General features: G+C 51.9%; 5 protein-coding genes and 1 long non-coding RNA gene across 16 annotated transcripts; 3 read left to right on the top strand and 3 right to left on the bottom strand.

Annotated features, from left to right (window-relative positions):
• Positions 1-34,153: 34,153 nt before the first annotated feature.
• On the top strand, positions 34,154-37,694 carry LOC138924630 (ral guanine nucleotide dissociation stimulator-like). The gene is made up of 5 exons (XM_070269720.1): positions 34,154-34,459; positions 34,861-34,971; positions 35,841-36,034; positions 36,636-36,743; positions 37,408-37,694. The coding sequence occupies exons 1-5, from the start codon at positions 34,322-34,324 to the stop codon at positions 37,634-37,636; spliced, it is 780 nt and encodes a 259-aa protein (XP_070125821.1). The 5' UTR covers positions 34,154-34,321; the 3' UTR covers positions 37,637-37,694.
• A 54-nt stretch (positions 37,695-37,748) lies between these two features.
• On the top strand, positions 37,749-43,490 carry LOC138924631 (ral guanine nucleotide dissociation stimulator-like). Of its 2 annotated transcripts, XM_070269721.1 has the most exons (9): positions 37,749-39,026; positions 39,372-39,475; positions 40,004-40,073; positions 40,855-40,923; positions 41,367-41,441; positions 42,028-42,060; positions 42,434-42,555; positions 42,761-42,852; positions 43,187-43,490. In XM_070269721.1, the coding sequence occupies exons 1-9, from the start codon at positions 38,916-38,918 to the stop codon at positions 43,246-43,248; spliced, it is 738 nt and encodes a 245-aa protein (XP_070125822.1). In that variant the 5' UTR covers positions 37,749-38,915; the 3' UTR covers positions 43,249-43,490. The 2 variants fall into 2 exon arrangements, with proteins under 2 accessions (XP_070125822.1, XP_070125823.1); XM_070269722.1 differs by lacking the exon at positions 42,761-42,852.
• Positions 43,491-55,716: 12,226 nt separating this feature from the next.
• Positions 55,717-60,437, bottom strand: LOC138924629 (ral guanine nucleotide dissociation stimulator-like). The gene is made up of 9 exons (XM_070269719.1): positions 60,181-60,437; positions 59,732-59,835; positions 59,134-59,203; positions 58,284-58,352; positions 57,766-57,840; positions 57,147-57,179; positions 56,652-56,773; positions 56,355-56,446; positions 55,717-56,020 (listed from the first exon to the last, which is right to left on the bottom strand). Exons 1-9 carry the CDS (start codon positions 60,289-60,291, stop codon positions 55,959-55,961), a joined length of 738 nt encoding a protein of 245 aa, XP_070125820.1. The 5' UTR covers positions 60,292-60,437; the 3' UTR covers positions 55,717-55,958.
• Positions 60,438-61,513: 1,076 nt separating this feature from the next.
• On the bottom strand, positions 61,514-64,953 carry LOC138924628 (ral guanine nucleotide dissociation stimulator-like). Its single transcript, XM_070269718.1, has 5 exons — positions 64,748-64,953; positions 64,236-64,346; positions 63,173-63,366; positions 62,464-62,571; positions 61,514-61,799 (listed from the first exon to the last, which is right to left on the bottom strand). The coding sequence occupies exons 1-5, from the start codon at positions 64,883-64,885 to the stop codon at positions 61,571-61,573; spliced, it is 780 nt and encodes a 259-aa protein (XP_070125819.1). The 5' UTR covers positions 64,886-64,953; the 3' UTR covers positions 61,514-61,570.
• Positions 64,954-68,638: 3,685 nt separating this feature from the next.
• LOC138924625 (splicing factor, proline- and glutamine-rich-like) lies at positions 68,639-130,145 on the bottom strand. Of its 10 annotated transcripts, none has more exons than XR_011439628.1 (9): positions 129,217-129,612; positions 125,012-125,193; positions 122,103-122,308; positions 117,107-117,369; positions 116,260-116,402; positions 90,994-91,149; positions 89,620-89,740; positions 84,390-84,439; positions 68,639-69,569 (listed from the first exon to the last, which is right to left on the bottom strand). XR_011439628.1 is itself a non-coding variant. In XM_070269717.1 (8 exons), the coding sequence occupies exons 1-3, from the start codon at positions 130,043-130,045 to the stop codon at positions 125,109-125,111; spliced, it is 342 nt and encodes a 113-aa protein (XP_070125818.1). In that variant the 5' UTR covers positions 130,046-130,145; the 3' UTR covers positions 115,366-115,554; positions 116,260-116,402; positions 117,107-117,366; positions 118,243-118,423; positions 122,103-122,308; positions 125,012-125,108. The 10 variants fall into 10 exon arrangements, 2 of the variants coding, with proteins under 2 accessions (XP_070125818.1, XP_070125817.1); XR_011439627.1 differs by lacking the exon at positions 129,217-129,612 and adding an exon at positions 125,867-126,247; XM_070269717.1 differs by lacking the exons at positions 68,639-69,569; positions 84,390-84,439; positions 89,620-89,740; positions 90,994-91,149 and adding exons at positions 115,366-115,554; positions 118,243-118,423; positions 130,015-130,145 and having other exon boundaries at positions 117,107-117,366; positions 129,217-129,442.
• LOC138924627 (uncharacterized) lies at positions 92,383-98,680 on the top strand. Its single transcript, XR_011439634.1, has 4 exons — positions 92,383-92,617; positions 93,364-93,409; positions 93,997-94,057; positions 94,336-98,680. It is a non-coding gene; the product is annotated as an uncharacterized lncRNA (long non-coding RNA).
• Positions 130,146-139,402: the final 9,257 nt, after the last annotated feature.

Genomic DNA, 139,402 nt, shown 5'->3' with positions numbered 1-139,402 from the left:
CCTAGCAGAGCTAGCATTCCGGGGGCCTGCCCCGTGGCACGGCGGTTAAGTTCACACGTTCCGCTCCGGCGGCCCAGGGTTTGCCGGTTTGGATCCTGGCTGCGGACATGACACCGCTTGGCAAGCCATGCTGTGGTAGGCGTCCCACATATGAAGTAGAGAAAGATGGGCACAGATGTGAGCTCAGGGCCAGTCTTCCTCAGCAAAAAGAGGAGGATTGGCAGCAGATATTAGCTCAGGGCAAATCTTCCTCCAAAAAAAAAAAAGAACTAGCATTCCCTTCAGAGAGCTGGGTAGCTCCAGAGTTCATGGCCCGGACCATAGGAGTCCTTCATTCATTCAATAAATGTGTATTGAGCACATCCTAAGGCCAGGCCCAGTCTGAGCCTGGGGACACAGCAGTGGACAAGACAGACACATTCCTGACCCTCATGGAGCATACACTGTAGTCAGAGAGACAGACAATAGACAAAGAGAGAAGATAAGGTGGAATCATGCTAAGGGAGAGGAAGGGAAAGCACACCTCCAGAAGCCTTGGAGTCGCGCTGTTCAGTACGTCAGCCACCAGCCACATTTAAGTTTCCATTAAGTAAAATTAAAGATTCCTTGGCCTCAGTGGCCACATTTCAGGTGCTCGTAAGCCACATGGGGTTGGTGGGTACTGTACTAGGCAGCAGAGAGAGGACATTTCTGTCATCGCGAAAAGTCCAACTAGACGGTGCCCATCTGGAGAGTGAAGAGAGGCTGGGGCGTTGCGACGGCTGAGGGCGCTGCCCTCTGAGCTGCCCAGTCCCATTGGGCAGGCCGCAGGGCAACGTTCCAGGAGCGAACGGCAGGTGCAGAGTCTGTGAGCTAGGACTGAGCATGGTGTGCTCAAGGGACAGTGAGGGGAGAGGACAAAGAGACGGGACTGGGAGGTCAACAGGAGCCTCTGGGGACTTGATAAGGAGTTTCTGCTCTATTTTAAGTTCATCAGGAAGCCATGGGTGGTGATTTAAGCAGAGGAGTGACATGGTTTTTAAAATATGTGGAGAATGGATTCGCAGTGGGGCAAGAGTGGAAGGAGGGAGACCTAGTGAGAATGCCATTGTGTCACAGAGAGGAAAGTGACTGTGATTCAGGTGATAAGGGGAGGGGGGAGAGCCAGTTATATTCAGGGTTCCGGGTCAAGCCATACCTGAAGCTAAGATTTGCTTAGCTCCCTCTTTCTCTCCTCTTAGTTCCTGGGCACTGACCTGAACACCCTCATTAGTACCACCTACCTATTTCCCCCTCCCCCACAGGATGCCTGAAACCCCTCCAGTTCCTGAATGCAGCACTCAGGCTAGTTCCCCAGGCTACACTCGGTGTCCTGGGTCCAGTTTTTTTCCAAGGGCTTTGCCCGTCTTACTGTGTCCCGGGACTGATAAGATAGGCCCATGTTGTTGCCTGGGGTCCGTGGGAAGATGCTTTAGGTCACGTGGTATTTCATTAACGTTCTCCACCGTGATGGTTATCTCAGAGCTGGCGAGGAGGAGGCAGGAAGAACCAGCTTGTTCTGGGTCCAGGGCGCCCTGGAAGAGAAGGCTTAGGCTTCAGATGTGACAGGAGGAACTTTGGTTTGGTCTTAGGAAGAACCTGTTCTCTAAGGAAAGCTGATGGCATAGCTGTGTATTACCAGTGTGGGGGACTCTCCAGAACGTCCTAAGAATGGGACAGGTGGCCTGTTCCCTGGAGAGGTGCTGCAGGAGCCTGCTGTCTGTTCCTCACACGCTCCAAGCTCTTCCCCTCCCAGCACCTGCCCTTGTCCTCCTCTCTGCCTGGAGCCTCCTTCACCCAGGACCCCTCTCCGGCCCAATCGGCATTCCCACTCTGAAATCTCACTTGTCTCCTGTATTGGAATGTGAGGTCCGTGAGGACAAAGCTGTAGTTTATCTTGTTTCCTTCTGCGACCCCATGTCTGAAACTGTGCCTGGCCAGTGGTAGAGGCTGCCGTGAGGTTTCCAGAGTGAGCAGATGCTCAGGTGAGCATCAGCTGGCAGCCGCCATTCACACAGAGCCTGGTGTGCACTGCATGCCTCACTGCACACTCTCACTGCACCCCTCTGTGCCCCCCGCCCAGGAAAGGGTTCGAACTCCTGTTGGCTGGATCCAGGCTGGATCCAGAAACTGAGGCTGGGAGAGGTGAGGTCTTCCGCCCGAGGTTCCACGGGCAGTTTGCAGCAGGCCAGCCTGGAGGGGTCGCAGGAGGACAGAGGTTGGGCGAGGCTGAGGGCACACTGCCTTTCCTCATGACAGCTCTCAAGTCATGCTCAGGCCTCTGCTTACTGCCCGTGGTCCTCAGGCACACCCCCCCCGCCCACACTGCCTGAGGGCGCCTGCTGGCGTTGCTCAGTGCCGGGCCCTGCCGCCCAGAGCCACACAGCTAAGGGAAGAGGCACGGCTGAAAATCATGCCCACTGTGGCCTCAGCAGGGCCCTGCTGGCGGAGGGAGGCCGGGCACGTGCGTGGCTCAGTGGTCACAGAGCAGGCAGACCTGCCCTCCGGGGGCTCTTGGCCACACCCTGGGCTTACATCAGCTGGGTGCCGCTGCAGCCTCTCCAAAGAATGCAGCTCATTGTTAGCGCTCCGCCAGGATTCCTTCCCCAACAGTCCCACCCGGAGGCGGGACTGTCCAGGCTGAGAGGGTGGCTGGAGGAGGTGTTGGAGGAAAGCTGGCCCCCTCCTCCCCACAACAATGGTCTGGGCGGCTCGCGGAGTAAGGACCAGAGTCCCCATCACTATCTGACCTTTCGACCACACATAAATATGACTTCTATAATGAGAGTGGAAAAGCAATACATGCTATAAAAATGACATCTATAACATTCACTCAACCCCGGACTATTCTAGTCACTACCTCATTTAATCCTCACATCAACTCTCTGAGGGGAGAGTGTTGCCAACACCCCCATTTTGCAGATGGGGAAACTGAGGCCCAGGTAACTTGCCAAAGTTCACAGAACTAGTGAGCAAGGGAGCCAGCACTCACAGCCAGCGTGGCCCCAGATCCTCCTTGCTCTTAAGCAGTACTCCAAACAGCTCTCAGAATCACGGTGCACACCAGATCTCGCCCTGAACCACGTGGCACGGCTGAGGGTACAGGGCATTTGAAGGATGAGTTCCAACTCCATTCCACTCTTTTTTGTGACCTTGGGCAAGTCGCTTACCCTCACTAGGTCTCATTTCCTCCTCTGTAAAGGGAGGGGTCCTGATACCTACCGCCCCAGCACCATTGGGCCATTCGTTGTGAGAGTGAGATGAAAGCCTGGAGGCAAACTGTCACGTATTCTGTCCCAGTGAGGAGCACCTGTGGCCCCTAGAGCCTGATTTGCAGGGTGATTATTGGTGCGGGATCCTCATCTCTCCTTGACTGTAAGCTCCCTGTATGTAAGAGACCACATCAAAATCACCTAGCCTCCCACAGGGCCTGGCCTGGAGTGACTGCGCGACTCAGCATGCCACGCGGGCTAAAAGCGCCAGCTGTGGCTGGGGCGAGCACTTTGGGAAACAGTTTGGTAGAACCTACTGAAACTAGAGAGACGTGCACCGGGAGACTGAGTCATCCCGCTCCTGGGCATCAGCCCACGGAAATGGGCATGAACGGCCACCAGGAGAGATGTACACAAACGTTCATAGTGGCTTTATTTGTGACAGCCAAGAACTGGAAACAGGGAAATCAGTATCACACACACATTCCCACTCAACGTTGGAAAACACACTGCTGATACATGCAACAGCATGGACGAAGCTGGGAGACGGCGTCGAGTGCAAGAAGCTGGACACAAAAGAAAACGCATAACGTGAATCCATCAGCAAGAATTTCAAGAAGAGACAAATGACTCTATGGTGGTAAAAGTCAGACTAGCGGCTGCCTCTGGCAGAGGAGGGCGTTGCCTGGAGACTGGCACAGGGCAGTCTGCTGGGCTGCTGGACATGCCCTGCATCTTGATCAGTGTGGTGGTCACATGTGTGTGTGCATGTGTTCCTAGCAGTACACTTACAATTTATGCACTTTATGGTCTGGGAGTTATATACAATTTTTTTTTTTGAGGAAGATTAGCCCTGAGCTAACATCTGCTGCCAATCCTCCTCTTTTTGCTGAGGAAGACTGGCCCTGAGTTCACATCTGTGCCCATCTTCCTCTACTTTATATGTGGGACGCCTACCACAGCGTGACTTGCTGAGCAGTGCCATGTCCGCAGCCAGGATCCGAACCGGCGAACCTGGGGCCCCCAAAGCGGAACGTGCGAACTTAACCGCTGTGCTACTGGGCTAGCCCCTATACAGAATTTTTTAAAAAATTAATAACTCTGAAAAAAGATTACAGGCTCAGGAGCCCGGCATGAATCTTGCTGCTACTTTCAAGCTGGGTGGCCTTGGTGAGGCATCTTCCCTGCCTTGCCGGGCCACAGTCTCTCGGTGTGGCAATGACACCCGCCCTGTAACAGTGGGGTCTCCAAGGGTGGAATGAGGCATAAAGCACTGGCCCAGTGCCAAGCCTAGAGCAAGTGTACAGTGTGGTAGCTGTTATCAATAGTGAAAGATTTACGCCCCGAGCTGTGAGACCTAGATTCCTCAAATATTTGCTAAATGCTCCGTGAGCCGGACGCTGGGCTGGGCTGTGCGGGCAGAGCAGACTCAGCACTTCCTTTCATGAGCTGACATTCTGGTTCCTTCACTCAGTCAACACACATACACCGTGACTTGCCCCAAACTGCACAGCTGATAAAGGTTTTGGCCAGGACCCAAGGCTGGCTCTTCCGGCTGTTTGAGAGGTGCCTACAGACCTCTGGGCCCCTGCCCAGCCAGTGGCCCTGGGTGCCTGTCACCACGAGAGGGGCGGATGCAAGTGCTGGGAGTGAGTACCAATGAGAGAGCTGAGTTGGCGAGGGAATCTGTAGCTTCCTTGCCTCGCGGTGGGAAAACCGAGGGGCTTCCCACCGTCTTTTCAGGGTCCCCTGAGGGAGTGAGCCAGTGGCAATCTACTCAGTCTTACACACGGTATTGGCCTCCCTTCCTCCTTCCCCCATCTGCTTCCTCACACTCCTATCAGTGCTTCTGGGCGTCATCCCCCCAAAGACGACTCGTCTCCAAATCCTTGTCTCAGAGTCTGCTTTTAGGGAGACCCACCTGAGAAAGCTGGCCATTGACCACCTGATGGGGAACCAGAGGAAGACGGCCTCTGGCTGCGGGTGTGGACCCAGCTGCCCTCCAGGACAGCTAGCCAGGAAGCCTGCTCTCTTTCAGGAAGGTTCTGCAGAGGGCAGAGAGCCTTGCGCGGCCTCGGCCATGACCTGGTTACCCTCCCCAGTCCTGAGTCCATTGGTGGCCACAGTCACCTAGGGAAGGAGGGCTAGCTTCCAGCAGGACAGCATGGTTGGTCCTGGCCCCTGGGAGATGGGACCCACTCACCTGGGGGATGGAGTCAGGTGTGCCCCAGGTGCAGTGCATGTCTAGGGCACCCCTTAGAGAAGAGGATGCCTCAGGCACCCCTGCTGTCCCCGCCTGCTCTGAGCACCCCAAACACCTAGCTCTGGCCCCATGGGGCTCTGCCCCTGCTCCTGCCAGCTACCCAGCCCTGAGGCTGAGTGGCCTTCCATGATGGTCTCTGAGGCTGGGTTTTGATTTCTGCCCCACGCTTCCTGTCTGTACTCTGCTTCTAAGGCCTCTGGGGCTCTCTGACCTTTGCAGGGCTGGGTGTGCTCTTCTGGAGTTTGGTACTGGCACCACAGGGTGCGGGGTGGTGTCAGATCAGGCGTCTGGGGTGAGCGTGGCAGAGCCCCTCGGAGGCCCGGGGAGCTGCTGCAGCCTGGATCCAATGGTCAGGGAGGCTTCAAGTCTATCCTTCTTGCCGTGAGCCCTCCCAAACACTGCATCAGTAACCACAGTAACAGGAACAATAATAACGTCTCCTTATCTGGAGATGGGGTAGCTACAGAGGTGACCAGGTCACAGTGAGGTCATTAGGGTGGGCCTAAGCAACATGACCAGTGTCCTTATAAAAAGGGGAAATCTTGGTACAGAGTCAGAGACGCACAAAGGGAAGACGACGTGAAGAGTCACAGGGAGACGATGGCAGCATGCAAATGACAGAGAGAGGCCTGGAGCAGCTCTTCCCCCACGGCCCCCACCCACACCTTGGTCTTGGACTTCTGGCCCCCAGAGCTGGAGACGGGAAGCTGGTCTTTTCAGCCCCTGTCTGCTGTGCTTTGTTACAGCAGCTCAGCAAGCTCACACGCAACTTTGTTGAGATATAATTCACACATCACAAAATTGCTCATTTAAAGTGTACAATTCAGTGCTTTCGCTTCTGTTCAGAGTTGCCTAACTCTCACCACAATTTAAATTTAGAGCATTTTCTTTGCCCCAAAGGAAAGTCCTGTACCTGTGAGGCAGTCATTCCTCATCTTCTCTGCTCCCAGCCCCTGACAACTACTCATCTACTTTCTGTCTCTACAGATTTGCTTATTCTGGACATTTCACACACATGGAATCATATAACACGTGGTCTTTTCTGACTGGCCTCTTTCACTTTGTTGTGTGTTCAGAGTTCACCCATGTGGTCGCGTGTGTCAGTACTTCATTCCTTTCTAAGGCTGCGTAATGTTCCGTTATATGGATAGACCACACTTTGTTTTTTCATTCATACGTTGATGTGTAATCTAATTTTGTTTTAGAAAGACGATCTGAAATATGGCAAAATGTTCACATTTGTTAAATCTGGGTGGTGAGAACATGGAATAGTTATGTTCCTTTATCTTTTCCTGGATGTTTGAAAGACTTCATCATTTTTAAATACTAATCAACAGATTTTAAAAATCTATATTGGAAGAGACAGAGAATGAGCCTCCAGCCATTGAAGGAAAATAATAGTTGCCGACATACCAAAGGAAAAGATGGGCACCACTAAGAAAAAAGAGAGGGGCCAGCCCTGTGGCTGAGTGGTTAAGTTTGTGTGCTCCGCTGCAGGTGGCCCAGGGTTTCACTGGTCCCAATCCTGGGGGCGGACATGGTACCACTCATCAAGCCACACTGAGGCAGCGTCCCACATGCCACAACTAGAAGGACCCGCAACTAAGAATACACAACTATGTACCGGGGCCTTTGGGGAGAAAAAGGAAAAAAGTAAAATCTTTAAAAAAAAAAAGAAAAAGAAAAAAGAGAAAGGGCTCTTGAAGCTTCTTTCCCAACTTCCTGCTCCCCTGCCGACCCTGATGCCAGGGGGACCAGGAGGCTACTTACCAGCCTTGGATGTGAGCCCGACAGGGACGAGGACCACGTCTGCCCTGTTCTCAGCTGCCTTCCCAGCAGGGCCTAGCCCAGGGTCAGCACTCAGAGAAAGTGTGTACTATTTCCTGAGAATGGTGGGCCTGGCCACTGTGGGAAGGGGCCAGTCAGGCTCCCTCGGCCCTGCCCGGGTCCCTAGCCACTGCAGCCTTCCCCTGTCCCCACCTGAGGGCTCATTCCAGCCAGACTTTGATAACCTGCCTTGTGCATCGACAGGGAGCTCACTCCCTTATGAGGTGGTCATCCAACGGGCAACCACCAGGGATGGACGCTCCAGGATCTCCTCCTGCTGGAGAGAGTCTGGCGGCAAACCCCAAAAGAGCTCAGAGGCCAAATATGTTTGGGGACCATATGTGATCTAATGCATCAGCACCACGTACTGAGCCCCAGGTGTGTGGCAGGCATGGCCCCGGGCTTTATGCTGCATGCCATCTTCCCACAGCTCCAAGTGGAGGACTCTGATTACTCCTGTTTGAAAGATGGTGCTCAGAGGGGCAAAGTCCTGACCAAGGTCCCATGGCTGGTGAGAGGCACTCTCAGGGCTCAGGTTTATTCTGCACCCACGCTCTCCTGTTAACTCACAGCACCAGCAGCAGACAACGGCCCTGGGACTCCCTGGCTCAGCTGATAATGGGATCCCGGCCCCCGTAATCCATGGGAGCAGCCTGCGGGGCCCATCCTGGGCAGTGCAGCTCTGGGCCTCCCACACCAGCTCCATCTGTCAGCCCTGCTCGCTTGTGGAAGCTTTTGCTGGGCGTCTGTGGCCAGGCGCTGAAACAAAGCTTCTCTTCTACGTTTCCTTGAGCCCATTTGGAGTTCATCCCGCTTGCGTCCCACAGCAGGAACGTCTACATTTTCACCCACGGGGATGCCTTGCCTAGCACGAAGGCTGTGACGGCGGAAGTTGAGGCGCAGTGGATGAAACGCAGCCTCAGGCCTGGAGGAGAAGCCAGTTCAGGTCTCCTGTGGGCTGGAGGTGGTGGGGAGGGCAGTGGTCTTGCTCATCTCAGTCTAAGGCAAGGGCTGTGCCTGTCCCACCCACCCCCACGGTGACTGAGCCCCGAAACATCTCAGCGGGTCCCATCCTTCAGGGAGAAGGAACAATTGTGTTTCTTAAGAGTGAGTTTCAGAGAGAGCCAAGATGGGGGTGGGAGGGAGGCCAGACCCACGCTTCCCTCCCACGAGACTGGCATTCTTTCCTCAAAACGTTGCAAACTAAGACCGTGTGGCCTCCCTGCTGTGGCCTCGTGCTCCACGGCATCGCCAAACTGCTGGAAGGGCAGGCGCCCTGGCCGCCCGTGGACTGAACAGTCGCCGGCCGAACCGCCCTGAGTGCATGCAGCTGAGCGGGTGGCCCTCCCACTGCATCTGAGTCCCAAGAATGTTGTCATCTGGCCACCCACAGCCTTATCAGCTTGGCCTTTCTCAGGATTGCTGGGACAAAGGGCGTGGGTGTTCTCAGGACTCTGGGGGATTCTGGGAATGCATCTTTACCTCCCCAAAATGCCCCCACTCAGGGCTGGGCAGGACCCTCATCCACCTCCTCAGTGAAGGGGAAACTGAGGCCCAGAGGGGACCGGGACTTGCCTGAGATCGTGACACTTCGTTATGTTACCCCGTTCTTTTTTTTTTTTTCTGCTTTTTTTGAGGAAGATTAGCCCTGAGCTAACATCTGCTGCCAATCCTCCTCCTTTTGCTGAGGAAGACTGGCCCTGAGCTCACATCCATGACCATCTTCCTCTACTTTATATGTGGGACACAGCATGGCTTGACAACCAGTGCCATGTCCACACCTGGGATCCGAACTGGTGAACCCCGGGCCACCGAAGCAGAACGTGTGCACTTTAACCGCTGCACCACCGGGCCGGCCCCGTTACCCTGTTCTTGACCTTCTCCCTGGGAGAGAGTGTGCCCCAGACCACTGGGGGCCACGTCAGGGGTCACGGCCCCTCGGAAGCCCAGTCACTGCAGCAGAGGCAAGTGGCAGTGGGGCTTCAGCGGGAGGCCCCAGGTGAAGTTGACAGGGCGCTGGGCGAGGAGCTGGCCGGCTTCAGCCCCTGCTCACCCAGACTTGCCAGAAGGATCTCTAAGGATCATCTCATTCCAGTTTAGGCGCCTGGAGGCCAGAGGGATCAAACAGGCAGTCAAGGCCGCCAGAATGAGACAGGAAGCAGGAGGAGGTGAGGTCAGCTGCGGGGTTCAGGTCCGAGGTCATCCTGTGGGCCCTGTGGGTGGATTCAGGGCCCTGAGGAGCCCCTGAGCAGAGGAGGGCCCCATCCGACTTCGTTCCTTCCTCTGCCCTCCAGTTCGCCGACTGCCCAGTTGCTGGCTCGCTGTCCTCCAGCGTTCTTGCTTCCTGGCCAGGGACACGAGCGCGTTCAACAAACAAGACCTGTGAGGGCACAGGGTGGCTGTGAGACAGGGCCCCCGTGTTTCTTGCCCCAGAAACATGACCACCGGGCAGGCGTGGTCAATCCCCTTCCTTCTGTTTTCCTCTCTCTTCTTGCCCAGCATTTCTTCCCAACAGACCCAAAGGCTCTCACTGAAATGATAGGTGCCCCGGCAGCCACCCAAGGCCTGTGAGGTGGTGGGAAGACGACAGCCGTGCATCAGCTGTACCCGTCCAGGTACCATTTGAGGGAAGAAGTCCCTTCCCCTCTCTGAGCCTGTTTCCTCACACGTAAAGAGGGCAGAGGGCAATGGTGGGTGGTGAAAAGGTCACGGCAGAAAGCTGTGTGAGGCTCCATTCATGTCCACGCCCTCCCCAGGGCCCATGTCGAAGAACAAAGCCCAGCAACTGCCTATCTCCCTTCAGTTGGGCTCCCAAGTCCTGACTGCACAGGAGTCTATTGAGAACACAAATTCAGTTCTGGTCACCTTCCTGCTCAACGCACTGCCAATGGCTTCTCAGCCCACCCAGAACTATATTTGGTTGGCCCCCGTGGCTTCCTGGCCCCAAAGCTCACACCTGCTTCCCTCTGTGGCTTGATCTCTCTCCTCTACCAGTCTCCTTTTTGGGGTCTCAAAATGCCTGCTCTTTCCTGCCTCAGGGCCTTTGCACTTGCTGTCCTCCTACCCAAACCAGTCTTTGCAGGCTGCCCTCTCTGAGCCATCTGCCACACCCACCCCCCAAACTTGCCCATCTGTGCTTGGCCCTCAGAGCTTCCTGCTCGTTCCCTGACCAGCACTCAAGGCTTTGAGGACTGGCACACGGGCTCCATGCCTGGCCCCCTACTAGCCTTGGCACCCTGTCAGACCAGGCAGCAGATCTCCACTGCCCATCACTTAGTCCTCAGCCCAGCCCTGGTGTTTGGCATGTGGGAGGTGTTCAGTGGTGACAGAAATTCTGGAGTTCATTCTGGACTTTTAGAGGAGCTGAGCACTGTCCCAAGGTGTGGCACCGGGGCAGATCTGGGGTCAGTCTTGTCCAGGCAGGGGCCTGGGACTGGAATGCCTCCGTGGCCCTCTTCTGGTCTATGTGCCCCTGAGTGAGTGGGCAGGGTCCCGGGGGTCTCGCACCCAGCCAGACAGGCTCCCCAGCCAGTTGGGCAGGATTGCCATGGGAAGCACTCAGCCCGCAGAATGGCCCATCCTGACACTCGTGGGCCGGGTCCCTGGTAAAAGGCTTTTGAGCTCTGGGCCCAGGCCTGGCTGAGCCTCTCCCTGGCCTCACTCCCTCAGGCTCCCTGGCCTTCTCTGCAGGAACCACACCCCTGTAACATCCACCAGAGGCCTCCCACTGGCAGGCCCTCTGCCCGGGCTAGGGGGCAAGCAGTGAGCTGAGTGGGAAGGTTGGGATTCCTGGAATTTACAGGTCAGGCGCATCAAACTACATTGACTGGCTGGAGTGTGGGAGCAGGGGAGCATTAGTACTCTTGCAAGAGCTCCACTTTAGTTAGGGTGCCCCCAGCCCGAAACGAGACTCAGCACAGGTGGCTTCCGTGGAGGTAAGCAGAAAACCTCCAGAGGTGACTGGGGAGGTGAGACGGGGAAGCGGAGGGACCCGGATGGGCTGCATTGGTGGGCAGGCCTCCATGGTGGGCACCTGAGGCCCCCTCCCCTGAAGAACTCACCCTACAGCCATCCCAGGCCCACCGCCAGCCAGCCAGGGCACAGAGCCGCCAGTTCCCACCAGGCGTGGGCCTTGGGCTGCTCTGAGATTGGGGTGACAAGGTTAATTCTGCAGTCCCCCCCTGGGGTGCCATGTATCACAGAGAAACACCTTCCGGGGTGAGGCCTGGGGTGGGCTCTGTGACAGCTTCTGCTACAATCTTTAAGGCCCTTTCCAAGGCCATCTGAGGAGTGGCGGTTTCTACGATAAGGCACACCTCTCCCCCCACTACAACATGCACACGTAAGACTTCCGAGGGACATGCAATTATCCCCAAGAATTCTCAGAATAAAAGCAGCCTCTCTGGCCGGGGCAGCCAGCAACAGCGGCACCCTCACTTGGCCTCTTCCCGCCTGACTTTGCAGCTTCTGGGCCTTCACACGCCATTCCCTCTGCCTAGAGTGCACTTTGACCTGTTGTTTCCGCTCTTTCCTGGTCTTGGTCAGGGCATGGTCCCCCCAGCCCTCCCCACTGGGCAGTCTCCTGCCAGCTCCTTGCTTCCTGCTCGGCAGTTATCAGGGCTGTGCTTCAGATGGGGTTGGGTTCTTGCTTGTTGAGTGGCCCTGTCTGCACACTGCAGTGCCCAGCTGCTCAGGAATGCTTGCTGCAAGAGTGAATGAATGCTCAGCAGAGATCCAGAACTGGAGTCCAGGCCTGCAGCGTCTCTAACTCAGTGTGTAACCTGGATGAGCGTTTCCTCTGCACAGTGTCTGCTGTCCATGGAGGTGTTGGTCCCCAGGCTCCCTGAGGGCCCTGTGGGCTCAGATCTTTGGGGTTCTGGGACAGAATTATCAAGGGAGAGTTGCTGTCCACAATCCCAGAACTGGAAGCACCAGCAAAGCCTTAGACCAATGACTGCCATTGCCCTCCCAACGAAGGGAGAGGGACCCCTGGCCTGGATCTAAGACGGCGCAGAGAAGGCTGCACGTGCTGGGAAGGCTTACTAGTCGCCTTGGCCTGGAAGTGGGAGAGCTGCAGAGAAAGCAGGGAGTCCAGGCTGGAGGAAGGAGAACACCCCACTCAGACCCTCCCCCTGGAACCTCGACCTGGTGGGGGAGGGCATATCCATCAAGATTCCTTAAATGACTGAAATCCACGCTGCTAAGTTAAGCCAAAACAAAACATGCAAAGAATGTACTGAGAGTACATAGGCTAGCTCACAGGAGCAAAAGAATAAGTGAAGAGTCAGACACTGGAAAAGACCGGTCTGGCCATGAGCTTTAGGTAACAGAACTCATGGGCAGCCTTTGGAATGAACATACTTTCTCTGCTTCCATCTTTGCGTCATTCTGCTCCAGACTCAAATTTCTTTACTATGTAAAGAGTTCCTACAAGTCACTAAGACAAATCAAATTGCAATAAAAAATGAGCAAGAATACAAACGAATAGTCCACAGAACAGGAAATACAGACGACTCTTAAACTTATGAAAAGATGTTTAGTCTTATTCACAACAGAAGTGCAAAAGGAAACTACAGTCCAATACCATTTTTTACCTATCAGATTGCCAATGATTCAAAACTTCGATAATACTGTGCTGGCGTGGGTATGGGAGATGAGTCCTCTCAACGTTACCAGTGGAAGTGTAAACTGGTAAAGTTGATATAAGAATTTTTTAAATATGCACATGCCTTGACCTAAAAACTCACTCCTAGGAATTCATACTTCCCGAGATATTTGCATGTGTACAAACGACACTAACACAAGGATATTTATTACAATTTTTTTTTTGCAATAGCAGAAGATTGAACACAACTTAAATACTCATCAATAGAGGACAATAAACTCCATAATAACATATCCACTCAGTGAACACTGCAGCTGTTAAAAAAAAAGGGATGAGGCAGTTGTATACGCTTTGGTCTGGAATGATCTCCAGACCAACTATTAAGTGAAGAGAGCAAGCTGGAGGACAGAGCATTACGTGTGCACGTGGCTGTGTCAAAGCCTCAGTCTCCTGTCCCCTAACTCAGGACACTCCCCTTCAGCCTGGAGCAGGTTCCCACACACCCCTGCTTTGGCTTCCAACTGTCTGCACCTGAAATTCCTTGGAGCGGACGGTCCTCAGGCTACTGGAGCTACTGTTCCTCCTTGCAGAGAGCTAGAAGTGTCCCCCCAGATGGCCTTAACTGGCAACTGCCAGTTAACTTAACTGGGAGAGTGTGAAAGCTCAGCATCCTAGCTCAGGCTGGGAAACGCTGGCATGCGGCTCAGTGCCCTGCGGGGTCGGCGAGCTCCCCGTGGTAGGACTCTGCCTGGGCTCAGAGCTTTGCCTGGCTGCTTGCCTTCTCGGTGTGCTGCCCCCGCTCCCTCACCACTCCCCCTGGGGGCACTTGCTGAATGGTCAGGCCACATAAATCAGGGCCTACTCCTGGGGAATGTGACCAAGACACCTCCTGTCTTCAACTGCTCCCTCTCTCCTGCCTTCCCACATGCACGAGGGCTAATGTGCTCGATGTCTCCTCGCAGGGGGGCTGTGAATAATATTAGTAAAAATACTAGCGCAGTAACGTTAAGAAAAATAGCTAACACGTGCTGAGCAGTTTTCAGGCGCCAGGCCTGGGTTAAGTGCTGCACCTGCCGTCTCCCGCCAACCCTCCAACAGCCTTTATGACATGGGTGTTAGGACTGTTCTCGGCCCACAGGCAGGGAAACTGAGGATCCCAGAGCTAGGGGACTTGCCCCAGGTCCCGGTTAAGAAGTGGCAAGTGGTTTTGAAGTCTGGCTCCACTGTCAAACTCATCTCCACTATGACATTGAAAATAACCCAACACGGTGAGCAGGAGAGCTCCGTGTGCGAGAAAAATCTGCATTTTCAAAGCAGAGAAAGACCAGGAGATTCTCTACTTTGCGGCATTCCCTTCATACACACACCCTCCAGTCTCAGAAGCAAATCCTAGGATGACAGTTAAGCCATTCAAGGTCGGCAGAGCCCCTGGAGCAGCCATGTCTGCAGAGGTGGGAAGGGAGCCACTGAGAGAGGTGCGCTCGGTCCCACTGCAGTGAGCTGTGGCCTCCCGATTTCCCAGGACCTTGGGTGTGGGAAAGAGCAGGCAGACCGTCGGCAAATTCACATACTTTTACCAGCCAGACTACATGCATTTCAACTCTGCTTCTTCTCCATGAACCAAATGCCACCTAGAACTGCAGGACCCCACCCCTAGCCCTGAACCTCAGTGTCCTGATGCCAGGTGGTGAGTCAGCCCCAGGAGGAAGGAGGATTCCTGGAAGCCAATCCCACACTGGGGTGACTAGAAACAACTTACCTGTACACCTGTGCACTAGACACCTATATGCCATAGGAAGCACCTATGAGCCACGTAAGTACAGCCCATTCAGCCCAAAGGAAGCCTAGCCCAGCTCACCTCCCCACAGCACCCATCGATCCTCCAACGCGCGTGGCCACTCCACCCGCCACACCCGGAGGAGTGTCACAGAAGGGAAGACAGACTGCACAGAGACGGTGGGCTTAGCCGACTGTGGTTAAATATCTCACTTGTGCAAAGATTTATACAGCACCTGCCCATGTGAACACGTGGCTGGAGGTCTTGGCAGGCCGGCACCCCTGCTGAGGAAGGAGCCACAGGTCAGGCCTTTTTACACAAATCCCAGTCTTGATTCTTGACCCTCCCTTACCACCCTGGCCACAAGACAGACCAGCCAAAGGTGTCCAGCAGTTGGTGGGACCAGCTTCCTAGGAGGCGCCCTGGCCTGGGAGCTCTGCCAGAGAGGACCCTCCCTATTGGACGAATGACCCACTCGCCACCCTCCTTCCTGTGGCATGGGGCTTGAGTTTGAGTCCCACCAAAGACAGCTGGAAAAACAAAGCCCACCTCAGAGGAAGCCGAGGACCCAGGGAGATGTGGAGAAATCAAGAAAACTGCAGGGGTCAGCCCCATGGCCGAGTGGTTAAGTTCACACACTCTGCTTCGGTGGCGCAAACTGCTTTCACCGGTTCGGATCCTGGGTGTGGACATGGCACCGCTCATCAGGCCACACTGAGGCGGCGTCCCACATGCCACAACTAGAAGGACAAGTGAAATATGCAACTATGTACTGGGTAGATTTGGGGAGAAAAAGCAGGAAAAATAAAAAAGATTGGCAGCAGTTGTTAGCTCAGGTGACAATCTTTAAAAAAAAAAGAAAAATGTAGTTGTATTTTGGCAGGGGACCCTAAAGTGATGTCAGCTCCTGATAGGGCCAGGGGATGGGTCACCCTGAACTTGACCCTCTTTCTCCTGGAGGCCCTGCCATGTGGCTCCTAGGAGGAATCTGGACCCTGAGCATCGGCTCTGTGATAAGGCACCTGAGTGCACCTGAGCTGCCACCTGCAACCAGTTGGCTCTGGCACCCAGAGGATCTGAATAGATGTCCCTTGCACTTTCCACTTATTTCACTGCTTTTCTACATCCGGGGTCTTGTATTCAACCCCAGAACTTATGAGTAAATCAGTGGCTTTTGATCACATAGACTGATAACAAATCTCACTAGATTGTCAATTGCAGAAGAGTGAGGACTAGTCTTGTGCCTGCTGGCTCCCCATCTAGAAGAGCGGCTGACAGTAAGAGGCTTCAGGTGGAGGAAGGACAGTGACCGTTTGTTGGGCCCTTTGCAAAAGGCATGGGTACACCCTTAATGTGGATCATCTCCTTCAGCTCACAGGACAGCCCCATTTTCCAGACGAGTAAATAAAGACTCAGAAAGGAGAACATGCTTGTCCAGCATCACGAGCAAGCAGTGAGGCTGGAATTTGAACCTGTCTGTTAGACTAAATACCTCCTCAGAAAAGGGAGCTGCCTGAGCCTGCGTTTGGGAACCTGGCCGGGAGGGCCAGAGTGGGAGCTGGGGCCAGGCCTCCCTTGCTCTGCCGTGTGAAGCGTTCTCATGGGCCTCTCCTCCCTTCAGCTTTTCTTCTCTGCCCCCACTCTCCTTCCTGGGGGCACAGAGGAGTGAGCAGAAAAGCATGCTGGAGGGCACAGTGTGCACAGAGGGCCCCCAAACCTGTGCCCCACATGGAGAGCAGCTCCCTGCAAGCTGAGTGTCTGCCAGCCAAGAAGTGATGTGGGCATCCAGGGAAGAGACTGAGGGAGGAAGGAAGGAGCCGGTCCTCTTCAAAGGGGCACCTGCCCTCAGTTCCTGAGGGACCCTCAGTGTTTCTGTCCATGGAGACCAGTCCCAAACACACTGGAGCGCAGGCCTTCCCCAGACCCGGGGCCATCCTCAGAGAAGCCAAGAGGACAACCTGTTCATCCCTCGCCGTGGGGCAGGACTTCTGGCCAGCCATCTCTTAGAGCCTCTGAATTACTGAGCATCGAATATAAATATAAAAAACAAAGTAACTTGTGTTCTTTATAGCAGATTTAAAAACACAGAAAAGTATAACAGAATGATAAGATAACCCTCCACTTAGGAATAAACACTTTTCCCCCCACATTTTATGACAAATTTCGAACATCCAAAGCAGTTGGCAGAATCGCACAAAGACCACCCAGGCTCTCGCCGCGGGACGCTGCGTTCGCGAGCCCTCCGGTCTTTACACACCTCTCTCCATCCCCCCACCCCGGCCTCTAGCCGTCCTTCCATTTCCCTTATGTTTTCATGCATTTCAAACTAAGTTGAAGACAATTTTAGCATGAATACTATTAATTAATGTAAAATAACTTTTTAAAAAGCTTTTATTATAGAAATGTTCAAATACACGAAAGTGGAGAAAAATAGTATAATTATACGAGAGCACGCATCTCTTAGCCTCACCAACTGTCAACATTTTTCCAATCTTGTTTCATCTATCCCTCACCTTTTTTTATGAAAAATCACAAATTTTCTAAAAGTAAGTTTTACTTTAAATTGTAAAAGTAATACACACTTGGAATCATCGGGATAATAATTGAGTCAGGCATTTGATGGATGCTAAACTATGAGTAAAAGCTTGGTGGGGAATAGGATATTCACACAGAAATATCACTCAGAAATTACTTATTAATGACATGGGGCCGACCCGGTGGTGCAGCAGTTAAGTGCGCACGTTCTGCACGTTCTGCTTCGGCCAGGGTTCGCCGGTTCGGATCCCAGGTGCGGACATGGCACCGCTTGGCAAGCCACTGCTTGGCTTTATATGTGGCAGGTGTCCCACATATAAAGTAGAGGAAGATGGGCACAGATGTTAGCTTAGGGCCAGTCTTCCTCAGCAAAAAGAGGAGGATTGGCAGCCATTAGCTCAGGGCTAATCTTCCTCAAAAAAAAAAATTTACTTATTAATGACAGAGGGAACAATTACCTCCACACTGGAGGACCTGGCAGACACTACCCTAACCAAGAGGTCAAGGTCAACATTACCAGTGATGAGAGAAGCCGACTTTGGGTGACTCCTGATAGGATGCACAAGGACAGACACAGTGTCACTGCTGTGAGATCCCAAACCCGCACAGCATGGAGCTAATCACGCGAAAACATCAGACGAACCGAAAGCAGAGACAATATACAAAGCAACCGTCTACACACATTAAAAAAATCAAGATCATGAAAAACAAAGACAGGCTGAGGAATCGTTCCAGGGTGGAAGGAAAAGAGAGATGTGACGCCTGAAGGCAGTGCGAGGTCCTGGTTTGGGTGGTGGATGGGGGGAAAGTAACACAGAGGATGCTGTTGGGACACATGGCAAAGTTTGAATATCATCTGAGTTTGACCACCATAGAGAAAGCCCTTGATCCTAGCATCTTAGGAGATCACACTGAAGCAATTGCGGGTGAAGGGCATGAGGTCTGCAGTCTGTGCAGGGATGGCTCAGGAGCCAACTTCCCAGACATGTACATATGATGTATCACTATGTGTAACCAGAACATATTATATATAACATAACTTAAAACATTTTTTTTAGGAAGACTAGCCCTGAGCTAACATCTGCCACCAATCCTCCCCTTTTTGCTGAGGAAGACTGGCCCTGAGCTAGCATCTGTGCCCATCTTCCTCTACTTTATACGTGGGACACCTGCCACAGCATGGCTTGCCAAGTGGTGCCATGTCCACACCCGGGATCCGAACCGGTGAACCCTGGGCCACCGAAGCGGAACATGCGAACTTAACTGCTGCACCACTGGGCCAGGCCTATATATAACTTATAATGTGTAATATATAATATATTATTATACCATGCATATTACAAAGAGTGAGGGAGAAAACAAAGGTCATAAAATGTTAACAACGGGTGACTCTAGGTGAAGGATATAAGAATGTTATTTTTTTAATGCTTGTAAATTTTCTGTAGGTTTGAAATTATTTCAGGATAGAACATTTAAAGGTAACGTGTGCACACAGCAGAGGTTCCAGCTGCTCACACGGCACGCGCAGGGAGGCAGGGGCCCCACCACCCAGGCCCCAGGCCCTTGTCCGCTCACGGAGGCAGCCTCATCAACCCGCTCATGGGCAATCTTGGCATCTTTTCCAAAATACGCATAGTTCTGTATCCTGCCCTTTTTGTGTAACATCATCTCATGAGCATTTTCCTGTGTTACAAAAATTTCCTCAAAAATACCACTTTTAATGGCTCTCTAGCAGCCTGCCCAAGGTTTCTTTGGGTATTCCCCTCTGTCAGAATGTGTATATTTTTCTGCCTTTTCACCACTGTGAATAATGCTGCAGTGAACAACTTTAAATGCTCATCTCTGCTGCAGCTCTGACCAGTCTCTTCAGGAAGATTCTGAGGAGGGAGACCCGGGGGAGTCTTCTAAAGTCATTCTGCAGGTCCCGCCACGCGTGGCCAGGGTTCCAGAATGCTCTGCCGGCGGGAGCGCCCCAGTGCAGGGCGCCTGCTCGGCAGCTCCCGGCATGCTCGGAGCTATTAGAAATCATTCAAACATTTGCCAGTTCAAGACGTCCCTCATGGCTCTCGTTGTCTGCTTTGATTACGGATATTCCCAGCTTTGTTTTTCCCTTTGGTGCAATGTCTGTTTGCCTCCTTTGCCCATTGTTCTCAGTCTGTCCCTGTGTTTTCCTTGTCAGTTTGTGGTGGCTGTGAGGACCCACAGGGGCCCATGCTCATGAAGAGCTGCCGCAGCAGAGGGGCAGCATCCAGCTTGTGCGGGCAAGGGCGCCACAGCACCGCCTGGGTCAAGGTCTGGTTCTGCTGCCTGCTGGCTCTGCCGCCCTGGCTGGGCTGCTCACCCTCAGCGTGCCTCAATTTCCCCTCTGTGAAAGGGGTTGCTGTGAGGGTTTCGGGAGCTCCTGCATGTGAAGTACTCAGACTGTGTCCTGCACACAACAAACACTCCATGAAACTTGCCATTATTTGTACATGAACGAATTGAGCCCTTCGTCCCTTTTGCTGCCAGTGGCTACCTTCCCCTGTCTGGAAGCTCTGCGATGTGGCTAACCCCGCAGGCTCCCCAGGGAGCCGGGCGGGGAGCCGAGGCTAGTGTTCACTGAGTGCTGTCTTGGAAACAATGTCTACCACTTGAAAACGTTCTCAGAGCCGTAAAGATAGGCCTGGTTGGCCCCAAACCAAAACCCAAATTAGACCCAAGGAAGATGTCGCAACTTCCTTTGAGAGATGGCTCCCAGCGATGCCTCCCAGCGTCCCAGGCTTGGGTGGGAGTGTCTTGCTTGAGGGCTAATCCAATTTCTTCCTGCTCTCCTAGCTTCTCCCCAGTCTCCTTGGGTGGAGGTGGCAGGGACTTTACCCCCAAAGAAAGCCCTCCCAGGGTTTGGCAGGTTCGATTCACCTCGGTGCCAGGTGAGGCCCTGAGAGGGCAAGACTGGGGCCTCTCAGCTTCAGCCCACGCCCTGCTTTCATTCCCTTCTTGTGACTCAACAGGGGAGGGACCCTGGTGCCACTCACCCCATCTTCTCAACCTGCCCCTCATCTCTGGATTCCTGGGGCTTCCTCTGCTCTGTATGGAGGAGCTGGGGCAACCTGAGCCAAAAGTGGGCGTCAGGTTGGGGTGGCTTGAAGAGGCCACAACTGCCTGGCATTGGCCTCCTGGCCTCTGGAGAACAGGCTGAGCTTGCAGCCGCATCTCAGCCCAACCTCTGTGCTGCATCACCTGACCTCCAGGGTGACCCCCTTGTGGGCATGTAGGCAACTCCACCCACTGCTCCATACACACCTCTGCCGCCCCTGCTTGAGAATCAGCTAGCTGTGTGATGTTTTAGAAACTTTTCCCGTGTTTGGAAAACATGCAGAGAAGGGCACCACACCACCACACCGTCACAGGAGAAAGCATTTCTTACACCACTGCTCTGTGCAGAGCAGGGGTCCCGACGCTGAGGCCCCAGCCCCCCAGAGAGGACGCCAACAGAATGCCGCCAGCCTCGGCACCCAGCCTGTAAAACCACATGCCTCAGGCCTTCTGGGTGACAGTGCCCAGAGCTCAGGCCTGGCGTTGCCGCCGTGGACAGGACTGTCCAACTCCTGGCTGAGCTGGAAGAAGACCTCCCTCAGCTGGAGGCAGCCTGGCCCTGCGGGGACTTGGCTCCCAGGAAGCACTGCCCATCAGGCTGCAGAGGGACAGAGGAGGACACCGCGCCCTCGCAGAGCTCTGAGCAGGCTGCAGAGGGACAGAGGAGGACACCGCGCCCTCGCAGAGCTTGGAGCAGGGCTCAGAACGCGCTGGAAGGGGTCTGGCATCCAGGCGAAACTGGTGCTTATGTCCACGCAAACGATGCCACCACATTCTACAACCACCGTAAACAAGCGCTCTGCACAGCAGCCTGGACAGAGTGTGCTGTGTTCACACCAGGAGACACCACGCAGCAAAGAAAAAGAGCGAATCCTCCCTCATGCGGCAACTTGGACGAATGTCACAAAGTGGGACAAGAGCATGCAGACACACAAAGAGTGCCAACTGCATGACTCCATTTACACGCAGGTCGCAAACAGGTCAAACTAATCAATGGTGATGGAATCAGGGTAGTGGCTTCCTGGGGGGTTGTTGGCTGGGAGGAGGCGTGAGGGAGCCTTCCGGGCTGCTGGGAATGTTTTAGATTCTCATCTGGGCTGTGGCTACTGCGGGGTACACGTTTGTAAAAAGGCAACACGTTGTACCCTAAGTTTGTGCACTTTGCTGTAAACTATACCTCAATTAAAAAAGGAGAGAAAGGAGGAAGGTGAGACCTGTGAGAATCCGTTGCTGCCGATCCTTGAGCGTTGATTCATTCGGTCCTCCCAGAGCCCAACGAGGTTCAAATTGGAACTCTCTCTGCCAGTGAAACAGATTGCCGGCTCACCCCGGGGCAGAATTTGGGGGCAGAGTTCCTGAGTCAGGAGGTCTGGGGCAGGACCCGGGAATTTGCGTTTCTAACACTTCTGTCGATCAGTCTATCCACAGGCAGCACCAAGGCTCCTGGCGCAGGCAGGGTGCTCTGAGAACCAACTGCTGGTCTGTGCCTCAGAACAGAAGGCAGGAAGGGGGACACACTACCGTGGTACCATGGGATCTCTCCAAATTGGGAAGGACCCAGGCAAATTCAGGAGGAGTTTCCCTTGAAGGATTAATAAGATCCGAATATGCCAAGTGAGCAGGAGCTGGGGGGTCCAGGGAGGGAAGACAGAGCTAGCCGAGGCAAGGAGGCAGCCGAGTGAGCAGACAGCGTCCAGTGCCCGGGTGCAGAGTGGTGAAGAGGACATTGGGTTTCTGCTTGTGGGGGTTTCTTTTGAGTGATAAAGCCTGAAACTAGGAGGAAGCTGACGACTCCTCTGGAAACATCCACGTACACACCCACTGGGGGTTTACGTTTCAGTCAGAAGGTATAGCAAGTCACCTGTGGTTGTTTACCTGTGACAACCTATCCATGGCCCGTGAAGGGGACACTGGAGCCTGGTCACAACACGTGCTGTTTCACTGGTTGGGTACCAGATGAAAGCATGCATGTGCACTGAGGGGTCACGTGGGGTGACAGCCTGGACGAAGAGGACCCTAGCAGTGCCCTGTAACCTGTGGGAGCTGGGCAGGTGGGCTGAGGCCGAGGGCAGCTGTGGGTAATGTGGGGAGCAGATTTGGGGGCAGCTGGGGTAGGGATGTGGGGGCCTGCACCTGCTGGTAGGTGGGAGGATGAGCTCATTATAAAGGGCTGCCCAGGACCACCTTCCTCCAGGTGTACCAGCTTCTCTCACAGGCTTTCCCGGAATGTTGTCTTTTCAACTTAGTCTTAGAGCTCTCATCCTGAGACACTATATTCATAACTCACTAAAAGTCACGTGTAGAATTAACATGTCATCCAGTAATTCCACTGCTGGGCATACACATAGATTCTCCAAACAACCAAAAGCAGGGATTCAAACAGATATTTGTACCCTTGTGTTCACAGCAGCATTATCCCAATAGCCAAAAGGTAGAAATCACCCAAGCATCATCGACAGGTGAGTGGATAGACAAAATGTGACATGTGCCTACAATGGAACATTATTCAGCCTTCAAAAGGGAACACCGACACCTGCGACAACGTGGGTGAACCTTGAAGACATCATGCTGAGTGAAATGAGCCAGACGCAAGGAGACAAACTCTGTGGGATTCCACATATATGAGGTCCCTGGAATAGGTAAATTCATAGGGACAGAAAGTGGAAGGGTGGCTGCCAGGGGCCGGGAGATGGGGGATGGGGAGTTAGTGTTCACTGGGTACAGAGTTTCAGTTTGAAAAGATGAAAAATTTCTGGAGACAGATGGTGGTGATAGTTGTACAATAATGTGAACGTACTTAATGCCACTGAACTATACACTTAAAATGGTTAAAATGGTCAATTTTACATTATACATATTTTATCAGTAGAAAAAGTCATCATACCCAAAGGGAGTTCCTCCATCTGCTTCCCCCACCCCCAACTAACCTCCCCTGCTGAGGTGGGGGCCTGCGGCCTGATCCGATCTTTCTCCAGCCGCTATTTGTTGGACAATGTCCTGTTCTGGACAAAGAGATGGGATCCCCATATTCAGGGTCCAGGTGCGTGGAACAGCAGTGGCGTGAGCAGAGGGAAGTCCATTTCTCCCGCATGCAGCCTGCAGGTAGGCGGTGCAGGGCTGGCGTGGCGACTCTGCTCCTCGCAGTCTTTCAGGGACCTGGGCTCCTCTCTGGCCCTCCCTATTTCTCTCACCCACGTGGCTCAAGGTGTTTTACCACCACATCCTGTCCTCAGCAGTGGAGGGAAGAATGAGCATGTTTCCTTCCTTTAAGACACTGTCCCTGGGTCTCTGTATTAGAAGGGGAGTGCGACTGCTGCTTGCTGTGTTGTCTGTCCCCTGCATCCCCCAACAAGATGCCAGCTGCACCCATCTCGCCATGGAGGTGGGCTGCTCAGATCACCTTTCCAGAGAAGCTGACAGCCTCCAGCTGCAGTGCCTTCGGGCACTTCGGCTATGACAGGCTTTGCCCTGGAGCACCCAGCAGACTGGCCGAGGCTCCCTGCCCACCTCCTGCCCACCTCCTCTGTGGGCTGGCACCTCTCCATGCTTGCTCATGCTCCCTGTCCACTTATTACAGACATTTTCCAACACATTTCTTGCACGTGTAACTCTGTCTTGTTGCTGGCTTCCCGAAGGACCCAAACTGACACCTTTGCTCAAGGTCGCATCCCCAGCACATAGGAGAGTGCTGAGCACACAGTAGGCACTCAATAAAATCTCCCAAGTGACCCAAGAAAATGCAGTAGGAACTCAATAAATGTGTGTTGACCTGAGCAGACTGCAAAGCAGCCAGGACCCAGCCATCTTCCTTCATCTGAGTGGAGTTCCTCTGTCACATTAGCTGGGGCCCTTTGCCAATGAAAACAGGAATGGAAAGTTAGAACCAGATTGGCTCCAGCCACCGGGCCCCCTTCCTGCCACCTGCAGGGCGGGGTCATCCTGAGCCCCAGAGGGCCCAGAGGGAAACATCTGCTCCTGGCCATGCAAACCACCCTGGTATGGGCACCTCGAGAGTCCCGGTCCCAGGAGCCGGGGACAATAAGGACGCTGCCAGGGCTGCCTCCCTGGGACGAGGGCCCAGGGCAGAGAAGGTCCCCCTGGCTTCCTGGCCACAAAGCCGATTAGACTGGATGGGGTTTGTTGGTGGTGACCCTTTTTTCCCTACAGTAGCTCCCCCGTGGACATATTTTCGAGGCCCCTCATGCCACCTACTTCCCCTGCTGCTGGCAGGAGCAAGGAGAACAGCCTCCTAATGGCCTGTTTGTTTATCAGAGGGCCACAGAGTCTGTTGCAGGAGCTTACCTCACGTCTTCTCTGGTCTCCTGGTCTGTGAGAGCTGTGGTGGCATGTGACGAGCTTGGTCTGTAGGTGGTGGCATGTGACAAGTTTGGTCTGTAGGTGACGCGCCGCACGAGGCTCAGTAACGGGCAGTGGAGGGGCCAGTGAGGAGCTGCAAGTGGCTCAGGCCACAGGGACAGACAGAAAGAAGTTTGGTCTGAGAAGGCAAGAAGGAGGCACCAGCAGCTATAGATGGTTCCAGGTCATTCCAGAATCATCTGGATGACTGGATGATTCCCTTCCGGTAGAAATGAGGACCTTGTTGGCTCTCTTCTCACCTTTGCTCCCTGGGGTCGCCTCTCTAGAAGGCATCGTCTCAGCCCAGATTCCGGGGTGGAGCACTGAGTGCAGAGCCCCAGGAAGGGACTGTGCAGGTGGGCACCCTGCTCAGGGGCTGGCAGGGCCCTGGCCCCTGGAAGGTGAGGTGGTGATCACCCCGTCATAGCTGACATCCCATTTACAGAGAATCTCGGTGGAGGGAGTGGGAGGGGAGCCTGGGTTTCCTGGTGATGTAGACGGCCGGCCAGGTGAAGGGGCGGCGTGGTGAAAGACTGTGGAAGGCAGCTGCAGAGCCTTGAAGACAGAGCATGGCATCCCTGGGGGCCTGCCGTGAAGGCTGAACAGCTGCAGCTGCTCCCCTGGCATGGCCAGCGTGTGGCTGATCCACGGGGTGGTAGCTGTGGGCCCTCACGGCCCTCCACATCGCGGTCAGTACCCACAGGCAGTGAGGGCGCCCGGAGCCTGGTCAGGGAGGTTCAGACAGGCGCCCCTGGAGTCCTGGGCTCTCTGAGCTGGAAGGGGCAGTCCCTCTCCCTGACAGAGGACAGAGGCCCCCTTACCTGGAGGCCAGAGGTCATGCCAGGCCTCCCAGGCCTTGTGTAAGCATCGTCCTCCTCACCTCGGCTGGTCTTCCCCCGCTCTTCTAGAATAATGACCAGGGTCAGATCCCAGCACAATGCCAGACAGAAATCCTGCAAACAGATTAAACCCAGAGAACACAAACCATCAGGACCCAGGGAAACGGGGTGGGTGGACCCACAAGGACTGGCACAGGCTAGGTGGTGATGAGGGTTGGTGACACGGCTGTGCTGGCCCAGGCTCCCTACTGAGGTCCTGGCCCACAGAGGGTGGTCTTCAGTGAGCTAGGTGGAGGTGCAGCGTGGCTGGTCAGTGTGCAGAGAGGGTCAGCTGTCCTCTGGAGACCAGAGCTGACACCGTGGAGCTGGGCCCCTCGAGTCAGCGGAGGCGACTGCAACCCCAGTGGTGGGGACAGGCAGCTCCAGCCACTGAGGCAGGGACAGCTTCTCCAACTAGCTCGCTGGCCACAGGCAGGACCACAGCCCAGGAGTGGGGAGTCACATCCTGCCACCGGGGACCTCGCTGCCCGTGGCTCCCTGCGGCTGTTTGGGTGATGGTGCTGAGAGGCGGGTGGTCCACATGCCAGTCAGCAGGCATGAGGGATGGAGGCCCAGGGCCTGGGGGGCCACCACTCAACTCACAGCCCCACAGAGCTTCCGCCTCCCCGTCTTTACCTGGTCCCCCTGCCTCTGGGATCACCTTCCAGGAGCTACAGCCTCCCTCAGACTCTGCCTCGAAGAGTCAGAGGCAAACACACTTCGTTAAACTTATTGCTAAGTCACTACCCGCACAACAGGCATTTCTCTCTAATTCAGAGTGGCTGGTGCCAGGAGTCATCACTGCATCCTCGGCTGTGCCCGGGATGCTGCAGACCCTTCGCCGAGCTCTCCCACAGGGCTGGGATGAGGCCCCAAAATCCTCCCCACAGGCAGCAGATGGCCACCCCAACATGACCTGGCTTGGCAAAAAACAAGGGAGCCTGAACACGGGGGAAAAGTGCGGAATTAGCACGGAGCATGAGGACAAAGTCACAGACACCTGGGGAGATAGCACATCCTCAGAGAGGGCTTAAGAGGTCAGACGATTTGGGCCCTTCAGAAAATGCCTCAAACCAAGTCTCAGGGCAGCGTCCTGCAAACAGCGCTGTCCCCCCTTTTTGGGGTGAAGATGGGGCTGTTCCAGCACCAGGCCCTCACCGTGGGTTCTTGTCTGTAGCTGCATCCCGTCTCCCCACAGCTCGGAGGCTAAAACCACACACGCCAATCATCACTGAGTGTCACAGCCGGGCTCCCACTGGGGTCAGGGTGACCGGTCTCCGCGGGGCTCTCCCCGGGGTTGGGTGGGCGGCCGCAGCTGGCTCTTCTCACTCTTGCAGGCTTGGCTTGTGGCTGGTGGTGGCAGGATGACATGGGGAGGAAGGAGTGGCCCATAATTAGGTAACGTGAATGATAATAGAGTTCCCTATGGGACCACTGCACTTCTTGAGGATTGATCCTCTGACACTCCTGCTGAGGCCCTTAGTCACCTAAGGACTCCTTTTGGTAAAGGCCAGGAGGAGCAGGAGTCCCTTTTCTTCAGAGCTGAACCCCTGCAGTCTCTCATTTCTCTATCAAGCAGTTTGTTCAGACTTTACAGACGCAATTCTTTCCAATTTTAAAGCCAAATTAAAAAGGTCAGCCTTCCCCATTCACTCCAAAGTTCCTCAAGGCTGCTCTGGCCTAGCAAATTCCTCCTAGGTTCCTCTTACCGAGGGTATGTACCGGTACCCCTTAAGACACCTAGTCTTAAGACCTTAATGAGCTCATGTAAGCTCTTGGACTGTCAACATAAAATAAGGAGGTCTGGGTTTCAGGAGAATTCACCAGGGTCACCTGAAGAATGCAGTGATCCAGGGGGGCTCAATGGGCCCCTATTGGTACCAAATGCTGGTTCAGTGTAGATTTCAAGTGGTCTCCCTTGGGTTTCTTTGACATCCTGCCACTACTATGCCAGGAAATGTTGACGAAAATAATCCGTAACCAATCTATAAATGAAAATTTTGGTGAGTTTATTCTGAGCTAAAATGTGAGGACCATGGTTCAGGGCCTTTCTTCCCAGTGGAAGGAAGGGCACCAAAGAAGTGGGGTGTACAGAACGGTTATATACCCCCAAACAGGATGTTTCACATGTGATTGAAATGTCCCTTTTACAATGGTCACGAGACTGCTCTGTCGGCACAGCGATTGATGGACACAGCAGGTAGGTCTGCTGTCTCGGTGGACACAGCAGAGTGGCAGGTCTGTTGTTTTGAGCTGAGTGGTCACAGGTGAGCTGGGTGGTCAAAGATGAGCACAACAATCAGCTCCTAGCCTAAGGAAAGATGCTTATCCTTAAGGAAACGCCAGTGTTGGGGGAAGTTGCACCTTTATCTTAAGGGCATTTGTTCTTGCCATAGGAAATATTTAAAGCAGATATGCAATGCATGCTTGATGACCATGTCAGGCCCCTGTGGAGAAAGAAAGTCAGGCCGATTAGGTTTACACCAAATGGCTTCCTCATATACTCCAATACATCCTATTGCTCGCCATTTCCATTTGTCAGGCCACATGTGGCTATTGAGTACTTGAAGGGTGGCATTGTCATTGGTTTTTATGGGTACTGATTTTTAATGTTACTGAGGTACTAGACTTTTAATTTTATTTAATTAGAATTAATTTTAATGTAAAAAGGCATTTGCCACTCCATATTGGACAACACATCTCTAAGAAGTGACCTGGAGAGAGGTTGCACAAGTAGGGGGACCTGCAACCCTCCCCTGGTGCCCAATGAGTGCTCTGTGTCTCTACCCCCTAGAGTAGATGGCGTAGTTGGCAATAACAGGAACAGATGATTGAAAGTTATAAATGATTTGATGCAAGCCATTCCATACTTGGGATTGGTAATCAGAGAAGACATCCTGAAGGAAATTCCACTGTAGGTGAATCCTGGCATATGAGTATGAGACACATGGTAAAGGAGAAAGGGATGAATGTGTTTCTAGACAGGGAAGAAATCATTTGAGAGGGAATTTACAAATTTACCCATGGCCTTGCCAAGTGATGACCCGTGCTCCCCCTCGCCATCATAAGATGGCCTGGTGCAATTTCAGTCCTCTGTGCCCAGAGGTATAAATTTGATTTAATTTGTTACACTCTTGTAATGTGATCATGGCCTTGGATTATGTAGCAAAGTGTCCTAATTTTTCAGATATGCAAACTGAAATGGGGTGAAATATCAGGATGTCTACTTGACTTTAATATTTCAGTGAAAATATGGGAGAAAGCATGGGTGGCAGGTCTGAATAATTTACACATTGGATGAAATATGGTTTTAACTGGATGAAGTTTACATTGTTAAATCAGGTCATGGGTGTTTCCAATATTGTTCTCCTTTTCTACCTGTTTCAAAAATTTTATTTAAAAAAGTAAAACACATTCATATGTATTCTCCATTTTATTGACTTCCAGGGTACTTTGCCAACAGAAGTGATGCCTTGACTGAGAATGCTAGTGAGTCTCAAGGAAGTCCTAGCCCAGGTGGGGCTTGTGCTTCATATCTCGATGCTGTGCCTCATCAAAGGGCGCCTTGCACACAGGGTCTTGGCTGATGATGAAAGCTGGCCAGACCATGTCAAGGACTGCTGAGCACAGTGGGCAACAGCAGGAGCCCTGGGGGAATAGCAGGAGGTGGCTCAGCCCAACATTTGTCTCCCCAGACCTCCCCTTCTGTGCCATCGTCCTCATCTGCTTGGCAGGACTCCTGGTGCTCATCACATGCCTGAACTGCTGTCTCCTAGTAAGCAGGGAAGTGTCGCTTGTCTTCTTACTATTGGGTTGTAAGAGCCCTTTGGATATTATAAACATATGTGCTTTGCTAAGGATCTGTTGTGCAGATAGTGTCTCCCATTGACCAGCTGGTGTTCATAGCTCCTTTAGAGCTTGAACCAGTTGTGAAATTGTCATCTGCCCAACTCTGAGTGACTGACTCCCCTGTCCCACATGTTTCCATCAACCCAAAGGATCATGTTCAAAAATAAATAATTCAGAAACGTATTAACCCACACAAATCCCTGATGGCCGGATTTTGGTCAAACACTCATACAACAGATACCCATTCCTCAAGATCGGAAGTGATGCCACATCACCGTGTTCTCAGCTTAATTTCTCTTCTCCTATCCTGCCATTCCTGCAATCTGTGGTCTGTGATCTCAGTAATTCCCTTGGAGCCGTCCAAAATTTCTTACTGCTCATCATATGTGTCTTGTAAAATTTCAACCCCAGAAGATCCTGATTATCAGCCAGGCCTTAGCTGCTGCCAATCTTATGATCTTATGACAAAACAGGATTTTTTTGGTACCAGTGTAAATGCAAAATCAGCTGCATCAACTGGGAAGCATCCCTAATGCCTGGAAATTCTAATTTCTTTTATGGATTGGCATATTTACGCCTTGATTTTCCACAAAGCCTGTTTTCAATGTTCCCCACATTTCTTTTTCCTTCATACATATTCAGGGTCCCTTAACTTGCCTGATATTTCACAGAGAAATTGCTGTCTCTTCTCCTTCCCTTTTGACATGAACCAGTAAGAAAAGGTCATCTACCTTATGTGTTTCTGTGGCCTCACCTGCAAACACCTCCTCAGAAAACCCCATGCTCCATCTGCTCTCACCATTCTATGGGTTGTTCCCTTGTAAGGCCACACTGACTCCTTTCTTACTAGACCAATAGGGGCTTTTCATCATTTATCTGACATGCTCATTCAGTGGGACACTTTGATAAGCTTGGAGCTCCTTAGATACGTGAATCTTATGTTACCTCTGTGAGCATTATAGTATCTCAACACAGATACTGCAGATGAGAAAATATACAACTGACAAATGAAGACTGTGCTCTGAATGGATTTGTAGATCCCGATTAAAACGAAAAAGAATGTGAACTATTTCATTGTTAATTTTTATATAGATTGCATGGACAAATGGTAATAGCTTGGTTATAATGGGTTTAAATATACTATTAAAATTAGTTTCACCTGTTTATTTTTACTTTTTTAAATGTGGCTACTAGAAAAAATTAAATTCCATAAGACAGATTGAGAAATTCTACTGTTGTACAGCACTGTTCAAGCCATGAGAATAAAGCCCAGAGAACGTGGTTATGGACAATTTTTCCAAGGAAAGAAGTCGATCTGAATGCATGGCAAGATGCAGAAAACAGTCTCATACACACATACACACACCAACACACACACACACACATAGAAAACAAGACCAACGTCATCATAGAGTTGCACTACTCTTCTCAAGTGGCAAGAGGTTGCAGTCCTACATTGTCCTAAGTGGACGAACCTCAGGAAAGCAGCCAGGAGTCAAGAGAATTTACCAATCAGGAAGATCTAACACCAGAGAGTAAAGATCAGGATCTTTCAAGAGGTTCCCAGTGGTGGATTCTGTTAGTGATTCAATACATTAGGGAGAACTTTGTAAGAAGCGTTGTTACAGAACTCACCTTTCCTTTCCTATGTAAAAATATACAAGTTTTGTAAAGAATAATAGCTCCTGCCAATCAATGAAAAGATGCTAGAACACGAATATCACTCTTGTAAATCACTCCTGGATTAGTGAGTCAGTCAGGGAACAGATGAACGTGGATTGAGCTGGACCTCATTAGGCTGATTCTGACTTGAAGACCATCCTATGGATCGTCTTGTGCCAGGACCTCTGAAACATGCTGCCCCCGCCACTCTTTCACCACCAAGGTCCACCAACCAGACAAGTCCTTGCTGAAAAATGCCCTGGCTGGGCCCCTTCTGACCACACCTGGAGGACTCTCCCCAAATCCCACTCCTTCACGGTGCTCTTCCACCTGCCACCGGCCAGGGAGACATTCCCTCCAAGGCTCACACTGTGTGTGCCCAGCTCTGGGGATGGCACTTCTCCCTCAAGTGAAGAAAAGGATCAGAGTGAAGAGCCTGTGGGCTGCAGCCATTAGGACAAGGCCTGGGGTTTGCTGCCAGAGAGAAGAGAACCTGTAGTGGGTGTGGGTCCCAGGGTTCAAGAAGCCCCCGTGATTCCTGGATAGAATCCCAGAAGATGATGCAGGACAGAGGAGGGATGCTTGGGTGTGATTGTGCTTGGGAATGTCCATAGGGAGGTGGATGTGCCATTGGTAATGCCTTCAACAGTGTTGTTCATTCATCGATACGTGCTGTCTCAGGGAGTGCTGTCTATCTCCTTCCAGCCCCTAGTCTCCCGTCTGGAGCAAACAGATAGCATCAGAAGAACATTTACATTTCATTCATAATGTATGTGTACAGGGCATGCAATGTGCTGGATGTTGCAAGCGTTTTGAATCATTAACTCCTTTAATACTCTCCGTATTCTCACAAATTAGGTACGCTTATCATTCTTGCCGACAACAGATGAAGAAAGTGAGGCACCGAAGAGGTGAATAACTTGCCCTCTACCAATATCAAGGAAGTGATTGAGCTGGAATTTGAACATAAGTTGTGGCTCCATATTCTCTGCTCTTAACCATGTTCTTTGCTCCCTATGACTTCACACCATGAAGACGTTGGCTCAGTGTATCCATTTTCTTGTTATACCCAGTAGCCCCACTCTTTGATCTCTGTCTGAAAAAGATGCTATTTGCATCAAAACTCTTGCACATACACAACCAAAATGACTTCTCCCCATATCCCATGTCCTGGAAAATACATAGAGAACATTTCAAAACATTTCTTGCCCAGGCTGGGAGTGCTTCTGGGAAATCCCACTGTTCCTCTAAGAAGCCAAGGGCAGGCTGGGAGCTGGGTCTGAGGGGAAAGGTGAGCTCAGGAGTTCCCATGGGATTACAAAGCGGATGGGAGGCCTCAGCAGGAACTGACTTCAGGATCTGGTGGTGTTTCAAGATGGGTGCTAATTTTCTGGCTTTGGGTGTAGGGGCTGGTGCCGCATTCCAGGGAGAGGCCAGTCTCCCTGTGTTCTTGGGGAAACCAGACCCTTGAAAGCAAGGGAATGAGAATTTCCTTTCACAATGGACTTGGGAGGGGAAACATTCAGCCCAGAAGACACAGTCATGATCCTGAGGAAACCAGAAGAAGCTGCCTCCTCGTCCGCCAAGCAGAAAGCCCTCCTTCATGGACTCACTTTATCCAGATGAGACCAAGAAGGAGGACATCATGAGATGCCCTTGCAGGTGGGAGACCTGTGACAGTGGAGCCTGTGCCTGGGAGGCTCTGAAAGGCCTCACAGAGGTGACATTTGCTGTGAGCAGAGTGACAGATGAGAGGCACGCCGGCCTGTGTCTGGGAACAGTTTGAGAGTCAGGGAGAAGGCACCGCTGGGGCAGAGACTCACAGGAAGAAGTGAGTGTGACTAGAGAAGGGCGGAGGGTGGGGGTGTGGCAAGAAGGAGCCTGAGAAGGGAGTGGAGGGCAGATGGGGGCACGGCAGGGCCATGTGGTGGGAACTGGTAGGCTGTGCTTTTTGCCATCGCTCTCTGACGACATTGCTCCAAGAGGTTGCACCCAAAAAGTACAAATCCTTAACATCTCACAAATTCTGTGTGCCAGGAAGAGGGCACGGCTCGGCTGGGTGCTTCTGCATCAAGGTCTCTCTGAAGCAGCGCCTGTGTCTCTATTGGGGCTCGACTTGGGGAGGGTTTGGTCCCAAGTTCAGTCACATGCGTGTTGATGGGTTTTGTTTGGACTGAAAATCTGAGATCCTGCGTGTCTGTTGGCCGATCATTCCCTCCATTCTCTCCTATGGAGCCTCTTAATAGGGCAACTGAAAACATGCACACTTGCTCCCCCAGTTCCAGAGAATTAAGAGGCAGAGAGAGAGACAGAAAGATGGAAACAGGAGGAGGGAAAGAGGGAGGGGGCTGGAGAAAATGAGTAAGAAGGAAGGGCCAGGCTTTTTATTCTTAACCCTGGGTTGCGTGCCATCCCATCACCTTGGCTGCATTCTGTTCAGAAGCCAGTTCCTGACCACTGTGTGTTCCACAAGGACGCGCACAGCAGAAGACAGTGAGCACCAGGAGCCATGGTGGAGGCTGCCCACCACATAGGCCGACACGAGGAACTTGGGTCTGATTCTGTCAAACAGGAGACCGTGCAAGGTTTCATGCCAGTGAATGGAAGTATCTGAATTTCCCCTAATTTCCACCTCTTAAAGGTGCAGACCTGGGAATGAGGCCCAGAGGGGCAGTGACTTTCTCAAGGTCACAGAGCTGGAACCCAGTCCTGTTTTGAGGGGTACTCCACACTACATCCCACCCCTTCTTGTCATTCTTTCATCTCTAAGTGTGTGCATCAGACACATGGAAACCAGACCACAGGTGTTGTCGCTATTGTCTGTTCTACACTTGAGGATGTCCCGAGGGAGATATTTCTGGCCTCGTCCCCATCGTGCAGGTTGGGTGATTGAGGAGGCCCTGGGAGGCCCATTGGCATTTCCAGGACACAGAGCTTGTAGGAAAAAAGAGGTCGGAACTCAGCTGCATGTCCTCAAGCTGGAACCCTGGTTCCGTCTCAAGGTCCTGTGTTGGGATCTGTGCTGGCTATTTGTCTACAGTTCTGGAGGTGACATGGGCAAGGAGGGTGAGCAGTCAAGATCCCAGAGAGGTTTTCGGTGGGTGTGATTGAAGAAGGCGCCCAGGTAAGGGAAACTTGAGGAAGTGACCTCACTTCCTTGGAGACAGACCCCAACAGAACTTAGCACACTGGTCTCCAGGCGCCCACATTCTAGACATAGCATCCCATCGAGCCCACTTGAGTGGTGACACTGAAGACAAGAGGATGTTCTCCTGCTGTCTCCCGAGTTGTGGAGGCTCTGGCTTCAGGAAAGCCAAGAAAAAGAGCCTTTTCAGTCACTATAGACACTGGCTTCGCCCTCACCTGCACCGCCTCTGTCCAATTGGTAGGAGGAGCACTCAGGTAACACAGGGAAAGCCAACAGGGTTAGGCCACAACTGGATGCCACCCGCACAACAATTTGAGCCTCCTTGTGTGTCGGAGGGGAGTGAGAGAGGGACGGCGGTGCTGAGCGGGGACCCACCCTGGGCAGGAGCCATTTGCTCGGTGTTGGAAGCCTGGCAGTGTGTCGTGTTCCCAGCCTAGGTAGTGGCTAGCAGGATGGGAGAGTGGGTGCTGGGAACCAAGCTCCTCTACCCATAGGTTAGTCCCGAGCCCTCCAGGTGTCATCTCATTCCCTCCCTGGCTAGAGGTCTATGCAGATGCTGCTCGGTACCTCACCTGTGCTGGGGTTTCCTCCTGTGGCCAAGTCGAGGCAGGCCCCTCAGACCTCCCGGCCCGGCTCTCGGGCACTGTCTTTGCAGAGCTGCACGCAGGAGGGGGTGGAAGAGCTGACGGATGGCTTCGGGTACTCCATCTCCCTGGACAGGGACCAGCTGCACCGCGCCACCATCAATAACCAGGGCTGCTCTGAGGTGAGAGTGGGCACGGAGGGGTCTTCCCACCCAGGCCCCTGAGATGACCAGGGCAGGCCCAGAATCCAACCTCAAACTGCCGTTCTCCTGGGACCCTAACAGGGCTGTCCCCCATGAGTGTCCCACAGTCCCATTCCCAAAGGAATCTGGACTTCCGCTCCTCCCCACCAGCTGCATAGGAGGGTAGGAGGGCACTCTTTGCATTTTCCTAGGAAGATTAGAGAAAACGTTGATGTCGTTGTCACTTCCCAATAGGCCCTGAGTATCTTTGAATTTTGCCTTTTTTGGAAAATGAAACCTCGATAACAAGGGTCTCCAAACTCCCTTTAATGTAAAAGAAATAACCATCAGCGTGTTTGGAAGTCAAAGGGATTCTCAGAACGTGTCACTGCCCTGTACACTGTTTCCAGACCTGGGAGGGGTGAGGTGGCCACATAACATTTCCCTCCGGGTCAGGGTCCGATGAAGCCTCAGGCAGTTAGAGGGGATGTCCCTCAGCCCTCACTTTGGGCGGTTCTCAGTTCTGAGCCACAGGACCTAGAGAAGCCACTTGGCATGCCAAAGCCTCTGTTCTCCTCTCTAGAGAGGGGTGTCTGTTGAGGATTCACTGGGCTGGCGCTCTGCACAGAGGGAGCTCTGTTGTCCCTCAGCGAGCAAATGGCCTCGAGGGAGATCAATGTGGAGTCCTTCGCAGGACCAAAGTCAGATTGTACTTTGAGAGCCCAGAACCTTGCTGAGTTGGGACCCCTGTCTCTCCTGTCGCAGATGTCTGGGAGGGGCTAGGAGTTCCTGGGTCAGCTGCAGACCCCGCTAACGCTCGTGGTTCGCAGTGGTGACCCTGACTCTGTGTCCCTCCTCGTCCCACCCAGAGTGAAGATGAGTCCACTCTGTCTGTCACTGAGGCCTGCAGGATGCGGGCCCTCCAGGCAGGCATGATGCAGAGGCTCTCAGAGACTGTGCTGCCAGCCTTCCCCAGCAGAGTCCTCTGCAGTGTCATCACCTCCCTCTGCAGCTACTCAGGCTCCAGCACAGCCCACCAGGTGCTGGACCAGCTGTTTCCCAGGTGACTGCCCACCTCCTCCTCAGCACAGTGGTGACTCTGCCCACTGCCAGCTGTGTGTCTTGCCTTGGGAATGTCACCACATCTCTCTGAGCCTGAGTTGGCTCCTCTGAAACGTGGGGTGGGAGAGGATGAACTTGCTAGGCTTCTCCCAGGGATGAATGGGATCAGCCCTCCAGGTGCTGCCCTGGTGCCCGGCTCTGCAGAGAGGGTGGTGGGCCATGCTGTGGTTGCTGGTGGTGATTATTTCTCTGTCCCCCACGGAAAGTAGTCTTCCTCTCCCTTCACTGGCTTGTGGCTTTTTGAGTTTGGAAAAGCACCTGGAGAGCACCCTGTCAAGGAGTTTGAGATGCCATCCAGCTGGTCCTGGTGCTTGTCCTTGGTGTAGCCAATTAGGGATCTCTAGGGCCACAGAGGGGCCACAGGCCCACTCAGACACCCGGGGTGGTTCTGGTTGGAGGTCATTCAACAATGTCTATGAAGGACCTACTCTGAGCAGGACTTCTGGACACACTAAGTGTCACTCAGTGACTGAAGCAGACAGCCTCCCTGGCCCTCCCCTCTAATCTGAGAGTCAGGCAGTCACACTTGACATCATTCACAGGTCCCATCTACCCTCCATCCCGGGCGATGCCCTCATCCCCTTTGGGACACATGGAGGCAGCTTGGCCCATTGCGTGCGGGATGCTGGAGGACAGGACCACCTCCCAAAGTGAGTGGTCTTTGGGTCGAGAAGGACGGCCTCCTGTCTCTAGCAAACAGGGTGCGGGGAGAGGATGGAGGCTGTGGCCGGGTCAGGCCTGGGAGAACCCTGCATCTCACCCATCTTGTGATTCCCATGGGAGGGCTGAGTTCTGGTGGCTTCCACTCCGGCAGGACTGGACTCAAAGAGAGCTGTGCATGGGTCCCAGGCCCCTTGAGAATTGGAAGGGAGGCTGGGCTGCGTTGTCCCCTAGAGACCCACTCCCAGCAGAGTCCCAGCCCCTCCTGCCTCCCTTTCTCCACATCCACACCTTGTGAGCACCACCGCCAGGTCCATAGTAGGAGGTGTGTGAGCAAGCTGCTCCCAAATCTGCTGGAGTCTTCATTCCAGTGGCCCACATTCATGCAGGGCTTGGGTGGGCTGTGTCCAGACCCTTGGGGAGGAGAGTATCGGTGGGAACAAGAGACTCTCACAGACTCTGTGTTCAGCCTGCTGGATGAGCAGACCTGCCACAGCCAGGACAGCCAGCCAGGGCTCAGGGCTGGGATGGGGCCCTCCTCTGGAGGGGGAGGGTCTGGCACAGGGGCGCAGATGCTAACAAGAGTGCCTTGGGAGGGCGGTGTTTAAGGAAAGGCCAGGCCACTGACTCTCTGGCCCATCTGCCTCCACGCAGTGCTATCTATTTCCTGCTGGGAACCTGGCTGGGCCAAGGGCAGGATTGCAGGGAGCCCCTGCGGTTTCCCTCTTGGACCCTGCAGCTGGCCACTCTGAACGTCAGCTCTGGTGGCTCCCACGCGGAGGGCCATGCCTACCTTCCGCCAGGCCACCTGGAGCATCTCAAGGCCATTGAGGCCGAACGGAGAGGTGAGGGGACTGGAGTCTGGGAAGACTGTCTGTGTTGAGGTTCATGGGCTAGCGTTCCCTTAGAGGCAGTGGAGCCCTTCCTATCTTTGGAAAGGCACAGAAACTGTCAGGTGTGTGGGTGGAACTTTCTCTTTATCCTGCTCCAGAGCCAGTTCCAAAGCTCCTGCCACTTCCAGAGCCAGAGCCAGTGCCATCCCCCGGGCTGGAGCCAGCTGCACCTCCAGTCTCACCACGTGTGGTAGAGCTGGAGCCAGCAGCCCCTGAGTCGGCCACTCCAGGACCAGAGCAAGGGCCATCATTAAAGGCAGCTTCGGAGCCCAGCTGCCCCTGGGCCGTGACCACCGAGGACCAGCTGCGGGAGGAGAAGCCGAACATCTTGGACTTCCCTCCCCAGCTGGTGGCAGAGCAGCTGACGAGGATGGCTGCGGTGAGCAGAGGAGCTCACTTGGCGGGTGGCCCCTGCCTTCCCGGTGCCATGAGCCGCCCCACACCTGCCATTCCCTGCTAGGGATTCCGATGATCTGGGTCCAAATCCCTGCTCCCTCCCTTATCAACACTGTGACCTGGGCAGCTTTCTTTCTCCCCAAGCCTTCGCTGTCCCCTAGCGAACAGGGGACGGTAGAGACGGACACTCAGCACCTGCTGTACAGGGTGGCTGTGCCGATGAATGAGGTGGGAGAGAGTGGAAGGTGGGCAGAGTCTGGCCCTTTGGTGGGGGATGGGCACTCACTGAAGTGCTGCCAGGTCCTTGGGTGGATCCCCCATCTGCGCAGGTGGCCCGGACAGCCTCAGCACTTATCAGGAAGGTGATGTGTATTGACTCCAGTGGAGACAGTCAAACAAAGCTGGGGGTTGTCCCTGCCTCGGGGGGAATGTGCATGGGAATGGGGAGTGGGACATGAGGGGCACTGGGATGGGTGGATGATGGCCCTTCTGGTGGGCATGTGTGGGCTGCCTTCTGGAGCTTGGAGGAAGTGAGACGGGGCTGGGAGCAAATGTCCCCTCCCTTCCCCACAGTCCTGAGTCCGGGGTCATCCTGGACTGGGTGCATTCAGTGGACACAGACAAAACCCAGGGACTCCCACAAGCCTCAGGCCACATGCTCTGCTTCCTGAGCTCCAGTTCTGATCTCACCCTGCCTGGGCCTATGGGGGACTGTGGACGCCGAGCTGGGCTGCGGCAGGACCGGGTGACACTCCGAATCTTCTGCCGGAGCTGTTCAAGACGTTGGTGCCCGCCCACTGCCTCGGCTCCATCTGGTCCGAGCGCGACAACAGGGAACGAGAGTACCTGGCACCCACCGTCCGTGACACTGTGATGCACGACAACGCCGTGGCCAATTGCATCCTCGTCACCTGCCTTGGGGACGCGAGCATGACAGCGCAGGACAGGGCCAGGGTGGTTGAGCTGTGGATCAGGGTGGCTGAGGTAAGCCTTGGCACGCCCCATCTGGATGCGTGAGAATTGCCTCTTGTTTCTCAGCTCTCAGGATTGAAGTCTGGGGTCTTAGTCCCTGGACTGTCCCTTGACTCTCATGCCAGGGCCACGTTGACCTTGACTTGAGGTCCCAGTGGGGACAAGCTCACTTCCTCCCTTGTGCTGAGCTACAAATCCTTGTGCCTGGCAGTGTTACTCGTCGGGTGGCAGGTGTGCCCTCCCTGGCTTCCCTGGGCATGTGTCTCCTCCAGGACGGGGGAAGTCCATGAGGGGACAGAAACCAGAGGCAGCAGAGCTTCAGCTCCCCCTCACGGCTCCATCTCTTCGCTTCCCCAGGAGTGTCGAGGCCTCGGGAACTTCTGTTCCCTCCACACAATCCTTTCTGCCCTGCAGAGCCCTGCCATTGCCCGTCTCCAAGACACCTGGGGACAAGTTTCCAGGTGGGTAGTGGGTGGTCTGCTCTCCAGCCAAGCACCATGAGGGTGAGGTGGCCCAGGCAGCCTGATTTGGGCCGGCATGTCCCCCAAAGTCAGCTGAGACCACCTGGGAGACAGCGAACGCCGGGCACAGGGACTGACCTGGGTGCTGGGTCTCTGAGTCTCTCAGCGCCCTTAGGCCAGCAGTTCCGTCCCAGGGATTCATTTCCTTCCGGACCAGATCCTGGCTTGAGCCCAGGTGGAGATTCTCAGGTGTTTCCTTTGCAGCAACAGAAGCCTCTATGCAGCTGAAACCAACACTGTTCCAAAGAGATCTGTTTGGGACATCTGGGAATGGAGGCCCCAAGGGACAAGAGGAGAGGCCCCTCCGCAGTCCCATGGGGACCTTAGAGCTCAGAACACCCCAGCGAAATCCCTCATCCAGGCCCCAGGCAGTTTGGATCTGCTGGGTTCTCAAACAAATGGGACTTGCCTTCAAGCATCCCACAGTTTTTCTTTCTTTCTTTCTTTCTTTCTTTCCCCACCCCGCAGGGAGAGTTCTCGAACCTGGAAGAAGTGGGTCAGGAGAGAGAAACGCGTGAGCAGGGAGCTGCTGGTGCAGGTAACCTGGAGGCTGGAGATCTGGAAGGAGGCCAGAAGGAGGGGGGAGGGGAGCATCCCGAGGGGATCCTAGGAGGTGAGGCTATGGCAAGGCTCGGCCCAGGCTGGGGGTCAGAGAGCCCCGTGAGGGTGGGGCAGGCCGGGGCCACTCGGCCAGGTCCCTCAAGACACCCTGCCCTCCCCCTCCCTGTCTGTTCAGCTGGGGTCTGGACGCACCCCTGGAGTCCAGAGGTCGGGGCCTTGGTCAGATTTGGAGCCAGGGCTGGGGTGAAGGCAGCGGGGACAGGGCCTGTAGCTGGCACGGGGAGCAGCCTCTCCCAGTGGGTCCTTGAGCCAGTCGCTGCCCCTCTGGGGGCCTCCGTCTCCTCCTCTGGGAAGTGGAGGGAAATGATCAGCGGTGCAGGCCTCCCAGCGGGGTGCTACCATCCAAGGGAGGACAGGAACGGGAGGAGATTTGTGCCGGCTCCTCCTCGAGAGGTGAGGGCAGAGCAGTGATGACACGCAGATGACTCTGAGTCCTCAGGAGACTCCTGGAAGCAGGTGACGTTCTCCTCACACTTTTCAGCTGAGGAAAGAGGGCCAGGGAGGCCTGGGCAGGCCCAAGGTCACACAGGACTGAGTGACCTGGAGCTGGGACTGGTCTAGAATCAGAGCACCCTGGAAGGTGGGAGCAGCAGAGGCAGCAGGGGACCGGAGCCGATGGCCAGGGTCTGAGATCAGGGGCCTTGGGGGACATGCGGAGGGGAGTATGGGCGCACTGACCCTGTCCTCGGCCCCGACAGGAGGCGACCTCCGTGTTAAAGACTGCAGAGAGGGCCCGCCAGGGAGCCCAGGAGAGGCAGCGGCAGCAGGTGAGGGTGACTGTGGGGGAGGGGCCCAGGAGTCAGAGGAGAGGGGGCTCCCCCTCCCAGCTGGAGACCTCCCTCAGGAGAGGGGCCTTCCTCCTCAGGCGAATCTGCTGTGGCTGCCAAGCATGACGGGCCTGCAGTGGCAGTGAGCAGGAGGAGGCCTGGAAGGGCTGGCAGCAGGGCAGATTTGGGGTGGGGAAGGGCAGGGGCCACTGCCCCTGGGAGGGGCCAACAGCCAGCCCTGGGACTTGACTGATGGAGTTTGGTGTTCCTGGAGGGGAGCGGGGGAGGGAATTGTGTGTGTTGGGGTGTCCCGAGGATCCTAGGCTGCTCTGTGTGGGAGCGTGGGGTGGGCAGGAGGCTGGGCTGAGGGGTTTCAGGGGAAGGTTCATGGGGGCACCTGAGAGCGGGAGCTCATCACCATGCCCATCCCGATGGCGGCACAGGGTGTCATCCCCTCCCTGGTGACGATCTTCCGTTCCCTGGAGCTGCTGGACGCTACGATGGAGGATTATGTGGAGGTGAGTGAGCCTGGAGGTGGGTCCGGGGGCTCAGGCTCCTGAGGGTGGGGAGGAGAGAGTCCTGTCCTGAGCCCTGAGCTCTCTGCATTTGGCAAAGGTCCTCTCAGCAGGGCCTCCAGGCTCGTGTGGGAGTTGGGGTGTCAGGCCCATCTCCCCAGTGGGTGACGCAGGCTCTGCATAAGCCACCGTCCAGGTTCCCTGGGCTGCTGAGGCTCAGAGCTGCCTGACTGTGTGGCCGCAGGAGGTGGTGTCTGAGCTGGACTCAGCCTCTCCCTCTGGCCCTGCCAGTGAGGGAAGAGAAGTCGGGCCCCTCCCAGTCAGGAAGCACATCAGAGGCTGAGCTGTCCCTTCCTGCCTGAGGCCTGAGTCTCCCCACGTGTCATCAGAGAGGGTTGGGTCACAAGGTCTGTTGCCTCAGTTGCTCTGCGCCCCCTGCTCTGGAGCCCAGAGACTGGCCCAGGTCCAAGTCCGGGCTCTGGATGGGCCTGCCCACTGGCAGTAGTGCAACATTGCAAGAGGTGTGGACGGGGGCTAGTGCTGGCCCAAGGGGGCTGTTTCTGATGGACTGCGGCTGTCTGCTTTCCAGGGCAATGTGCTCAACTGTCGGAAATGGAATGAGGTAAGCGGCTGCGGCCTCCCGGTGGGGAGGGTGGGGGTTGGAAATCAGAGACCCCCCCGCAGTGGGCAGGACCCCCTCTGGCCCAATCCCCAGGGTGGAACATTTATTTGCACAGTTCGATATACAGAGCTAGGGATCCTATGGCATTGGCGGGTGGGGGAAGGGCTGGCATCAAAGACTCCTTCCTGGAGGAGGAGCTATTTTGGGCCAAGTGTGAGAGCAGGCAAGCCCTGACTGGAATCGCAGGGAGGGAGGGTTCCCAAGTGGGCAAAGGCCCCAGACTGGCCCCTTGCACCCTTCCTCACCCCCTCCACGAGCCCTGCAGGGTCCCCCACTCAGGCCCTGTGGGCATCCTGTGCTTGCTCTGTCCTAGCAATTCAAACTGATGGACGAGATCGAGCTGCTCCAGGAGGCTGCAAATCTGTACACCGTGCAGCCCGACGAGCACTTTGGGGCCTGGTTCCAGGCCGTGGAGCCCCTGAGCAAGGAGGAGAGGTGAGTCGGGTCAGGAGTTGGGGGAGGGCAGGGCAGCCTCTCTCTGCTGACCAGCTCCAGAGCCCATGGCCGTTGCTCCATGGTCAGCCCCTGATCTGATTGCATGGCGACCCCTGGGGCCCTTCGACCCCAGCTGCTGGCAGGCTCCAGGATGCACATGTGATGTGTGGCTCCTGAGAGCTCCCAGCTCCGCTCTGTCCTGTAGCTACAGCCTGTCCTGCCAGCTGGAGCCCCGATACCACTGGGTCAGAAAGATTCGACTCTTCTTCAGAGGCAAGAAGAACCGCTCAGGCCAGAGTGAGTGTCCAGACCGGCAGTGGCTGAAACCATGGGCTCAGGAAACATTCAGGCTGAGCGTGGGCCTGGGGAGGCAGACAGCTGGCCCTGGGTTCCAGCTCCACTGCTGAGCAGTCCCGTCCTGGGCGATTGCACTCACGTTTCTGGGACTGGTTTCCTCCTCTGTGAAGTGGGTGACGCTAAATATCAGCCCCTGTGTCAGGGACAGATGGGGTGCTCTTGGCTGACTGAGCACTGAGCACAGGGCTGGAGCACAGAGTGCAGTGGGGGCCGGGATGGGGTGTGCACTGTGGTTCCAGGGCAGGCCGCTCAGGAAATGCCTCTCTTTCTCCAGACACCAGACCCCCAACCAAGGGCCCAGTGGTGGTGGTCGATGACCCTCCTGAGACCAGCTGAGCTACAGCGGGGACACAGCGTTGACACTCAGGGTGCACAGGGCCACCTCCCCTGATTCTGATGAGGAGAACTTTGTGATCCGTTTCTTGGGGTTCCCTGTTGGCCACGAGGGAAGGCACCAACCCCTCTTCCCCCTCCCCCCTTTTGCCCAGCACCTATTTCCCTATTTGGCGGGGCCATATTTTGTTGTCAATGGTAAATGCTCCGTTTGAGTATTATATTAAATTGTTGCTTCTTTCTAATCCTGGGAGTGGAGGTGTGAGTCTTTCGCTCGCAGCACTCATGGAAACCAGATCCAGAAACTCACATTCCTCCTCGAATTTAGAAATCTCCCAGAGTGAGCGGCTCAGTTTATGTGGAGAAGGGAGAAGTGCCAGTCCCCTCCCTGGCTACTGAAGGACGTGCCCAAGTGCCCCTCCCGCCGAGGACAGGATCATTGCAGTGTGGTTCACCCTGTCCAGGAGCAGAGATGGCCCCTCCGACCTCTTGGGACTAAGCGGTTGGAGGTGTTTTCTCAGGCAGAGCCACAACCACTAAGCTGAGTGTGTCTGTCAAACTAGCACGTGCCTGTCCCTAGCACACGTCCTGCCCAGGACAGTGGCTGCCTTTCGACACTCTGCCAGAAGAGGGAACATTTTCCCGGTTTCTCTTGCACACAGATTAGGACCTTGTTTTCTGATTCAGTCTCCGCAATGGCTTCAGCTCTAAGTGGGGAAAATACCGTCAAAAGCTCAAAACGTGCACATAGAGAGGACGAGGCCAGAGGAAGGTCCTGTGGACATGGACCATGGGCAGGCAGGACTCTTCCTTCTCGGGCCCACTAGGGGCTCCCTGTTCACCTCTGACCTAGACTGGATCCCCCTGGGCTTCTGGTCCCTGACTCCGAATACCATTTCCTGCTTGTTGCCTATCCAAGGGGAAAGCTGTGGGATGCAGCTTTTAGGGCCTCAGCCAGGTCTCCCTCCATAAACCTAGTGCTCCCTGTGAGCTAGGATTTTCAGCATCTCTGCACTTTTGCATACAATTGTATCTTGGGGCAGAAATTCCCTAGATGCCCCCAGCCTTTCTAATCATCATCCTGACCAGGAATGACCCTACAGTCCTCCTGCTGCCGAGGGTGACTTCTGCGCCTGTGTGCTTCCCAGGCCTGTGGTGTCGGACAGTCCCAAATTTACACAATCTGGAGTATTTTTAGTGATTTTCCTAAAGTCGTTGCTGTGCCTGAGCCCAGCAAGTGTGTAGCCCCTCGGCTGGCTGTGTTCTTTTCCACAGTCTTGTGCTGTGGTTCTGTCATGGGGATGTGTGCCTTTCCTGTTGGGAGCTTTGAAAGAGGAGGCCTAAGAAGGGTGTGAGTTGGGGGTCTTGCGGGGAATGTCAGCAACCTGATGATCTGTGGATGTGCGTGGACACAGCCTTACCAAGGGAAATGCTGAAATGCTTCCCATCTGGGTGCTAAACAGACACTGCTCTGAGCTCAACAGGAGCACCGGGTCCAGAAGCAGGAGCGAAAGCGTGACCACCCACCCTTTGCAATGTCGTCCCTTGGAAAGAGCCTGAAAGACAAGGGCAGGGTGAAGCGCTTGGCACTTCTGAGTTATCCCCTCCTTCCTGGTGGCTGCAAGTGTCACTCAGACACAGGCAGGCTGGGCTCTGCCAGGGAGGCCGTCTCAGCACAGCGGGAAGCTGAGGATCAATCCTGGTCCCCGGCAGCCCAGGTCTTTGCTGATGCGGCACAGCCACCCAGCAAAGAGACTTGCCAGAGGAAGGTGGGGAAGGCTGTCCAGTCCCTCGGAGGAGAAAGAGTCGTGGCAGGTCCCAGGGCTAGCCCAGGGCTGGGATGAAGACATGGGTGTCCCAAGAGAGTCTCCTCCGGGACTGGGGTGCTCCTGAGAGCCGACCCGGCAGGTAGCAATATTTAGTTTGTTGTGGGAGTACAGCTGTGGACACAGGAGGCACCATTCATCCCATCTTTGGGTTTCCAAATTGGAAGTAGGTTGTGGAAGTCCACGAGGAAAGAAATTAGCAAATCTGGATGAAATGTTTCTTGTTCAAGGCACACAGAAGTTACCAAAACTGGCTTCCTAGGAGCTGACTTAGGGGAAGAGAAAGTAACAATGTGAGTCCCTTGAAATGCCTCAGGTGAATATGGTCTTGGCAGGAAATGCTCAAAATGTTTGAGGAACTGTTAAGTTGGGTGCCATTTAAACTATTCCAGGTCTAAGGTGGGGATGGATGCTTGCATCTTGGCTTCCAGTGCAAGCGAAAACAAGGCTACGTTGGGATTCAACTCAGTCTTTCCAAAGTGGTCGATGAGACGGCGTTTGTACTCCTCACTCACGGACCTCGAGAACATCTTGCCGTGTGGTCCATGCACAGATGCATCTTCCATTTATGGGAGCTAACAAAAAATCTGTCCAGTTGACAGCCATACCATCCAACCTAATGCCGTCTCCCCCTACTCACAGTGCCCTGAACACCTGTCTTGCTGATTTGGACACGATTTGCCTCATCACAGTGAGGGAGCCATGCCAGGGGGTTCTAGAGCCCCGAGAACCATGTTCACACCCCCTCTATCTGCCAAGAAAGGAGCATCTCTGGACGGGTAACCTGAGTCCAGAACCCTGCCTTTCCCTAGGCTTGGTTTAGGATTTGTCCCTGAATGGCATGACTCGCCCATTCTCCCGAATGCTGCCCCCTGGCTTAGGTGTGTCTGGAAGAATTACCAGCATAGACTGGCCTTTCTTTCACCCTTGAGGAGACCAACGAGGACGCCCCTCGACTCGCCAAGCTGCCCCTGGGTTTCGATGTCTACCAGGCCTGTCCCTGTGATGCCAAGACCTTGGAGAGCACACTGTTCTGGCTATCTGGAGGGAATCGGACTCTCCCTAACTACAAGCGCCCGACTACAGCAAATCCGTGGCCACTGTTACAGGAACAACTTCAGCACTGTCAGCTGAGGTCGGAACCCTTCTGGAGCTCTCCAGAAGCCCCCAGGTAAGAGGGTCTGAATGCTGGAGAGAGAGATTCTGGTCTTCCCCCATGCCTTTCTCTCAGCCAATCACAGGGAAAGGCAGAGCTCTACATAAGTCCTCCCAGGGACATCCTCCCATGGGGAGATTGTTAACTGGGTTGGGAAGGAAGACCACGGTGAAGGAGAAGTGCCGTTGAAACATTGAGACTCAGCCCAGACTCATGCTCAAGGCCAAGGCATCCACCCCACAGCTCCTGGGAATATTGGCTGAGGACAGCTCACAGCTCTGTCCCTCACAGGACATTCCCACAGTGTAGGGAAGCGCCTAATCAGAGGATGCAGCCCTCTCCAGGGACAGCCAGGGGCCCATGTCTGGCAGATAAGAGAGTAAGAAGCCTGGTTCCCTTGTCTCAATTTGGGACAACACCAAAGGGCCGTCCCAGCTCCAGAGATCCCTGAGGGTTGGCTGAGACCCAGTGGCAGCAGGCTTGGGCTTCAGCTTCTCCTGCGGCCATCTCTGCTTTGCTACCTTCCCATAGGGATATCTCTCCAGAACACTTCCATACACTTTCCACATGCAATACTCCCCATCAGACTCAGAGTCTCTTGGCAGGGCCCTGATATGTGACAAGCAGCCGTCAGCAGACACGACTTCTGACCATAGCAACATGAGATTCAGGAAATTCTGCTTTGGGAGAATCACCTTTTAGACAATCTGAGAGGGTAGGTCATCGTAATCTTCAGGACAACCTTAGGTAATGCTCTGGTAAGAAATTAAATGCAATGATTAAGAAATCCATGACTCAAGATGTATTTCTCCTCAGATTTACATCAAACATTGGTCGCCGGGGTGAAGGGAACCCTGCTTCCCAAGTCTCGTTGGGCAAGGCTGATGGAGACCCCATGACCTTGTTGCTACACCATCTGAAACTCACGCCTTCTTCCATTGCCACTGAAGGACACAAAGAGCACCTGGGGCCTTACACACCCGCCTTTCTCCTTTGGCCTAAAAGTGATGCCTTGGGCAGAAGTAGCCACACATCCATTCGAAAACCAAGAGGGCTAGGAAACCTAGTCTTGTGTGTGCCAGAATGAAAGGAGAACTGGATGCAGTCTGCCACGCTCTTTCTCTACACCAAAGCAGACAGTCGCTCTCCCCGTCACATACAGTGTTCCCTCGCCCTGTTTCCCCAGGAGGACATCCTAAGACCCACTGAACTCAGGATCTCTAGAAGATCCTTAGGCTAACAGATCCAAGTGTTCAGTGGCCACACATGACAAACACTACAGAACTTTCAGGGTTGGATCAGAGTATCCCCTAAAGAAACTATCACCATCGATTGCAGTCAGCATCCCCCAGAAATGCTGGGGAGGGGGAGAACATGATTTCCCTAGTTGTCACGTCATAATATTCCAAATGGTAAGTTTTCTGCCAAAAGTCCCAGGGCATACAAAGAGACAAAGAAGGATGGCTCCTACCTAGGAAAAATCTAAGAACACATGGGGTCCCTGAGGAAGCCCTCAGGGGCGAGCACACAAAGCTTTCTCTAGCTGCTGTTCACATTCCTGTGTCGAGCCTCTGTCTTCCTAAGCAGCAATATGCTGAAAACCTCTGTTTCAGGGTCAAGACAGAGTCAGAGGCCGTGGATGCCGGAAATGGATTTCTCTCTTTTCTTCTGTCTTTGTCCGGGACTGTACCTACTGCCTCATCTCGATTTACAGGGAAAACCTGGGAAACCTACCCAAACAAGTGTGTTTTGGTTCCTGCAGGCAGAATACGGAAAATACTGCAGTTATTTTGGGTGACGAAACTCAACTTCGTGGAGCCACTTTCCACCTCAAGGTGAATTTTGCTTAGAAAAAATTAAACATAGAGTTATCAATGATCTAGCATGTTCATTTGAGATTTTCTGGCATGGAGGGCTGTGGCATCTGATCCGAAGGTCCGACTGTGGACCACATTTCCCAAAGGCCAAGGGGCAGAGACACGCAGCTTCTCTGTTTCCAGTAAAAAAGACTCCATTTCCCAGCAGGCAGCGGGCGGGAGGGGCGCGGCTCCAGGCGTTTGTGAGCAGGCAGTTGGCCAGCCTGGGCTCCGCCCCCACGGGTCGTCCTGTTGGCCACGCCTCCTCACACGCTCTGCTCCCGAGCTGGCACAGCCTCTCCGCTCACACTGCTCCTCGCGCTCCTGCTGTCTCCCCACTCAGGGCTCGACTGCCCCGCCCCCTGTGACCACGCCCCCTGCTCGCCACGCCCCCCCCGCCCCGCCTCCCCTCTCTGCCTGTCACTCAGAGTTATGCTCTCTGGCCTTCCCCTGTGAGGCTGCAGGCTGCAGCCCTGGCTCCTCTGTCTCCGCGCCTCCCCACTCGCCACGCCTCCTCACTCGCTCCGCCCCCCGCCCCTGAGCCAATGGGGAAGCCCCAGACATCCGCGTCAGGCGTGGCGATGCCACCGTGTGGAGCCGGTGAAAGGGGCTGCAGGTTCAGACCGGCGTGAGGGGCGTGCCTGACGCGGAGAGCCGGCAAGCTGGGGCCTCGCGGGCGTCCGCGACGATCCGGTTCCCCTCAGCCCAGTGCGCCCGGGGGCTGTCCCGTCCAGGCCTCGTCCCTTCTGGGCGGGAGCGGCCGGTCCAACGCGCGCCGCGTCGGGCGCTCGGCCGGCGGAGGACGGTCTGTGCCGCCCTGGCCCGCGAGGCCCCCGGGTTCCGTGCGTCGCTTCCGCGGGGAGCCCGGGCGGGAGCGCTTTGACGGGGCTCCGCGGAGACGAGGAGGCCCTCGGAGGACGGCGGGCAGGGCCGCAGCGGGGCGGGAGGGCCGCTCCGAGGGGAGACGCGCCCTGAGCCCGGGCACGGGTCCCGGACAGCCTTCCGGGCGGCGGCGCGGCCCTGGCCCGCCGTGTCCGCTGAGGCCTGCGGGGCGCTGTCCTCGAGGGCCGGGGCGCGGGGCTCGCGGGCTGCACAGGGCTCCTCGGGGCCTCCGTCCCCTCCGTCCCTGCTCCCCGGCGATGGCGGGGCCGTCCTGGCGGCTGTCTGAGGCTCAGAGAGGCAGCCTGCTGAGCTCCCCGCTCTCAGGGGCTCGAGGGAGGGACAGCCGGCTGAGTCCGGGCGGAGGGAGCGGGAGGCCGCCTGGTTCTCTACCTGCCTCCCCGCGACTCACCTGGTTGTGTCTCGCCTGGTGTAGACGCCTCCCGCCTCCCCACAGCTCCCTGTCCTGGAACGACCGGGACGCCATGCTTTGCTGTGGGAGGGCGGTGGGTTGGGGGACGGTGGAAGAGCCTCCTGAGTTCTTGTTCTTGTTCTCTGTTTTACTGGGATCGCCTGTAGAGGCTGAAATTTGCAAGCGTCGGAGGAAACACAGGGCAGCATTTCTTTGTAGGAGTTCAGAGCGACAGCCCCTTGCTTTTGAGGCCATGCTGAGCAGGATGGTTTGGGGAAGGATTTGGTCTATGATCATAAAGCAGTTGCAGAGGGAAGCAGAGGTATTTCCTGTCACCATTGGGTCCTGCTGGTGTTTATGCTGTTGCAACTGGCGTGTCGTGATTGGCATTAAGTTTCTGAGTAGATGAGGCGATGTTCCTCTGCTCCCTGGAGAAGGGAAGGTGTCTCGGGAGGTCGCTTAAAGGCTTTCTCTGCAGAAAGGGCCGCAGGTGGTGTTCTCCGCCTCCTGACAGTGCCGCTCAGATTCTGGGTCGGCACAGTGACCAAACTTTTGGACTTAATAACAGGTCACCATGTGAAGCACTCCTGTCACTTCAGCGCTAGCATCTGCGTGAACAATCTGCACGGATATTTACAGGGTAACGGCTTGCTGTTGTGTTCAGCGCTGCAGCAGTTGTTAAGACAATGAGATGATGCAGGGCTGTGTCAAGCGTAGAACCTGGCTGACAGCAAGTGAGAAAGGGCCCGGGAGGGGCCATCTGACCTTCGTAGAGGCGTGACTTCCAACACGATGACTCGTCCACGGAGGAAAGTGGATTGGTGCTCTCAGGCTGTTCTGTGATGACATCTAGGTGAGCACGGCATTTTCACAAGTGCTGAGGGGACGTGTGATGGTGTGAGGGAGCCTTTTTGTTGGTAGTTACTTTGGGGGCATCACTAGGGAAAATAAGTTAGAGAGAATGTAGTAACACCAAGTCCTGCCAGTACAGACTGATTCTGGAAGGAAACTCGGGAATCAAGCTTCTTTCTCTGTTCTGTCTTTTCCAGTGTCTGTGCTTCATCACGGGGTCTTCATTCCTCAATAGTATTTCCGTCTTTCATGGTTTATTCTTTGTCTCCCATTTTGGGAATGTCTGTTTATCCTCCTTCAATAGTTTGTTTTTGCAGTCATTAAAAAAATCTTTTTTTTCCCAGCAATTGATGTATGGTAGGCACTAAATCTTATTCTGGATGTTAAGTAATGACTAAGACACTGTTTATTCTCACAAGGCACTCATTGGCTAAACATGATGGGAGATGTAAAAAAATGTAATATCCAGAGGTGACATTGAACTCTGGTGAAGTCTATCCAAAGAAGTTGACTCTTCAGTGAGAGTCTAGTGAAAGCTTCACAGACAAGCTTGTGACTGCGCTCAGCCTTGAACAAGGTGTTGGAATTCTCCCAGGTGATCGAGAGGTGGGAGCACTCCAGGATGAGCCGGGAGAGGAGGACGTTTAGGGGGTAATTAGACTGGAAGGTGTGTGCATAAAATTGCAATACGACATTGTAATTGTAATGCAGATTATTCCTATTTGACCAATACTGCATAGCAGAGGGTGGGAAATGAGCCTGGTCAGAGAGAACACAGTCAGGTTAAGAAAGAGCCTTATATTTTGGCCACAGGATTGTGGTTTGATTCTGAAATTAGTGGACGGTAAGTGCAGGTTTCCTGCGAGGGGACAGCCATGATCAGGTCTGCTCTGTGGAAAAGTCACCCAGGTCAATGTGAGGAACAGACTGTTGCTGCTTTCAAAGTGTGAGAGAGACTGAGGGACGGAAACAGCACGGGAACCCTGGGAGTGGAAGGAGAGGAGCGGGTCTCTGAGGGGTGAAAAATAATGTATCCCAAAATTCCGATTAATTTTTCCATTAAGTAGTGAATTTTTACTAGAAACAATGCCAGAAATGTTATATTCATTATTTAAATCTCCCAGAAACTATGAATTTGGTTTCATTATCCTATTTCATGAAGAATGTGACTGTAGTGACAGTGCTTGTGCAGGGCACATAATGGAGCCTGGAGACATGTTCAGAACTCATGGTTTCCAGGTATTTTGCATTTCGCTAGTACTCTGATTTTTAATTCACTTTATTTTTTGAACAGTTGTACAGTTACAAAAACTTCCTGTGATAGTACAGAGAGTTTCCCTCAGCTCCGCTCGCAGTTTCTGCTCTTATGAACACATCCTGTCTGCTATCCTACACTACATTTAGTCCTTTCTGCCTAGCCTCCCCTGGCTGTGACAGGTTCTCGGGCTTTCCTTGTTCTTGAAGAACTTGGTAGTTTTAGGGAGTAATGGTCAGGTGTTTCGTAAAATGTTCTCCAACAGAATTTGTCTGTTTTATTCTCATGATTAGATTGGGATTATGGATTTGGGGCAAGAAGATCAGAGAGGTAAATTGCAATTTTCATCTCATCATTTCAAGGGTCCATGCTCTCCCTGTGACTTCCCCCCATTGATGTTAATGTTGGTCACCTGGCTGAGGCAGCATTTGTCAGATGTCTCCCCTGCGCAGTCACTCTGTCCCCTCTGTCCACACCGTGCCCTTTGTAGGGACTTTTGTCTGTGCAGCCCGTGCCTAAGAAGTGGAGAGTTAGCCTCGACCTCCTTTAGAGCAGAATGTCCGAGTGAATCATTGGTATTCTCCCGCACAGGAGATTTGTGTCTTTTCATTTCCTTATTATTCAGTTATTTACATTGGTACAGTATTGATATTCATACATTCTCCGGATTATAATCCAACAACTTTATTTATTTTGTTGCTCAGGTTGTTCCAGCTTTGGCGATTGAAAGCTCCTTCAGTTAGTCGATGTGTCCCTTTGGCGTCCCCCCAGCATTCTTGGCTTTTTTTGAGTAGCATTTCATGACTTTCTTATGTTGAATGACACTTTAGTCTCATTTTCTTACATTTCCTTCCCGAATCCTAGAATTGGTTATTTCTACAAGGAACCCTGTTTCCTTTTGTTGGACTGTGGTATTAGAATTAAGACCTGGGTACCAGGTGTGTTTGCAGCTGTCAGGGCATTAGGTTCTTTCAGCGGACATAGCAGGGAAATATATCTGTGTGTAGTAGCCTGTGTGTATTCAAACACCTATAAATATATCTATACACAGCCTTCTGTGTCTATGTTCAGCTAAAGTAAGTTCACACTGATGTCTCCAACTCTATCACCACGTGGATCATTCTAGCCTCTTCTCCTTGCTTATCTGTAAACTCCTACTCCAAATAATAACCTTGTGCCCACTGTTCACTGTCCATTTACTTATCTGCTCATTTTCAGTCCACATGGATAGAAGTATCAGCATTGTTAACAATACCCCCCGGGTCACAACTTTATCAGCTACAATACAGTGCGTCTGCACAGTTTCTTTCATCTTCAGTTTTACAGACTCGACTCACTTCCCAAATTACATATTTCTGCACCTTTTCACCCACTCCCTTCATTCAGACTGTTTCATACATTTGTAATACAGTTAGATTTTTTCCACAGTTTTCATTCACTTCGGGAATTTTCTTGGACACATACGTGGCTTTTTGCTTGCACACATTGTTTCACTCTCTGTGCTGTAAAATTCAGAGTTTTGATAACTATCTAAGGTTTTGTCCATATTTACAGTATTATGCAGAAGAGTTTCACTGCACTAAAAAATCCCTTGTGCTTTATCCATTCGACTCTCCTTCCTCTTCCATGAAGACCGTGCTACTACTGACATTTTATTGTCTCTATACATTTGCCATTTCTAGAATGACATAAAATTGGTGTTCTACAATAGCCTCTTCAGATCGCTTCTTTCACTTAGAAATAAGCGTTAAAATTCATTCATGTCTTTTTGTGACTTAATGCTTTGTTTCCTTTTATCACTAAATAATAATAATCCATTTTATAGCTGTACCCCGGTTCTTTCTCCACTCACCTATTGAAGAACATCTTGGTCATTTCCAGTGCTTAGAAAGTATAAATAAAGCTACTATCTATATTAGCCCACAGGTGTTTTGTAAACCTATTTCCAAATTACTTGGGTAAATACCTAAGAATGCAGTTGCTGGATTGTGTGGTAAGACTATGCTCATCTTTGTAAGAAACTGCCAAACTGTCTTCTGATATGGCTGTACCATTTTGCTTTCCAGATCGCAATGAATGAGAGTTTGCTTTGCCCCACATCCTCACGTGCAGTTGGTATTGTCAGTTTCCTGCATTTATCAGTTCTAATAGGTGTGTAGAAGTGTCTCATTGAGGTTTTATTTGAAATTCCCGAATGACCTGTGGCGGTGGTTGTCTGTCCTCAGGCTCGTTTGCCATCTGTATGTCTTCTTTGGTGAGGGATATATTCAGGTCTTTTGCCCATTTTTCAATAAGGTTGTTTATTTTTTTGTTGTGGTTGACTTTTTTTTTTGAAGATTTTATTTTTTCCTTTTTGTCCCCAAAGCCCCCCAGCACATAGTTGCATATTTCTCATTGTGGGTTCTTCTAGTTGTGGCACGTGGGACACTGCCTCAGCGTGGCTTGATGAGCAGTGCCATGTCTGCACCCAGGATTCGAACCAACGAAACACTGGGATGCCTGCAGCAGAGCGCGCGGACGTAACCACTCAGCCACGGGGCCAGCCCCCTGTTGTGGTTGACTTTTAAGAATTCTTTACATATATCTTGGACATATTTTCTTTATCATATATCTGTTTTGCGAATATCGTCTGCCAGTCTGTAATTTGTCCTTTGACTCATCGATTTTGCCTTCCACAAAGCAGGAGTTTTTAATTTAATAAAGTCTAGCTTGGGGCCAGCCCGCTGGCACAGTGGTGAAGTTCACGCACTCCACTTCGGCAGCCTGGGGTTCACAGGTTCGGATCCTGGGTGTAGACCTACACACAGCTTGTCAAGCCATGCCGTGACAGCATCCCACAGGCCAAATAGAGGAAAATCGGCACAGATGTTAGCTCAGGGTCAACCTTCCTTACCAAAATAATAAATAAAGTCTAACATCAGTTTTTTTTCATAGATTACATTTTCAGTTTGTATCTTAATAACATAATTCCAGATTCGAGTCCACTTAGAGTTTGTTGCATAATCTTTTTAGAAGTTGTATTGTTTTGCATTACATTTAGGTCTCTGTTCCATTTTCTAAAAGTTTGTGAAAGTGTAAATTCTATATCTATGTTCATTTTTGTAAGAGCTTTAATGAGGTGCAATTGATAGAAAAAGAACCTGACATATCTAATATGTACTATTTGATGACTTGCCCCCCCATATCAACTGACAGATATGTATAAATTTCTCCTTTAGCCTGTGATAGGGTGGATCACATTGATTTGATTTTGGAATGCTGATACAACCTTGCATACCTGAATAAATTTCCTCTTTGTCCTGGTGTATGATTGTTTTACATTGTTGGCTTCAGTTTTCTAATATTTGTAGAAGACAGTAACTGCTCATTTCTGAGACTTGCTGTTCTCAAGTTTTCCCTACTTTTAAACTCTAGTTTTGCTTTTAGGGTACTGCTGGGCTCATAAGATGAGTTGGAAAGTGTTGTCTCTGGTGATATTTTCTGGAACAGATTGTTGGGAGCACTAGGTTTATGGAGGGAGACCTGGCTGAGGCCCTAAAAGCTGCATCCCACAGCTTTCCCCTTGGATAGGCAACAAGCAGGAAATGGTATTCGGAGTCAGGGACCAGAAGCCCAGGGGGATCCAGTCTAGGTCAGAGGTGAACAGGGAGCCCCTAGTGGGCCCGAGAAGGAAGAGTCCTGCCTGCCCATGGTCCATGTCCACAGGACCTTCCTCTGGCCTCGTCCTCTCTATGTGCACGTTTTGAGCTTTTGACGGTATTTTCCCCACTTAGAGCTGAAGCCATTGCGGAGACTGAATCAGAAAACAAGGTCCTAATCTGTGTGCAAGAGAAACCGGGAAAATGTTCCCTCTTCTGGCAGAGTGTCGAAAGGCAGCCACTGTCCTGGGCAGGACGTGTGCTAGGGACAGGCACGTGCTAGTTTGACAGACACACTCAGCTTAGTGGTTGTGGCTCTGCCTGAGAAAACACCTCCAACCGCTTAGTCCCAAGAGGTCGGAGGGGCCATCTCTGCTCCTGGACAGGGTGAACCACACTGCAATGATCCTGTCCTCGGCGGGAGGGGCACTTGGGCACGTCCTTCAGTAGCCAGGGAGGGGACTGGCACTTCTCCCTTCTCCACATAAACTGAGCCGCTCACTCTGGGAGATTTCTAAATTCGAGGAGGAATGTGAGTTTCTGGATCTGGTTTCCATGAGTGCTGCGAGCGAAAGACTCACACCTCCACTCCCAGGATTAGAAAGAAGCAACAATTTAATATAATACTCAAACGGAGCATTTACCATTGACAACAAAATATGGCCCCGCCAAATAGGGAAATAGGTGCTGGGCAAAAGGGGGGAGGGGGAAGAGGGGTTGGTGCCTTCCCTCGTGGCCAACAGGGAACCCCAAGAAACGGATCACAAAGTTCTCCTCATCAGAATCAGGGGAGGTGGCCCTGTGCACCCTGAGTGTCAACGCTGTGTCCCCGCTGTAGCTCAGCTGGTCTCAGGAGGGTCATCGACCACCACCACTGGGCCCTTGGTTGGGGGTCTGGTGTCTGGAGAAAGAGAGGCATTTCCTGAGCGGCCTGCCCTGGAACCACAGTGCACACCCCATCCCGGCCCCCACTGCACTCTGTGCTCCAGCCCTGTGCTCAGTGCTCAGTCAGCCAAGAGCACCCCATCTGTCCCTGACACAGGGGCTGATATTTAGCGTCACCCACTTCACAGAGGAGGAAACCAGTCCCAGAAACGTGAGTGCAATCGCCCAGGACGGGACTGCTCAGCAGTGGAGCTGGAACCCAGGGCCAGCTGTCTGCCTCCCCAGGCCCACGCTCAGCCTGAATGTTTCCTGAGCCCATGGTTTCAGCCACTGCCGGTCTGGACACTCACTCTGGCCTGAGCGGTTCTTCTTGCCTCTGAAGAAGAGTCGAATCTTTCTGACCCAGTGGTATCGGGGCTCCAGCTGGCAGGACAGGCTGTAGCTACAGGACAGAGCGGAGCTGGGAGCTCTCAGGAGCCACACATCACATGTGCATCCTGGAGCCTGCCAGCAGCTGGGGTCGAAGGGCCCCAGGGGTCGCCATGCAATCAGATCAGGGGCTGACCATGGAGCAACGGCCATGGGCTCTGGAGCTGGTCAGCAGAGAGAGGCTGCCCTGCCCTCCCCCAACTCCTGACCCGACTCACCTCTCCTCCTTGCTCAGGGGCTCCACGGCCTGGAACCAGGCCCCAAAGTGCTCGTCGGGCTGCACGGTGTACAGATTTGCAGCCTCCTGGAGCAGCTCGATCTCGTCCATCAGTTTGAATTGCTAGGACAGAGCAAGCACAGGATGCCCACAGGGCCTGAGTGGGGGACCCTGCAGGGCTCGTGGAGGGGGTGAGGAAGGGTGCAAGGGGCCAGTCTGGGGCCTTTGCCCACTTGGGAACCCTCCCTCCCTGCGATTCCAGTCAGGGCTTGCCTGCTCTCACACTTGGCCCAAAATAGCTCCTCCTCCAGGAAGGAGTCTTTGATGCCAGCCCTTCCCCCACCCGCCAATGCCATAGGATCCCTAGCTCTGTATATCGAACTGTGCAAATAAATGTTCCACCCTGGGGATTGGGCCAGAGGGGGTCCTGCCCACTGCGGGGGGGTCTCTGATTTCCAACCCCCACCCTCCCCACCGGGAGGCCGCAGCCGCTTACCTCATTCCATTTCCGACAGTTGAGCACATTGCCCTGGAAAGCAGACAGCCGCAGTCCATCAGAAACAGCCCCCTTGGGCCAGCACTAGCCCCCGTCCACACCTCTTGCAATGTTGCACTACTGCCAGTGGGCAGGCCCATCCAGAGCCCGGACTTGGACCTGGGCCAGTCTCTGGGCTCCAGAGCAGGGGGCGCAGAGCAACTGAGGCAACAGACCTTGTGACCCAACCCTCTCTGATGACACGTGGGGAGACTCAGGCCTCAGGCAGGAAGGGACAGCTCAGCCTCTGATGTGCTTCCTGACTGGGAGGGGCCCGACTTCTCTTCCCTCACTGGCAGGGCCAGAGGGAGAGGCTGAGTCCAGCTCAGACACCACCTCCTGCGGCCACACAGTCAGGCAGCTCTGAGCCTCAGCAGCCCAGGGAACCTGGACGGTGGCTTATGCAGAGCCTGCGTCACCCACTGGGGAGATGGGCCTGACACCCCAACTCCCACACGAGCCTGGAGGCCCTGCTGAGAGGACCTTTGCCAAATGCAGAGAGCTCAGGGCTCAGGACAGGACTCTCTCCTCCCCACCCTCAGGAGCCTGAGCCCCCGGACCCACCTCCAGGCTCACTCACCTCCACATAATCCTCCATCGTAGCGTCCAGCAGCTCCAGGGAACGGAAGATCGTCACCAGGGAGGGGATGACACCCTGTGCCGCCATCGGGATGGGCATGGTGATGAGCTCCCGCTCTCAGGTGCCCCCATGAACCTTCCCCTGAAACCCCTCAGCCCAGCCTCCTGCCCACCCCACGCTCCCACACAGAGCAGCCTAGGATCCTCGGGACACCCCAACACACACAATTCCCTCCCCCGCTCCCCTCCAGGAACACCAAACTCCATCAGTCAAGTCCCAGGGCTGGCTGTTGGCCCCTCCCAGGGGCAGTGGCCCCTGCCCTTCCCCACCCCAAATCTGCCCTGCTGCCAGCCCTTCCAGGCCTCCTCCTGCTCACTGCCACTGCAGGCCCGTCATGCTTGGCAGCCACAGCAGATTCGCCTGAGGAGGAAGGCCCCTCTCCTGAGGGAGGTCTCCAGCTGGGAGGGGGAGCCCCCTCTCCTCTGACTCCTGGGCCCCTCCCCCACAGTCACCCTCACCTGCTGCCGCTGCCTCTCCTGGGCTCCCTGGCGGGCCCTCTCTGCAGTCTTTAACACGGAGGTCGCCTCCTGTCGGGGCCGAGGACAGGGTCAGTGCGCCCATACTCCCCTCCGCATGTCCCCCAAGGCCCCTGATCTCAGACCCTGGCCATCGGCTCCGGTCCCCTGCTGCCTCTGCTGCTCCCACCTTCCAGGGTGCTCTGATTCTAGACCAGTCCCAGCTCCAGGTCACTCAGTCCTGTGTGACCTTGGGCCTGCCCAGGCCTCCCTGGCCCTCTTTCCTCAGCTGAAAAGTGTGAGGAGAACGTCACCTGCTTCCAGGAGTCTCCTGAGGACTCAGAGTCATCTGCGTGTCATCACTGCTCTGCCCTCACCTCTCGAGGAGGAGCCGGCACAAATCTCCTCCCGTTCCTGTCCTCCCTTGGATGGTAGCACCCCGCTGGGAGGCCTGCACCGCTGATCATTTCCCTCCACTTCCCAGAGGAGGAGACGGAGGCCCCCAGAGGGGCAGCGACTGGCTCAAGGACCCACTGGGAGAGGCTGCTCCCCGTGCCAGCTACAGGCCCTGTCCCCGCTGCCTTCACCCCAGCCCTGGCTCCAAATCTGACCAAGGCCCCGACCTCTGGACTCCAGGGGTGCGTCCAGACCCCAGCTGAACAGACAGGGAGGGGGAGGGCAGGGTGTCTTGAGGGACCTGGCCGAGTGGCCCCGGCCTGCCCCACCCTCACGGGGCTCTCTGACCCCCAGCCTGGGCCGAGCCTTGCCATAGCCTCACCTCCTAGGATCCCCTCGGGATGCTCCCCTCCCCCCTCCTTCTGGCCTCCTTCCAGATCTCCAGCCTCCAGGTTACCTGCACCAGCAGCTCCCTGCTCACGCGTTTCTCTCTCCTGACCCACTTCTTCCAGGTTCGAGAACTCTCCCTGCGGGGTGGGGAAAGAAAGAAAGAAAGAAAGAAAGAAAAACTGTGGGATGCTTGAAGGCAAGTCCCATTTGTTTGAGAACCCAGCAGATCCAAACTGCCTGGGGCCTGGATGAGGGATTTCGCTGGGGTGTTCTGAGCTCTAAGGTCCCCATGGGACTGCGGAGGGGCCTCTCCTCTTGTCCCTTGGGGCCTCCATTCCCAGATGTCCCAAACAGATCTCTTTGGAACAGTGTTGGTTTCAGCTGCATAGAGGCTTCTGTTGCTGCAAAGGAAACACCTGAGAATCTCCACCTGGGCTCAAGCCAGGATCTGGTCCGGAAGGAAATGAATCCCTGGGACGGAACTGCTGGCCTAAGGGCGCTGAGAGACTCAGAGACCCAGCACCCAGGTCAGTCCCTGTGCCCGGCGTTCGCTGTCTCCCAGGTGGTCTCAGCTGACTTTGGGGGACATGCCGGCCCAAATCAGGCTGCCTGGGCCACCTCACCCTCATGGTGCTTGGCTGGAGAGCAGACCACCCACTACCCACCTGGAAACTTGTCCCCAGGTGTCTTGGAGACGGGCAATGGCAGGGCTCTGCAGGGCAGAAAGGATTGTGTGGAGGGAACAGAAGTTCCCGAGGCCTCGACACTCCTGGGGAAGCGAAGAGATGGAGCCGTGAGGGGGAGCTGAAGCTCTGCTGCCTCTGGTTTCTGTCCCCTCATGGACTTCCCCCGTCCTGGAGGAGACACATGCCCAGGGAAGCCAGGGAGGGCACACCTGCCACCCGACGAGTAACACTGCCAGGCACAAGGATTTGTAGCTCAGCACAAGGGAGGAAGTGAGCTTGTCCCCACTGGGACCTCAAGTCAAGGTCAACGTGGCCCTGGCATGAGAGTCAAGGGACAGTCCAGGGACTAAGACCCCAGACTTCAATCCTGAGAGCTGAGAAACAAGAGGCAATTCTCACGCATCCAGATGGGGCGTGCCAAGGCTTACCTCAGCCACCCTGATCCACAGCTCAACCACCCTGGCCCTGTCCTGCGCTGTCATGCTCGCGTCCCCAAGGCAGGTGACGAGGATGCAATTGGCCACGGCGTTGTCGTGCATCACAGTGTCACGGACGGTGGGTGCCAGGTACTCTCGTTCCCTGTTGTCGCGCTCGGACCAGATGGAGCCGAGGCAGTGGGCGGGCACCAACGTCTTGAACAGCTCCGGCAGAAGATTCGGAGTGTCACCCGGTCCTGCCGCAGCCCAGCTCGGCGTCCACAGTCCCCCATAGGCCCAGGCAGGGTGAGATCAGAACTGGAGCTCAGGAAGCAGAGCATGTGGCCTGAGGCTTGTGGGAGTCCCTGGGTTTTGTCTGTGTCCACTGAATGCACCCAGTCCAGGATGACCCCGGACTCAGGACTGTGGGGAAGGGAGGGGACATTTGCTCCCAGCCCCGTCTCACTTCCTCCAAGCTCCAGAAGGCAGCCCACACATGCCCACCAGAAGGGCCATCATCCACCCATCCCAGTGCCCCTCATGTCCCACTCCCCATTCCCATGCACATTCCCCCCGAGGCAGGGACAACCCCCAGCTTTGTTTGACTGTCTCCACTGGAGTCAATACACATCACCTTCCTGATAAGTGCTGAGGCTGTCCGGGCCACCTGCGCAGATGGGGGATCCACCCAAGGACCTGGCAGCACTTCAGTGAGTGCCCATCCCCCACCAAAGGGCCAGACTCTGCCCACCTTCCACTCTCTCCCACCTCATTCATCGGCACAGCCACCCTGTACAGCAGGTGCTGAGTGTCCGTCTCTACCGTCCCCTGTTCGCTAGGGGACAGCGAAGGCTTGGGGAGAAAGAAAGCTGCCCAGGTCACAGTGTTGATAAGGGAGGGAGCAGGGATTTGGACCCAGATCATCGGAATCCCTAGCAGGGAATGGCAGGTGTGGGGCGGCTCATGGCACCGGGAAGGCAGGGGCCACCCGCCAAGTGAGCTCCTCTGCTCACCGCAGCCATCCTCGTCAGCTGCTCTGCCACCAGCTGGGGAGGGAAGTCCAAGATGTTCGGCTTCTCCTCCCGCAGCTGGTCCTCGGTGGTCACGGCCCAGGGGCAGCTGGGCTCCGAAGCTGCCTTTAATGATGGCCCTTGCTCTGGTCCTGGAGTGGCCGACTCAGGGGCTGCTGGCTCCAGCTCTACCACACGTGGTGAGACTGGAGGTGCAGCTGGCTCCAGCCCGGGGGATGGCACTGGCTCTGGCTCTGGAAGTGGCAGGAGCTTTGGAACTGGCTCTGGAGCAGGATAAAGAGAAAGTTCCACCCACACACCTGACAGTTTCTGTGCCTTTCCAAAGATAGGAAGGGCTCCACTGCCTCTAAGGGAACGCTAGCCCATGAACCTCAACACAGACAGTCTTCCCAGACTCCAGTCCCCTCACCTCTCCGTTCGGCCTCAATGGCCTTGAGATGCTCCAGGTGGCCTGGCGGAAGGTAGGCATGGCCCTCCGCGTGGGAGCCACCAGAGCTGACGTTCAGAGTGGCCAGCTGCAGGGTCCAAGAGGGAAACCGCAGGGGCTCCCTGCAATCCTGCCCTTGGCCCAGCCAGGTTCCCAGCAGGAAATAGATAGCACTGCGTGGAGGCAGATGGGCCAGAGAGTCAGTGGCCTGGCCTTTCCTTAAACACCGCCCTCCCAAGGCACTCTTGTTAGCATCTGCGCCCCTGTGCCAGACCCTCCCCCTCCAGAGGAGGGCCCCATCCCAGCCCTGAGCCCTGGCTGGCTGTCCTGGCTGTGGCAGGTCTGCTCATCCAGCAGGCTGAACACAGAGTCTGTGAGAGTCTCTTGTTCCCACCGATACTCTCCTCCCCAAGGGTCTGGACACAGCCCACCCAAGCCCTGCATGAATGTGGGCCACTGGAATGAAGACTCCAGCAGATTTGGGAGCAGCTTGCTCACACACCTCCTACTATGGACCTGGCGGTGGTGCTCACAAGGTGTGGATGTGGAGAAAGGGAGGCAGGAGGGGCTGGGACTCTGCTGGGAGTGGGTCTCTAGGGGACAACGCAGCCCAGCCTCCCTTCCAATTCTCAAGGGGCCTGGGACCCATGCACAGCTCTCTTTGAGTCCAGTCCTGCCGGAGTGGAAGCCACCAGAACTCAGCCCTCCCATGGGAATCACAAGATGGGTGAGATGCAGGGTTCTCCCAGGCCTGACCCGGCCACAGCCTCCATCCTCTCCCCGCACCCTGTTTGCTAGAGACAGGAGGCCGTCCTTCTCGACCCAAAGACCACTCACTTTGGGAGGTGGTCCTGTCCTCCAGCATCCCGCACGCAATGGGCCAAGCTGCCTCCATGTGTCCCAAAGGGGATGAGGGCATCGCCCGGGATGGAGGGTAGATGGGACCTGTGAATGATGTCAAGTGTGACTGCCTGACTCTCAGATTAGAGGGGAGGGCCAGGGAGGCTGTCTGCTTCAGTCACTGAGTGACACTTAGTGTGTCCAGAAGTCCTGCTCAGAGTAGGTCCTTCATAGACATTGTTGAATGACCTCCAACCAGAACCACCCCGGGTGTCTGAGTGGGCCTGTGGCCCCTCTGTGGCCCTAGAGATCCCTAATTGGCTACACCAAGGACAAGCACCAGGACCAGCTGGATGGCATCTCAAACTCCTTGACAGGGTGCTCTCCAGGTGCTTTTCCAAACTCAAAAAGCCACAAGCCAGTGAAGGGAGAGGAAGACTACTTTCCGTGGGGGACAGAGAAATAATCACCACCAGCAACCACAGCATGGCCCACCACCCTCTCTGCAGAGCCGGGCACCAGGGCAGCACCTGGAGGGCTGATCCCATTCATCCCTGGGAGAAGCCTAGCAAGTTCATCCTCTCCCACCCCACGTTTCAGAGGAGCCAACTCAGGCTCAGAGAGATGTGGTGACATTCCCAAGGCAAGACACACAGCTGGCAGTGGGCAGAGTCACCACTGTGCTGAGGAGGAGGTGGGCAGTCACCTGGGAAACAGCTGGTCCAGCACCTGGTGGGCTGTGCTGGAGCCTGAGTAGCTGCAGAGGGAGGTGATGACACTGCAGAGGACTCTGCTGGGGAAGGCTGGCAGCACAGTCTCTGAGAGCCTCTGCATCATGCCTGCCTGGAGGGCCCGCATCCTGCAGGCCTCAGTGACAGACAGAGTGGACTCATCTTCACTCTGGGTGGGACGAGGAGGGACACAGAGTCAGGGTCACCACTGCGAACCACGAGCGTTAGCGGGGTCTGCAGCTGACCCAGGAACTCCTAGCCCCTCCCAGACATCTGCGACAGGAGAGACAGGGGTCCCAACTCAGCAAGGTTCTGGGCTCTCAAAGTACAATCTGACTTTGGTCCTGCGAAGGACTCCACATTGATCTCCCTCGAGGCCATTTGCTCGCTGAGGGACAACAGAGCTCCCTCTGTGCAGAGCGCCAGCCCAGTGAATCCTCAACAGACACCCCTCTCTAGAGAGGAGAACAGAGGCTTTGGCATGCCAAGTGGCTTCTCTAGGTCCTGTGGCTCAGAACTGAGAACCGCCCAAAGTGAGGGCTGAGGGACATCCCCTCTAACTGCCTGAGGCTTCATCGGACCCTGACCCGGAGGGAAATGTTATGTGGCCACCTCACCCCTCCCAGGTCTGGAAACAGTGTACAGGGCAGTGACACGTTCTGAGAATCCCTTTGACTTCCAAACACGCTGATGGTTATTTCTTTTACATTAAAGGGAGTTTGGAGACCCTTGTTATCGAGGTTTCATTTTCCAAAAAAGGCAAAATTCAAAGATACTCAGGGCCTATTGGGAAGTGACAACGACATCAACGTTTTCTCTAATCTTCCTAGGAAAATGCAAAGAGTGCCCTCCTACCCTCCTATGCAGCTGGTGGGGAGGAGCGGAAGTCCAGATTCCTTTGGGAATGGGACTGTGGGACACTCATGGGGGACAGCCCTGTTAGGGTCCCAGGAGAACGGCAGTTTGAGGTTGGATTCTGGGCCTGCCCTGGTCATCTCAGGGGCCTGGGTGGGAAGACCCCTCCGTGCCCACTCTCACCTCAGAGCAGCCCTGGTTATTGATGGTGGCGCGGTGCAGCTGGTCCCTGTCCAGGGAGATGGAGTACCCGAAGCCATCCGTCAGCTCTTCCACCCCCTCCTGCGTGCAGCTCTGCAAAGACAGTGCCCGAGAGCCGGGCCGGGAGGTCTGAGGGGCCTGCCTCGACTTGGCCACAGGAGGAAACCCCAGCACAGGTGAGGTACCGAGCAGCATCTGCATAGACCTCTAGCCAGGGAGGGAATGAGATGACACCTGGAGGGCTCGGGACTAACCTATGGGTAGAGGAGCTTGGTTCCCAGCACCCACTCTCCCATCCTGCTAGCCACTACCTAGGCTGGGAACACGACACACTGCCAGGCTTCCAACACCGAGCAAATGGCTCCTGCCCAGGGTGGGTCCCCGCTCAGCACCGCCGTCCCTCTCTCACTCCCCTCCGACACACAAGGAGGCTCAAATTGTTGTGCGGGTGGCATCCAGTTGTGGCCTAACCCTGTTGGCTTTCCCTGTGTTACCTGAGTGCTCCTCCTACCAATTGGACAGAGGCGGTGCAGGTGAGGGCGAAGCCAGTGTCTATAGTGACTGAAAAGGCTCTTTTTCTTGGCTTTCCTGAAGCCAGAGCCTCCACAACTCGGGAGACAGCAGGAGAACATCCTCTTGTCTTCAGTGTCACCACTCAAGTGGGCTCGATGGGATGCTATGTCTAGAATGTGGGCGCCTGGAGACCAGTGTGCTAAGTTCTGTTGGGGTCTGTCTCCAAGGAAGTGAGGTCACTTCCTCAAGTTTCCCTTACCTGGGCGCCTTCTTCAATCACACCCACCGAAAACCTCTCTGGGATCTTGACTGCTCACCCTCCTTGCCCATGTCACCTCCAGAACTGTAGACAAATAGCCAGCACAGATCCCAACACAGGACCTTGAGACGGAACCAGGGTTCCAGCTTGAGGACATGCAGCTGAGTTCCGACCTCTTTTTTCCTACAAGCTCTGTGTCCTGGAAATGCCAATGGGCCTCCCAGGGCCTCCTCAATCACCCAACCTGCACGATGGGGACGAGGCCAGAAATATCTCCCTCGGGACATCCTCAAGTGTAGAACAGACAATAGCGACAACACCTGTGGTCTGGTTTCCATGTGTCTGATGCACACACTTAGAGATGAAAGAATGACAAGAAGGGGTGGGATGTAGTGTGGAGTACCCCTCAAAACAGGACTGGGTTCCAGCTCTGTGACCTTGAGAAAGTCACTGCCCCTCTGGGCCTCATTCCCAGGTCTGCACCTTTAAGAGGTGGAAATTAGGGGAAATTCAGATACTTCCATTCACTGGCATGAAACCTTGCAAGGTCTCCTGTTTGACTTAGAATCAGACCCAAATGCCTCGTTTCGGCCTATGTAGTGGGCAGCCTCCACTATGGCTCCTGGTGCTCACTGTCTTCTGCTGTGCATGTCCTTGTGGAACACACAGTGCTCAGGAACTGGCTTCTGAATAGAATGCAGCCAAGGTGATGGGATGGCCTGCAACCCAGGGTTAAGAACAAAAAGCCTGGCCCTTCCTTCTTACTCATTGGCTTTAGTCCCCTCCCTCTTTCCCTCCTTCTGTTTCCATCTGTCTCTCTCCCTCTGCATCTTATATCTCTGGAACTGGGGGAGCAAGTGTGCATGCTTTCGGTTGTCCTATGAAGATGTTCCATAGGAGAGAACGGAGGGAATGATCGGCCAACAGACAGGCAGGAACTCAGACTTTCAGTCCAAACAAACCCCGTCAACATGCATGTGAGTGAACTTGGGAGCAAACCCTCCACAAGTCGAGCCGCAATATAGCCGCAGCCCCTGCTTCACAGAGACCTTGAGGCAGAGGCACCCAGCTAAGCTGTGCCCCATTCCTGGCACACAGAATTTGTGAGATGTTAAGGATTTGTATTTTCTAGGTGCAATGTCTTAGAGCAGTGTCATCAGAGAGCGACGGGAAAAGCACAGTCTGCCAGTTCCTGCCCTCTGGCCCTGCCTGTCCCCATCTACCCTCCTCTCTCTTCTCAGGCTCCTTCCAGCTCCACTGCCCTCTTTTGGACATTGTCTGGTCAGACCCACTTCTTCCTGTGAGCCTCTGCGCCAGCGGTGCCTTCTCCCTGACACTCAAACTGTTCCCAGACACAGGCAGGAGTGCCTCTCATCTGGCACCCTGCTCACAGCAAATGTCACCCCTATGATGCCTTTCAGAGCCTCCCAGGCACAGGCTCCACTGTCACAGGTCTCCCACCTGCAAGGGCATCTCATGATGTCCTCCTTCTTGGTCTCATCTGGATAAAGTGAGTCCATGAAGGAGGGCTTTCTGCTTGGCGGACGAGGAGGCAGCTTCTTCTGGTTTCCTCAGGATCATGACTGTGTCTTCTGGGCTGAATGTTTCCCCTCCCAAGTCCATTGTGAAAGGAAATTCTCATTCCCTTGCTTTCAAGGGTCTGGTTTCCCCAAGAACTCAGGGAGACTGGCCTCTCCCTGGAATGCGGCACCAGCCCCTACACCCAAAGCCAGAAAATTAGCACCCATCTTGAAACACCACCAGATCCTGAAGTCAATTCCTGCTGAGGTCCCCCATCCATTTTGTAACCCCATAGTATCTCCTGATCTCACCTTTCCCCTAAGACCCAGCTCCCAGCCTGCCCTTGGCTTCTTACAGGAACAGTGGGATTTCCCAGAAGCACTCCCAGACTGGGCAAGAAATGCCTTGAAATGTTCTCTATGTATTTTCCAGGACATGGGATATGGGGAGAAGTCATTTTGGTTGTGTACGTGCAACAGTTTTGATGCGAATAGCATCTTTTTCAGACAGAGATCAAAGAGTGGGGCTACCGGGTGTAACAAGAAAATGGATACACTGAGCCAACGTCTTCATGGTGTGAAGTCATAGGGAGCAAAGAACATGGTTAAGAGCAGAGAATATGGAGCCACAACTTATGTTCAAATTCCACCTCAATCACTTCCTAGATATTGGTAGAGGGCAAAGTACTTACCTCATTGGTGCCTCAGTTTCTTCATCTGTTGTTGGCAAGAAGGATAAGCGTACCTAATTTGTGAGGATATGGAGAGTGCTAAAGGAGTTAATGTTTCAAAACTCTTGCAACATCCAGCACATTGCATGCCCTGTACGCATACATTGCAAATGAAATGTAAATGTTCTTCTGACGCTGTCTGTTTGCTCCAGACGGGAGACTAGGGACTGGAAGGATGTGGACAGCACTCCCTGAGACAGGATGAATCGATGAATGAACAACACTGTTGAAGGCATTTCCAATGGCAGATCCGCCTCCCTATGGACATTCCCAAGGACAATCACACCCAAGCATCCCTCCTCCGTCCTGCATCGTCTTCTGGGATTCTATCCAGGAATCACGGGGGCTTCTTGAACCCTGGGACCCACACCCACCACAGGTTCTCTTCTGTCTGGCAGCAAACCCCAGGCCTTGTCCTAATGGCTGCAGCCCACAGGCTCTGAACTCAGATCCTTTTCTTCACTTGAGGGAGACGTGTCATTCCCAGAGCTGGGCACACAGAGTGTCAGCCTTGGAGGAAATGCCTCCCTGGCCAGTGGCAGGTGGAAGAGCGCTGTGACGGAGTAGGATTTGGGGAGAGTCCTCCAGGTGTGGTCAGAAGGGGCCCAGCCAGGGCATTTGTCAGCAAGGTCTGGTTCGTGGACCTTGGTGGCAAAAGAGTGGTGGGGACAGCATGTTTTAGAGTTCCTGGCATGAGACAATCCACAGGATGGTCATGAAGTCAGAATCAGCCTAATGAGGTCCAGCTCAATCCACTGTCATCTCTTCCCTGACTGGCTCACTAATCCAGGAGTGATTTACAAGGGGGATATTCGTGTTCTACCATCTTTTCGTTGATTGGCAGGAGCTAGTATTCTTTACAAAACTTGTGTATTTTTACATAGGAAAGGATAGGTGAGTTCTGTAACAACCCTTCTTGCAAAGTTCTCACTAACGTATTGAGTCTCTAACAGAATCCACCGCTGGGAACTTCACAAAAGATCCTGACCTTTACTCTCTGGTTTTAGATCTTCCTGGTTGGTAAATTTTCTTGACTCCTGGCTCCTTTCCTGAGGTTCGTCCACTTAGAGCAATGTAGTACTGCAACGTCTTGCCACTTGAGAAGTAGTGGTTCAACTCTATGATGATGTTGGTCTTGCTTACTAAGTGTGTGTGTGTGTATGTATGTGTGTATGAGACTGTTTTCTGCATCTTGCCACGTGGGTCAGATTGACTCCTTTCCTTGGAAAAATTGTCCCTAACCACTTTCTCTGGGCTTTATTTTCACGTCTTGAACAGTGCTGTCCAACAGTAGAATTTCACACTCTATCTAATGAAATTTAAACTTTTTTAAAATACTGACATTTAAAAAAGTGAAAATAAACAAGTGAAACTAATTTTTAATGGTATATTTAAACCCATTATAACCAAGATATTACCATTTGTCCAGGCAATCTATATAAAAATTAATAGTGAGATAGTTCACTTTTTTTTTTATTGGGATCAACAAATCCATTTACATAGTCTCCATTTGTAAGTTGAAACTTCTTACATACGTGGTTTCTGTGTCCCCCACTCAGAACCTGGGCTGACTTGTTAGAGAGGAAATAAAGCAGAACAGGCATAAGTAACGATCACTGTCAATCCAGCTCAGCACAAACACTCACAACTGACAAAAAGGCTGTCCCTGACCAGGGAGTAGAGGTCCCTCGGGGTCACATGGTGGATCAGCTGGTTCAGCACCCAGGAATGCTGCTCTCTGTCACATGGGGTCTCTGTCACACTCTCCATCATGAGCCATGGGGTCAGGGTGGTAGGTGCACACAGCTTCCATGCTGGAGGCTGCCCCTTCCTCCGCAGGCCCGGGGAGAGAGGAATGTGGGGACTCTAGAGAGATGTCCTGAATCCTCTGATAATGGGGGCCAGAGGGAGGGAGGAGCAAATTGGCAGTCAGTGGGAAGAGTGAAAATTGGGGTGGTCACCGAAAGTGTTCATGATTCTCAAATGCTCAGAAAAGGGACTTCCCTGAGGGAGATCAGTCTACAGCCCAAGACAAGGGGCCCAGGCTGCTCTTCTTGAACAAGGATCCAAGCAGGGGAGAAGGCAGGAGGAGGATGAGCAGGAGAGACAGCAGGTGGGGTGCGGCTGGCTGGGACTCATCCTGCCGGGAGCTGCTGGCACCAGGGTCTCATCAGGTGCTGCAGGACTCTCTCAGTGGAGTTCAATGTGGCTGAGCTCTTGCTCATGTCTGTCAAATACTGGATGTTGGAGATGGTGGAGTTGAGTGTGAGGGCCTTCAGGTCGTGCCCCTTGGCTGCAAGAAGAGAGGGAGAGAGATGGCCATCACTGAGAGCTGGGCTGAGACCAGATCAGAGTCCTGAACTCAGTATCATCTGTTGCCTTTGCTCCCAGTGGAACCACCACCCAATGCTGCGCTCATCCAAGTTGAAGCCAGCATAATCTCAGCTCCTCCTCCCTCACCTGCCGGTAACACAAATTGCACCTACAGATTGCTCCTCAATGCATTCCTTCTGTTCATTCACGTCCCAGGTAGGTCTTATCTTTTCTCATCGGAACCAACACCCTAACATGCTCACTGGATGCATTGTCTAAAGGATGTTCTCTGCCTTGAACATTAGAAGCATTTTTCTGAAATGAAGATCTCACTAGAACACTCCTGCTCTAGCATCACCCATGGCTCCCTAAGTCCTTCAGGGTTAAGTTCAAACTTCTTGACCTGGCACTCAAAGCCCTTGCACATCTGGCTCCTGCTGACTCTTCAGCCTCATTGATGCATTCACTCTGAGTTAGGCTTTGTGCTTCAGGCAAACCAAATTCCTGTCACTTCTCCCGTACACTATGCTGTTTTTGCCTACAGGGCCATTGCTCATGCAATTTCCTCTGCCAGGAACACGCTCCACACCTTATTTCCCTATATAACTCCTACTCCTTCTTAAAGACCCCAATTGGGCAAAACTCCCTCCAGAGAGCTCTTCCCACCCAAAGGATGCCAGGTGCTTCTCCTCAAAACATCCCACCTTGTATTAGAATTTTCCATGACTTTCACAAGACCAGGGGCTCTCTGAGGGCTGTATCAGATTGAAATATTGGTATAATCCTTGTGATCAGCATGCTTGCCCTCAAAGCAGAATTGCACACCTCGGCTTCCCAGCTGCCCAGTAAGAATTGGTCAGTTGAGGTGTGGGGCTGGAGAGCTCCTCTGGGGAAGGAAGAGGGGCCCCCTAGGCTTGTGGTGGCTTCTGGTTGCTCAAGCAATGAGGAAGGAGGCAGGAACATGCTGCCCAGCTCAGGAGCTGTGGAAAGGGCTGTCGTCTGGGAGAGACAGAGACCCCACACAGTGGGTGAAGCCCCACAGGCTCATCTGCACTCCAACAGTGGCTATCCCGGGACAACCATTCACAGGTGAGCCATAAATGTGAGTGACAGAAGGAGGGATTGTGTGAGTAGAGGGATGTTCGATCCTGTGAGTGAGATGAACCCAAGAGAGACAGTGTGCTTGAAGAAGAGAGAGACGCAACAAAGAGATAGGTAGAGGCACAGACAGAGGGGATACCTGGATGGACAGAGGAAGAGCGGACAAATGGAGGGTCACAGGGAAAGCAGGAAGAACAAAGACAAGGAAGAGAAGTTGAGACATGGGAGGAAAGAGGATGGAAGGAGAGAAGAAGGACAAACAGGCGAACAGGCAGGAGGACAGTTGGACAGATTGATACCTGGACAGATGCTCGGGTGGATAGATGGAAGGAAGGAAGGAAAGAATGGAGGGAGGGAGGGAGGGAGGAATGAAGGATAGGAGGAAGAGAGGAAGGAAGGAGTCTGAGAGGAGGGAGAACTGGGAAAATCACCTGCCCAAGTTCAGAGGGTGCTTTAAAGGGAGGTTAAGGCCGAGAATACAGGACCCCTAACTCCCAGGCTTGTGTCCACCTGTCCCAATGCTGCCTGTTATTACTCGTAGAGATGAGCATATGGATGTAAAAGAAACCTTGAGCCCTACCCTCACAATACACAAAACTCAATTCCTGGACACTTTGACCTAAAGGGGAAAGGTAAAATAATGAAACTTCTAGAAGACAACATAAGAAAACATCCTCGGGACCACAGGGTAGAAAAAACTTCTCAAAGAAGACACACACACACTCTCCATACAAGAAATATCGGTAAACTGGGATTCATTAAAATTTAGGCTTTCGGTTCATCATAAGACACATTACAAGAGGGAATTTGCAAGTCACAGGATGCGAAGAGATTGTCCCAGTTCCAATATTCAACAAAGGATTCACATGCAGAATACAGAAAATCTTCAGCATATTTATTAGATAAAATGCAGTGAAAGAGATACATATTAATGCTGGTTATTTTAATGAGCCACATTTATTTTACAAGGACAGTGAACAAAGCAATCTGAAAAGCAGGGGGTGAAAAATGAACAGTAGATAAACAGAATCCCAGGAGGGTTTGGAAAAAGCAAGAGAAGCCCCTTACATAACAGTTCATTGGCCTTAGAAAAGGAAAGTACTACTGGATTCTGTTAGGAAGTCAGAAAGATTGAAATATCTAGTGGTTTCAGCGGAAAAATAAGATAGGAAAAAATAACTATGATAGTTATTTGATTTTCCTCCAAATGACTTTATCCCTTAGAGAGCAAGGCACTTTCCTTTTCAATCATCAACACATCAAAGTTTAATTTCCCTCCATTTAGCCTTTTTCGTGGCCATAGGTTAGAAGCAGAAAAGGGGCTCAGCAGGCTGAACCAGTCTGCAGACATACTCTGTCCTGTTCCACACTGGCTCACACACGTGCAAAGTGGTCGCTTCTCACAGGGGAAAATCCTGCAGGGCTGAGGGGCAGCCACCCCTTGGACCCTGTTTGTTTGTACCATTGGAAATTTCTCCTGATCCCCTACTCAAAAAGGAAGTGGGTGGGGGGTAGAATAAGAAGGCCATATATTTGAAGGAAATAGGAGAAAATATTTCATTGTGAGAGTAATAAATATTGCTTTTCAGAAGTCATGTGTATGTTGAAAGTCTATGTCTTAAGGTACCATAATGAAACAGTGTACACCTCATCTTCTCCCTCTTTTATCTGAGCATTAGGTTAAAATCCATGAAATTCCTAAGCTTAAAAAAACACACAAAAATCACAAGGAAAGTTTTGGAGGTCATGGATGTGTTCAGCACTTGGTTGTGGGGATGATATCATGGGTGTATGCATATGTCCAAACTAATCAATACACATATAGAAAACGTGTGCATTTTTTGTCTATTACTCATACCTCAACAGAGCTAAAAATTCAAATAAATTCCTAAGTTTACTTTTTGAGGGTGTATAAAAGTCAAAATTTCTAATAAAATTCAGATTCTTAATTTCTGAACATAAATAGCATTCCTGCTTTGATGGGTGACCCCACGACTCTCAAAAAAATCAAGAGCAATTGCTACTGTCAATCTCAGTGGAAGTTATTTTCAACACCTCACCCCCTCCTTTACACCTCATTATTTAAAAACCAAGGAAATAGTCTTCAGCTTTTAAAATGAAGGAGTAAATGAGTCAGCTTGACATTATACTTTATTCAAGATTTAATGTTAAGTAAAGGAAATAACTGAGCATGAGCAGAATCCCTTCTATAACTCATCTTTTCTCCTATGCTGATAATAAAAATGACACTCTACTGAAACATAGTTTGCATGATATATTCTCAAGTAAATATACTTAACTGCTGGACATTTTATTTTGAGATTCTTATTCAATTTCTTCATATTTATCTATAAAACTTATTTGGCATCTTTCATCTTTTTACCATTTTCATCTTTTTAACTTTCAAAGGTTTAACTTTCCAAGAGACTATTTTTTAATGACGAGCTAACTGATGAATTTGTGCACCAACTGTTTTTTTGAGACTGAATATACAAATGGACAAAGGCCAGATCATATATGACAGTATAACTCTGACCCCCAACGTGGGAAGCAAACATCCCAAGGAGCCAAATCACAGCCCCTGCAGCATTCAGCACAGAACAGTCAGCACTTGGTCAGTAACTGCCAGTTTCCAAAACTCTCGTTCTGCTTTCAACACAGGACCGCCAGAGAAAGTCACATATGCTCCCTAAACCATCACATAGGATGCCTGCCTTCTACTTAGTGAGCTCCAGCTTCCCCGTGTCAACAACTTCCAATCAGGCCACCCCTCCCCCACTCCCCTGACCTCTGTCACCCTCTCCCCTCCCTTTCCCTTCTCTCCTCTTCTTGTGCATGCAACAATCCTCTCCTGTCGCATTACAGTCTCTGCAATATTTTTAACGTGTGATAGAGCAGCTCCTCCCTCAGAGTTCTTCCTGGTCCATATTTTCCTAGCTTAGCTTATGCGTTTATTTTTTCCATGTAGGATCATTTATCTAACTCAACAGAAAAGCTCGTTAAAATTTTTATTGGCATTGTATTCAATTTATAAAGTAATGGGACTGACCATTTAATGAAACTTCCTAACTTAAAACATAGACTGACTTTCCATTTGCCAACTATTTTTAATTGAAATTTATAGTGTGATCGTTGTAGATTCTACACTGCTGCAAGGAATAACTCCAAAAGTTCCAGTGTACACTTTACCCAGTTCCTTACAATGATAACATTCTGCAAAACTATAGGACAATACCACAGCCAGCTTGTTGGCATTGATGCAATCCACTATCTTATTCAGATTTCTCCAGTTTTACTTGTACTAATTTGTTCCTGTGTACTTAGTTCTGTACAATTTTATCAGATGTGCAAGTTTCTGTATCCATCACAGCTAAAATAATGACCAGTTTTATCACTACAAGGTATTCTTGTATTGCCTATTAAAAAATCGACGGATGTTATTTTTTAGAGCAGTTTTACGTTTACAGCAAAATTTAATGAAATACACAGTGTTCTCATATAGTCCTTGCCCCCACATATGCATAACCTTTCTGTTGTCAATATCCCTCATCAGAGTAGTATACTTTTCACAATTGATGAACATACATAGGCACATCATTATCACTCAAAGTCCATAATTTACATTAAGGTTCACTCTTGGTGTCAGAGATCACTAAGGTATAACTCTGTGGTCCATTTCTGGATTCTCTACTCTGTTCCATTGATTTATGTAGCTGTCCTACAATGAAAATGATGATGCTGTGATTACAGTATGTACAAGGCAATACTAAATATTGTTAAAGTGTTTACTGCCGCATTATTCTTCCTGTCACGATTGTTTTAGCTACTCTCAGCTATGTGCCTTTCTATATAAATTTTAGAAAAAGGTGTCTCTGTCTACAAACTGTGGTGGAATTTTTATTAGAATAATATTAGACCTATAGATCAATTTGGGGATAATTGAGACCTGTACTCATTATTCTATCCAGTAACATGGTGAGGACTGCAGAATTCTCAGCACATAACAACTCCTTCCAAACCCCTACACCAGGAGGAGACTCAACCAAACTCTGGTGTGGCTTCTAGCTGCATAAGTCTGTGTAACCGGAATGACTCCAGCCCACCATTAAAATGCCTTCCTGAGAGCTCAAAGCTGACAGAAAAATTTGCTATTTATTTTAGTCAACACCCAATTATAGGCCTCCGATCCCCCTTCTTAGAGTATTTACTAAAGAGGGCTTACAACTGTAGATATGTATCTCTCACAATTCTCTAAAGGACCTAAGAGCCACTCCTTTGAAATACGATCATTAAGACAGATAGAAACTCTTTCTCTCAACTTCTGAGTGAGGATAGAATCCTAACTTTGATAACTGCAAAGTAACGAACACAGTGGGTCTAATCACAGTTACACTGACCAACCTTTGTACTTTTTCACTTCTTTGACTCTACTGAGCCCCTCAACCCTCCTCCTTCATTCCCTCTTTAAAATTCTAGATTCACCTCCGTACAAATCTGAGCGCAGCTCAGCTTCTGTCAGCCATTATTGAATAAAATCTGCTTTCACCACTTTAACTAATTTCTGCTGCATTTGTCTTTGACAATAGTAAGTCTCTCAATTTATTTACATCTTCTTTAATTACCATAATCGGTATTTGATAATTTTCAGCATCAGATCCTGTACACGTGTTCTTGAATTTATGCCTGAATATTTCATGTTCTTCAGAGTGGTTTTCAACAATACAGCATTTTCAAGTTTATCATCTGCAGGTTCATCATTAGTTGTAGAAATAAAATTGTCTTTTGTGTGTTGATCTTGTACTTTGTACTTGGTGAACTTTTTGTACTCATGTATTAGTTCTGATTTTTTTTTTTGTAGATTCCCAGAGTTTTTTTACACAGACAACAATGAAACTAGGAATGGTTACATTTTTTCCTTTCTAAACTCTATGGCTTTTATTTCCTTTACTTCTGTTATTGCCAGAAGCTTCAGTATTTTGTTGAATAAGAGTAGTGAAAGTGGTATTCCTTTCCTTGTTCCTTATTGTGGGGAGAATCATTTAGTCTTTCCCTGTTAAGCATGAAGTCAACTGTGCATTTTCTGTAGATGACCTTCAACAAGTGAAAGTAGTTTCCATCTATTTCAAACTTGCTAGAAAATTTTATGACAAACAGGAGTTGGATTGTATCAAATGTTTTCTCTACATCTCTTGCTTATTAACAAGTCTTGCCCTTAAACAAATAGACAGCCAGTTATTTCTCTGGCAAAAATTGGTTTATCTGGGATTAGCAAAGAATAGCCATTTGGAGTGTGCAACCATGGCAAGCCATGCAGGAACACCCAGCAAGGAAGAGAGGAGAAGCTCTTTTATCTCAGAGTAGGGAAAACTGTGGGGGCTATTGGACACAGTCTTGAGGGCAGTGGCTTTTCATCGGCAGAGTTGTGACAGTCTCTCCTTGGGTTAGTTTCTGACTGGTCAGGAAGAGAAAGTCTTTATTCTTCCTGTTGCACTGCGCCTTTGACATAGGGCATGAGAACTCCCTCTATTAGCCTTCCAACACTATTTCAACTACGTTTCCGTTTATTAACTTTCACATGTCCCCATTTTGATTGCGATCTTTCTCTGAAAGCATTGTTGATCTGCAGTCAGATTTTTCCACTTTCAGTAGCCTCTTGTCCCTCGATGCCAGGAAGGAGCTTCTCTGGGAGTCATGTCCCAGGTTGGAGGAAAAACACACAGATTGGAAACCTATTGTGGCCACATTTGAGGAACACGGAGTGAGAGGAGGGAGAACTCTCTGGCACTTTTTACCTGAAGTTTGCATGTTATCAAGATCATAGGCATTGGAGATGATCTGAAGTGTCATGTCATCCTCAAAGGTTTGGCAGACAAACTTCCAACAGACCTGGTCCGGACACCTTGGAAACCTTCGCATCAGATACTGTCTGCTTCCATTTGGAGAAATCTTTATTTTTAAGTCACCAAATGAAGTGCAGTTCCCCCCAGAGTTTGTGCTTTCTTCAGGTGTGTCGCATGAATCCAAGTCTTGAGTTTTGTGGCAAAAAGCTTGGCTAGCAGCGCCCGATCGAGGAAAATACTATCATCTTGGTTGAGTTTTGTTAGTTTGAAATTTTTGGTAAGTTGTTCCTTGTTTTCAAGTTGTTAAATTTATGAGAATGGAGCTGTTTATATTATTTTCAATGGCTGAAGAACCTGCAGTGATCTATCCCTCTAGTGTGTCTCAGGACTTTGAGGGTGAAGAGGCTTCCCCAAAGCTTCTTGAGGCAGAACCCTGTTTGCTGTTGGCCCCTAACAGCTTGAGTGCATCTGGGTTGGGGAGGAGACAGAGACTTCCAAGAACAAGTTGTTTCTTCTTGAAGGAATGCTGAAGATGCCCAAAGTATGGTACTTTGACATACAAATTATTTGGAGCCAAAAGCAATCGAGAGCCAGCAGATGCAGGAAAAACTCTTGATCTCCACCTTGACTGCTTTAAATGAAGGATAGACTTCCTCTTTGGAAAGGAAATTTATGTTTATAAAGGAAATTTCCATTAGTAAAAGCATCTGCACCAGAAAGAGAATGACTCTTAGGGAATTTTTTTTGAGGAAGATTAGCCCTGAGCTAACATCCATGCTCATCCTCCTCTACTTTATACGTGGGATGCCTGCCACAGCATGGCTTGATAAGTGTTGTGTAGGTCCGCACCTGGGATCTGAACTGGTGAACCCCAGGCCATCAAAGCAGAATGTGTGAATTTAACCCGTGTGCCACCAGGCCAGCCCCTACAGAATTTTTTTTTTTTTTTAGGAAGATTAGCCCTGAGCTAACTGCTGCCAATCCTCCTCTTTTTGCTGAGGAAGACTGGCCCTGAGCTAGCATCCACACCCATCTTCCTCTGCTTTATGTGTGGGACACCTGCCACAGCCTGGCGTGCCAAGTAGTGCCATGTCTGCACCTGGGATCAGAACCGGCAAACCCCAGGCCACCAAAGTGGAACGTGCGCACTTAACCAGTGAACCATCAGGCCAACCCCTAGAGAATTTTTTTAACTGAGAGATTTATCTGCATAACAAGGCAAGCTTTATTTATTATACATTTTCTCCCCTCATCTTCCCATAATTTTTCTTCAGCCACTTCCTGCTGCTGCTCACCCAGATGGCTCCCTGCTTCCAAGCTCCCCCATGTGCACCCAGTGTGGACTGGACTTTCAACTGGCAGCTGGTGTGGAGCTGCCTGCTCGAGGGCTGCAGAGCACCATCCTAAGTCTCATCCCCAGCATGACCTACCTGGCCAGCAATACTCAGGATCTGCCACCACTGCACAGGATTGGGGCAGCTGCACTGATGGTTCAGATTGTGGGCAGTACCCAGCCCAATTCCCACTCACTTTTGTTGACCACACGCCTGTGCTGTTTGCAGATGGTACAGATTTAAAAGAGAAGTCATATCCTGTCGTTAAAGTGGAACTGTCGGGCTGACTTGAGGGATTTTTCAACACCTGTAAAACTAAAGAGAAGCTGGGAGAATTATCAGAAGAGTTCTACAAAAATGAACTACTATCGATTGAAATGTTGAATATACATGTGCCTGCAGTTGCTAAATTGAGATGTCTTTTAGATAGTTCTCCTAGGGAAGATTTACTAGACATTCTGACATCACTTATCCAAACAAGCAACAAAAATGCTCCAAATTTTAGATACTGTGACTCTGGAGGAAACTGTCCAAGATGATGATACCACTGCTGGTGAAACAAATGCAAGAATTGAAATTGCTTTAAAAAAACAGAAAACTTGGGGCCGACCTGGTGGCACAGTGGTTAGGTTTGCATGTTCTCCTTCAGTGGCCTGGAGTTTGCCGGTTCAGATCCTGGGTGCAGACCTATGCACCACTCATCAAGCCATTTTGTGGCAGGAGTCCCACATATAATGTAGAGGAAGGTGGGCATGGATGTTAGCACAGGGCCAGTCTTCCTCAGCAAAAAGAGGAGGATTGGTGGTAGATGTTAGTCAGGGCTAATCTTCCTCAAAAAAAAAATTATAACAATAAAACAGAAAAAGCGAGAAAGATGATAATAAATGCATTATATGAATATGCCTCAATAGGATTTCACACATCCTAGGTACTCTATTTTCTGGCACATTGTTATGGGATATCACGCAGGTGATTTCGACATACCCTGTGTGTTTTCCATGTGTGTCCGACACCTGATTCTGGCGTGTCCGGCAGGTAGTTTCAGTGAATCAGGCACCTGGTTCCGGCGTATCCAACAGGTGGTCCCGGCATGTCTGGTAGGCGATTCTAGCACATGTGACATGTGGTTCTGGCGTATCCGGCAGGGGATTTCGACGTGTCCGGCAGGTGGTTCCAGCATGTCCAGCACCTGGTTCTGGCATGTTTTGCAGGTGGTTCCGTCATGTCGGCACCTGGTTTTGGCATGTGCGACACCTGCGTCTGGTGTATCCGGCAGGTGGTACTCACAAGACTGGCAGGTGGTTCAGATGTGTCTGGCACCTGGTTCTGGCATTTCAGGCACCTGGTTCTGGCCTCTGCTGTACCTGTTTCTGGTGTATCCATCACATGGTTCCAGCGTGGCTGGCACATGGTTCTGGCATATTCGGCAGGTGGCTTCAGCGTACTGGGTGCCTGGTTCCGGCGTATCTGACAGTGGGTTCCATGGTTTCTGGCAGGTGGTTCCTGCGTGTCTGGCATGTGGTTCTGGTACGCTCTGAATGTGGTTCCAGCGTGTCCGTCAGGTGGCTACCATGTGTCCAGGACCTGATTCCATCGTGTGCGGTTGGTACTTTCAGAGTGTCCAGGTGTTGGTTCCCGCATGTCCAGGGGTGATTCCGGTGTGTCCAGCAGGTTGTTCCGGCCTTTTCCAGAAATTGCTTCTGGTGTACCCAGGACCTGGTTCTGGTGTATCCGGCAGGTGATTTTGGCGTGTCCAGCAGGTTGTTCCAATGTGTTACGCTGGTGGTTCCGGCCTCCGTGGCAGGTGTTTGTGGCATGTCTGGCACCTGATTCTGGCGTCTACGGCAGGTGGTTTCAGAGTATCTGGTACCTGGGTGCGGCACATCCAACAGGTGGTTCCTAAGTGTCTGGCAGGTGGTTCCAAAGTGTCTAGCATGTGGTTCTAGTACGTTCGGAAGATGGCTCAGGCGTGACCGTTGGGTGCTTCAGGCATGTGCGGGAGTTGGTTCTGGCGTGTCAGAGTCATGGTCCCAGCATGTCCGTCATTTGGTTCCAGGTGGTTCTGGCTTGTCTGGTGGGTGCTTCCAGTGTGTCTGGCGGGTTGTTCTGGCATGTCTGTGTGGTGGTTCCAGAGTGTGTGGCGGGTGGTTACGGCATGTCTACCAGGTTTTTCCAGCATCCAAGGTGCCTGGTTCCAGCGTATCAGGCAGGTGATTTTGGCGTGTCCAGCAGGTGGTTCAGGTCTGTCCGGGAGATGGTTCCGGCGTGTCCAACATGTGGTTCTGGCATATCTGAGAGGTGGCTCCGGTGTGTCCGGCAGGTGGTCCCGTTCTGTCTGGCACATGGTTACGGGGTATCATGCAGGTGATTTCAACGTGCCCTGTCGGTTGTCGAGGCCTGTCTGACATCTGGTTCTTGTGTGCCCGGCAGGTAGTTTCAGTGAATCAGGCACCTGGTTCTGGCATATCCAACAGGTGGTCCCGGCATGTCTGGTACGTGATTCCCGCCTGTGCAGCACATGGTTCCGGCGTATCCGGCAGGTGATTTTGACGTGAGCGGCAGGTGGTTCCAGCATGTCAGGCACCTGGTTCTGGCATGTCTTGCAGGTGACTCACTCGTGTCTGGGACTTGGTTCTGGCATTTCTTTAAGGTGGTTCATTCATGTCCAGCACCTGGTTTTGGCGTGTGCAACACCTGTTTCTGGAGTTCTTGGCAGGTGGTTCTCACAAGACTGGCAGGTGCTTCAGGCGTGTCCAGCAGGTGGTTCTGGCATGTCGGGCACCTGATTCTGGTGTGCCCAGCATGTGGTTCCAGACTGTCTGTCAAGTGGTTCAAGCTGGTCTAGCAGGTGTTTCAGGTGTGTCCAGCAGCTGTTTCAGGCGTGTCCGGCACCTGGTTCTGGCCTGTGCTGGACCTGTTTCTGGTGTATCCGTCACATGGTTCCAGCGTGTCTGGCACATGGTTCTGGCATATTCGGTAGGTGGCTTCAGCATACTGGGAGCCTGGTTCCGGTGTATCTGACAGTTGGTTCCATGGTGTCTGGCAGGTGGTTCCTGTGTGTCTGGCATATGGTTCTGGTACATTCGAAAGGTGGTTCCGGCATGTCCAGCAGGTTGCAACAGTGTGTCTGGGACCTGATTCCATCCTGTCCGGTTGATGCTTTCAGAGTGTCCTGGCTTTGGTTCCGGCCTGTCTTGCAATTAGTTCCCACATGTCCGGTGGGTGATTCTGGCGTGTCTGGCAGACTTTCCAGCCTTTTCCAGAAATTGGTACTGGCGTATCCAGGACCTGGTTCCAGTGTATCTGGCAGGTGATTTTGGCGTATCCAGCAGGTTGTTCTGGCGTGTTAGGATGGTGGTTCCAGCTTGTGTGGCAGGTGTTTGTGGCGTGTCTGGCACCTGGTTCTGGCATATTTGGGAGGTGGTTTCAGTGTATCTGGTACTTGGTTCTGGGATATCCAACAGGTGGTTCCGAAGTGTGTGGCATGTGGTTCTGGTAGGTTCAGAAGATGGTTCCGGCCTGTCCGTTAGGTGCTTCCAGAATGTCTGGAAGTTGGTTCTGGTGTGTCAGACTCATGTTTCCAGTGTGTCCAGTGGGTGGTTCCAGGTGGATCTGGTGTGTCCGGTGGGTGCTTCCGGTGAGTCTGCTGGGTCGTTATGGGATGTCTGTGTGGTGGTTCCAGAGTGTTCAGTGGGTGCTTTCGGCATGGCTGTCAGGCTTTTCCAGCCTCTAAGGTGCCTGGTTCAAGCATATCCAGCAGGTGAGTTCTTTCTCAGCTTCCTAAAGAGCTGGAAGCAAGACAGTTTGTGGCTTGTCTCCGCTTGAGGGACGGAGGCAGTGCTTTGTGCCATCCACCTCTCGAGCAATATAGGGCATGGTTGAGAGCAAATGGGCCTTTCTGACATAGGGGCTTTCTGACACTCTCTCCACGAATGCACAAGGACAGTTGGTTAAAAGCCTCTTGTCTCTATCCTCCTAAGCTTGTGGAATCACAATCATTCGGGCCTTGGCCCCATTGCTTAAGGGGAAGATGTAGCCATTACCCCTGAGCCGGGTTGGCAAGAGGGAAATGTGGCAGAAGCAGAAGTTCTAAAGCAGCGAGTTAAGGGCTGGGAGGAAATGGCGTTCAGCTGCCTGTGTATGAGAGGTTCCCAATATGCTGTAAGAGCACTGTGGAAAGCGACTTCTTTCTCAGCTTCCTAAAGAGCTGGAAGCAAGATGGTTTGTGTCCTGTCTCCCCTTGAGGGATGGAGGCGGTGCTTTGTGCCTTCCACCTCTAGAGCAATGTAGGGCACGGCTGAGAGCAAAGGGGCCTTTCTTCCATAGGTGCTTTCTGACACTCTCTCCTCCAGTGCACAAAAGCGGTTGGTTAAAAGCCTATTGTCTCTCTCCTCCTAAGCATGTGGATGCACAATCATTCGGGCCTCAGCCTCCTTGCTTAAGGAGAAGATGTAGGCATTTTGTCTGAGCAGGGTTGGCAAGATGGAAATGCCCCAAAAGCAGAAGTTCTAAAGCAGCGAGTTAAGGGCTCCAAATAAACAGCATTTCAGATGCCTTTGTATGAGATGTTCAAGGTACACTATAAGAACAGTGTGGCAAGTGAGTTCTTTTTCAGCTTCCTAAAGAGCTGGAAGCAAGATGGATTATTGCTCATCTCCCCTTGAGGGTTGGAGGCAGTGTTTTGTGCCTTGCAATTTTAGGGCAATGTAGGACTCTGCTGAGCAAACTTGGCCTTTCTTCCATAGCTGCTTTCTGAACACTCTCTCCACCCATGCACAAGGGCGGCATGAGAGGTTGCCAGTATGCTGTAAGAGCACTATGGAAAGCGAGTTTTTCTTAACTTCCAAAGAGTGGTTGGTTAAAATCCTATTGTCTCTCTCCTCCTAAGCATGTGGAAGGACAACCATTCATGCCTCAGCCGAATGATTCGGGCGGGACTTGTGTGACCCACCTGCCTTAAATGCTGGAACCAACTGTTGGACACTTCAGAAGCATCATCTGGAAACGGTGGAACCACCCACCGCAGATGTGAGAATCAGGTCCAAAACGTGCCAGAAGCACCTGCAGGACACACCAGAACCATCTGACTCAAATGCCAAAATCACCTGCCGGATACACAAGAAGCACTTGATGGACACTCCAGAATCACATGACGGGCATGAAAGAACCATCTCTCAGAGTGCCAGAACCATGTGCTGGAAATGCCGGAACCACATCACTGACAGACATGAACCACCTGCTGGACACGCCTGAACCACCTGCTTCACTCGCCGGAACCACCTTCTGGACAAGCCAAAATCACCTGCCGGATACACTGGAACCAGGCCCCTTAGAAGCCAGAAAAAGCCAACAGACATGCCAGAAGCACCTGCCGCACACTCTGGAACCACCATACAGACATGCCTGAATGACCCACCATACACACCAGAAGCACCCACCAGACACGCCAGAACCACCTGGAACCACCCGCCAGACACACTGGAACCATGACACTGACACGCCAGAACCACCTTGCAGACATGCCAGAAGCACCCAAAGGACATGCTGGAACCATCTTCCAAACGTACCAGAACCACATGCCAGACACACAGGAACCACCTGTCACACACTTCGCAACCACCTGTTGGATATGCCGAGACCATGTGCCAGATACACTGAAACCACCTCCCGAATACGCCAGAACCAGGTGCTGGCCATGCCACAAACACCTGCCAGACAAGCCGGAACCACCAGCCTAACACGCCAGCACAACCTGCCGGACATGCCAAAATCACCTGCTGGATAAACCGGAACCAGGTCCTGGATACGCCAGAACCAATTTCCAGAAAAGGCCAGAGCAACCTGCCAGACAGCCTGGAATCCCCCGCCAGGCATGCGGGAACCAATTGTCAAACACGCCGGAACCAACACCTGGACACATTGAACGCACCAACCACACACGAAGGAATCAGGTTCCTGACACATGGTAGCCACCAGTCGGACACTCCGGAACCTCCTTCAGAACATACTGGAACCATATGCCAGACACACAGGAACTACCTGCCAGACACCACGGAACCAATGGTCAGATACGATGGAACCAGGCGCCCAGTATGCTGAAGCCACCTGCTGAACACGCCCAAACACTGTGCTGGACATGCCAGATCCATATGATGGATACACCAGAAACAGGTCCAGCACAGGCCAGAACCAGGTTCCAGAAACAGCTGAAACAGCGGCTGGACACACCTGAACCACCTGTTAGACCAGCCTGAACCACTAGATGGAGAATCCTGAACCACATGCCAGGCACACTGTAACCAGGTGCCCGACACACCAGAACCACCTTCTGGACACGTCTGAACCACCTACAAGTCTTGTGAGAACCACCTGCCGGATACACCAGATACAGGTGTCGCACACACCGAAACCAGGTGATGGACATGACTGACCACCTGCAAGACATGCCAGAACCAGACATGCCAGATGGGGAAGAGGTGATTTTGGGGGAGAGGAGCTTTGTAGATTTCTCACTCGGGCACTTACCTGTTTTGTTCTCCATCCAGGTTTTTTCTGGGAGCAAGTTCTTGAGAAACCTATAATGAAAAGTATGAGCTATCTACATAGGGAGAACTCAGACTTCGTTCAGCAATTCCCTCGGCATCTGGAGACTCGATAGAATACTTTTTTCTTTTTCCATTGCCAACACCCATGCCCATTCAGGCCTATGTGAGTTTTTACAATGCTCCTCCAACTGGTCTCCAAGCCTCCAGCGTGCCTCATTTCTCTTCATCGTAGAGGAGAATAGCAGATCAATGTTTCTGAGGCATGGCTCCACCAGTGCCCTCTCTGATGCGGAAACCTTCCTCTCACTGCCTACCTGATAGACTCCAACTCTCTGCCTTAGCACTCAAGGGCCCCTCCGCCTTTCATGTATCCCACAGTCCTGCCAAACCGAACAGTACCCACTACCCAAAAACACACATTGCATTCTTCTCTTTCACCTCTGCCTGATCAGATGATGGAGTTGAAACAAAGCCATCATTTGCTAGTTAAGTGACTTTTGCACAGGTCATTTCACCTCCCTGACCTTCAGTTTCTGCATATATAAGTGATGAATAGTAAGATTCACCTCATATTGTTCTTATAAAGAATTAAAATTGACTTAGAGAGCATATGCAAAAACAGCTGGCTCCCTGCCTGACATGCTGCAGTCACCAATAATTATTCGGATCTAAATATTGGCTCATGCCATGCCCTGCTTCTTTTCCTATTAAAACCTTATCCTTCAAAAATCGGTGTGTACCCTTTCTTGAAAACCAGCCCAAGGTGTAAACTGAAGTTCATTTTCCTAAGCTGCTCAGTAACATTTATAACGCAAAGTCTAATGCGTTAGATCGGTTTTTTTTTTTTAAGCAAAAGAAGCTAACTCTGGCTAACTTCAGTTTTCTTATTAAAGAAATTGACTAGAAGGATTTATGGTAACTCACATAATGAAGGGAATTTTTGAAAAAAATCAACAAACAAAAAGCAAAAATAAGCTTTGGAAGATACAATAGAGCACAGTGTATAGTTATTATTACTGCCGTTCACCAAATATTGTCGGCACTTCTCTGGCACACAGAAGGGATGTATCTTCTTGGCCCCTTAAAGTCAAATGTGACTTTGTGAGCCTTTGGCAAATGAAACTTGAGCAAAAATGAGGCTGTCTCTTCCAGACAAACCTTGGCAAACAATAGGAGTGTGTTTTTCCTGCCTGGCAGTTGTGCAAGAAGTTGGATCGAGCATCTTTTAGCTGCCATCTACTCAATCCTCCAGAGTGAGCAAGGATAATACAGAGCCAGCCCCTGATGACATGGAGCATGTTCGAGAAATAAACCTTGGTTATTTTTAGCTGAGACGTAGGAGTTTGTTGTGAATACAGCACAACATGGACTATCTGACTGATGAAAACATATGTAGGGGAGGAAGACATTTCCTCTTCCCAAATGTGGGTTCGTCTGGCTGGAGAACGAATTAAATTCACATGAGACAGAAAAGCAAGAGAAAATTAAACAAAGCTTTATGAGGAACGGTGGCCCGGTGCCTTTCTTCCTGAAGGAAGAAAGGGCACCAAAGAAGTGGGGTGCACATAGTGGTTATATACCGCCAAATGGGGTGTTTCACATGTGATTGAAATGTCCCTCCCACAATAGTCACAAGATTGCCCTGTCGGCACTTGATGCACACAGCAGGTAGTGGGTCTGCTATCTCAGTGGGCATAGCAGGACTCAAGTCAATTGTCTGGAGCTGGGCGGTCACAGGTGAGCTCAGCAATCAGTTCCTAGCCTAAGGAAAGATGCTTAATCCTTAAGAAATGCCAACGTTGGGAGGGGGAGGAAAGTCAGTTACAGGAGGTTACCAGACTAGCACAATAAAATGCAGATTTAAGTCCTTGCCTTTGTAATTGATTAAGAGCTTTTAGAGAGAAGGTCATCTCCTTTCTTCTTCCTGGTACAGAGAGGGAGGCAACTTTTACAGATAGAGATTTACCTTACAAATGTAAATGTGCCCTAACAAAGGGCAAGTTCCATTCCTCCTTCCCTGTCCCAGTTTATCAAAAGCAATCAGCCTCAAATAATCCTGATGCCAAAGAGACATATCTTGGGGTGGCCATTTCCAGGTCCCCACACATACATATTACCAATTTCCTGTGCTGTTGACCGAAATGATGCGGGGTCGGTGAGCCGAGGAGTCGAAAGAAAGATTTCTTAGACTCTCAAGATCTGGCAGTAGTGCTCTTTTATTTAGAGAATAGTATAGAATAGCATGGGGACAGGACCCATGGGCAGGCAGAGCTGGTGCGTGGGGACAAGACTCACCGGCAGTCACAGCTCCTGCTGCTGCCCCTAGTTGAGGGTTAGGGCTAAATTTAAGGCATAGGTATATGATTCATCTCTTTACAAGACAAAGGAAAGAACATGAAAAAAAGTTAAAATGGTATCAGTGCAGGTGGGATCTGATCATTGGGTGATCCCATGACTTTTAGACAAGAATCAAACCGGATTGAGTAAATGGCAGAAGTCACCGCTTGAATTTTATCCTCGGCTAAAGACAAAGGAGGATTTGTGGGGGGGGAGGGGTGGGGGTCAGTTACATGAGGTTGCCAGACAGTAGCCAACTTAAGTTCTTGCCTCTGGCATTGATTAAGAGCTTCTAGAGATAAGACCATCCCCCCTTCTTCCTGGCACAGAGAGGGAGGCATCTTCACAGATAGAGGTTTCCCTTAGAAATGTAAATGTTTCCCAACAAAGGGGCAAACAAATTCCATTCCTTGGAGCCTGAATCTCATCTGTAGTTTTAAAACTAACCAGCCTAAAAATCCTCATCGTAAGCCATTTTAAAATTAAGCAGCCTAAAAATCCTCATCAAAAATGACTTCAGTGAGCCAATATTAGAATTCCTTTTCACAAAGTGGATAAGTGACAGATTAGAAGTCTACACTGTCCCAGGAGTGTAGACAGATACCATGCTTATATATAGCAAAAATATTTCCTCATTTTGTCCTTTACCTGTCAATAAAAAGGTATATCTATAGAAATCTGGAGGTAAAGCTCCAGACAAAACCAACATGGTGACAAGGAGGAACATTACATACTTGTAAAAGGAGCGACAGATGAGAAAATAATAATAATGGCTGGGAACTTATAGAACCTTGCATTGAAAGTGATCTCATATGGAACTCAGGAAATATGTATAGCTGAAAGCACTACATGACAAAATCTGGTGGATCGAATTAAACAATACTTAGAAGAAAGATAGCTTCAACATACGTATCTAAAAAGAAAAATTAGAAACCAATGAGCTACTTGTTCAAGAAGCTAGACAAAGAGCAAGACAGTAAAGTCAGGAAGAAAGGAAATGAGAAAGAGAAATGCCAAACCTTTGTTTCTATTTATTTGCTCTTTATTTATTGCTATGGACTGAATTCTCTCTCCCCGCCATTCATATATGGAAGCCCTGACCCCCCCTTGTGACCATGTCCAGACACAAGGTCTTTAGGAAGTAATTATGGTGAAAATGAAGTCATAATGGTGGAACCTAAATCAGATAGGACTGTGGCCTCATCAGAAGTGGAAGAGATCTCTCTTTCTGTTTCTTCACACGCATACACACACCCTGCCATCTGAGGACTCAGTGAGAAGGGGACCTTATGCAAGCTGAGGAGAGAGCCCTCGCCAGAACCTGACCATGCTGGCATCCTGCTCTCAGGCTTCCAGCCCCCAGAATGGTGAGAAAATAAATTTCTGTTTAAGTCACCCACGCTATGGCATTTTGTTATGGGAACACAAGCTAAGACGCTTATCTTTCACAGTTTGTTCCTAGGTTCTGGTACCAATTCCAATGTGTGTGGGGTTGGGGGTCGGGGGAGTCCCCCACACCAACAAGCAATTCTTGGGACACCAGCTGGGTGTCCTACAATTCAACTCCATTCTGACACTATGTACCCAGAGACAGCATCACATCCCACAGGTTAAGGGTTCAGCCCACAAGACTGCCCCCACTGCAGGTGCCAATAGCAAGTCTAGGTTGTCGCCTACGCTTCTGAGCAACTGGCTGTCAGTAAGAGGTTCCCAAGACTCTCTACTCCGGTTCGACGAATTTGCTAGGGCGGCTCACAGAACTCAGAGAAACCTCTTACTTACTAGATTACCTGTGTATTAGAAAAGGATATGACTCGGGAATAGCTCGATGGAACAGACGCATAGGGCAAGACATGGGGAAAGGGCACTGAGCTTCCATGCCCTCTCCAGGTAACCACTCTCCCAGAACCTGCACATGGTCACCAACCTGGATGCTCTTGGAAATCTGTCCTTTTGGGTTTTTATGCATAAGCTGTTTATTTATTCTCTTACCCTCAGCTGCTGTTTTTCCTTCCCCATTTACAGCCCAAAGCCAATCAAAGAAGGACATGTGCAGTGTGCTGCTGTTCCTGTACATTTTTTAAGTGCATAACAATGTAAGAATTTGTTAACGGAGACATACACATGTATGTCTTGACTATGCATAAAAATGTAATCTTTTGTTAATGGAGCCATGCACATGGATATTCTCGGAATCATAAAGAATGTAATTAATTTTAGGATATTGATACCTATGATGAGGGAGGGAGGAGAACGGGATGGAAATGTGAATTTTAGGTGTGACGGCAACATTTTGCTTCTTAAAAACAGAGATATCGTTGTGGGCTGAATCATGTCCCTGAAAATTCATATGTTGAAGTCCTAACTCCAGGACCTCAAAATAGGGCTGTATTTGGAGAGAGGGCCTCTAAAGAGGTAATTAAGGTCAAGTGAGGTCACATGGGTAGGCTCCAATCCAATGTGACTGATAGTCACGTAAGAAGAGAAGATTAGAACTCAGACACACACAGAGGGAAGACCGTGTGAGGACAACAGGGAGAAGCGGCCGGGGAGAGAGGCCTCAGAAGAGACTAAACCGGCCAACACCTTGATCTTGAACTTCGGCCTCCAGAACCGTGAGAAAATAGATTTCTATTGTTTAAGCCACCCTACGTGTGGTATTTTGTCATGGCAGCCCCAGCAAATGAATGCAACATCGGAAGCAAATAGGGCAGAATTGAACGTCTGTTCTTTCTGGGTATTGGGGCCGGAGATACAGGTCATACTATGTACTCTTCTGCTATTTGAAATATTTCCATAATAGTTAAGAAAATAACAAGCAGATCCCGAAAAAGAATAACCAGAGAGTAGACATTTATGTGTGATTGCCTTACAGGCCAAGGTGGGTTTCGTGTTGGGCAGGTGGTTCTCTTCCACAGGGTGTGTCAGTCACCCATGAATTCCCGTCTCTTGGCTCCGCCATTCCTGACGCCCGTATCATTGTCTGCAACCAATCTGCACAAGGAGAAAGAAGGAACACGGAGAAGACACACCTGCTTTCAAAAGTTCCAACCTGGAAATGGCACACACCACTTCCACTCCCATTGCATTGGCTGAAACATAGTCACACGCCACACCTCACTGCAAGTTGCTGGGTGACTGCCTTCCTGGGCACCCAGGACAAGGATGTGGACAAACAGCCAGTAGTCCCACCCACAATGTCATCAGGTTGACCCTGATCTTCATGCTGCTGCTCAGTCTACAGCGTGTCTGCCAGGCCTATGGTTAGGGTTTAGATATTTTACAAAGGCGCGGGGTTGGGGGTCATGGTTTGGGACTTCAAAGAGGAGGAAGCCAATTCACAGGGAGACAGAAAACCAAATGTTTGCTGGGCCATCTCTAAACAAATGAGAGAGAACTTGTGTAAAATGGGCCCGGCTAGGTACCTCCTTCTCTACCACATCTAGAGTTCCCTACGTTGACAGCTCCTTCCTGGAACAGGACTTCTGTCTTAAATTCTTTGAGGCAGTTAGGGGCAAGGCCAAAGTTTCTTTTATATATAAATTTTATGTGTATATATGTAATTTATAGAACTAAATAAATGAATTTAAATATAGATACAATGGATTATATATTCTATTATATATCAATATTAATATATTATATATATATAGATAGATAGATAATCTCCTTGGTTCTCCAGAGAGCCCTGACGAATACAGGAGGAGTTAATATTCTTTTATCTATGGCACTTACATTTAATCATTTGAAATTCTTAGTTACGACATTGTTATGGCTTGCAAGGAAGTGTCCTTTACAGTGTTTCATTTAGAGGCCTCAAGATACCAATTTTAAAAAGTTTCCCATTTTATTTGTTTGGTTTGATAGGCTTTTTCCAATTGAGTGCACAGATAAACCAATTTAGGAATTTCAAACGAGCCCCATTTAGACCAGTGAAGCTTTAAATCACCCTGAGTAATCTGAGCCCAGTGGGACAAAAATCTACATGTAGAAGGTCTGTATTCTTTAAAGACAAAACCAGCAGGAGTCCCAGAGTGGGGCTGTTCTTTGGTGGTCCTCTTAGAAAATGGATTTCTCATTTGTATGAACTTACCAAAGGATCAAAGGCCCAAAAAAGGAGTGAAAGAAACAGAAGTTTCTAACAAAGCTGACAATGGAAGGATGGCCAGAACCAGTATCAAAGGACGCCGACATAAAGAGTCTGGACCTCTACCAAAAATGGGAGGTCCAGGCCCAGGAGGACTTACCACCAGGAACCAGAGCCACCAGGAGGAGACGACAGAGCACAAAAGATTCTTTGCAGGCACCTTGCTTGTGTCTGTGAAGTGGCACCAGAATTGAAGGTCAGTAGCTAGGGATCCCACTTCTGTCACCATGTAAAGTCAGCAAATAAGAGGCATAAACTGCAAAAGAACCAAAAAGTTTATTTGGGGTCTCAAGAATTGCAATTCAGGAGATGTAGATTCGAGTAGAAGCTCAAATGTGCTCCTAGGAAGACAAAGGAGGCAGGGGTAGATGAAAGGAAAGGACACAGGCTTACAAAGGTCTACAGTGAACAGTTACTGACTGGTTCTGGCATGGGGTGAGCTGACTTGCCAGAACATAGTTGGTCCTAGGCAGACTGCCCCTTCTTGGAATGAGGAAACACTTCAAGATGTGACCTCTGCTGTCAGGTAAAGCTCAAAAGTTCAGTTAACATCTGGTGGTGGATGTGGTGTACAAGCATAAGCCCCACTTCCTTAATGGCCTCCCAGCTCCATTTTAGAAGCCTTGAAAATGGTACTCCATTTTGTCATTGTCATCCACCACAGTCACGCACCATGTAACAATATTAACGATGTTTCGGTCACTAATGGACCACATGTATGACAGTGGTCCCATACGGGTAGCACCACATAGCCTGGGTGTGTAGTAGGCTCTACCACTTAGGTTTGTGTAAGTACACTGTTTGATGTTCACACAACAGTGAAAGTGCCTAATGATGCATTTCTCAAAACATGTCCCTTTCATTAAGTGAGGTACGCCTGTACTGATTTTAGTCTTGTGAGTGTTGAATAATGAATTACTCATTTCAATTATTTGAGTCAGCCCCACTGGCTGAAGACGGTAAAGGCTGACTGAAGCAAAAAACTAAAATTTGTTATTCAACATTCACAAAACCAAATGAGTAAAGAACTTTAAGTTCTATATCAGGGTTCATGTAAGGCAAAAACATTCTAAAGGAAAGATGGATTTGAGGACATATATGATTCTGAGTGTAAATGTCTGGGTACTAGCAAAAATTCCAGGGAGCATTTCAGACTTCGAGGCAGTGGAATTGGTGAAACCAAAGTCAAGCTCTCCAAACAGTAAAGGGGGCCCAGGTAATATCTGGAGTACAGGTGGAACAGGCAGAAAATTCCATTAATGTAATTGTATGATATGATGAACGGACAGAGTTGGAAAATAGGATGGCAGGGTAGGGCAGAGGGACCTGGAGGGCCCAGGATGGATGGAGAGATCAGCTGGGCTGGTGGGGGGAAGGGGCCATGGGCACACCCTCTGCATGTCCCCTCCCCCACCCTCTGAAACCCTTTGTGACTCTTCAGTGCTCTGTGATGCAGGCCTGGGATTATAGGCAAGTGTGGACACTCTCAGAGCTCAGTTGCCTCAGGCAGCCTTGCGATTCAGAAAATGGAGTTCAGTCAATGGAATGTTCTCTCATTTCTGAATAGCCATATTGAATTGTTTTTGAGCATCTGCTCAACATTCTTAGATAGTGACCACAACCTCACCATCGTGTGTGGGTTGTGGTTGCTTCTTCTGTTCCTGTGCTTCCTGGTGGGGATTCCATCTTTACCAACCTTCTGGAAAACCAAAATCTACCAAAAGGTAAGGATCCCTGGGCAAGCCACCAACAGGGATTTTTTATTGTTGTTTCCATTTCTAGTCCCACATTTTTAAATGAGTTGGTCCAGAGAGACTCCTAAGATGGCAAGTCTGAATAGAGGATAGAACATCATCCTTCTAGGGGAATAGGCCAGGCAGGACTAGGGGTTCAGCTGGGACTGTTTCCCATTTAAAACTCACAGACCATCTGGGTGTGGTGGAGGATTCCTGGATAAAATCCCATCACTGATTTCACGGCCCTGCATTAGGTTATTTAGAGAGTTTGGGATCTGTGTAGGAGAACACTGTTCCCAACACTGGATCATGAGTCACATTCCCATGTCGGGCGTCATTCGACCAAACCGTCCTTTGTATTGGGCAGATCAGGAGAGCAGGGCTGAGCCTCTGAGCAGACGCTGGAGTGTGAGCTCTGTCCCAGGATACAGGGTCCTATCTGAGGAAGCACAGATGTGACTGTGGGCCTCAGAGTCTATGCCCTCCTTGAGCAGAGGACTTCTGACTGAGAAGATCAAGTGTGGACTCTAGCCAAAAATCCTCCTTCGAGTTTTTCAAAGAAGGAAAAATTGAAAGTATCTTATCACCTTTAGAAATTCAGAAAGGGAAAGAACACAAAGTGCTAGTAATAAAAATGGAGAGTGACATTAATCTTGGATGAATATCTGAGTTTCCTAGAGAGAGGAGCAAGCCAACTAAGTCCTCGCTCCTCATTCTTTTGTTTTTGTTCTCAGCGTCAGGGCAGAGCCAAGAGGAGAAGAAGAGGTGGAACATCAAGTGGTAAGGTTCCACCTATCCCACCTGAGCTCTCCAAGGGTGACCCTTCCTGTCCTCTCCATGAGGTCCCAGGTCCATGGTCTCCGAGGATGTCAGTCGCTAGATAAAGTCCCTCTCAGAAGATAGAGGCCTCAGAGGAAAGGCTCATGGGAAGGTAGTCAGAACCCGAGACATTTCTCAGATTCCTGCTCTGCCCAGCTCTGGACATGAAGCAGTGATGGGCCTGGACAATGGGTGTTGCCCAGTGGGTGGCCGTGGGAGACGTCAAGAGTCAGAACTTCTGTCTCCTGACCTTGTAGAAACTACGTTGACTTCCTGGATGATCAGACTCCTCGAGGTAACCATTGACCTCTGTTCCTCACATGGTGGTTTTGAACATATATGTATGTGACAGTACTTTATAAATGAAGCAACAAACACATGTGAACCTTATTAATATTATCATTGACCGTTTGACCACATCTACTGATTCTTGGGGCTTTCAGAGTTAATAGCCCGTTAATATCCCAAGGGTCTCCCATAAAGGGACTCCTGTGTAACACCGATGCTTCTACCTTTATTACATGTAATTCACTCTTCTGGTTTCCCAGGTTGGAGAAATTACCAGAGGGAAACAGAGGAGAAAAGGAGGCTAATTTCTATTCTGAAAAGGTGACTAGTCTTTTCTTTCCTGATCCCTCTTTAACATGTTCTCTGCAATTCCAGGGATTCAGTACAGCCTGCAGTAGTCATGGGAGGGGTTTGCCATAGGAACGGGTACGTGAATGAAGGCCTTGGGGTGAGGGCTGCTGAGTGTATGGTGAAGTCATAGACGTGGGGCATTGTGAAGGGGCAGCAGGCTTCAGGTGGCCCCTCCCCTGACAGGCCAGCAGGTCCTCCTTTCCATGTTCTGGTCCTGGCTACAGTTTTCTACTTCCTGTCTCCCGCAGGCCCCTAGGCCGGCCTCTCGATATCACCCGCTTTCGTCAACTATTATGCCCAGACCCCTCCTGTGAGGTGTGTAATAGCACAACTGCTGAGATCAATCGGCTCCTGGAGGACCTGGAAGATGATACCGCCTCTGTGTCCTCTATGGCTTCCACAGCTTCTGGGACTGAGTCATCATTCACTCTGTCCTCTGCCTTCTCAGAAGTCCCTCCAGGAGACCTAACACCATCCCCTCCACCTGACCCTTCCCCACCGCCCCCCTCCGTCCTCTCACCTAACCCAATGACACCCTTAGCTGACTTTCTTTCACCCTCACCACCGGGTCACTCTATGCCACCAGAGTCTTTTCCTCCCTTGGAGTCCAAATTCCCAGCAGACCGTTCCCCACCCCAACCCCTTGCCCTTCCCCCTCTGCCACCACATGACACCCAGGCAACGGGTCCTATTCTCCAACCAGAGGCCACTCTGTCTCTGAATACGATCTTCTCTCGACCGCACCCTTTCCCAAGATATTAACCCCTTACCAAATTTGTCCCAGATAATCAATCCCACTGATTCACTGGCTTGTCATCACACACCACCAAGCCTGTCTGTCTCACCACCGACAGACCACCCTTTAACTGTGACTCAATCTAAATTGGTTTCCATCTTATTGAAGTCTGTTCCAGAGAACTCATCTCCAGATAGCCCTGGTGGGTTGTCCACTTATGTCCCAACAGTCAGAGGCACTGACCATTCAAGCCTGTCAATTTCAGAATTATCCTGGTGGCAAGCTTGTGCCAAAGACTTGTTCTTAGCACCTTCCACCTTGGCACCATGTGATTTTAATCGAGAGTTTCTTGCCCTCCATTCTTCAGAGTCCTCTCTGGAGAGACACCCTACAGCTAACCTTATAGAGCCTGGTAACCTCTCATTTCTCAGCCCTCATGTCCTGGCACTCCTGGAGAGACAAGTCCGAAAGAGGAGTGATTTCCTGATGTGGAAAGAAAAGGAGAAGGAGAAGGGTTCTTTTCCAAAAAAACTTAGGCCAGGCCACCAACTAAATCCTTCGGGGAAAACGTTAGAGTCAAATGCTGATGAGTGTGACTCAGCATTCTCCCTTCCTTTTTGGAGCAGTGCAGGCAAACCAAAGGAGCTGCACATGCATGACCAGCCCCCATATCCTAAAATCTTGGAGGACCATTTACAGGAAAAATGTATGCAGCTCTTCTGGGGTCTTCCATCTCTGCACAGCGAGTCCTTGCCCTCTGCTATCCGTGACTCAAGTGACTGCACCACAATCTTCCTTTTCAATACCATCCCAAATGCCTCCACAGGCCAAGAATCCCCAGTACCTCTCCATCGCCCACCTCCATCCTTGCCTGAGATCCAGCCCCAACACTTGCCTCAAACCCTACCCCAATCCCAGCCCCTACCTCTCACTCAGGTCATGTCTCAGGCCCACCTTAAATCCCCACTCCCAATCCTACCATCTGGTCCTCTACCCCAGATAAGGATCTGTGGGGGGTGTGCCACCATAGACCCCAGGATGAATCAGAGTCTCTCACCTCATCTGAAATTCAACAACTGGAATGGAAAGTGTTGCAGAAGCAACAGGAAAGTTTGTGGGGTTCCCCCTCTGTAGTCCAAAGATCTCAGGAAGAATTTTGTTCTTCAGCTCCCAACTTTCCTTACCATCAGGCCTCCCAGGCCCATGCCTCCATCTCCATCCTTCCCGTAGAGTTTCCTCTCAGTGATGAGCTGAGGAAGAAACTGGAACATCACCTTCGAAAGAGGCTCATCCAACACCGGTGGGGCCTGCCCCGCAGGATCTGTGAGTGTCTGTCACTGATGATGCCTCCAAGAGATTTCTCAGAGATAGCTAAGTCAGAGAGCAATCGTGGACTCTCACGGATCTCGGTGAACAAAGATCTAAATGTTGGATTGAGCCAATCCAAAAGCTTCCATGAGAGGGGTTCAGAACTGCTTCAGGTAGAGAAGGAGATGGGGAAGGATCGGGGGCACAGCCCAGAGAACGGCCCAAAAGCTCATCTGTTGAGTGACCCAGAGCTCTTCAGATAAGGATCCGGCATATGACTCTGAGAAAGACCTAAATAGTCACGTGGCAAGTCTGTCAGGGAAAAATTCAAGGGCCTTGGAGGAAAGTCTAGATCAGAAACAACTTGAAAATGTCCTGAAAGCACATTTGAGCAAGAAGTTTGAGGAAATCAGTGAGGCTCGTCTCCCTGGGACGGTGCGCAGTTCATGGCATGCCAGCAAGCAGACATTGCTGCTTTCTGACAAATCCCACACCCAAATAACACAGAGGAGTTTGCCACCTTCAGTGGGTGGGGACTCCTCCCTGAATACCTTCCAGGAGCTTTGCTTCATTGATTCCAGTGCACAACAGATGATGGAAAGCCATATTAAAAGCTTTCGTATGAGAATGGAGTGGGGCCTTCCCTGCAGGGTCCTTGAATCCATACTGGCGTTTAAATTGGAAGATGCTGCATCCCAGTCCTTGACCTATTTCTACTGTCCCCCCTCAAATAACCCAACTTTGGAAGTGGACTCCAAATCCGAGGGCTTCGAGCCCCATAGAGGAAGCTCTAAATCTGTTCTTCAAGAAAAAGTGGAAACAACAAATTCAGCCCTGGTCCTGGATCGTCTTTGCCCTGCTACTTCACCTATGGGCAGGCAAGGACAAGGGGTGCCGAGACAATCACCCTCTGGTATCAACCAAGAGATTGCAGAGGTTGTTCAGAGGAGTAAGGGTGCCAGACAGACTCATCTGCCTGTCACATGTGGCATCACAGGCAAAGCGAGTCAGAAATTTACTCAGCTAGGCAACAGATGCCCCCCAGAGCTGCCTGCAAGGCAAGCTGGTGCCAAACATGAGACAAAGGATGAGAGAGTGAGTCCCAGTGATAGAAGAGAAGGGCGACAGGACAAAAAGATGAAGTCGGAAGCCTTTTCCGTGCACAGCACGGCCAGGGACATATTCAGGGCCAAGGAGCTCAACGTTCTGCAGTCAAAAACTGGTAATGTGTTGACAACCAGCAAGCCAGGAAGCTCCCAAAGGATACGTGAGAATCACAGTAAAATAGAAATTACTGGGACCATTGAAAGCGCTGCACCAAAAAGACAAGTTCCCCAAGACCCGAAGTCATCGGATCTTAAGGAACATCTGTTTAGGGAATTAAAGTCGAAACTAGAGAAGAGGAATCAGAGCCAGGTCCAAGGCCAACACACTGACAGGTCCCCTGCCTCAGAGAGCTTGACTTACAAGGCCTCACCGACTCATGCCCACAGTGTCTCCAGTGGGGACACGGGAGCTTCCCAGGTGCTGCATGTCCATCTGGAGGACACTGGGATCAGCAGGAAGCAGTGGCAGGAGCCTTGGGTCCCCAAGAAAGACCGAAAGAGGTACGAGGATAAGAAATTCCCAGCAGCTACAATGAGAGTGAGCCCTCTGGGCACCAACAAAGAAGAGCTTGGTGGGGGGATGCAGGGTTGGGGACATGCCAACCTACAAGAAAGAGTTTCCCTACTCAGATCACAGCATCAGAGGAGACGCTTGGGAGCAAGTCTTCCCAGACCTCATCACAGAAGGCACAGCCTCCTCCTGAAATGCTGTTCAGAAAAAAGATGAACCACAATTTTCAATGGCTTCGTCCTTGGACAAAAGGCAAAAACCAAGAACATCCCCAGGAAAAGGGCAGCCCCATATCATCTGCACAGAGCAGAGGCCTGGTTAAAGGGAGAGCTGCCGTTACTGGGACCACCACAGCTCAGAAGACCAGGACAGTCCCTGGGAAGTTCCCAGTGGAGAAACTGGGGCAGCGGTGTGCAGCAGAGGTCACCCGCCCTCAAGAGCCCCTTCCTTCCCTGAGGAAGTTTGTGAAAACTGACCAGAAGTCAGAAGAGCAGGCCCAGGCAGAGCCCGTCCAGGGGCATCCTTCCAACTACAGGGCTCCCTCCTGTAAAGTGCCAAGCACCAAGTCCTGCCACCAAGAAGTTGTCTTTGCTGGCCAGAATTATCCTACATGTTCTAGACGGATCAGAGACCAGAACAGACACCCTCAGAAAGCCGTGGCGTTTAAAGATCAGCTATTGGATCAGAAGCGTCCCTTATCTGTGCCCCGCAGGGAGCATGTGCCCCATCCAAGCTCCACCTGCAGGCGTCAAGCCGGCCCAGGGGCCTCCAGCTGTTCTCACCACTGCTAAAGGCACTATGTTTAGGGATCCGTCTCTATGTCAACAGAAAACGCTTTTCCAGCGTTTCGAGAGCGGAAAATTTCCCACCGCAAAATAATTCCTTCTTGTGGAGAATATTAATTCTCCCCAATAAATGATTCTCTAATAATAGTGATGTCTTTTCTGTGTCCTGTGTTGGGGGCATGGGTTTCAGGTAACTCAGGGCTTGTGCTTAGGGAAAAGGAGGAGTGAGTTCAGCTCTTACTGATTGCTTCCTCTGGCTTCTAAAAGGTCACCAGTGCTCTGGAGCTCTTGTTGACAAAGAGATATCACGTGCCCCCAAAAGCCCATTTCCTCCCTGATGAAGTTTGAGGAGGTGGGCTCTGCCTCCTGCCTCTTCGCTTAGCCTTAACGAAAGTGTAGAGCAGCCCACACCTTCCGCTCACTGAATGTTTTACATCCTTCAGAGAGTAGGGAAGACAGGTGTTCTCTCTCCGAAGAGGGTCAAGAATAGGTATGCAATTCATAAAACAACAATGAAGAAAAAACAGTGGCTTCATCATGATTTAGAGGTCAGTGACCAGAGGACCCCACAGGTGGGTGAACCCTGAATGGGATTTGGGGGGTGGGGGAGGGTATTGCTGCAGTGGATCCTGGGCTGGTGGGGGAGGGGCTAGCAACAGCACAGACACTCCTTAAGAATCTGTCATGTGAGTCATATTAATGTGTTAGGGAAGAATACTTTAAACTTTACATTGAGGTTTCCCTACTGGAAAGGCACCTGGGGGAAGTGGTTCCCCTCTGTAGGTATTTCTTCAGACTGCCAAATGATATTTTGTTGCAGAGCAAAAGCATCACTCAGCTGCCAGTAGTAACAATGTTGACCAGGTAGCCACCTACCTCCCAGGATAAAATAAAGCTGAGAGTAAGGAAAAGATGACTTGGAGTAAGCGAGGAGGGAAGAAAAAATGAAGAGGGGAAAGAAGGACCTTGCTGGTAGAACAAAGCTTTATGCCTCATCATCCATATGGTGACCCTGTCCTGTTCCCCCCGCCCCCTCCTCAATCTGATCCAGGCATCACCACCTTGAGGCTGATCCAGACACTGCACAGCACACTGATGCCTTATTCCAAAAAGGCACTGGGCTGTTCTTTGAATACTAAACAATATCTGCAGGGAGGTCATCAGGCATGGCATCCCCCTCTTTGGGGAAGGTGATCTTGCTGCCTTCCTTCCATCTATGCTTAATAGGAATATACAAGATCTTGCCCTTAGTGTGTACAGTTCACCTATCGGGATGGAAGTGCCGCCTCTGATATTCACGGCCTTGGTGGAGCCATGGCTGGTCTCCCCCAGAACACCTGCAGCTCATGAACCAGAGGTGAGTCCCAGACTATGCACCAGGTTACAGATATATGGGGGTCTCACCATGGACTGCACACATACCCACCCTTACAATAGGGGTTTGGAGGAAAGGCAACTCCACTTAGACAGACTGGGACTCAAAAATTGGCTGAGTGTCAACTGGGGCAAAATTCAAAAAGCATTATGATGGTGAGCGTTAAATACATTAAGTTGTAGACGTCTAAGTAAAATAAAGATGGCTACAAGGGTGGAAAAATAAAATACCAATTTTGTTTTCTAAAAACAACGTGATTTTAAAAATGGAAGGGAGGAGAAAAAGGGAAAAATAGAATAAAATGATTGTTCTATAAGTAATAAGAGGGGGTCAAGATATAGGTGACAAACGAAATAAGACTCCGAGTAAGGGAAAGGAATTTGAGGACATTAGAAAAGATACAAGTATAATGGTAACTATTGTAACAAAACCGAACACGCACGCGCGCACACACACACACACACTACACAAATGGGGTGAGTATCCCAGAGGGCACTGGAGGTAGTTTTCCCAGAAAGGCTTGTGAATGCTAGGTGTTAAAACAAAAACCAAAAACAAAACCGGTGTCCACTACAGCCTCTCTCACTCCACACTTGTATCTTCTCGTCCAGAGTTATGCCATTGAACCCACAATGTCTGAAACTTGAGGTCAAAGAAAGAATGCAGATTCTGTGGAGGTCCTGGGAGGGGGATGGGGCCCAGGGCAGGAGACTTGAAGAGGTGAGGAGGCCATGGAGGGCTCTACCATCGATGTGGATAGACCAGCCAAAGACCAGCCTCTCAGTTTCTGCATCATCTCATCTTAGGGTCCTTTCCTTCCATTCCAGTGTAGTTACTGCCACACTCCAGAGCTTATCACCAGGAAGACTTCAGCCATCCAGATTATTACAGTCGGACATTCCACCCCTTGGCCTCGTCTCTCATTCTTCTGATTCATATGCCCCTTGTTAACTTTTCAACTCCAGGCCCTTCATTTTTCCACTTGCTCCTTGTCTGTCGGTCAAGCTCTTGTTTACATTTCCTCCCTCTCCGGGGTAGACTCGATGGTCTGTCAGCTAACCAACATTTAAAAAGCTCCGCTACTAATGGGCCCCATCCAATCCCTTTTAATCCTGCCTGTCTGGCAAAATCCCATCTCTCTGCCTTTCCCAGAAATGCCTTCCTATAACTAATTGATCACTATTGGATTAAATCTCACAATGGAGTCTACCGATGCCACAGTAAATTCAGCCCCAGCACTAGCTGGGAATCACTCACTCATTCCACAAAGAATTATCCCATGCTTACTAACATGAGAACAAGACAAATGGAGCTTAGGTCGCTGTTTCCTTATTCCATTCTCTCTCCAGGGACACTCAAATTTATTTCAAATCTCCTTCACTTTCCTCAAATTTAGGCTGTCTCCATTTGCTCAGTAGATGTGCTGGACCACTGATCACAGAGGAACTAGAAGTCATGAGACAGGAACTTTCCATCAATAAAGCTTCACAAAAACCTTTTCCCGTTCCTCCTTTCCTTCTTTCCTGTTATATGAAAAGAGGTTTCCTTCCTAACCTCAATGATTACACTTCCTGAAATGTCCTTATTGAGAGAGCTAAACCCTCGTCTTGACGGACTGAGCCCCCTTGCCAGGTATCCTCTCGTCCCCTCCCTCTCTTTAGGAGGCACCCAGCTTCTTTCATTATTTTAAGCTTCTATTACAGAAATCTTTAAACATGCACGAGAGCAGTGGAACTTCCCATGTACCCCTTACCCCACTTTCACAGTTATCATCTGGCACGTGTGATACGGCCCGTCTCCTACACTACGGTTAAGGGGCAAAAGCCCATGGGAACATCCTGCCATCCGTCTCTCAGGTGTATGCTTTGTGCCCATGTCACAGCTCTCACGTTTCTTTGACATTTACTACCTGTGGAGCTCACTGACCCAAAACAGATGGACAGAGCCATGGGGAGGAAACGCACTGAGCTTCAGATGCTCTGGCCATCAGTTCTGCTCAGCCCTGTAGTCAAGCCTGAGAAGTCACTGAGTTAACTCCTCCCTCCACCCCACGCAGAAAGGAATCTTCCTAAGCAAATGCAGTGCACGGTGTTGCAGTCCTTCAGTCACACAGTGACTGCAGCACGTAGAGAGCACAGAAGGAGAAAACTGTACATGTGATAAGGACTTCACATCACCATGCAAGTGTTTTCAAATATTTAGAAGAAAGTTTCTTTCCTGTAATACATTCAAAACGAGCTACTGTATGATGAGTTAAACACAGGAGATCAAACACTTTTTTATCTCCTCTCCTTCCCCAAAAGTAAAATATTACATGAAAAGATGCTCCACATCATTAGTCACCAGGGAAATGCAAATCAAAACCATGGTGAGATAGCACTTCACACACAGGATGGCTAGAATCAAAAAGTTAGATAATAGCAAGTGTTAGAAGGCCGAGAAACGGAAACCCTTTTATGCTGCTGGTGGGTATGAAAAATGGTGCAGCTGTTTTGGAAAACCGTCTGGCAGTTCCTCAAAAGTTAAACACAGAATTACCACATTACCTAGAAATTCCACTTCTAGCTAGACACTCAAGAGAAATGAAAACATATGTCCACACAAGAACTTGTACACAAATGTCCATAGCAGTATTATTCATAACGGTCAAAAGACGGAAACAACCTAAACGTCCATCAACTGACGAATGGGTAAATAAATTACGGTATATCCACACAATGTAATATTTTTTGGCAATAAAAAGTTCTGATACATGCTACAATATGCACAAACCCTGACAACATTATGCAGAAGTGAAAGAGGCCAGTCACAAATAACCTCATATGATTCCATTCATACGAAATGTCCAGAACAGGGAAATCTAGAGCGAGAGGAAGTAGACTAGTGGTTGCTTAGGGCTGGGGGGATGAGAGGACAGGGGCATGACAGCTAAAGGTTATGAAGTTTCTTTTTGAAGTCATGAAAATGCTTTAAAATTGACTGTGGTGATGGTTACCCACCTGTGAATACACTAAAAATCATGGAATTATACACTTGAAATGGGTAAGTTGTATAGTATGTGAACTATATTTCAATAAAGCTGCTAAAACAAGTAAAGGATTTAAAAAGAACAAGGCCCTTGAGGATGACAAGAAGGGGAGAAGATATGACAAAAGATGTCAACACAATTTTTGAAGACGGAAATCCGGTGCAGGAGTGGTAACTGACTAGCAGAGCAGAGGAAGTGCCGGCAAACCAACTCACACCACAAAACCCCAGAAGATGGACGACCCAGTGGCACCAGATAAGGAAGAAATTAGGGGTTTCATGCTGTACACATGTTGAATATTTTGTTCTTTCCTTTGGTTCTTGTTTTATATTATGTATAATTTTTTTAAAAAAAATTTTGGGGGGGATGCTCTTTTCCAGTATTTTGTGAAACCCTGTTGAAATGTTAGCACACTTTAAATGTGCAAAGAGGATCCAGGGTTTCTTGCCTGGGACAGAACCTGCGACAACTGTTTTAAAGTCACCATTGCACACTTCTGGGGTCTGGGTAGGCTAGCGATGGCAGGTGCGGGAATAAAAGCCAGAAATTTCAAAGGTTAGGCAAAATTTGGGACAACAGCCAACAGTCCATTTTTAAAATGTATTTATTTAAAGATAAACTTGTGGAAAAGTTGCATGGATGGTAAACAACCTTCCCCCCCTTATCCAGGTGTACCCGTTAGTATTTTGACCCATTTTCGATATCTCTCCATTTTGTCTCTGTCTCCGCTCCCTCCCTCCCCTTTCTCTCTATATCAGCACACACACACACACACACACACACGGATGTCCATGAATGTGCCATGTTCGCGCCCGGGATCCAAACCGGCGAAATGCTGGGCCACCAAAGCGGAGTGTGCAAACTTAACCACTCGACCACGGGGCCGGCCCCACCTGAAACTATTGTTGGTGGAGCTTATCTTGCTCAGACTTTAAAGGATGATTTTACAATCATGAGTCCTGGGGACCTTAGGGGCAGTCAGGACCAGACTTGCTATAAAAAAAACAATGCCAGAGAAGCAAAGATACATAGAGGGATTTGTCTGAACAGAGACCTCCTGCAGTCGAGGGAGGGTACATGAGAGGGGTGGGCTTGAAGTGTACCTTCCTTTTGGGTAGAGACGATGGTGAAGCTGTGGATGAGGGAGAAGACAGGGAAAGAAAGGAGCTGTCATTACTGGTAAACCCTCTCACATGGGAGGGAAAGGATTGGGTGTCTGCGGCCAAGATAGATTCATCAGACTCAGCGAGGGAATGCGGGCAGGCAAAGGGAGGACATGACACAGGGCTTCATTCCAGCAGTTTAGCACTAAACAATGAAGCTGTAAAAGTTATACCTATTAAATGACTAGCTAGCGTGGGGGGAGATGAAATAAATATATATACACCATCAACAAAAATGACATTATTGTTTAAAAAGGTACAGAGATGTCAATGGGAATTTTGGGGAAAAGATAGAAAGTAGATGGGGAAAAAAATCATAAAACCTTTCATGGAAGAAGTAACCATAGGTGTGATTCAAAAAAAATCTAAAGGTACTGTCAAATATGATTACAACTGTGCTCACTAGAAGTTATGCTAAAGAGAAGCCTAGTCCTAAATCAAGATGAGATTGACCCTGCAGGTCATGGTCCAGCACAATTGCTCTGTAAAATAATGGAAAAGTTTAAAATTTTGCTGGGAGGAGGGGATTTGGCAGAGAAAAAGAGGGAGCAGCAGGGTGAGACACCGTATGGGTGGAAGGGGCCAGATTTGAGAACCTTTAGAGGCTGACTAGCCTAAGAGGGATTCGGGGAAAAGAAGAACTACCAAACATTTTCAAGTTGTTTGCCCTGGGTCCACGGATGTGCCACGCCCTTGTGGCCCTCTTTCTCATGCTTTCTGTTGGTTGATACAGGCTACTCTGTTCTCTCATGCTTTTTGGTGATAGTGGATTCTTTTGAGGAGATAACGGGAGGTGGGGCTGCTGCTGAGTGTATTTCTGGTTTCATACAGGTAAAAACACATTATGTATGAGGGGAAGTTTTAGTTGAAGGCCGAGTAGATCTTGGGGATGTAAATCCCTGGGCACAGGACCGACTTTCAAAGATGAGGTGGGGGTCCAAAAGGAGATCACCAAGCAATAAAAGGCTCTTAGGTAACAGCTGGGTAACAGAATAAATAGAAAATTTCACCAAGGTGAAATATATGCCATGGTGAATATGTGGAGTTGGAAGGTAAGTTGGAAGGATCTAAAGGGCCTCAGAGGGGTGGACTGATTTGCTGGCCTGGATGGTGGGGGAAGGGTTGTGGGTTCATCACTTCTGTGTTTTCCCCTCCCCGACCATCAAGAACCTTTGGTGTCTATGCTAAAGCTCTGTGATGCGGGCCTGGAACTCTAGTCTAGAATGTGCACTCTTAACGCCCAGCTGCCTGAGGTGGCAGTGCACTTCTGGTGATGCAGATCACCCTCTTTGTCTGAGGAATGTTAATGCACCACGGCTGAGCTCCAGCTTGAGCTCCTAGGTATTCCCATCCCTGCCTTCCTGTGTGGGGTGGGGCTCCTTCTTCTGTCACTCTGCTACCTAAAGAGGAGTCCATGTTTCCCAATATTTCGGAAAGAGAGAGACATCAATCAGGTAAGTAAATCAGGTCCCTCAGAAATATCAAATCTTTCTTTTCAAATAGATGCATTCAATGCTATCAATTTCCCCCTAAGTACTGCTTTTGCTATACCTTATAAATTTTAATAAGTTCTATTTTAATTTTCATTTAGTTTAAAATACTTTGAGACTTCTTCCTTGACCAATGTGTTTAGTAGCGTGTTGTTTAATCTCCAAACATTTTAGGATTTCCAGCTATCCTTCTGCAATTGATTCCTAGTTTAATTCCATTATGGTCTGAAAACATACTTTGTCCAATCTCTATTTACTTTTGTTAAAGTGTGTTTTGTGGCCAAGAACGTGGTCTATCTTGGTGAATGTTCCATGAGAGTTTGAGAAGAATGTGTATTATCGGATGAAGTACTCTACAAAATGTCAATTAGATCACGTTGACTGATGGTGCTGTTCAGGTCAACTGCATCTATACTGATTTTCTGCCTGCTGAATCTGTCCATTTCTGAGAGAGAGGGTGAAATCTCCAAACATAACAATAGATTCAACTATTTCTCTTTGCAGTTCTACCAGTTTTTGCCTCATATTTTGACACTATGTTGTTCGATGTATACATGTTGAGGACTGTGTGTCTTGTTGGAGCATGGACCCTTTATGGTTATGTAATACCCCTCTTTATCCCTGATAGTTTTCCTTCTTCTGAAGTCTGCTTTGTCTGAAATTAATATAGTTACTCCTGTTTTCTTTTGGTTAGTGTTAGCAGGGTACATTTTTCTCTGTCTTTATTTGTAATCTATCTGTATCTTTATTTTTAAAGTGGGCATTTTGTATACAACATTTAATTGGGTCTTGTTTTTTTATCCACTGACAGTCTCTGTTTTTTAATTGGTGAATTTACACGATTTATATTTAGCGATTTTTTAAAAAATACGGTAGGACTCATACCTACAATGTCTATAACTGTTTACTATTCATTATATCTATTCTTTTTTCTTCTCTTTTTCTGCGTTTTCTGGTTTTAGACAAGCATTTTCTATGATTCCATTTTCTCTCATCTCTTACTATATCAATTGTTCTTTAAAAAGAATTTCAGTGGTTGCTGTAGAGTTTGTAATATACGTTTATAAGTAATGTAAGTCCTCTGTCACATTGTTTTCATTCCTTTCACTTATCCATATACTATAATCACCCAATACATTGTCACTATTATTATTAGCTCAATTGAGAATAAGAAAAATAAAAGTTTCATTTTACCTTGATTTATTCCTTCTCTTCCTCTTTTTAATGAAGATCCAAGTTATCATTTTCCTTCTCCCTGAGGAACTTTTAAAAAATATTTATTGCAGAGCAGGTCTGCTGCTGATGAATTCCCTCAGTTTTTGTTTGTCTGAGAAAGGTTTTATTTCTCCTTCACTTTTGAATGATAATCTCACTAGATATAAAATTCAAGGTGGGTGGTGTTTTTTCTTCTTTCAACACTTTAAATATTTCACTCCACTCTCTTCTTGCTTGCATGGTTTATAATGAGAATCCCACAATTCTCATCCTTGTTCCTCTAGATGTAGGGTGTTTATTTTCCTCTGGATTCTTTCAAGATTTATCTTTTGGTTTCCTACAGTTTGAAGACGATATGTCCTGATGGGGATTTTTAGGCTGCTTAATTTTAAAACAGTTTATGATGAGGATTTTTAGGCTGGTTACTTTTAAAACTACAGATAAGAAGCAGGCTCCAAGGAGTGGAATTTGTTTGCCCTTTGATCAGAGACAATTGCATTTGTAAAGGAAATCTCCATGCCTCCCTCTCTGTGCCAGGAAGGGGGGGGGGATGGTCTTATCTCTAGAGGCTCTTGGTCAATGCCAGAGGCAAGAACTTAAGTTGGTTACTGTCTGGCAACCTCATGTAACTGACCCTCCCCCCCACAAATCCTCCTTTGTCTTTAGCCGAGGATAAAATTCAAGCGGTGACTTCTGCCATTTACTCAATCCGGTTTGATTCTTATCTACCATTGTAACTTTTTTACATATTCTTTGTCTTGTAAAGAGATAACTCACATACCTATGCCTTAAATTTAGCCCTAACCCTCAACTTGGGGCAGCAGCAGCAGGAGCTCTGACTGCCCGTGGGTCCTGTCCCCACGCACCAGCTCTGCCTGCCCATGGATCCTGTCCCCATGCCAGCGGGGGCAGCAGCAGCGGCAGCAGCAGAAGCTCTGACTGCCCATGAGTCCTGTCCCCATGCTATTCCACACTATTTTCTAAATAAAGGAGCACTACTGCCAGATCTTGAGAGTCTAAGAAATCTTTCTTTCGACTCCTCGGCTCACCGATCCCGCATCATGTCCAAGTATAGACTTTTTTAGTATTTATCTTGTTGGGGTCTTTTCTGAGCTTCTACAATCTATGGTTAACCTGTCATTAATTTTGGAACATCCTTGGCCATTATTACTTCAAATATTTTTCTACTCTGTTCTTTCTCTTTTCTCCTTCTGGTATGCCAATTACACATGCTACATATTTTGAAACTGTCTCACAGTTCTTGGATAGTCTGGGCTTTAAAATTTGTTTTCTTTTTCTCTGTGCATTTCAGTTTGCAAAGTTTCTATTGACATATATTCAAACTCACATATTCCTTCCTTGGCCGTATGCAATCTACAGATGAGCCAATCACAGGCCTTCTCCATTTCTTGTAGTGTTTTTGGTTTCTAACATTCCTTTTTGATTCTTTCTTAGAATTTCCCTCTGTCTGTTGACATTCCTCATCTGTTCTTGTGTGCCATCTATTTTTTCCATCAGAGCCCTTAACATACTAATCATGGTTATTTTGGATTCTATGTGTGATACTTCCAAAACCTGTGTCAATGTGAATGTGGATCTGATGCTTGCTTTGTCTGTTTAGACTGTTTTTTCTTGCCTTTTAGCATGCCTTGTAATTTTTGGTTGAAAGCCAGACATGCTGTATTAGGAAATAGGAACTGAAATAAATAAACCTTTAGTGTGAAGTTTTATGCTCATCTGGCTAGGTGTTGGGCTGTGTTTAATATTTACCGTAGCTGTGCATGTCAGAGGCTTCAATTTCCTCTAGTGTCCTTGTTTTTGTGTTTCTTGTGTCTTTAGGTTCCCCTAAATCTCCTCCTTAAACAGAGCCTATGCCTTGCAACTCTTTCAGCTATGATCCCATCACTATACTGCAGCCCTGGGGACATGGTGGGAAGGTGTTAAGGGAGGGGATATAATTAAATCTTTTAGTGGGCCTGTGTCCCTGGGTTGTGACCTTCACAAGTGTTTCTAAGCTTTTTTTTCCTTTTCTTTGAACTCTTTAGATGAGACAGGAAGGCTACAGGGGGCTGCAGTTGGGTAATTGCCCTTCACCCACGTGGGATAAGGCTTGGTACTCTTTTCCCCTGCTGAGGAGGCTTCTACTACGGAGCACACTCAGGGGATATTTCAAAATCCTTTCAAAATGGTAACCTTTCTCCCCCACCCTCCCGTGCCAGAAACATCAGAGTTTCTTCATGGTTCTTCACTGTGAGAACTTAGTAGGGTTCCTGGAAGTAAAACTCACGAGTAGGTAGGGCCTCCCCTTAAAGGGTCCTCCAGGAGTTTCTCACTTTCATGCTAGCCCACATGCATCCTCAGCAGTTTGTCAGTGTCTTTTACGTGTTTCTACCAGTTTATGGCTCTAGTGGCTTCTGCTCCAGGTAAGCTGATCTTAACTGTGATTCTCTGCATTCACCCTCTCTGAAGATTTTGGGTAGTAGTTTGCCCTGCAACCTCAATTCTCTGGTGACTTCAAGAAAAGCCATTGATTTTCAGTTTGCTCAGCTTTTGCTTCTCCTAAGGACCGTAGTAAAGACTCCCAATATCTTTAAGTGTTGGAGCTGGAACCAAAAGTCACTCCTCAAAGAATAATTCTTTACTTTCCTGTTCCCTTTCTCACATTTTTAAATGAGTTTGGCTGGGCCAGAGAGACACCTAAAATGGGAAGTCTGAGGAGAGGACAGACCATTGCTCCCTTAGGGGAAGAGAACAGGCAGAACTAGGGCTTCAGGGAGGACTAAGGATTCCATTTAAAGCTCACAGACTATCTGGGTGTGCTGGTAGGTTCCCAAATAAAATCCCAAACAGTGATTCTGTAGGCCTTGATTCAGTTATTTAGCGTTTCAGATCTGTGTAGGAGAACACCGTTCCCAGCACTTGATCATGAGTCATCTTGCCACGTCAGGTGCCACTTGCCAAGCCTTCCTTCGTGTTGGGCAGATCAGGAGAACAGAGCTGAGTCTCCGAGCAGATGCTGGAGCAAGAGCTCTGTCCCAGGATACAGGGGCCTATCTGAGGAAGCACAGATGTGACTGTGGGCCTCAGAGTCTATGCCCTCCTTGAGCAGAGGACTTCTGACTGAGAACATCAAGTGTGGACTCTAGCCAAAAATCCTCCTTCGAGGTTTTCAAAGCAGGAAAAACTGAAAGTATTTTATCACCTTTAAAAATTAATAAAAGGAAGGAATGCAAAATTATAGGAATTAAAATAGAGAGTCATATTATTCTTGGATAACAAATATCTGACTTTCCTAAACAGAGAAGTGAGACCAATGAGTCCCAGCCCCTCATTCTTTTCTTTTTGTTCTCAGTGTCAGGGCAGAGCCAAGAGGAGAAGAAAAGGTGGAACACCAAGTGGTAAGGTTCTACCTATCCCACCTGCGCTCTCCAAGGGTGACCCTTCCTGTCCTTTCCATAAGGTCCCAGGTCCATGGTCTCTGAGGATGTCAGTCACTAGATACAGTCCCTCTCAGAAAACAGAGCCCTCAGAGGAGAGGCTCATGGGAAAGCAGTCAGAATCTGAAACATTTCTCAGATTCCTGCTCTGCCCACATCTGGGCATGAAGCAGTGATGGACCTGGGCAATGGGCGTTTCCCACTTAAGTGGCCGTATGAGATGTCAAGAGTCAGAACTTCTGTCTCCTGACCTTGTGAAAGTACTTTGACTTCCTGGATGATCAGATTCTTCCTTGAAGTAACCAGTGACCTATGTTCCTCACATGGTGGTTTTGAGCCTCACATAGGATGACATACATATATGAATGAAAGCCCATTGTGAATGATAAAGCAACATACATACGTGAGCTTTATTATTATCATTAACCGTGTGATCTTGAATCCCAATTCTTGGAGCTCTCCAAGTCCAATCTACCAAGGGTACCATATAGGACATTCTACTCTGCCTCCTAAAATATCTCTTTGCTTCTGTCTTCATCACTTTCCTGGTTTCCCAGGTTGGAGAGCTTGCCAGAGTGAAGCAGAGGAGGCAAGGGAGGTGCTTTCTCTGCTGCAAAGGTGACTAAATACAATCCTTCTTTCCTGTATCCCGCTTCTTAGCAGGGTCTAAGAATTTCTAGGGCCTCAGTGAAACGTGAGATTGATAAGGGAGGGAAAATCCTCAGATTTTGAAATCCAGATTGTCTAAGTCTTAGGGAGAAGGATACAACATAGATTGTGAGCTCAAGGAAGTGGGGGGATGTGAAAGGACAGTATGCAATGGGTGCCCCTACCTCTGTCAGACCAGGGCCCCATATATTTGTTCTGGTCCTGGCTGCAGCTATGTATATCCTGTCTCCTTCAATCCCCGGGGCCAGTATCACGATACCACCTGCTTTCGTCAACTGCTATGTCCAGACCCCTCCTGTGAGGTGTGTAATAACACAACCATGGAGGTCAATCGGCTGCTGTTCCTGGAGGACCTGGAAGATGATACTGCCTCTGTGTCCTCTCTGCTTCCACAGCTTCTGGGAGTGAGTCATCATTCACTCTGTCCTCTGCCTTCTCAGAAGTCCCTCCAGGAGACCTAACACCATCCCCTCCACCTGACCCTTCCCCACCGCACCGCTCCGTTCTCTCACCTAACCCAATGACACCCTTAGCTGACTTTCTTTCACCCTCACCACCGGGTCACTCTATGCCACCAGAGCCTTTTCCTCCCTTGGAGTCCAACTTCCCAGTAGACCGTTCCCCACCCCAAACCCTTCCCCTTCCCCCTCTGCCACCACATGACACCCAGGCAACGGGTCCTATTCTCCAACCAGAGGCCACTCTGTCTCTGAATACGATCTTCTCTCTTGACCGCACCCTTTCCCAAGATATTAACCCCTTACCAAATTTGTCCCAGATAATGAATCCCAATGATTCACTGGCTTGTCATCACGCACCACCAAGCCTGTCTGTCTCACCACCGACAGACCACCCTTTAACTGTGACTCAATCTAAATCGGTTTCCATCTTATTGAAGTCTGTTCCAGAGAACTCATCTCCAGATAGCCCTGGTGGGTTGTCCACTTATGTCCCAACAGTCAGAGGCACTGACCATTCAAGTCTGTCAATTTCAGAATTCTCTTGTTGTCAGGCTCCTGCCAAGAACATGTTCCTCCCCACATTATCACACTCTGATTTTCAACGAGAGCAAGTTTCCCTCCGTCTACCAGAGACCTGTCTCTGGGGAGACTCTGCTACCAATCACATGGAGGCCAGCAGCCATTCTTTCCTTGGCCTTAACGGCCAGGCATTCTTGGCAAGACAAATAAAAAAGAGAATGGATTTCCAGATATTAGAGAAGAAAGAAAAGGAGGAAGGACTATTTTCAAAACAAATGTGCTCAGAAAACCAACGGATGTCTTCAGGGAATTCATTGCAGCCACTTGATGTACAAGACACCACAGCCCCCTAAACTGGCTGGGACATCACAGGCAAACCAGAGCAGCTGAGCATTTGTCAACAGCTACTGTATGTCAAGACTTTGGGAGAAAACTTGCAGCAGAAATATACCCAGCTCTTTTGGGGTCTTCCCTCTCTGCACAGTGAGTCCCTGCTGGCCACTCTCCTGGTTTCTAGTAGTAGTGCCCCACTAGGGTCTCATTTTGTTTTATTCAATGGAATCTGTAATGCTTCTGCAGTCAAGATGTGGGATCAAGAATCTCCACCACTTCCCCATTCTCACCCTCCTCCCCTCCCCGATGTACATCCGCAACCCTTCTCTCAGACCAACCCGCAATCCCAGCCCCCACCTTTCACTCAGGTCCAGCCCCATGCCCACCTTCAATCCCCACTCTCAATCCTACCATCTTCTTCTCCATCCCAGATTAGGGACCATGGAGTGTCTTTCCATAGATCCCAGATTGAGTCAGACTCTCATATCTCAACTGAAAATCAACACCTGAAATGGCACATGTTGCAGAAGCAACAAGAAAGTCTGTGGGGTTTAGTCCCTGCATTCCAAAAATCTCAAGAAGCCACTTGTCCTCAAGCTCTCACCCCTCCTTTGGTCAGCCAGTCCTCCCATGCCTATGTACCAGTCTCTGTCCTTCCTGGCCATTTTCATATCACCAGTGAACCCCAGGATAAAATGGAGCTCCACATTCCAAGGAGGCTATTCTCACACTGCTGCCTCTATGCCAGTAGGAATCTAGAGTCTCTGTGTAAATGCACAGAAACATCTCAGCAAAAAGGCAGACATGCTCACTCACAGCTCCGTCAGCTTCAGGGCCAGAGTAGCAAGGATCGAGCAGAGACTGAATTGAGTTTCCCAGGAAGCTTCCATGAGACGATCTCAACAAAGTTTCAACTAAGGCAGGACATGAAGAGGAATCTTGGATATATCCTAGAGAAGAGCCCAGAAGATAGTCCTCCAAGGGTCTCAGAATGCTACCTACTAAAGAGTCTGAGGGCTGCCTCAGAGACAAAAAGTAGCTGTGTGTGTCACTCAAGGAATTACTCAGGGAATGAACTCTTAAATGTCTCAAGGAAGGACACAGACCAGAATGAAATGAAAACCATTCTTAGATTACATCTAAGCCAGAAGTTTTGGCAGATCACTGCGGGGAGGAGCCCCCTTGGGGTGTGTCATTCATGGCTGGCTGAGGACAACCCATCCCCTCCTTCTGGGAGTTCCCAGAACAATATGGAAAACAGAAATTTGAAAAACATAACAGTAGGTGGGGTCCACCCCCAGATGACCACTTCAGAGCTTTCTTTTCTGGATCCCAACACCCGACAGGTGCTAGAAGCCCATATTATAAGGTTTCGTGTGAGTCAGAGGTGGGGCCTACCCCTCAAAGTTCTTGAATCCATAAAATCCTATAAGTTGAGAGAAGCCAAAACATGGCCTCTTCCCCAATTTGACTTTCTCTCCTCAGCCACCTATATTTCTGGGGTGGATTCCAAAGCTGAGGTTTCCAAGCCCCCTGAGGGAAGCTCTAAAAGTTTTCAGGGAAATAAGGTGAAAACAACGAATTCAGTCCCCATCCTGGATCTTCCACTCCCTGCTACCTCATCTATGGGCAACGAAGGACAGGGGTCCCTAAAACCATCCCACTCTGATATCGACCGGGAGCTTGCCAAGGACATCCAGGCAATCGAGCATGGCAGACAGACTTCAGAGATCCTCACACACAGCTTTATAGACAAAGTGAGTCACAGTAAGACTGCACTAGACAATAACAGATGCAGCTGAGAGGTGCCCACAAGGCAAGCTGGGGCTGGACATGTGCCAAGGGATGAGAATGTGAGTTCCAGTGATAGAGAGGACATGATTCAGGGCCAAAAGATAGTGGAGAAGAATTGAAAACATTTTTCCACGTCCACCATGAACTTCAGGGAGATATTCAAGGCTGAGGAGCTGTGCGTTCTTACATCACAATCTTGTGACATCTTGACAACCAACAAGTTGGGAAGCTCCCAAATGGTAAATATCAATGTGAGCAAAGTAGAAACTACCCTGACCAGTGAATGTCCCTCACCAAAAATACCAGTTCCCCAAGATTCCAAACCATCAGACATTAAAAAACAGCTCCCTACCGAGTTGAAGTTTCAATTGAAGAGCAAGGAACATAGCCAGCCTAAAGGCTCTCCTGCTGACATATCCCTTACTTCAGATAGCTTGCCTTCGACTCCTCACTGACTCAGTCCCAGAGCGTCTCCAGTGGAGACATGGGAGCTTCCCAGGTGCTGCAAGTCCACTTGGAGGACAATGGAGATTAGCGGGAACCCTGGGCCTCTAAGTATGTCTCATGAAAATGCCAGGATAGGAATTTCCCACCAGCTGCAAAGAGAGTGAGACCTCTGGACTCCAGAGCAGGAGAATGTGGAAGCGAGGATTCAGGAGTTGGGACGTCTAAAGCCAGAAAGAAGAGCCACTCTATTGAGGACAGAGAATTAGAGGGCACTTCCCCATATCTGTCACAGAGTGAACAGTTTCCTCCTGAAAGTTACTTCAGAAAAAAAATGAGGCAGTTTTTTCAGTGGATTAATTCCAAGAAAAAAATCACAGGGCAGGAAAGTCCCCAGCAAAAAGCCAAGTTCACGTCAACCTTTGCACCGCTCCGAGACCCAGCTCCAAGTGCAGCTCTCGTGAGCTGTGGGCCTCCTGAAGCTCATGAGCTCATGGCAGCCATCGGGAAGATCCTAGAGGAGAAACTGGCATGGAGATACGAACCTGAGGCTGCAGAGTTAAGTCAGCAGAAGGGGGAACTGCAGGCCCAGGTAGAGCCTGATGAGGGGCATCCCTCCAACTGCGGGGCTCTCTCTGACCCACAGCCAGGGGAATCGGCAAGGACCACATCCTGCAGCCAAGATGCTGTCCCTCCTGACAAGAGTTTTCGTACAAGGGTTAGACAGAAAAGAGACAGGATCAGACAGCCCTGGAAAGTTGTGGCCTTCAAGGACCAGCATTTATGCCAGAGTCAACCCCCTTCCCCACCCTACAGGGAGTCTGTGACCCATCCAAGACCCAACTGCATGCATGATGTATGCCACGTCCCTCCGGCCACCCTCACCTCTAATGAAAGCACTGTGTTCAGAGATCTGACTCTTCTATTCAAACAGGAAATGCTTCTCCAACACTTCCAGGGAGGAAAAATGTCCCCAAAGAAATCATTCAGTCCTTGTTGAGAAAGCATTGCAGTTTTCACGAGAACACATCCTCTGATGAGAACCATGGTTAGCACAACCAAGGATACTGATCGTCCTCAATAAATGTTTCTGCTAGGAGAGAGTAGTGTTCTCTGTGTGGTGCTTTGGGGGAGTGGATTTGGGGTTCCCAGTGCTTATGCTCAGGGAAAGGAAGGAGGGAAGTCAGCTCTTTTGGTTTCTGCAAGATGACCAGTCCCTTGTAGGGGGCCTGACAGTGGCTTTCTCAGTTTTATCTTGGGTCCTGTATTTGACCTTATTCAGATGTCCTGTACTTAAAACACTTTACTTTTTCATAAAAAGTACAAAAAGTTTACTCTAAAAACTTCCGGGCCTTTTCAAAATGAGAGAAACCCTTCAAGTCCAGAACTTGGCTCAACTTGTCTTTCCATCTGCTCCCTCACTATCCTGAACTATACACAGCTGCAGGGTGGGATGCGTTCCTCTGGAAGGATACAGCCAGAATTTCCCCTTGTTGCCTCAGAAAGTTTTGGAATTGGAAGTGTGGGGGTGTTTAGGCCCTGAGGTGAGTGGCAGGGGGAAATGTTGCTCTTGGATCTCTTGGTGAGGAATGAATGTCACCTGCTCCTAAGAGCCTTTCTCTCCCTCAGGAAGTCTGGGTGGTGGGCCACGTCCCCACGCCTCAGCTGACCCTAACGAAAATGGGGAGCAGTCCACCCTTCCCCTTCCTCTACCCTTCCTGGAGCAGAAGGGAGGAGAGAACTTGCAGCTCTGAAAAGGACCAGAGATAGGAATATTTTCCTGAAAACGGTAACTTACCTTCATTTAGAAAAAGTTGCTGATTCCTGAGTATCTCACAGGTGAGCAGTCAGTGCAGGTGTGCGTATGGATGGGTTTTGCGATTGTGGACACTGGCGTGGCCAGGGCAGGGTCCAGGAACTGGGTGGGTCCCGCTGAAGAATCTGTTATATGTGGGGTGTTAATCTGTCTGGAAGGCACATTCTGAGCTCAACAATGAGGTCTCCCTGCATGTGAGGACACCTCAAGGAATGGGAAGAGCCGCTCCCGAGGGAAACTGCCTCAGGATGCCCAGCTTGGTAGAATTATTGCAAGACCAAGAGATCACCTGGCTATCATTTGTAGGAATGGTCGTCGGGCAGCCACCCAGAATTTGGGGCAAAAGGAGACAAGTAGGGAAAAAGGAATGGTGGAGTGAGTGGAAAAGGAAGGAAAAAATGAGGAGGGGAAGAATGACCTTATCATCACTCCTCATGATCCCTGAGGGTCACTTCGAGCTCACAATGTCCCTTCCAGACAGATTAACACCCCACATCCTGGCCATCCACTCCACCCAGCACTACCTTACCTAGGCCTCACCTCCTGGAGACCAATCAGGGCTGGGGGGAGCACAATGATACCACTGCAGCTAAGAGAATTGGGGATAGTCTTCGAGATTGAAGACAGTATCTCCAGGAATGTTGTCAAGGAGGTTGTCCTCTCATCTGCTGCCTGCCTTCCCAGCCATGCTACATCTTACACCAAGGTTACAGTAATTTAGGGGTGGGTTAGTTACTATATAACAAATACCCCAAAAGTTAGTGGCTTAAAAAACCAAGTACTTATTAATTCATAGTTTCTGTTGGTGAGGAATCTAGGCAACGCCTACCTGGCTTCTCTGCTCCAAGGTCTCTCACAAGGCTGCAACTAAGGTGTCAGCTGGGGCTGGGGTCTCATCTGAAGGCTTGACTGGGGAAATACATGCTTCTTCGCTCACTTCTATAGCTGCTGGCTGGATGCAGTTCCTCAAGGCCTGTTGGACTGAGAGCCTCAATTCCTGGATGGCTGTTGGCTGGAGGCAACCTTCAGTTCCTTGTCATGTAGGCCTCTCCAACATGGCAGCTTGCTTCATCAAAGCCAGGAGAGAGTCTGCTAGCAAGACACAAGTCACAATCTTGTAAACTAATGAGGGAAATGATATCCCATCACCTTTCCCTTATCCTATTAGTCAGAAGCAAATCATGAGGTCCAGCTTACACTCAAGGGGAGCAGTTTATACAAGGGTGTGACTAGCAAAAGAAGGGATCTTTGGAACCTTCTTAGAACTCTTCCTAACACAAGGGTTTCTTCTTGGACATCCCACTGAGTTCACTGAAGCAAAAGTGACCAAAGGGACCAAGTGGATCCTTGTGCTCATCCATATCCGCGTCATCAAAGTTAAAGCTGTTTAATGGCTAAGTGGAGTAACGTCTGGTAAGAAAAACATCAAAGAGATTGAAGCATCCAAGGAAGGAGGGAAAGGTGGCAGGGAGGTAAAGGCGGTGTGGGGTCATCATGAACGGTAAAGTGAAAGGAGCCCTTAGAACCACCTGCCTCACCACTGCCAGTATTCAGACTTAGAGGGGAGGAAAAATTAGGTGCAAGACGGCTCATCCTCACTCCGCCACCGTATCTCCACTCTGCTCTAGCTCCCCAACTACAGGCCTAAAGAAGCAACCTTCAGTTCCCATAGAGATAGCCAGGCTTATAGAGGAAGCAAACCCTACAGCTTGCAAGGTTTAACTTCTGCTCTTATTGATATATTTAATATAGCACATCCAGCATTTCAAATTTGCTTCTCACAGCTTGAACATCAGAGAGGATGAATCACACAATCGATGGCAAAGCCAGTACTAGGGAATTCAGCATGTAGCTCCCATTCTGGGATGTTTTCCATGAACCCATTGCCAAAGAGCTTCTAACCAAGGGAGAGGTGGTGGCTCAAAAGGGCTGACTTACTGGCTGGGGCCACAAAACAAGTCATACCTGGTGCCCAGATATTTGCTTCTATTCAGAGAAACACTGGATGAGTCAACGAGACAGAATTTGCACACTCAGCACATCTAGGCAGTGAACTGTCCAAATGAGGTGACAGTACCACCCAGGAGTGATCCCACGCTCTTGTTCTGCTTCTAGTACTGTTTTCCTTTTTCCCAGATTCCAGTTCCTATGGGAAAGCAGGACTCTTACCAAAAGAAGGAAAACGTATTAGCTGAACAGTGACTGGAGAGATGAGGATGAATTTCTCTAGAAACAGATTTCATGGGCTTGCTGCTTATACCCAGAGATCAGTGCTGTGCAGCTTGGGGGGTGTGGGGGGTGGGGGTGGGGGTGGGGTTGGGGGTCTCATTTACACCATATTCTGTGGCGCCTGAAGAATTTTCAGTGACATAGAATGTGATGGGAATGGGTTACCTGAATTTTTATACACTCAAGCCCACACTCCAAACCTAATGTCAGGGCCAATAAAATGCATGAATTGACTGGTACCTTGATGTGGCTTGGGTATGGGAACCCCAGATCCCAGCTTCAGGTACTGTGAATTTCTCTGGTACCAGGTGCTGCCTAAGGGAATCAGCTTTCTTGAGGCAGCCTTCACATGGATTAACACTCAGAACTGTGCCCTAATCTGCAGCCACAATGAAGGGGACAAGGCTATGAGAAGGGGCTCTTCTCTCTCTCTCTTTTTTTTTTTAAAGATTGGCACCTGAGCTAACAACTGTTGCCAATCTTCTTCTTTTTTTCTCTTTTTGCTCCCCAAATCCCCTCAGTACATAGTTGTATATTTCAGTTGTGGGTCCCTCTAGTTGTGGCATGTGGGACGCCGCCTCAACGTGGCCTGATGAGCAGTGCCATGTCCACACCCAGGATCCGAACCAGTGAAACCCTGGGCCGCCAATGCGGAGGGTGTGAACTTAACCACTTGGCCACGGGGCTGGCCCCGGGGCTCCTCTTGAGGCCTTTCCTCTGGAACTTCCATTGGCCCTGGATCAGAGCCTAAATTAGGCTATTTTCCTGGGGTCACAAGGACACATTTGGTCTTCCTTAGGGAGGCCAAGTGGAAGCTCAGAGATTTGTGGAGGCTGCCTCCCTATCTCTCCCAGGAGACTCGGGGTCTGTTTCTTCCTTCTATGGGGGCCAGGAGGTAGAGAAGGAACTGAGTATTATGCAAGTTTAGCAATGCTTCACTGTGGGAGGGGGTTGGGCTGACAAGAGTAGGTAATTTTCCTTTGCAGGGATTCTTGCCCAGCTTGAGGCAACCTTCATTTGAAGCAGGATAATGCTGTTTCTACCCTCCACCTGAGGGGACTCCAGAAGGAATAAAAGTTACCTTTCCTCATTTGTCTTACAGGAAGTTCTGGGCTTCTGGGTTCAGGAGTTATTAATGGCTTTCATGTTTCCTGAACCCAAGGAGAAGTTGTGAGACACCTGTCGTACAGTTGTGGACACCTGTCCAGACCCTCATGTGGGAGGAGACTTTAGCTGGCTGCTCCAAGGAGAGAGGAGATAGGGGTTGACACAAATGCTGGGGTGAGAGAAGGAGAGTTGCCTAAAGGTAGCAGTGGCTCCAAGACTCTGAGAATCAGCATGTAGACACGAGTCCCTTAGGTGGACAGGTTCTGTGTGGAAGTCCTCTAGGAGACAGCACAATGTTTTAAGGGATGAAGTGATGATGCTGAGATGACTAATCATCAAGCCCCATCATCTTGAGAGCTGTCGCAAGACACAGCATTGCTCACACTTAGCACAGAGGCTGTGCAGCCACTGGCCTTTCAATGGGCCTGAAGGGCTTGGACAATGAAAATCCCAGGGGCAACCAAGATGGACTCAAGATCACAGGCTCTTACCTACATATTTGATGGTGAATACTTAACTAAATAGGCAAAAAGCTCCCATTAATGACTACTATTGTATATCTTCCTACCCTTTAAAATGGGGTCTTTGAGCCAGATTTAATTTAATTTAGAAAAATTAAGTACTGCTTATTGTACTTCAATGTTGTGAAACAAATTTATGCTTTTTATGTATATTATCCCATTTAAACTTTACAATGCTTTGAAGTAGGTTTCTTTACCCTCTTTTATCGAAGCACGACCTGAAGGGCAGAGAAGGTAATATATATTCAGAGTGCTAGCACAAAGAGGGAGCCAGGGATGGAGAGCCCCCTTACGCTGTGAGGGATTCTTTGGATGTAAATGATGGCAAGTACAATTCAATTGACTTTAAAAACAGGATCTGTTGACTCAGGCACCTGAAAAAGGTCTGGGAGTAAGGCTGCCCTCAGGCAGGAGGATTCATATTGGGGCTCAGCTGATGTCATCAAGTTTCAGTTTCTATCCATTTCTCTGCTCTAGATTCTGGACTGGCTACCTTGTAAGTCTGTCTGGCAAGTTCGTAGCTACATCTTCCAAACTAAAAGCACAGCTAAAAATGGGTTGTTTCTCCCACTAGTCCCTTCAAAAGTCCCACTGTGCCTTATTGTCTCCAGTTGGGTCACATGCCCATCCCTGACCAAACGCTGTTGCCAAAAGCATGGACCAATCTTTTTGGCCAAGCCTGACTTCAATGCCCTCCTTTAAAGTAAGAGCGTTAGTGATAAACAACTCCACTTGACATGGACTGAAACTGACAACGGGGTTAGATCCCCAGAGGGCAAAAGAAGGACTATTTTTAGAAGGTGAGTGAATGCTGAGTGTCAAAATAAAAACAAAAACAAAACGGATGTCTACTTCAGCCCTCTCTCTCACCACCCCATTTCTGCCTTCTTGTCCAGAGTCATGCCATGGACTGAAGGTTAGAGTTAGAGGAAATGCCAATTCTGTGGAGGACAGGAAAGGAACTCAAAGTGGAAGGAATCAATCAGAGGCCCCAACATCCATGCGGATAGACCATCCAATGATCTGATCTCTCACTGTATGCTCCTTCTCATCTTAGAGTCCTTTACCTTCATTCCAGTTCAGTTATGGCCATATCCTAGAACTTATCACCAGCAACATTTGTGTGTTCTGAAAAAATACAGTCTGACATTCCACCCTTTATCCTCTCAGCTTATGCCCTCAGCATGTTAATTCCTCAACCTATTCAGGAACTACAAGCCACTCTATACTTTCCCCTGCTCACCTGACAACCTTTGTCTTCATTTCCTCCCTCTCCAAGGAAAACTTCATGGGGCATCACTTAATCCTAAACCTAAATCTACTGCTCTGCTCTAAACAGCCTACCCCCTTCTTTCATTCGTCCTGTCTAGCAAAATCCAACTCTGCCTTTTTTAGAACTGCCTTCAAATAAGGGCCTGCTTCCTCTTGGATAAAATCACACAAGTGTGTTTGTGCCCCATAAACTTCTGTTCTACATTTGTTGCTCAGCTCCACCACTGCCTCAGAATCCAGTCATTCCTCCTGTGTTACCATGTGCCAGACGCTCTTCCAAGCACTTGGGACACCCAGTGGAGGCAACAGAGGCCCTGTCTCGGGGGAGCTTCTGTGATTGTTTTCTCAGTCAACTCGCTTGCCTAAGTTCTCAAAACAATTCCAGTTTCCTACACCTTGTCCACACTCCTCGCTCATTGATCATATGTGCTGCACCACCAGAGGGAAACAGAGAAGTCATCAGATGGGAACTTTTCTTCATAAAAACTTCAAAACAAAACAAAACAAAACCCAAAATGAGATCCTCCATCTCTTCTTTCCTCCTTCCTTCCCACCATACTGAAAGGTTTCCCTCAATGCTTTCCTTAATCCTCCCAACCTGGGATCTGCCCGCCCTTTCCAAGTCACAACACTTTCACATGTGTGGACTATCTGCCTTAATTATCTACTTTTCCAGAGGACCAAGACTACATTTACCTCATCACAGCTGGAAACACCAAGCAGAGCTCAGAATCCTCTGGAGGAATACATCGGCAATAGGAGGGATCTATGGGGAGGTCCTGCCCAGCATGCTCTGGGGCGGGGCCACGTCTGGGGGCAGGGCCTGAGAGACTCTGAGAGCCTGTTTGGCTTCTTGAGGGCGACGGCACCAGCAACATGGCCAGACATCTCACCTCAGGCTTCTGGAAGATATGAGTTGAGATTTAATTCAAAGACGGTTCTGAGGAAGGTTTCTGGATGCCTGAGTGACCTTCCCCACTGCCCAGCCTGAAGGATCCTTTCCTCCATCTGCCATTTCCATTACGGTGGGCAGGCCCTCACAGCCCCGGGGCCCCCAAACTCTCACTCCAGGCCCAGGCTTAGAAGGTGCTCAGAGGCCTGGGGGCAGGGCTGTGCCTGCCCAACACCACCCCCTTTGACGATGGCACTCTTAGGAACTCCACCAAGGTGAGAATAGTAATAAATAGAGTAACGATATTGACAACTGTTAAGGCTTCACCTTACACTGGCTGCCTGGCCTTGCACAAGTAGCCTGAGTCTCAGATCTCATCTATTATGCGCAGATACTGATGTGTACTGATAGGGTTGGTCCTCGGAACTGGAATGAATGAGTAAAGAGTTTTGAACAGTGTTTACCTAACACTAGAAGTTTAATATGTGCTACCCATTATTATCATTCATTTAAAATGCTAGGCCTCCTCTGTATTATTTTAGAAGTATCAATTTACCACTCATTCATTCTTCCTTCCTTCAGAATGAATTTATTTAGTACCTAACATGTGCCAGACACTATGCCAGGCTCTGGAATACAATGGTAAGCAAAAAGGTAGAGTCTCTGCCTTCATGGATCTTACAGTCTAGAGGGGAGATCAGGCAGAAATTAATTATACAAGATTGTGTAAATGTCCCCTGTTACATTCTATGAAGGGTTCATGAGCTGGTTGTCGGTGCCAAGGGAGCTTAAAACATGGGGATTTGGCCTAACCAAGGAGAAGAGGGTCTTCCTCACCCACCCCTCAGGAGCTGATAAGGCTTAAGAGGTAAAAGGTGAGTAGGAGACAACTTGGCAAAGCAGGGAGGGAGAAGTGTTCCACGCAGAGGAATCTGGGTGATGAGAGCAGAGAGAGTGAGGAGGGAGGAATGTGATGCAACAAGAAGAGGGAAAAGCGTGGGAGGCACAGATTAAGCAGAGTTCTCTGGGCCAAATCAACTAGTTAAGTCTTTGGAGCAATGGGGAGCCAGGGGAAATTTTTAAGTTAGGATATATTTATATGTGTAGGGTATTCAGATTTTAGTTGTATTATTTGAGTTTCCAAAAGATTACTGTGAATTAATACTGTGAATTAATGAATTACAGCGATTTAATGTGAAGAATGCTTTGGATGGGGTAAAGAGGATGTGAGAGACCAGTGAGAAGGCCACTGCAGTAATCTACGAAAGAAATGATGTCAGCATGGACCACAATGGTGGTGACCAAAGTGGAGTAACGTGGACGGATGTGAGTGGCATGACTTCATTAATTCTAATAAGACGGAACATTTTTCCTTTTGTTTCGCTCCAGTGCCCAAGAGGTACAGGTTGGTGCAAGATGTGGGGTCTTTTATAGAGTTGGACAAGTCAGCAGAAACGAAACATTTGAAAAGGCAGCTTGAACTGCTGACTAGCCAAAATCAAAGAGGAAGTTGACCTTCAACCCTTTGTTTCATTCCAGCTGCAGAAGTCATTTTCAGTTACTCTCTGACTCAAGTAAACACCACTCCCTGTCACCTTATCCCTTTGAGGGTTGGTTCACTTCTACATTTTCACTGGGACATGATTCTCACTGACAGTAGAAAGTTCGGCACCCAGACCTGCAGATGTGAAGACACTTGCTCCTCTCTCGAACTATTAGTACTTCTGGGAAACACGTCCCAGTGCCAAACTGTCCTGGTCCTGAAATGACCCCGTTATTTGGGGAGGTAGTGAAGGAAACTGCATGTTTTAAACCTCGAGCAGCACTCTCTTTGGACATCGAAAGGTGTAAATGATAAAATACTTACTAGACTTAAAGACCAGGGAGTAAACGGGGGGCTGGATGCTGCCCAGACTGTGTGTGTCAGCAAAACATATCTGAGCTCAGCGAAGGACCAAGTGTTTTCCTCAGTGGAATAATTAGACAACAGAGGTGGGCAATTTAGGAAAGATAACTTCTTCTGTCCCTGCTTTAGAATTTCTATTACAAACAAAACCCAATCCTTAGCAAGATTTAAGAGCATGGGACAAAGACTGCTAGATGTTGAACTGCTGGGAGTGGGCCCACGTTTTATTTATCTTTGTATCCAAGCACATCCGCAGTGCTTGCCACGAGGCAGATATTCAGTGAATGCTGGGTGGAACAAGGATTCCTCTGTATTTTCATGGGGTATTTATATGGTATGGGAATTCAGTCATTTTTTGCTCCACTAGGTAGAGATGGATGCTTTCTGTTCTCCATGTGTACTTTGAACACCATTTAGCTACAGGGATGTTCTAAAATGAAATAATAAGGAAACCAGCTTTAATACGATTTTATATATACAGACAGATACACTTTCTGACCACGTGGAGATATGAATGCTCTCCCTGGAAGATGCTTTTGTAACCTAAATTGCACTAGAATGAGGTTAGAGATGGGGAAGAAAGGGAAAGTAAGGTAAAAGTCACAGCTTAATTTCTAGACAGGATTGCTGCTTTAAAAATGAATTTCAGGTGCTTCTTGGCATACATGGCCCAAGCACTGGAGATTTAACAGTGATTTGTGATTTGGGGGGTGGGGGTGTGGGAAGAGTGGGGGGGTGGGGAGGGTGGGGGTGGGGGGAGGGGGGCGTTTATTGAGCTTTCCCTCGGGGAGCGGGAACCTCACTTGCCTTAGTGCTGCAGCATCAGAAAGCGCGCGAGGGCGCCCACTCCCGGGACAGTAGGAAGAAAGGGGAAGGGCACCAACGTGCAGCGGGCATCCAAACTTCACGAGGAAAGCTTGCTCTCCCCCGGCTCGGTCCTCCTCCTCTTTCCACTGCCTGGGAAACCGCCCTCGGGTGCTCTGCGGCCTCTGGGACAGACAGGAAAACTCCTAAGCACGGGAGGATCTTATTCCCTGACTCGCTTTGGGTTGCAAAGCCAGTCACCAGACCTCAGAGATCTTTGCAAGGGTTTACGAACTGCTTCTTGTTGTTTTCCAAAGCAGGGGTCTGTGGTCTGTGGTCCGGATGGACACCGACTGACTGAACCGGCGCCTCGCGATGGGCATGGAAGCCGCTTCCGCCCCCAAGCCCATCAGAGGGCCGTGGTCAACCCCCCCCCACCCCGCCCCGTTTCCTCAACAGCCCCTCCAAATCATCTCCATCGCCTGCCTCAAGCGGGATCGTCCTCATACCCGTTCGGTACCCGAAGAGATCAGAGGCCAGCTGGTCAAGAACTCTCCGTTTCCCCGCACCACCCCCCACCCCCGTTTGAACGTCCCTCTATTTCTCTCCACCCACCCCTCCCCTTTCCCTTTGGTTTTCCAGGAAGAGGGATTCAGCTTGGCAGTTCCAGGGTCCTGGCTCCACGTGGGGTGCCCTGGGAACCGTCTGCTCAGCCTCCCCCAAAGATCTCGTTCCCTCAGTTGGCCAGCTGCTTTCTCTTCGGCCCGTCTCTTTCCTTAAGCCGCTGAGCACACCCAAGTCTCTCCCAGCATCCACACCTCTCCTTTCCGCTCCTCCACCACCGCCTTCTCTCTCTACCTTTCACGGCTAAGCTGCTGCCAAAAGACCTCGACTCCTCGTCAGCCATCCAGTCATCGCCTCGTCTCTCACCGGCTCCTCGAAAGACTCCCCAAATCTCGTCGCCGTCCCGTCCTAGCAAGAGGCCAGGGCACGCCCTTCGGTTCCTCCGTCTTCCTAAACTCTCTGTGGTGTCTGAGGAATGCTGCCCACGCCTTCAGTCTCTGCAAGTTCTCGCCACCCTCTTTCTCTGGGGGATGGCCCCCTCCCCAGGTGCCCTTCCTAACCTCAGACCCCTCTGTCTCCCTTTCCTCTGCGGCTTCTCCTCCCGACCACTTCTCCAAGGGTTCTGTTCTCGAAGGCAAGGCACGGTCTTCAGGGAACAGGAACCCCTCGGGTCTCAGAGCAAGCTCATGCGCTCTCCTACGATTCGACTCGCCCCCCGGATGCCCAGGGCTTCTGAGTGCGTACGACTGACGTCACCCTGCCCCTGACTCCACGCTGCTTTCTCTAACTGCCTGCTGGACGCACCTCTCGGGATGTCCAAAGGCTTCTCAAAACCGACACGTCCAAAAGGGAGCCCGGTATCCTCCAAAAGAACCCTCCCCCTCCTCTTACCTTCCTTTCATCACCTCAGAAAACCTCTGCCCATCTCATCCCCACCCCCGAGAGCGAGAGGCCTCAGGGCCACGCTTGAGCTCTCTGTCTCACCCACTTGGCAGCCTACCGACTCCCAAAGGGAGCCGAGCGCCTTCCCGTCTTTGCCGTCCCCGCTGCTCTGCCGCATGCCTTCCTGTCTCTTGCACGCAACCAGCCCAGTAGACTCCTTACTGATCTTGCCGGCTGGCCTCCTGGCACACCGCACCGCCCCCCTCCCCGCTTGAACCCATCCTCCACACTGTTGGGAGGGTGACCCAAGAGGAAAACCCTGCCGTTACTGACAACACGGTGCCCGGCCCCCACAGGGGCGGACGTGGGCAAGAAAGTAACCAAAGTTTCTGAGGTTGTTTTGCAGAACAACAGGAAGACGGCAGATCAGAGAGCAGCTTGATGGCAGCCCCCCCGGACCCCGCCCGAGCGGACATCGTGCAGAGGCTTGGACCAGCTGAAATGACGGATCGCCCACTTTCCGCGTCACGGACAGAGATCCTCGCTCGGCGTGCAACGCGTCGAACCCCACTGACTTCGCACTTGTGACCCACGAAGAAATACGAGTGACAGTCGCACCTGAGCAGAGGACTCTTCAAGCTTCACCCCCAGCGCTCTCCTGGTCCCACCCCTACCCCAACCCCAGATAAACGCCCCAACGTTTTGTTTTCCCTTTGAGGAGGCGGGTTTGAGTTTTACGCCCACCTCCTTGTCTGGCCGCCTCTTGATCATAAACCTCTTTCCTTGCTGCACCCCTGACTTCTCACTGATTGGCTTGGCTGCGAAATCGGGTACCCGGACCTGAGTTTGTGTGTGGTCCCATCGCTTCCCTGCTTGAAAGGAATCCAGGGTTCTCCACTGCCTGCAGGCCAAACTGGAGCAGAATCTCCAAGGCCTCGCCCCTGCAGCCTTCCTCCCTGCTCCTCACCCACACGCGGGCCACCCTCCCGCCACGTGCGACTCTCTGCAGACCCCAAACAGGTTCTGACTCAAAGGACTTCAAGCTCATCGAGCGAGCCTAATCCTAGCAGGGTAATCCCTTCGATCCAGTGCACACCGCCAGTGTTCGACCTGCCTCTTCTTGGCAGGACTCAGAGGAGAGAGAGGTTGGACGGGAGGACGGGAGGACGGGCGGAGGCGGAAGGGGTGGAAGTCCAAGGCTCAGGGAAAGGCAGCAAGCAGCGGAGAGCAAGGAAAGGTGGATCCCCTTTCCTGCACCGCCTGCTCCCCCCACCCATGCCGGCTCGCCTTCTTCCATCCTCAACCTCTTCCCCGCCCCGCTTCCTGGGGCATTTCACACTCAGCGCCCGCCGGAAGAGCACGGCAGCAGGACCAAAGCAACACGGAGAAGCAGCTGCTGCCAAAGCCAAAGGGAGGAAGAGGATCCGGAGAACCCTTTTTCCTTTCACTGGCGCCCGGCGCCTGCATCCTGCTCCCGATTCCAAATTTCACGCGGGCAACAACTGGCACCGCTCCTTCCTCCTCGCCCTGGGCTGGAGGCAGCACCGCCTCCCGCTTCCCTGAAGGCCCAAGGGAAACGCACGCACCGAGGGGATCCCACCGGCTGGAAGCCCCTTTACAGATTTCCGCTGTCTGCACTTGGACCTCAAGGGTCTGCGCGGCGCGCCCTGCCCCCACGACCACCCCGCGTCACTCCTTAATCGCCCCCCCACCCCGCCCCGCTGGAGCCCAAGGCTGAGAATCCGGTCCCAGCACCCGCCAGCCCGCCGCGCCCCGCCCCGCCCCGCGCCCCCCACCCCAGCGCCGCCGTCATCGCCTGTGCAAAGGCACGCGCCCCAGGGATGGGAGTGGTGGCCCCAGGCAGCCAGCACGGGCGCCAGGGTCGCCGGCAGGACAGGAGAAGGCGCAGGTCCCTGCTCCCGGGGGCGGGGCCCGGGCGGTGGAGACCCCGACGGGTGCACGGAGGGAGGCGGCCGCCCGGGGCCCTCACCTGCCCATGCTCTGGTGGGCCCGCGGCCTCCCGCAGTGCAACGGCCACTACCTGGCGGCGGCGGCGGCGGCGGCGGCGGCGGCTCCCCAGCCTGCGGGGCTCCTGGCGCGCGCATCGGGACGGCCTGGCGGCTGCTCCCGCGCGACACTGCCGAGCCGGCGGCGGCGGCGGCGGGGGCGGCGGCGCCGGGCTCCCAGGCCCGCGGAGCTCGGGGCAGGCTGACCGGGACTTTCTGGTCGCTGCGGCGGCGGGTCCCCAGGCCCGCGGGGCCAGCCGCGCCGCCCCCGCGCCCCGCGCCGGGGCAGGAGCGCACGGCAGGCCCAGGGGGCGGCGCGCAGCCGGGCCTCGGCCGCCGGCGCCGAGTCGGGCCCCGAGGACGACGTTCCGCCGGGCTCAGCGGGGCTGGGGGCCGCGCGCTCCACGAGCACCTCTGGGTCCTTTCCCCGCTCCACCGCCCGCTCGACGCATGGGGAAGACTCCCTTCCCCGACCACAGCCCGCCCCGCGCTGACAGAAGCGGGCGCACAGCGTGCACGCGGTGTGCCACACCCCGCCTGTGGCGCCCGAGAGCCCCCAGGCTCCTCCCGGGGACCGCTTCTCCAGGCAGGGCCGCAGGAAGAGGGCGGCGAGGCGGCGGGGCAAGGACCCCGGCGACTGTGTGGGGGATGGCCACGGTCAGGGTGCTCAGGAGGGTCGTGCTTCCGCGCAGGGGGCCGACGTGTGTCCAAACACACTCGTCGGAACTCTGCAGGTGGAGGCGGGTCCCCACCTACCTTGGCCCTCCGAGTGTTCTCCAAGCCGGCTGGGAAGATCCCCGGCCGCAGGACAGGAGGGAGCGTGGGAGGCGCTTGGCGGCAGCCAGAGCCCTGGGGTCCTTTCTGCCCACACGCGCTGCCCCGCGCACAGGTGGCGGTGGTGTGGGGTTGGCGGCCTTCAGCGCGGCGTTCCTGGCGGGCGGCCCCAGGGGGCAGGGGGGCCGCCTGGCCCCCGGGGGCGGCACTGAAGCAGAGGGAGAGGGGGGCCCACCGCCGTGGTGGGAAGCCCTGGGGATGAGCGGAGGCCCACGGGGCTGGCGGTGGGGGGTGGAGGGGGGCGGAGCGGGGCACGCGTGTCAGGAGGTGGCCATGGGTGAGGGCCAGGCGGCAGGCCTCGCGGTTGCGGGCAGCCCCTCCCCTCCCCTCCGGGAGCCCCGAGCCCAACGGTTGGAGCCCGCGCCCCGCCCAGGCCCCGCCCAGGCCCCGCCCCAGCCCCGCCCAGGCCCCGCCCCCAGGCCGCCAGCCCGCCGTTGCCTAGCAGCGCCTGGCTGTGATTTGACTCTTAGCCTCGCGCAGCCGCCGGGGCCCTGACACTTGGCGGGGCTGTCCGACTGGGCTGGACGCTCTTCGCGGAGCGCACCAGGTCAGTGCTGTGACCCGCAGCGATGGCCTCCTGGTTTGGCCGCCCCGGCCTCGGCTCCGGCTTAGGCCATTCCCTGGGGCGAGTGGGCGGCAGCGTGGCTTCCCTCCCCGCACACCTCTCTGACTTCACCAGAGGTGTGCTGAGGGAGGGGACGCAAAAGCTGCCAGACTTACCCGACTCGGGGAGAACGGAGACGGAAGCCATTCGGGCGACCGGACCACCCGAGAAGGAGAGACCGGCAACTCCAGCTCGGAGAGACACCGCAACTCTGCGGGAAAGCCTCGAGGAAGGAGACACGAGGCTCGCCTCCCTGCAAGAAGAAGGCAGTCACCTGAGGGAAGCACTGGAGCCACAGAGACAACGGGCTCGAGCCGCTCCAGTGGTTGACCCGAACACCCTCGACGCCGGGACACAACTAGAATCTGAGGGGTCTCAACTGAAAGGGATCGAAGGTCACCTGGAGGAGGAAACCCAGCATCCTCCAAGGACCACTGAAGAGCAAAAGCAGAGGAAGGCGCTGAAACTTGGGACCGAAAAGACGATCCCTCTGACCGAGCGGCTTGATGAGCCGGACGACGATGAGACCGGGCCACGAACTCAGACGATCCGGCCGCAAGACTGGCAGAGCCAGGGCCTTCCCGCTCGCCTAGCTTCGGCTGCCTCCGTCCAGGATGCGGGGGGCCTCCAGCAGCAACTGCAAGCCTCTGCTTTGGAAAGGGAACGGGTGTTGGCCGTTTTCGACGAGAAGCTGAGGGAAAACAGCCACCTGAAAAGGGCGTATCACACAATGATGGACCTGCTGGTGGCCAAAGAAGCAGAGCTCGCGAAGCTGCGAGGCGAAAGTCAGACACGGCGCCCTCCATCTGACAGCGGCGGTGAGGACATGTTTCGAGAAGCGATCCGGCACTTATCACGCCTCGTCCGAGCCAAAGACATTGAAATCGGTGCCTTGAGCCAGAAATGTCAGACTTTACTGACCATCTGGCAAACGTCCGACGCCGGCCATGAGGTTCGGGGCGTGGACGCGAATCAGTGGGAGGAGCTTCTCCGGGAACGGGACACGTTGAAGCAGCGGGTCAACGTGCTGGAGGAGTGGCAGCGGCTGGTGCTCACCGAGGTGCACCATCTGCAGCGGGAGTCATCCCAACTTCAGAAAGAACTCCCACCACTCGAGGCACGGGCCTTAGTGGACAGCGAGGAGAAGCGTCGGCGACAGATGCACTCTGCCGCCCCGTTCCCGCGTCCTCGAGGGGATGCGACCCAACTCCGGCTCTTGGGGAAGAGACTGGCACAGATGCAGCTCGGCCTAGAGCAGCTCTGCAATGCCAAGGAGGTTCTCTTGGGTCCACCCGCCCTCACGTCACCACAGCCGCCCGCCGCATCGTCGCGGACTTGCGAGGCGGCCGGCTCTCAGGAGGCAATTAAGTCCGAGGCGCCGGGCGAGTCTTCGAAAGGGCCGCCAGCAGAGGTGGAAGCCTTAAGGCGAGCCACGGAGGAAAAAGACGCAGCCATCAGAAGCCTCCAGGAGGAGACTCAGAGACTGTCCGAGGCGATGGCCGCCACCTCGGAACGGGAGAGAGAACGGCACGCACAGACGGATTCCGAAATTCAGCGGCTCAAGGAGAAACAGGAGGCTTTACAGAACACGCTGGAGGACAGAGAGCTCTTAATCGAGGCGCAGAGGGAGGAATTCCTTTCTCTGAGGGAAACCCTCACGACCCAAGCGAGCGAAAACGAACTGTTGAGGCAGGCGGTGACAAACCTGAAGGAGAGGATAGTCCATCTGGAAGCGGATGCGTGCCAAGTCAAACGGGAGAATGCAAAACTGCTGGCAAGGTCCAGGGAGAAGGACACCGAAAACCAAGCCTTACAAGAGACGAACAGGCGCCTCTCTACGATGCTGAGGGAGAAGGAATTCGAATGCGTCTCCGTGAAGAAGAAGGCTCTGGCTTTTGAGTGCCTCCTGAGAGAAAAAGAAGAGGGCCGGGCTGGGGAATTCAGCCAGCTTCTCAATGCAGTGACCTCCATGCAGGAAAAGAGCATTGTCTTTCAGCACGAGAGAGATGAGGCGGCGCTGGCGCTGAGACAGGAACGAGCGGAAAAGTGCGCCCTGCGGGAGGAGGTTCGCCTTTTGCGGGACAAGGGAGCGCGCCTAGGCCAGGAGCTGGGGAGGTCTCGGACGCAGGCTTCAGAATGCGAAGACTGGCATCTCCGGGCAGCGCGGCTGGCAGAAGACAGAGCGGCTCAACTCAGGAGGAAAGTCACGGCGCTAGAGGAGAGGCTCCTGTCATCTTCCCACGCCATGCAGAAGGCGAGCCAGCGGGCCGCTGCCCGGGTCGGGTCCCTGCAGGAACAACTGGCTGCGGTCACCCAGCAGAAAGAGGAGACTGCCCTCCAGCTGTCCGCCTCCCGGGAAGCAGAGAAGCAGCAGGCCGGAGCCCTGGCCAACCTGAAGGTGGTCCTGGCCGAGTGGATGCAAAAGGCAGACGGCCTGGAAGGGAAGCTGAGGTCGCTGCAGGGACGGCTGGAGAGAGCGCAAGCCGCCTCGCGCCTGCAGGAGGAGCAGATCGGAGAACTGCAGCGACAAGACGAGGCCCGACGGGAAGTGCTGGAGGACGTCCAAAAGAAGTGGACCGACTTAGTGAGCACCCTGGAAGGAAAAGCAGACAAGGCCCTCCTGAGAAAGCTCTTCACGGACGCCTTGCAAAGCGCCAGACACGAACGCCGGGAAGCGTTCCGACGGATGGGAAGCACCCTGGGTGTGGAAAGGGAGGCCATGGAGCAGTTGCTGCAGGAAGAGCAGGGCGGCCTTACCGGATGGGTGACCGGGCGGCTCGGATCCCGCAGTGCCCCCGACACGCCTCCTCCTCGGAGACCCAACCAGCAATCCGAGCTCAAGAGTTCCTTCTCGGAGCTTTTCGTGAACTTTCTAGAAGCTGAGTCTCAGGGAGCTTCTCCACCACGACAGCTCCCCGCTCAGCCCAGGAAGCGTCCCGGAGCACCCGCCAGGAAGAGACTGCCTAAGAACGTGCCAGCTCTTCTGAGAACCGCCCTCGCAGCCACCCCCAGAAGATCGGACGGGAATCCCTGCTGCCCAGCCGTGTCTCTCATCGACCCACCCGGCCCCGGAACCGGAGGGTCTGGGCACCTTCTCTTAGACGCCGTGACCGACGTCGTGCCCACCGGCACACCTTGGCTGCTGCCACCCGCCAAGAGTGCTGCCGGGCTGCTCCAAGGCCTGTCCAAGCCCTAGAGGCTCCCCAAGCCGCAGAGGAGACGACGGCGCCTTCAGGAAAGCCGGTCCCTCGCTGCGGGTTCCTTAGCACAAAGTGGCCTTGTGCTAAAGCTCACAGGTTTCTCTGCGGCTTCACTGGAGCTTTCAAAGAAATAGCTATGGTTCGCGCTTTCAAAAGGGTGTCGCTGCAGGTAGCCACCCACCTTAAAGCGGACGGACGTCACTTCTCTGGAGAGCAGGCGCCGCACGGGTGGGATCGCAGGCTGTGGGCCAAGGACGCTTCCGATTCTGTTTGTCACGCTGTCACCGTCTGGGAGGAGCTGGGGGGCGTGGGGTGGGGGGGTGGGGGTTGGGTCTGGGAGGTGGGGGGGTTGCGGGCGGGTGGGGGGTGGGGGTGTGGGAAGAGTGGGGGGGTGGGAAGGGTGGGGGTGGGGGGAGGGGGGCGTTTATTGAGCTTTCCCTCGGGGAGCGGGAACCTCACTTGCCTTAGTGCTGCAGCATCAGAAAGCGCGCGAGGGCGCCCACTCCCGGGACAGTAGGAAGAAAGGGGAAGGGCACCAACGTGCAGCGGGCATCCAAACTTCACGAGGAAAGCTTGCTTTCCCCCGGCTCGGTCCTCCTCATCTTTCCACTGCCTGGGAAACCGCCCTCGGGTGCTCTGCGGCCTCTGGGACAGACAGGAAAACTCCTAAGCACGGGAGGATCTTATTCCCTGACTCGCTTTGGGTTGCAAAGCCAGTCACCAGACCTCAGAGATCTTTGCAAGGGTTTACGAACTGCTTCTTGTTGTTTTCCAAAGCAGGGGTCTGTGGTCTGTGGTCCGGATGGACACCGACTGACTGAACCGGCGCCTCGCGATGGGCATGGAAGCCGCTTCCGCCCCCAAGCCCATCAGAGGGCCGTGGTCAACCCCCCCCCACCCCGCCCCGTTTCCTCAACAGCCCCTCCAAATCATCTCCATCGCCTGCCTCAAGCGGGATCGTCCTCATACCCGTTCGGTACCCGAAGAGATCAGAGGCCAGCTGGTCAAGAACTCTCCGTTTCCCCGCACCACCCCCCACCCCCGTTTGAACGTCCCTCTATTTCTCTCCACCCACCCCTCCCCTTTCCCTTTGGTTTTCCAGGAAGAGGGATTCAGCTTGGCAGTTCCAGGGTCCTGGCTCCACGTGGGGTGCCCTGGGAACCGTCTGCTCAGCCTCCCCCAAAGATCTCGTTCCCTCAGTTGGCCAGCTGCTTTCTCTTCGGCCCGTCTCTTTCCTTAAGCCGCTGAGCACACCCAAGTCTCTCCCAGCATCCACACCTCTCCTTTCCGCTCCTCCACCACCGCCTTCTCTCTCTACCTTTCACGGCTAAGCTGCTGCCAAAAGACCTCGACTCCTCGTCAGCCATCCAGTCATCGCCTCGTCTCTCACCGGCTCCTCGAAAGACTCCCCAAATCTCGTCGCCGTCCCGTCCTAGCAAGAGGCCAGGGCACGCCCTTCGGTTCCTCCGTCTTCCTAAACTCTCTGTGGTGTCTGAGGAATGCTGCCCACGCCTTCAGTCTCTGCAAGTTCTCGCCACCCTCTTTCTCTGGGGGATGGCCCCCTCCCCAGGTGCCCTTCCTAACCTCAGACCCCTCTGTCTCCCTTTCCTCTGCGGCTTCTCCTCCCGACCACTTCTCCAAGGGTTCTGTTCTCGAAGGCAAGGCACGGTCTTCAGGGAACAGGAACCCCTCGGGTCTCAGAGCAAGCTCATGCGCTCTCCTACGATTCGACTCGCCCCCCGGATGCCCAGGGCTTCTGAGTGCGTACGACTGACGTCACCCTGCCCCTGACTCCACGCTGCTTTCTCTAACTGTCTGCTGGACGCACCTCTCGGGATGTCCAAAGGCTTCTCAAAACCGACACGTCCAAAAGGGAGCCCGGTATCCTCCAAAAGAACCCTCCCCCTCCTCTTACCTTCCTTTCATCACCTCAGAAAACCTCTGCCCATCTCATCCCCACCCCCGAGAGCGAGAGGCCTCAGGGCCACGCTTGAGCTCTCTGTCTCACCCACTTGGCAGCCTACCGACTCCCAAAGGGAGCCGAGCGCCTTCCCGTCTTTGCCGTCCCCGCTGCTCTGCCGCATGCCTTCCTGTCTCTTGCACGCAACCAGCCCAGTAGACTCCTTACTGATCTTGCCGGCTGGCCTCCTGGCACACCGCACCGCCCCCCTCCCCGCTTGAACCCATCCTCCACACTGTTGGGAGGGTGACCCAAGAGGAAAACCCTGCCGTTACTGACAACACGGTGCCCGGCCCCCACAGGGGCGGACGTGGGCAAGAAAGTAACCAAAGTTTCTGAGGTTGTTTTGCAGAACAACAGGAAGACGGCAGATCAGAGAGCAGCTTGATGGCAGCCCCCCCGGACCCCGCCCGAGCGGACATCGTGCAGAGGCTTGGACCAGCTGAAATGACGGATCGCCCACTTTCCGCGTCACGGACAGAGATCCTCGCTCGGCGTGCAACGCGTCGAACCCCACTGACTTCGCACTTGTGACCCACGAAGAAATACGAGTGACAGTCGCACCTGAGCAGAGGACTCTTCAAGCTTCACCCCCAGCGCTCTCCTGGTCCCACCCCTACCCCAACCCCAGATAAACGCCCCAACGTTTTGTTTTCCCTTTGAGGAGGCGGGTTTGAGTTTTACGCCCACCTCCTTGTCTGGCCGCCTCTTGATCATAAACCTCTTTCCTTGCTGCACCCCTGACTTCTCACTGATTGGCTTGGCTGCGAAATCGGGTACCCGGACCTGAGTTTGTGTGTGGTCCCATCGCTTCCCTGCTTGAAAGGAATCCAGGGTTCTCCACTGCCTGCAGGCCAAACTGGAGCAGAATCTCCAAGGCCTCGCCCCTGCAGCCTTCCTCCCTGCTCCTCACCCACACGCGGGCCACCCTCCCGCCACGTGCGACTCTCTGCAGACCCCAAACAGGTTCTGACTCAAAGGACTTCAAGCTCATCGAGCGAGCCTAATCCTAGCAGGGTAATCCCTTCGATCCAGTGCACACCGCCAGTGTTCGACCTGCCTCTTCTTGGCAGGACTCAGAGGAGAGAGAGGTTGGACGGGAGGACGGGAGGACGGGCGGAGGCGGAAGGGGTGGAAGTCCAAGGCTCAGGGAAAGGCAGCAAGCAGCGGAGAGCAAGGAAAGGTGGATCCCCTTTCCTGCACCGCCTGCTCCCCCCACCCATGCCGGCTCGCCTTCTTCCATCCTCAACCTCTTCCCCGCCCCGCTTCCTGGGGCATTTCACACTCAGCGCCCGCCGGAAGAGCACGGCAGCAGGACCAAAGCAACACGGAGAAGCAGCTGCTGCCAAAGCCAAAGGGAGGAAGAGGATCCGGAGAACCCTTTTTCCTTTCACTGGCGCCCGGCGCCTGCATCCTGCTCCCGATTCCAAATTTCACGCGGGCAACAACTGGCACCGCTCCTTCCTCCTCGCCCTGGGCTGGAGGCAGCACCGCCTCCCGCTTCCCTGAAGGCCCAAGGGAAACGCACGCACCGAGGGGATCCCACCGGCTGGAAGCCCCTTTACAGATTTCCGCTGTCTGCACTTGGACCTCAAGGGTCTGCGCGGCGCGCCCTGCCCCCACGACCACCCCGCGTCACTCCTTAATCGCCCCCCCACCCCGCCCCGCTGGAGCCCAAGGCTGAGAATCCGGTCCCAGCACCCGCCAGCCCGCCGCGCCCCGCCCCGCCCCGCGCCCCCCACCCCAGCGCCGCCGTCATCGCCTGTGCAAAGGCACGCGCCCCAGGGATGGGAGTGGTGGCCCCAGGCAGCCAGCACGGGCGCCAGGGTCGCCGGCAGGACAGGAGAAGGCGCAGGTCCCTGCTCCCGGGGGCGGGGCCCGGGCGGTGGAGACCCCGACGGGTGCACGGAGGGAGGCGGCCGCCCGGGGCCCTCACCTGCCCATGCTCTGGTGGGCCCGCGGCCTCCCGCAGTGCAACGGCCACTACCTGGCGGCGGCGGCGGCGGCGGCGGCGGCGGCTCCCCAGCCTGCGGGGCTCCTGGCGCGCGCATCGGGACGGCCTGGCGGCTGCTCCCGCGCGACACTGCCGAGCCGGCGGCGGCGGCGGCGGGGGCGGCGGCGCCGGGCTCCCAGGCCCGCGGAGCTCGGGGCAGGCTGACCGGGACTTTCTGGTCGCTGCGGCGGCGGGTCCCCAGGCCCGCGGGGCCAGCCGCGCCGCCCCCGCGCCCCGCGCCGGGGCAGGAGCGCACGGCAGGCCCAGGGGGCGGCGCGCAGCCGGGCCTCGGCCGCCGGCGCCGAGTCGGGCCCCGAGGACGACGTTCCGCCGGGCTCAGCGGGGCTGGGGGCCGCGCGCTCCACGAGCACCTCTGGGTCCTTTCCCCGCTCCACCGCCCGCTCGACGCATGGGGAAGACTCCCTTCCCCGACCACAGCCCGCCCCGCGCTGACAGAAGCGGGCGCACAGCGTGCACGCGGTGTGCCACACCCCGCCTGTGGCGCCCGAGAGCCCCCAGGCTCCTCCCGGGGACCGCTTCTCCAGGCAGGGCCGCAGGAAGAGGGCGGCGAGGCGGCGGGGCAAGGACCCCGGCGACTGTGTGGGGGATGGCCACGGTCAGGGTGCTCAGGAGGGTCGTGCTTCCGCGCAGGGGGCCGACGTGTGTCCAAACACACTCGTCGGAACTCTGCAGGTGGAGGCGGGTCCCCACCTACCTTGGCCCTCCGAGTGTTCTCCAAGCCGGCTGGGAAGATCCCCGGCCGCAGGACAGGAGGGAGCGTGGGAGGCGCTTGGCGGCAGCCAGAGCCCTGGGGTCCTTTCTGCCCACACGCGCTGCCCCGCGCACAGGTGGCGGTGGTGTGGGGTTGGCGGCCTTCAGCGCGGCGTTCCTGGCGGGCGGCCCCAGGGGGCAGGGGGGCCGCCTGGCCCCCGGGGGCGGCACTGAAGCAGAGGGAGAGGGGGGCCCACCGCCGTGGTGGGAAGCCCTGGGGATGAGCGGAGGCCCACGGGGCTGGCGGTGGGGGGTGGAGGGGGGCGGAGCGGGGCACGCGTGTCAGGAGGTGGCCATGGGTGAGGGCCAGGCGGCAGGCCTCGCGGTTGCGGGCAGCCCCTCCCCTCCCCTCCGGGAGCCCCGAGCCCAACGGTTGGAGCCCGCGCCCCGCCCAGGCCCCGCCCAGGCCCCGCCCCAGCCCCGCCCAGGCCCCGCCCCCAGGCCGCCAGCCCGCCGTTGCCTAGCAGCGCCTGGCTGTGATTTGACTCTTAGCCTCGCGCAGCCGCCGGGGCCCTGACACTTGGCGGGGCTGTCCGACTGGGCTGGACGCTCTTCGCGGAGCGCACCAGGTCAGTGCTGTGACCCGCAGCGATGGCCTCCTGGTTTGGCCGCCCCGGCCTCGGCTCCGGCTTAGGCCATTCCCTGGGGCGAGTGGGCGGCAGCGTGGCTTCCCTCCCCGCACACCTCTCTGACTTCACCAGAGGTGTGCTGAGGGAGGGGACGCAAAAGCTGCCAGACTTACCCGACTCGGGGAGAACGGAGACGGAAGCCATTCGGGCGACCGGACCACCCGAGAAGGAGAGACCGGCAACTCCAGCTCGGAGAGACACCGCAACTCTGCGGGAAAGCCTCGAGGAAGGAGACACGAGGCTCGCCTCCCTGCAAGAAGAAGGCAGTCACCTGAGGGAAGCACTGGAGCCACAGAGACAACGGGCTCGAGCCGCTCCAGTGGTTGACCCGAACACCCTCGACGCCGGGACACAACTAGAATCTGAGGGGTCTCAACTGAAAGGGATCGAAGGTCACCTGGAGGAGGAAACCCAGCATCCTCCAAGGACCACTGAAGAGCAAAAGCAGAGGAAGGCGCTGAAACTTGGGACCGAAAAGACGATCCCTCTGACCGAGCGGCTTGATGAGCCGGACGACGATGAGACCGGGCCACGAACTCAGACGATCCGGCCGCAAGACTGGCAGAGCCAGGGCCTTCCCGCTCGCCTAGCTTCGGCTGCCTCCGTCCAGGATGCGGGGGGCCTCCAGCAGCAACTGCAAGCCTCTGCTTTGGAAAGGGAACGGGTGTTGGCCGTTTTCGACGAGAAGCTGAGGGAAAACAGCCACCTGAAAAGGGCGTATCACACAATGATGGACCTGCTGGTGGCCAAAGAAGCAGAGCTCGCGAAGCTGCGAGGCGAAAGTCAGACACGGCGCCCTCCATCTGACAGCGGCGGTGAGGACATGTTTCGAGAAGCGATCCGGCACTTATCACGCCTCGTCCGAGCCAAAGACATTGAAATCGGTGCCTTGAGCCAGAAATGTCAGACTTTACTGACCATCTGGCAAACGTCCGACGCCGGCCATGAGGT

This window comes from Equus caballus, chromosome 6 (genome assembly GCF_041296265.1).
Source record: "Equus caballus isolate H_3958 breed thoroughbred chromosome 6, TB-T2T, whole genome shotgun sequence".
Lineage (NCBI taxonomy): Eukaryota > Metazoa > Chordata > Mammalia > Perissodactyla > Equidae > Equus > Equus caballus.
The sequence above is the reverse complement of the archived record's forward strand: the minus strand, read 5'-3'. Positions and strand labels throughout refer to the sequence as shown.

Excerpts from the sequence above, each read along its gene's own strand:
- LOC138924625 (XM_070269717.1), bottom strand. The coding sequence starts at position 130,045 with ATGGCTTCCGTCTCCGTTCTCCCCGAGTCGG. Across the intron at positions 129,443-130,014 it reads CTCCGTTCTCCCCGAGTCGG|TGCCGCCCCCGGGGGCCAGG; the intron begins GTAAGTCTGGCA and ends CCTCTGCTTCAG. Across the intron at positions 125,194-129,216 it reads AGAACACTCGGAGGGCCAAG|AGGCCGCAGAGCACCCGAGG; the intron begins GTAGGTGGGGAC and ends TGTCTGTCCCAG.
- LOC138924628 (XM_070269718.1), bottom strand. The coding sequence starts at position 64,885 with ATGTTCTCCTGCTGTCTCCCGAGTTGTGGAGGCTCTGGCTTCAGGAAA. Across the intron at positions 62,572-63,172 it reads CTGGACCAGCTGTTTCCCAG|GTCCCATCTACCCTCCATCC; the intron begins GTGACTGCCCAC and ends CATCATTCACAG. Across the intron at positions 61,800-62,463 it reads GGACAGGACCACCTCCCAAA|TGCTATCTATTTCCTGCTGG; the intron begins GTGAGTGGTCTT and ends GCCTCCACGCAG.
- LOC138924630 (XM_070269720.1), top strand. The coding sequence starts at position 34,322 with ATGTTCTCCTGCTGTCTCCCGAGTTGTGGAGGCTCTGGCTTCAGGAAA. Across the intron at positions 34,972-35,840 it reads ATAACCAGGGCTGCTCTGAG|AGTGAAGATGAGTCCACTCT; the intron begins GTGAGAGTGGGC and ends CGTCCCACCCAG. Across the intron at positions 36,035-36,635 it reads CTGGACCAGCTGTTTCCCAG|GTCCCATCTACCCTCCATCC; the intron begins GTGACTGCCCAC and ends CATCATTCACAG.
- LOC138924631 (XM_070269721.1), top strand. The coding sequence starts at position 38,916 with ATGCACGACAACGCCGTGGCCAATTGCATCCTCGTCACCTGCCTTGGG. Across the intron at positions 42,061-42,433 it reads ACTGTCGGAAATGGAATGAG|CAATTCAAACTGATGGACGA; the intron begins GTAAGCGGCTGC and ends GCTCTGTCCTAG. Across the intron at positions 42,853-43,186 it reads GAAGAACCGCTCAGGCCAGA|ACACCAGACCCCCAACCAAG; the intron begins GTGAGTGTCCAG and ends CTCTTTCTCCAG.
- LOC138924629 (XM_070269719.1), bottom strand. The coding sequence starts at position 60,291 with ATGCACGACAACGCCGTGGCCAATTGCATCCTCGTCACCTGCCTTGGG. Across the intron at positions 58,353-59,133 it reads GCAGGGAGCTGCTGGTGCAG|GAGGCGACCTCCGTGTTAAA; the intron begins GTAACCTGGAGG and ends CGGCCCCGACAG. Across the intron at positions 57,180-57,765 it reads CGATGGAGGATTATGTGGAG|GGCAATGTGCTCAACTGTCG; the intron begins GTGAGTGAGCCT and ends TCTGCTTTCCAG.